Source organism: Apostichopus japonicus, chromosome 2 (genome assembly GCF_037975245.1).
Source record: "Apostichopus japonicus isolate 1M-3 chromosome 2, ASM3797524v1, whole genome shotgun sequence".
NCBI lineage: Eukaryota > Metazoa > Echinodermata > Holothuroidea > Aspidochirotida > Stichopodidae > Apostichopus > Apostichopus japonicus.
In genome coordinates this window covers 10,381,692-10,525,870 of record NC_092562.1, presented here as the reverse complement: position 1 = coordinate 10,525,870, position 144,179 = coordinate 10,381,692, and the positions used below count along the sequence as shown (strand labels likewise).

General features: G+C 38.3%; 6 protein-coding genes across 14 annotated transcripts; 4 read left to right on the top strand and 2 right to left on the bottom strand.

Moving 5' to 3' along the window:
• The first annotated feature begins 8,067 nt into the window (after positions 1–8,067).
• Positions 8,068–22,253, top strand: LOC139977661 (PHD finger protein 24-like). The gene is made up of 8 exons (XM_071987142.1): positions 8,068–8,482; positions 11,174–11,791; positions 13,424–13,609; positions 14,115–14,193; positions 17,704–17,903; positions 19,050–19,222; positions 20,439–20,540; positions 21,539–22,253. Exons 2-8 carry the CDS (start codon positions 11,231–11,233, stop codon positions 21,648–21,650), a joined length of 1,413 nt encoding a protein of 470 aa, XP_071843243.1. The 5' UTR covers positions 8,068–8,482; positions 11,174–11,230; the 3' UTR covers positions 21,651–22,253.
• LOC139977666 (proteasome assembly chaperone 3-like) lies at positions 19,088–28,270 on the bottom strand. Of its 2 annotated transcripts, none has more exons than XM_071987151.1 (6): positions 28,150–28,270; positions 24,820–24,897; positions 24,214–24,315; positions 23,124–23,204; positions 22,266–22,452; positions 19,088–19,225 (listed from the first exon to the last, which is right to left on the bottom strand). In XM_071987151.1, the coding sequence occupies exons 1-5, from the start codon at positions 28,162–28,164 to the stop codon at positions 22,312–22,314; spliced, it is 417 nt and encodes a 138-aa protein (XP_071843252.1). In that variant the 5' UTR covers positions 28,165–28,270; the 3' UTR covers positions 19,088–19,225; positions 22,266–22,311. The 2 variants fall into 2 exon arrangements, with proteins under 2 accessions (XP_071843252.1, XP_071843262.1); XM_071987161.1 differs by having other exon boundaries at positions 28,109–28,252.
• Positions 28,271–28,298: 28 nt separating this feature from the next.
• Positions 28,299–52,751, top strand: LOC139977641 (uncharacterized). 4 transcript variants are annotated; one of them, XM_071987105.1, is made up of 14 exons: positions 28,300–28,626; positions 29,313–29,446; positions 32,738–32,862; positions 33,839–34,006; positions 35,112–35,290; positions 36,904–37,034; positions 38,156–38,191; positions 39,114–39,137; positions 40,140–40,181; positions 43,359–43,620; positions 43,847–43,912; positions 47,038–47,061; positions 48,561–48,647; positions 49,924–52,751. In XM_071987105.1, exons 1-14 carry the CDS (start codon positions 28,508–28,510, stop codon positions 50,273–50,275), a joined length of 1,749 nt encoding a protein of 582 aa, XP_071843206.1. In that variant the 5' UTR covers positions 28,300–28,507; the 3' UTR covers positions 50,276–52,751. The 4 variants fall into 4 exon arrangements, with proteins under 4 accessions (XP_071843214.1, XP_071843206.1, XP_071843223.1 ...); XM_071987113.1 differs by lacking the exon at positions 39,114–39,137 and having other exon boundaries at positions 28,299–28,626; XM_071987122.1 differs by lacking the exons at positions 39,114–39,137; positions 40,140–40,181.
• Positions 52,752–57,308: 4,557 nt separating this feature from the next.
• Positions 57,309–67,321, top strand: LOC139977624 (S-methyl-5'-thioadenosine phosphorylase-like). 3 transcript variants are annotated; one of them, XM_071987079.1, is made up of 8 exons: positions 57,309–57,470; positions 59,129–59,173; positions 60,536–60,622; positions 61,301–61,359; positions 62,675–62,945; positions 63,453–63,695; positions 64,748–64,870; positions 65,766–67,321. In XM_071987079.1, exons 1-8 carry the CDS (start codon positions 57,462–57,464, stop codon positions 65,793–65,795), a joined length of 867 nt encoding a protein of 288 aa, XP_071843180.1. In that variant the 5' UTR covers positions 57,309–57,461; the 3' UTR covers positions 65,796–67,321. The 3 variants fall into 3 exon arrangements, with proteins under 3 accessions (XP_071843180.1, XP_071843188.1, XP_071843195.1); XM_071987087.1 differs by having other exon boundaries at positions 57,322–57,583; XM_071987094.1 differs by lacking the exon at positions 57,309–57,470 and adding an exon at positions 57,783–57,801.
• A 21-nt stretch (positions 67,322–67,342) lies between these two features.
• On the bottom strand, positions 67,343–107,290 carry LOC139977612 (uncharacterized). Of its 3 annotated transcripts, none has more exons than XM_071987048.1 (9): positions 107,132–107,290; positions 97,172–97,304; positions 93,967–94,056; positions 91,603–91,734; positions 85,508–85,630; positions 79,475–79,639; positions 77,963–78,145; positions 73,833–76,275; positions 67,343–72,746 (listed from the first exon to the last, which is right to left on the bottom strand). In XM_071987048.1, exons 2-8 carry the CDS (start codon positions 97,301–97,303, stop codon positions 73,846–73,848), a joined length of 3,255 nt encoding a protein of 1,084 aa, XP_071843149.1. In that variant the 5' UTR covers position 97,304; positions 107,132–107,290; the 3' UTR covers positions 67,343–72,746; positions 73,833–73,845. The 3 variants fall into 3 exon arrangements, with proteins under 3 accessions (XP_071843149.1, XP_071843157.1, XP_071843167.1); XM_071987056.1 differs by lacking the exon at positions 107,132–107,290 and adding an exon at positions 101,200–101,360; XM_071987066.1 differs by lacking the exon at positions 77,963–78,145.
• A 10,801-nt stretch (positions 107,291–118,091) lies between these two features.
• LOC139977610 (glucosidase 2 subunit beta-like) lies at positions 118,092–142,973 on the top strand. The gene is made up of 12 exons (XM_071987034.1): positions 118,092–118,298; positions 120,054–120,170; positions 120,693–120,788; positions 122,635–122,816; positions 123,675–123,889; positions 125,662–125,740; positions 126,763–126,855; positions 128,149–128,491; positions 129,625–129,784; positions 133,487–133,561; positions 134,388–134,487; positions 140,615–142,973. Exons 1-12 carry the CDS (start codon positions 118,193–118,195, stop codon positions 140,762–140,764), a joined length of 1,716 nt encoding a protein of 571 aa, XP_071843135.1. The 5' UTR covers positions 118,092–118,192; the 3' UTR covers positions 140,765–142,973.
• Positions 142,974–144,179: the final 1,206 nt, after the last annotated feature.

Genomic DNA, 144,179 nt, shown 5'->3' with positions numbered 1-144,179 from the left:
ACAAAATGTTGAGAATCGATAACGTTCTGTCATTCACTATTAATTAATATATTAATTATTAACATTCACATGAGACAATATAGGCATATTGTCTTATTTGGATTAATCGCAATGTTTTGGGGTTTTTTCGTGTTTTTTTTTGTAATACTCGGATGGTTTTGGTACACCTGTTTACCAAACTAAAAAAGGTACTAATTTAATATTCGAGTTGTAAAATCCAAAACAGTGAAGAATAACTTACCGCCTCCACCAGGATTTGAACCCGGGCCTCCCGTTTTATATGTGGACACATTAACCAACTTACTACCCATGGACACTGATTTTATGTCCAGAGGTCAAGGGGCTGTTGTAAAGGGGTTATAGCGTAGGCGAAGGGGGGGTGGGGAGGGTATTTTTGTGGAGCTAACAAAATACAACAAATAAAGTAAAGTAGGATACATAAAATTAACAACATGAGTACACCGAACAGAAATTGTGGATAGGGGCTTCTGATAAAAGGTGAGAAGTCGGGTACCAATCACCAAGGCTCCATAGCAAATCTTTGGGTATATAATTAATAAGTTTTAAAGCGTTAAACGATTTCTATTTTCTTCTTAAAAACAAGCATGTAAGGTGACCGCAGTGCACTCGCGCAACAGCCCATTCGTGTTTTCATCACAGCTAAATTTCTTACATCGCGTTCGTATACACTTAATGATGAAGCAAAGTAGCGTTTGTTCACGAGTGTAATGAGAGGTCAGAGGTCAACTGAAGAGACAAGTGCCTTTTTGCTATGGACAAAATGTTGAATAGAATAGCAGTCTTAAAAATGAAGTTTTATCAAAGTATATAGTTACAATGATGACGAAGGTCAAAAGTCATGGTGTTTTGGTCAGCGCGGCGTTCATGAATTGTAAAAATTGTTACGTTATAAGCAATTATTTATTATATATAGCGAATTTGCGATGAGAGTTGGTTGTGTGGATGGCTTTTTTGGTCGGGGTGGGGGTGGGGTACATTTACGTTATTCTCTTTCTATTCATTATTAAATTTATTTTTTTATTCATCATTAAAGTCGTTCCTGAATTCGGTCTGATGATTGGTTTAATTCTTTCTTATATGGGCCGACCTTTTTGTTCATTTGTTTATTCATTCTTCCATTCATTCTTATATTATTCATATTTTTGGAATTTATATTTATTCCGCCATTCATTGTTATATTCTTCAGAGATTCTGCATTATGTTTATGGCTCGATCATATCCCCCCCCCCCTCCCCCTTGACACACAGATTAATTTAACCGATTCATAGATAATGCCAATGCTTATAGATTTGTTTATAGGTTTGCCTATCATTGGAATGGTAATGAAACACACATATTTGGCGCCATAGAGACAGACCTTTCGATCATGAGAAAACATGACGTCATCTCTCGACATCCACAACAATAGACACTATATCTACATACCAGAACCGATGACAGTTATTTAATTACTTCGTTAGGATGACGAATAGGTCACCAGCCCATCCCCGTGTCTACATCGATCCTTTCGGGGGGCAAGACTCTAAACGAAAGAATTTGTCATTATAACATCTATCGATTGCGTCATAGCAGAAGGTCTACGAACAATTGAAAACTGCAGATTTTCACGAAAGCAATTACCATTATTAATGGATTCCTGATGGATTCAGTTATTGGGGTGTTGTAGTTTCCAAGAAACAGGATAAGAACTGCTATTTTGTAGCTGTGAAAGTGGAATTAAGCATGAGATGAAACTTTTTATTCTTTCCTATATTTATAACAGAAAGACTATCTGTTGCTCATAATTTTATATAGTCACAAACAACGGATGCAGCGACGTGGTGACCACATGAATGTCATTCTGGCCGGTAGAAATTGATGAAATAGCGGGGATCGTTCTCTGTGACCGTAAATTACCGTAACATTCGATGCAGTGTTCAATTTGTAGAGAGAAGAATGAGGGGCGGGTAAGGTGAGGCCCGTGTCGAGATGGGGGTGAATTTGGGGAAGGGTAGCATCATGCAGTGGCGGAGGGGTATTGGTCAGAGGGGGCGAGAATGGTCTGTATGGGCGCTTTCGACTTTATCTAGTCGGAGCGCCACCACAGGTTGGCGCAGAGCGTACAGAAATTTTGGAGTAAAAATACTCCCTATATCGCCGGAAATGACCCTTTCCTGGCCTTGCTAATTTGCAGATAAACGAAGAATAAATAGGTGTCATCACCAACAAAATGTGACAAATGTCAATAGGTAGATGAGAGCGCAATAAAAAGTAAATAATCGCGAATAAGTAAAAAGTGGTGAATAGCTGAAAAGGGCGCCAGCAGTCCATTTGAGTCCGTCAGGGGGGGGGGGGGGGCATCCGTCCCCCCCCCCCCTGACTGTATGGACGCTCCGCCACTGGGTAGCATGTAATGAAAAAGTGTTTCGTATTAGATCGGAGAGGTGAATAAAGTAGTTATAAAGAAGCGGAAGTAGTTCTATAATGATAAAACCTACAAAATATATACCTCCTGTATACAATTGGGCGTATCTAGACTTTTTCGCGGGAGGGGCAGTCAGACATTTTTTCCTTAATAAAAACATTTTTCTGGCAGTTATTTTGGGGGGAGACACAAATATTGTTGAAGCACCTCCCTCCGCCCCCCCCCCCCCAGTGTAGCTACCTACTGCTGCTTCATCCACCATTTTTTAATCAGGGGGTTGTTCTGGTTCACCTGGTTAATTGACAGGTATATGATAACTTAATTCAATTACTTTTAATCGACATATAATCAATTTACCTCCTTCAACGTATTTCATATTACGATGTTTACTAATGATTGCCATGTATCAGTGTCTATTGGAGTTGTTGTGTAAAGTCAGCATGTAGCAGTGGCGTAGGAAGGTACTTTTGAGTGGGGGGGGGCTGAAGACCGATGGCCGGCCTGGGGGAGGGGTCTAAGGGGAGGGGGTGTCCCCCTCCCCGTTGGAATTTTTTTGCATTTCCAGGTGGCCTCAGATGCAATTTGGTGCAATATAGCACACTTCAACACCCACTCCATTTTGTAAAGAATTTTGCATCTTCACCTGGCCTTAGATGCAATTTGGTGCTTCAAATGAGATTTTTTCTCATTTGGAAATGAAAAAGGGGTTTTCTGACTTGCGGAGCGGGGGGCGGAACGATACTTCCGCCCCCCCCCATATTTTTCACTGGGGGGCTGGCGCCCCCAGCCCCCCCCCCCGGTTCCTACGCCCTTGGCATGTAGTATGAGTACAACGTTATAAGTACTAGTTAAGGAACACATACGTCATAAGAAACACATACCCGGTACTTCATAAGCAAAGACATGTACACACAAGATTGTGATTCAAAAACAATGACTTAAATGATTGTACTCATACGACTGCAAGGTCGCGAGTACGAGAACGAGTACAGGTACCGCACCACAATTACAGTAGTGTATACATGTGCTCGAAAGGTTAACATTTGTCAGAGAAAAGAGCTAAAAGTACCTAAGGTAAAGCTTGTTTAAGCATGTTATCAGTTACTGTCATTTCTGCCTTTGTGTGAACGAGCATAATTAAAGTACGGATGGTGTGAAAACAGGGAGGATCGAAGATGATATAAACCATTTAAAAATGTTTGGTTAAATGTTGATATTACTCAAGCGAGCAGATGGAAGGGTGGGGGTTCAGTATGCTTAACTTGCTCCTCATCTATAGCTCAAAATCTAAACGGTCATGATATAGAAGTTTGCAAGTGCCATGATAATCCAAGATCTCAGTTATCATTTGGTGGGTAGGATATATACTAGTTGAAAACTTCTATCTATGCTTTGGCAGGTCTAGAAAGTAACGAGTTTAGTGTGTAAGTTAATGGAACAATTAATTGTGGTGCGAGACCACAAGGTCCTCAGTACTGCTATACGTACGAGTACAAGGTCCTGAGTACGAGTACAAAGCCATGAGTAAGGGGACCTTAGGCTCGAGTATGCATACAATAAAACAAGGGAGCCTGCATTTCGAATCCTGTACATATAGTTCGCGCATGTGGATGAAAGGAAGTATTTATTATGCAAGTTTTAATATATATATATATATATATATATATATATATATATATATATATATATATATATATATATATATATATATATATAATATATATATATATATATATATATATATATATATATATATATATAATATAGTGGTAAAAATTGCAAAGTTTGCAAGTGCTAATAAAGAAAAGAAACACGACGTTTCGGGTATAAACTCCTTTAACACCACTGTTAAAGGAGTTTATACCCGAAACGTCGTGTTTCTTTTCTTTATTAGCACTTGCAAACTTTGCAATTTTTTCCACTAGAATTCTCAGTGCTACGCAGAACATTGCCTATATATATATATATATATATATATATATATATATATATATATATATATATATATATATATATATATATATATATATATATATATATATATATATATCATTAAGCATGGTTTTACTGAAATGACATTACTTACATGTTATATTTCAATATTCACGCTGAGCTAACGAGAACGCTACTTACGACGTCTCGGTATAGAAACTTGGACTTGGATGCTCATCAGAATCAAAGTATTGGGAAGTGAGTAATTAGCTAGACACATTTCGGAGGGTAAAAGAGGTCCCATGGAGCCCGTCTTAGCTCTCTGGTCATTTAACAATGTAGTTAAAATATGTGTCCCGGTTTATAAATTACGGTGCTAGAATTACCAGATTACGTCCCCGTGTTTATCAAAATACGTATGGTTTATGATTAATCCAATCCGAAAAGAATATATTGGATGATACTTGTGGTGGCAGGAAGTTGTTTATCTGAATGATATCGAGGCAAGATGCTATAAACCAACAGAAATATTTTACTTAATGACAAGACAATACAAGGAAACCAAACTTGCCAACTCCAGTGTCAAATTTGTTCATCGAACCAGAGAGCTATAGTACCTTTTTATTAGTCCATTGAAACTATCGATCTTTGTACAACATGGTCCATCTAGATTTAACCTTAGGCCCCTTTTATAGATTTACTATTAGGTTAATTTTATGTTCTCTGATTATTGGCCCCTTGGGGCATAAATTACGTAAATCTGCTTAGCAAGAAAGTGTTTATGAAAGACTATACTGCAGTCGGTAGTCACAATAGGTCGAACGTGCAACGACGGGTCGATGAGAATTTGTGCTACGTCACGATTTGTGTTCAATATACTTGTCCGCTTGGCAGACGACAGTTTCGTGTCAGCCCTAATGCTGTGTGAAATCTATGCTCATATTATTCAAAAGACCATGCAGGCTATTACGTCTGTCCAGCTGTTTATAGAAGAGGGTTTAATATGGATTGATTCGCTGCTTTAAATCCGATAATGCGCACTTCAAGTTTTCGAAGAGACGCTATTTATAAATGACCTTGCGATATTTCTACAGTCCGAATGAATACCTGCTGTAGTACAAAGCTACAATACCCACCTAAGTTATAATAAAAACAACAGCTAAAATACTGATGATGCTAAAACAAGTTTTTTTGGGTGGCATTTTGGACGGGGAGGTGTGAATGTTAGAACACTTTTTCGTACTTTGTATTGTTAAGGCCGCACATAGGCTACTCCCCGACCTCACCACACAGCCTCTAAATATGAAAATGAATGGTAAAATAATGTGTAGCAAGGAAAAGTTATGACCGAGTTATTTCATACTTTTAACCCGGTGCCCCCCACCCGCCAACCCTCAATAACCAACTTTTGCTTGGTGCGATTGGTGTGGAATTATCGGGAGGGGGTGGGGGGGGGTTCACATGGGTACACTAAAATTATATAATAGTCAGTAGATATACACTTCTATCAGTATGGTGGTCATGAACGATATCAACTTCAGAACTTTGTCGAATGAATAACTTCATGTCTTAAGAGAAATCTTTGCCAGATTAATTTTCTATAAACTTATAACAAAATTAAAGTAAGTGTCTCTGCCAATAATAGATCACCTGAAGCTAAAATGGACCCTTGAAGGCAATCAGTAGATGACGGTTCTCATATCTGTAAGACGAGGAAGTATCGTTGGACAGTAGAATAAATGAATGGTCCAAAATTAACGGTCGACAAGTATGGAGGAGACCAGGCGCGTAGCTAAGGGGGGCGAAGGGGCAGCCGCCCCCCCCCCTCTTGAGCATATATTTTTTATGTTTTTATGATATCGTCAGTAATTTCAAATGAGAAACTGCTAAGATGCAACTTACAAGGCCTGGGAAGTGCCATTTCCAGCGATCTGGGAGGCATCTTCAGCCAAAATTTTCTTGTACGCTTCGCGCCAACTCATGGTGACGCTACGCTCGGATAGTTTGCAATGCCGTATCTACGGCTCTGATAGTTTGCATATAGTTTCGCCCCTCCCTTGGCAAATTCCTGGCTACGCGCCTGGAGCAGACCGAATTTCTCCTTTACGCTCTTAAAGGAGAATATGAGAGATGTTTAATGAACATCTTACTCAAATATCAAACAAATATCTTGCTCCATTTGTATTTTGAAAGTCGTGACATTGGGCTGGAATATTATTAATCTGTGATGTCACCGTGTGATGTCATCGTGCCACAAGGATGTGAAAACTAAGTTTCTCATTGTTTTTCTTTTCAAATGTTCAAGGGTGAATCTAAAGACTAATGAACTTCAGAAAACAATGCCAGTATAAGATCAATTAATGGCATATTTCAGAGGTTATTCATATTAATGTAGATAACCCGGAAAAAATACCAACGCAATTCTTCACCAAAGCATACTTATATGATTGACAGAGAACTTCAATATTTTAGATTCAATTGTTTGCAAAATAAACCACTGTGACCGTAAATAGAACCATTTAATGTTAAAGTCTCAATGTGTGTTTGCCAAATTTAAACTCCGACCTTTCCAGCTTATTGCCCTAAAAGCTCAGTAAAAATGATACCGTTCTATGCAATTTTCGTATTAATTTTCATTATTTTTATTGATTTATCTGTTGTTAAACATTTTGAGCTGAACAAAATTCGCCAAATTTTTTAACGAGTCCGTAGATTCCTCAAACTTCTATAAAAATTCCAAGCCCCGCTCAACAGAACGTGCAATCCAATCTCTCTGTTTTGTTAGGCCTATCCTACTTTCACTTTCGTGGCTAGCTTGTGTTATGTCTATTCTCTCGAATAGTATCTTTCTTCGGGCTTACCGATGTAGCTTGCGAAATTGTGTCATTTCCTTCCATTGCAATGAATAAGCAGGTATTTGCAGACCTTTCCTCCGTGGAATTGAGTAAAAGGGTGGAAGACACGAGTATATATAGGTTACATTTATGTAATGAGCATGCTGATATGAGCGGTCGCAGTGATTTTACGGTAAATCGTTCGCGCCATTAGGGCAACAGAAAATAAATTTCTTTCTTTCAATTGCGACAGATTTTCTCCATTAAACCCACTTGCATGGTCAGAGTTCATTGAGAATAAGAAACATTGACTCTCCTTCGGAAGTTTGTTTTCCGAAATTCATCAGCAAATACGTATTGTGACTTTAAAGCTAATATCATACGCATGTCTCAATGACTTCGATTTTAAATTTGTTCAAATCTTCAGCGTTGTGTATATGAAGAAAGAGTAAAAACTGTCTGATGTGATAAGGGGATTTCTTTGATCCTGGCCAATGAAAATTTTTGGAGTTGCTTATCCATTAAAATCAATATAGGCCAACTTTTCTCAGATACCTCGTCAGTGAAAGATTGAAAACTGCTGGACATGTGATAAATTTTAAGAATATGAGATCGACATTTTAGCTAAGTGAACAATCAGGCCCCAGTATAACTGTCTGGGTGACCCCCTACCAATCTAGAGGGTACCATCTCAGCTGGGTAGTGCGTCAGATCGATCAATCGTGTCGATGCAACCTCTTGAGATCTGCTATGTCGTCACTTGTAAGTGTTGTCTGCTAACAGCTTAGTGTCCTCTAACTGTACTCTAAAGGTGACAGCTACCCTAGCAACTATTGATTAGTAAGCTGCCTATTTAACTCATAAGCCTCTGATCTTTATGGCTTAGCAGGTGCTTCTTTAGTTCAAAGGGCACTTTGCGGATTCGTTGGATAGAACAATGTAAGAAGTTAGATTTCTAGTAAGATCTCGGACTTATTTACTATAGTATCAGACTGCAAACTCTTTTTGGTTTGAACCCGCATTAGCTGTAATTAACTCAAAAAGCAGTAGCTGTAATCTCGTACAGGATTGATCAACTTATTGAAAACATTTGAGGTTCTAGTTACGAGCCGGGGCGCGTGATGGAGTCCAAGACCTTTCAACTGATTCTGAGACTGTGATACACATCGACAATATTCGTGTACGAAAGTTTCATTTTCATCAAAGTGATTTTTCACGTAAGAAGAGTTCAGGCTATCCTTGTCAAGATTACCAGTATCATAGTCATTGAGATGAACCAGTTATTCGTGTGGTAAGTTAAAATGCATCCTCTTCATCTTTGTTACAAACGATCGCAAATATGGACTTTCTATACTGAAAAGTAGCTATTCTAAGTTTACTGCAAGAGAAATTTTCCATGATGCTTTCGGCAATAGCGTATAAAATGAATGCTGGCAATTATAAAGACATGGATTTGAGGTTCAGGTTGTATTATATTGTGAGTGAAACGGAGCTTAGTCAAGATGTAGTTGTTTTACTGTATTAATGAACAAGATTCTTCACCCAACGGATAAGAAAACAACTGGACTAATCGTATTCCCAACCCTGACTCTTAAGTTAAATCGAGATATAGTGGTGTCGGGAATCCCAAATGAGTGGTGATGCGGACACTGATATTCAAGGTTCACATTTAACGGTGACTAGATCGGATTCCTGTACATATACTGTACGGGGTATACGGAATCTGTCCCCTACCGCTATGGGAAACGTTAAAGGTATGCTGTATTGGTCCGAAATATGCTAGATATTCAAATACGGGCACCTGTGGTAAAAATGCTTAAACTGTTTTCATTCATTTTGTATGTTCCCTGAAAAATGTCTGAGAACAATTTTGGAGAGTATGTAGACCTCCATGAAGGTACTTTTTAAAATCTTCTAGCAATTATAGCGTGTTATAATTTGGGGTATATGCTGACTACCTTTAAGGTGCTCCCAAATAGGCTAAGATATTTGTGTAGAAATAGAATCAATTGTTCAACAAATTGATTATTTTGTTCAGTTAATATTTTAACAATTTGCGAAAGTTTGAAAATGAAATTCTTTAAATTACATCTATAAGTAAGGAGTTCAATATAATACTGCAAAATGACAAAATGATGTTTTTATCAAATCGTGGTGGTGGGTCCTCCCTTGTTCACAAGCCTTTGGCTAAGTTTGACAACGTACAGATGAGTTTAGATGTTTTCTTGAATTCGCCCAGTTTAGGAAGTTGCATTCTGTCTTATGTTGAGAACTTTCCATAAATAAAATATGTATATATGTTAAAGTATGCTGAATATATTTGAAACAATTCATTAAAATAATTAGTAAATTATACGTAACAGCTGAAGAAAATAAAATTTCAATAACATTAGTATTAGCTCACCTGGCAACGTAAAATTCGGATCAATTAAACCTTGTGTTGCGAAAAAAAATTGTAAAAATGTCATCACTTTTAAAGTTGTTTTTGGAGAACAAAGTACAAAATTTATAATGTTTAGAGAAAATTATCAATATCACTTCTATACTTGAATCTGTTGAGCATAGAGGAGTAGCTTGGGTTTTAGCCACTCCCCCCCCCCCCCCTCTCGTTCATTAGTAACGGAGCCATGGTGCTCTCAGCATAACCAACCCCTATACCCGGTTACTTCATCTAAACTACATTTGACACAAAGTCATAAATGTAAAACAATTACAAAAAAATTGATTTAGTACTGTATCCTTGGTATCGAAATGCTTCGATTTCGACAATATCAGTTAATATTATTTATCAGACCGGTTTTCAGCATGTGCTGTAATGATGCAGGTTGGATATATATGCACTGGTAAAATACGTACGTGACTTAAATTATTTGAGTGAAAGCATGTGAGTAGTTAATTTATTTGTCAACAGGAAATATCAGTTGTCAACAAAATTAGACAGACTTTGGCATGTATGCATGTTGGCACTAAATTAAATTAGTCAATCAAAACAAGATCGGCAGATGTGATCCGTTGGCAGAAATGTTGGAACTAACCCTTGAGGGTCACCTGAACACTGTCTATTATTACGTACGCCTATGAATGGTTAAGCTAGGAACCGTTGAGGTGCCGTCGTAATGTTGAATTTGTTCATTTGACTAAGTAAGAGATCCTCTACAAAATGATCAATTTATTAGTTGATAACTAGAAAAGATTTGGTTAATTAACTGCCCCACATAGTATTAACAGGGATGTGTTATTTAATTAAATGTGGGATTAATACGTGATTAACCCTTAATTAGTGTGATCCAGTTGTTAAGGCAGTGGACTAATGGTCTAAGGCTTGCAGGTTTGAGTCCTGTCCAGATCATTACGTGTGTCCTTGGGCAAGGCTCTTTATCTCCATTGCCTCTCTTCACCCAGGTGTATAAATGGGGACCTGTGAGATAAACTGTCAGTTGGGCAGCTGTTTAGCTGATGCCATGTGGAGGGATTGTCTCTATATGTTTGACAGGGTATTGTTGACCAGGCTAATATTGTGATGCGCCATGAGCACCGTTATCGGTGGATATGTCTGCGCGTTATAAATCCTCGATCCTCCTCCTCAATTTCATTGTACAATGAAGAAATAGTAACAATTCACGCTTTCTTAGCAAACTAATGAATTGTTCGGCAAATATGAGTATGTTCAATGGATGTCTTTAGGCAGAATTTCAGTCTTGACCCTGGGATGACATTCAACACTGGTCACGTCATAAACTGAACATTTTATGTATGTCGATGGCACTATGACGTTTCCATATTTAAAAGTTTCCTTAATTTAATGTATAATATGATAACAAACCTAATCAGGTTAAAAATACTTATGATTAAACTTATAGTTGTTATCACGGCTAATATTATATTTCGATATATGGTATTCACCATCATCTAAATTAGTAAGTAGAACATTTTCAACGTACTTACAAATTAAAATACCTCTAAATTTCTGTTTCATCTGCAGAATATTTTATCTGGATTTTTTTTGTAATTGTTACTGTGTGAATCTACAAGTATTACAATGGGAGTTACTTTAGGAAAGAAAAAGGAACCAACTGACAACTTCCGCAAAATCGCGAGAGGAGTGATTCAAATAAATAAAGTGAACACAAACTCTCCGGCCAACATTAAGAAGTTTCAGACCAATCAGGGAACAGCTACCGGCATGCGTAATAGTCTATTGACCAATCAACATCAAGAAATCAATTCTGCACAAGACAATAGGCGCACAAGTGCGCGAATTTCGCCGAGGAGTAATGTCGAAGAAAATGACTCTAACGTGGATACAGGATATAGAAGTGAAGTGCAAAATTCACCGAGGGCGTTGATGTTCAAAGACACTTCTTCTGCTTGGGAAGCTTTAAAACGTGGTGATACTACAGAGAGTGAACTACCAAACACTGAGTTAGTGGTGGTCGACTCGGCATTGGGTGGATTCCAAACAGTGGAGAGAAGTAATGTCAACGTTAGAGATGAAGGACTTTATCGTAACGACTTTACAAGTGGGGTGAATAAGACGGAGACAGAAGACGAGGAGGAGTTTATGGTGCCATATGAGTTACCCATAGATTGGGAAACAAGGGTAAGGATTGCAGGCTTTATTAAGTGTTGCCCCCTCCCCCTCTTTTTCCCACACTCTCCGAAAAAAAGGAGCTGAAAATTGCTAAAGGGTTTCATGTTTATTTTTCACGAGATGCTGACTCTCAGAATTATTCCCAAAACATTGAGGAGGTCCAATCAGATATGTTGTATCAGTGAGGCACAATGGTTTCAGGATGGCTTTCAAATGCTTCTTGAAATCTGAACATTAGTGACCATAATTTTAAATTTCTAGCATATTTGGTGACAATCCCGATGACCTTTCGAGGAGCTCGTGTAAAGACTTAATCTTCCCAAACATCATAAAGTGACATGTTTCAAACATATGACGTCATAATGTATGGCCTATACACTCTATTGATACATATAGAACTGATACCGTGACGAGGGTGAATCTGTCTGCCCAATAGGCGAAGCCTCGTGTTTATCTGCAGGACGTACGCCCTAGACCCTTATAACATTCTGCGGGGCCCCTATAGTCGATAGCCTATCGTTGACTGTATATACCCAACACTGGGCCTACTATACAGTTAGGGCCGGTCTATATTCTGAAGGCTTTAACTGGATTACTGGTGATCGATGTTGACTAATGAGCCCGTATACCTCACATTCATAGAGTGTTCTTTACCCATCAACCATATGAAACTATAAACAATGCATTATGTCGTTCCATGCTTGACAGGTCTAAGCCACTCGTCAATAATTACACCTTTGTGTGTTCGTTGCTCCCTATTGTTCAAATTGAGACCCATGAAATCAATATAACTGAGCGGCAGGGTATATCGAGCAACATCAGGCACATATAGATCTAATTCAAAATCTAATTCTATTTCTATTGTTAAACAAGCCACTGGATTGAAATGTCCCTTTCAACTTGCACAATGAGATCTATAGATCGTTAATATATTTATCCACGACTTCATTAATGCTAAAAGTGTAAGATTGAGTTCTGCTTTATTAATAAGATGGTTATTCGCTTCGAGGACCTTAGTACTTTTCGAACTCATATATACCATACAGCTATATCTACCGAACAGAGTCAAGCCCGCGGGAAGCGTTACTGTGAAGTACAAAAAGCTTCCAAGGTGGTCGAGAGGGGGGGGGGGGTGGAGGGGACATGTCCGTTACAGTCTACATGGGCCTTACAAACAACCATGTATATTTGTTCTTAGTAGTTTTCGGTGAAACAGCTACTCCCACGCCCTCCTCTTCCCCCTCCCCACGTACAAACGAACACGACAGCACATCCCAGCTGTGTTTCTCCTTCGTACCGTTCGGACCTTTTCTTGCGACGCAGCTGACGTTTTTATCATCCAGGGGTGTGGAAGGCCTGGTCGGGCCCCGGGAACATGTCAATTATATCACCGGAGAATCTGTTTGAAGACTTCTTTTCTTTTGTCTTAAGAATGTTACGAAAATCAGAATTCCATCAATTGAATGTTTTTCATCAAAATGGCACTATATAAAGGGTGATAGAGACTTTTAATTCATGAAAATTGGAGCTTTGAATGTCTTTTGAAACAATGCGGGAACGTTCCCTGCCCCCCCCCACTACGGTGCCCCTGGGTGTAGGATACCATTCTTATTGATCAATTGTTTTTTTTCCCTATGCCAGATATCTAACGACACAGATTGCGCTGTGTGTAATATGTTCAAGAAGGAATCTCTTCACCCCTGCCGAATCTGTGAGAAAGTTTACCACGAGCATTGTCTTAAAAAGAGAGGCCATCTTAATGGAGATGAAGAAATCGAGATCTTTCACAGAGCTCATACCAATATCGGATGGTCCTGTCACGAATGCGTAAGTATGAATAGTAAGAAATAAACGAGATCGATAGGAGAGGAAGGGCATGGTTGGGGAGGGGAGGGATGAGGGGGGTGTACACTAAACTTGGAATAAAATCCTCCATTGAAATAATTATCAACGATGATTGGTTGATTGATTTATTATGATAATGTTACGTCAAGCGCTTATCACGAGTCCCTAACGAAAGATGATAGATACTACGCATGATCAGTTAAAGGGTTACTTCATAGCATGCATGCAGCTAAACCATTGTCTCATCAAAGTGGGCTAATGATATGCATAAATGTTGCACGACGCGACCCCCACTCCTCCCATCCCTTGGAAAGTATTTGGCTAGTCTCAAATTCAGTCGTCCTAACGTCCTTAAATCTCATGAGCTACGCATGTGGTAGTGGAATTGAATTAATCATTTTTGGTTTTATTCAGGATATTCATTGTCATATTTGTGAGGAAAAACTACTTTCAGATCTCTGTTTTTTCTTCTTTTTTTCAAATTTAGGAAAACCTTGCTCAAATGCTTCATGAAGAGGATATGCAGGAATTAATGGATATTTTTGATCAGTGTGACGTAGACCAAGGTAAGAATAATTGAACAGATGAAGCTAGTAACAACTGATATTTTTTTTTGTTACAAGAAAAAAATCCTGACCCAACTCCTTCCTTCAAAGATCACTTCAAGCAGTATTTTAGTATTTAAAGATTCCAAGAAGAAAATGGTGCTAGTAAACGTTTCTAATAAGCTATTCTGATTTTCAATATAAATCTCTGGAATTGTCCTTTAAGGCTAAAGTGATGATGATATTGGCGCTTCACTACAGTGGTTTTAAAAATTCTAATAAATCAACCAAAATATGTTATTTGATCTTCAAATGGATAAGCACCCATTAATGACATTCAACACCATTTCTCATTGATATATATGTAATGAATTGTAAACATATATGACTTGAGGCCATAAGTGTCTTGTTTTGCTATAGAGTTTTGTGTTGTATCTGTGGAACTGACTAACAGTCTGTTGTAGCAGGTCCAGACACTTCGACCGATGAGTCTAATATACTTTAAGGGTCACTTCACACAAACTAATAAAATTAACAAACCACGATCGATAACACTTTTTTTAACAGTCTTTAACATGTCAATATTAGTTTCGGCCCTTAAGTCATCCTTTTACCAACTATATAGATATGAAACTTGTCAAAATGAGCAGGAAAAGAATAATGGACATTGATCATTTTGTATTAGTTCAACAATGGAGACTACCAAGGAATACTTATTGAATTCAATATTTGCACCAAGATCTATTACACTCTAACATCTATCATTTCCTGTTCCAATATTTCTTCCCACATCGAAATGAATCTTTGAAAGAAAATGAATAAAGTATAATCTTCGTTTCCACAAGTTTATTTCTCACCTTAACATTATCTACATAACAAAAATACCCTCAGATATATTTGTACCACAACTTATTTCTGCGAGTTTTTTTTTACACATAACACAAAACTTTAACAAGATTGGCAACCAGTATTTGTGACACTGGTGATCATTCGTTTGGCTTTAATTGTAAGACAAGAGCCCAAGGGCACTGTGGTTCCTTGCTTGGGGTATATGACAATACACATAATATTATCAAGCAAGATTGGGCTGAAATAGTCCAAGTAATTGTGGTCCTACATGTTCCCATAAAGTAACCAACACTATAGCCAACACTTTTGTGATCACAAAATGTGATCGGATTTTGGATCAAGAGGCACTATTTATGTTCCCATAAAGTAACCAACACTATAGCCAACACTTTTGTGATCACAAAATGTGATCGGATTTTGGATCAAGGGGCACATAAGGGTCACCCAGATGCGGGTCAACAATTGGATTACATTGAAGCAACTCCCAACCCTAACGGACAATTTGTTCTCAAGTTGTCGCAAAAATACTAGTTTTTTATCATTAATTGACCTTTGGTGACCTCGGATCACATGACCGTTAAGTTTGAAAATATTCCCCTATACCATTTGCAACTACTCCAAAAATATCAACCTTGTCACACCTCGGAACTGGGAGTTATTGCATTAAATGTCTGAAAATTAACTTTGACCTCATATAACTTCGCACACGAAGGTCACACGGGGGTCAACCCATTGACATTTATGATCAGAAGGTACCTTTGACATCTGAAAATAGCATCAAAACTGTAAAAATCCCTAAAACACTAAAAAGGTCACCAGAGGTCAAATTGAGGTCAAGGGTCACCCAGATGCGGGTCGACAATTGGATTACATTGAAGCAACTCCCAACCCTAACGGACAATTTGTTCTCAAGTTATCGCAAAAATACTAGTTTTTTATCATTAATTGACCTTTGGTGACCTCGGATCACATGACCGTTAAGTTTGAAAATATTCCCCTATACCATTTGCAACTTGTCTCAAAATATCAACTGTGTAACACCTTGGCACTGGGAGTTATTACACTAAATGTCTGAAAATTAACTTTGACCTCATATAACTTAACACACAAAGGTCACCTTGGGTCAACTTATTGACATTTTTGATTGATGAGACCTAAATTAGAGCATCAAACTATACAAAACCAAACTTTCTTTTCTTTGCCCATTTTCTACCCCCAAAATACTAGTTTTTTGACATTAATTGACCTTTGGTGACCTCGGATCACATGACCGTTAAGTTTGAAAATATTCCCCTATACCATTTGCAACTTGTCCAAAAATATCAACCATGCCACACCTTGGAACTGGGAGTTGTTGCATTAAATGTCTGAAAATTAACTTTGACCTCGTATAACTTCGCACACGAAGGTCACACGGGTGTCAACCAATTGACATTTTTGATCGGAAGGTACCTTTGATATCCAAATCTAGCATCAAAACCAAACATTTCCTCTTTTGCTCGTTTCCTCCCAAAATAAGCACATTTTTTCTAATGTGACCTTTGACCTTTTGACCTTGGTTTCAGATGAAGTTTAATCTCCTGATTCCAAAAAACAAAACGACAAGTCTGTACAACCATCCTAACTCCGACCGAAAAACTGTGACCCCATATAACTTCGCACATAAAGGTCACACGGGGTCAACCTATTGACATTTATGATCAGAAGGTACCTTTGACATCTGAAAATAGCATCAAAACTGTAAAAATCCCCAAAAACATGTAAAGGTCACCAGAGGTCAAATTGAGGTCAAGGGTCACCCAGATGCGGGTCAACAATAGGATAACATTGAAGCAACTCCCAACCCTAACGGACAATTTGTTCTCAAGTTATCGCAAAAATACTAGTTTTTTATCATTAATTGACCTTTGGTGACCTCGGATCACATGACCGTTAAGTTTGAAAATGCTCCCCTAACCAGTTCACAACTTGTCCCAAAATATCAATCTTGTCGCACATTGGCACTGGGAGTTATTGCAGTTTTAATATTTTCGGTTTTTGGACCATAACTGACCTTTGGTGACCTTTGTGGGCACCAAAAACAATAGGGCACACCTTCTCCATATGGCGGATCTATAGTCCAAGTTTGGCCTCAATCCAACTTTCCCTTATTGAGATAGAGCGTACCCAAGCAAGTGTCACAGATGCACACACACACAGACACACCCACACACACACACACACGCCAACCTGACTGCATAGGTTCCTTTTGCTAAAGCAAGGAACCAAAAAACAATGTGGCAGAGATAGTTGTCTTTTACCAGTTTGGAGTCTCGATGACATTCATCTTTATCCTCCCCCTCCCTTTCTCTTCCTTCTCCCTCACATTCCTTTCCATACCCCTCCACCTACACCCCTTCCATCCCACCCAACCATGTTCTACTCATATTGGACAAGTGGGCATGCAATTCGAGCCACTCCAAGATCCAGTTCAAGTCACTCCAAGATTAATGTATGTCGTCCAGTTACAGAGTTGTTGACAATTCATAATCATGGACGTTACATATGAATCTAAGAGACCGACTTCGGTCAGCTTGAGGCTTTGATAAGCCAATGATGGCTTCTTCGCGAGTTCCTGCTTGCAGGAGGATCTAAATAAATACAATTCAAAGTTACCTCCTTAACTCTCTCGATTCTTCTCAGATGCCACGATCTCGTTGGACGAGTTTCTGAAATACCGTACGATGGCCATCAAACAGGGAGAAGGGCGAGAAATCACCCAGGAGGAGATACGGGAAGAACAAGTCAAATTCCAAACGATGGACAGCGACCTCGGCGGGTCCATATCTTGGTGGGAGTTCTTAAACCACGAAGCGCTTAGAAGATTAGCAACTCAACCAAGGGTTCGTATTTTAATGGGCTGAGAAAAAAAAATCTTAACCAAAATGTAGCAAACTTTCTCTCCCTGTATAGATCAAGTCTTTCAAATAATAGGAAACAACATAGACATTATAATATAGTATATAATATGTATACCAACTGGATTCAATCAAGGACTAGACAATTCTGTGTGTGTGTGATTCGACAGCCAATATAAATGCTGCGCTCCGGAGTGTAGTTCCCTTGCAAGGTGACCCACAATTGCACCATCATAGACCTTGTGTCCTGGGGAAGGGGTCACAGGGAGGGGTATTCCCCTCCCTTTTCATACATTTTGAAACTTTTGAAGTAAGATTTGTTCAAGATTTTCTTCCTTTTTTCTTTCTTTTCCAATGTTGGCAATCTCCCTTTACTCCCAAATTCTTGGGGACCCTTCCCAAAGTTTTTGGTAACTCTACAAATGGTCTCGACCACACTATGAAAACTAGGGATTTTTAGCTCACTTACAATTAAAGAGGACTTTAGCAACTGGTCAGCATGTTGCAGCAATTTTACCAGCGGCATGCTGTTTCATTCAAATTCCCCTCCCCATGATTTTCATCATAATAATGTGTCACATAATCATAGGACAATAAAGTCAGGACAACTGTAATGAGAAATGTTGCATTTAATTGATTGGCTGAGCTGGAAACAACATTTTGACAGACACTAGCTACAGTACCAAAATTTGTGAAGCAAACTGTACACTTATAGTATGGCTGAGAGCAAGGAATTTGGTATATTTAATTAATTTTATTAATTAATAGACCTGGACAACAGCAGAGAGATTACCCTCATCCTGCTACTGGTGTAACAAATGTCTTTCCTTGTATGTTCATGTTACTTCGAAATGGAAACATCAACTTGAACATCGCTCTTTCATTATCAAGAAATCTCGGATTTTGAAAAATATACCGGCACGCTCTAACGGCTTACATATTTCCTAAGAGTCACCCATCATGTTTCAAACCAAAGTTTTAGAATGAATGAAGGTAACAGAGAAACCTGAAACCTGGGTGTTGTGACACAGCACATGCTTCAACTAGATCGCCGCTTTATTTTCTGATGTTCGGAGGATTTCTGTCTCTGTGACGATGTTTTTTTCTTGGTGATTTCAATTCTTCCTGCAGAAGAAGCTGCTGAGGCTTCTGAAGCCCAAAGAAATCCACCGGGCTCACCAAAACTTCACAGCCTTCGACACCGATGGTAACGGCCAGATAACCGACTATGAGGCGAGGAGGGCTTACAAGCACTGGTTCAGTAACTTCACAGCCAACCCTAGCGAAATGTCTCCAACTGAAAGGTACTGCAAGAAAAAGAGACAAATATTACTAATCTATATATCTAATATTACAAATATTACTAATCCATGGTGATTACCATTCAGGGGTCACTCGTCTTCTTCAAAAACGCCAAGGTTCTTAAACACAGCTTTACGCATTGATTTTGACAACATTTTTGGTACCAGGATTGTGTTTTCACTAAAATTCCACAACAAGACAGTTAATCAGCTATTACTGTCGTCTACAGCTTTTGACCACTCTTGAGTGACCTTTGACCTCCACCAAACACTGTGTAGAGATAGCTTATATATACTGTAAAGGCCTATCTTTGATGTACAATTTCTCTCTCTAAAGTAATATGATTCTTGCAATGAAGCTAACTGCTTAGATTTCCACACTAATGACTGCTGCTGACCTCAAAGGGTATTGACCCTCATGAAAACAACTAGGTAACTCGCATTCATTATTCTTCAAAAACATGCATGGCCACTTGCCCACATTTCTCATATTGAGGTATTGTTATTATGATATTCGGGTGTTAAATTCATGCATTAAATTTTATTAAAATTATAATGCCGCTGCCACTTTTTAGCCATAAGCTGCTTCATGTTTGCATCATAACATGTTTTCACCCTTCCCTGCTTCATGCTAAATAGATATGTACTATTAAACAGCTACAGTACGCTATGCTCAGAATCTTTGTCAAGCGGAAGCTAGCTGGGATATCTGTCAGCAATCAAAGTTGTGAGCACGAGCAAATGACAATTTTCTCAATTTTTATGATCAATAAAATAAGGTGTTTTGACAAATTCTGTTGATACTCTTGAACAATTTAGAACTCACTTGATGCAGCACATGACTAACATCCCCAATGTTATCACTGGTTTGAATCCTGCTTCTGCCAAATTTCATTGGTTTTTCCAAATTTGATTAAATATTTCCCAAACGTTTTTCTGTTCACAATTTGTACACAAATTGTAAAAAAAAAATAGATTTTTTTTATTATCAGTTTGAAACTTGGTGAGATCTCCAGTATGATTTAATGTTGTTGCACAAGGCAGTGTGGCTTCTGACATACACCCAGAGAAAAGGATGAAAATTTTTTACCAACTTTAGGGTTCACCACTAATTTACAGTTGCATGGATATTCCATGGTTTACACACAACTTTTTTGTTCAAGGTTTTTTTTTAGGAATTTGTTCAGAACTTTCATGTTTTTTTCCCCGCGACCCCCAGGAGAAAACTCTCCAGACAGCTTACTGAACTGGATATGACGCTATCAACTCACGTTACAACAAACACAGGGATACTGATGGACGCTGACACCGACCATTCAGGGTATGTACTGTCCTAAGCAGTGGCGGAGCGTCCATACAGTCAGGGGGGCGGATGCCCCCCCAGACGAACTCAAATGGGCTGCTGTTGCCCTTTTCAGCTTTTTATCACTTTCTACTTATTTGCGATTATTGACTTTTTTATTGCGCTCTCATCTACTGTACCTATTGAAATTTGTCACATTTTGTTGGTGTAATTTTCTGACAAAATGCTCTAACAACAGTCTTTAATTATCAGCTATTTAGTCTTTGTTTACCTGCAAATTAGCAAGTGCCGGAAAGGGTCATTCCCAGCGATCTAGGGATTATCTTTACCCAAAAATTCCGCACCAACGTGTGGTGGCGCTCCGCTTGGATAGTGTCGAAAGTGCCCCTACAGACCATTCTCGCCCCTGCTGACCAATACCCCTAGCTCCGCCATTGGTCCTATGGCAAAAGTTGATTACGGCCTTAATCATTTCACTAAACCTTACGTATTCGAAATGCTTGAAAATTTAACCACCTCAAAGAATATTTTGAGTTAAGTTCTAAGAATATCCTTTAAGGTTTTTCAAAATTTCATGAATATCTTTTTTGTCTTTCCCAGACAATGTACATACAGGTCATTTTAGGGTAACACCAAAAAGGAAAAAAAACATTGAAAAGGACTTCAAGATTTTTTAACAGCTGTGCACACTTTCAACAATGAAGTACAATTTCAATGCACATCCTACAAGAAGTGTTTATAACAGAACGAAAAGCTTTAATGACCAAAAAGGTGGAGAAAATATGGAAAGAACAAATTGACAATCGTAAGAGGACCAGATGGGGGTATTAGGGGAACTGGGGGTGGGGGGTGGAGGTGTAACAAGGGTGATTTTATGTTCTACTTGACTGCACTGTAACTAAAACAGGTTCTTATTGAATGGGTCCTCAATATTTGTCAAGTTTTTATTCCAATGTGTGATTATTCTTGGTCAATTCTAGGATGTATTTTAATTTTTCAATGCGTTCTCTGCACAGGACAATATCTTGGGATGAATTCATCACGGAGCAAGCTGTGTACATCATAGCCGCTAGACCTAACCAAGGACCAGTTCACCTTAACCAGGGACCAATGTTTATGAAGTTATAAGCTATTATCTTGCACTAAATTTATAAAATAAAATAACAGTACAAGAGACAAAACCAAAACAGCAATATCTGTTTTTGTTACTTTTCAGTGAAATATAAAAACACTGATTTGTTGATACCTTAATCATTATTTCGACCATTAAAACCTATCAGATGTGTACTATATTTCTTATAGCTGAATTACGCTATGAGCTGATGGCTTGGAAACCAATTTGTATCTTTCAATAACATTTTTTTTTAAATAAGATTCGTATTTTGATTTATTTTTATTTCTGTAAACAAAAAGTGTTCTTTGCAGCATTCTATAGTCATACAGGCTTCAAGTTTGGCCATGGCCAAGATAAAAAGAAAAAACAGCAAAAGTTGCCATCAAAGCTGAAAGATTATTCACACACAAAAAAAGCTAGAGGCAAGCTTGTGTAAACTACCAAAACAAAAGAAAAATGAAGAAGAAACAAAAAGAACATTACTGTACATATTATAGCTAAATTTTACACTTAATAGTGTATAATGTAATGTGTAAATGTTGAAAATGAATATTTAATTGACTTTGTGGTGTTGTAGCCAGTACTGAGGATTATAAATCTTGTAAACAAAGTGTGTTTGTCTCCCTCACCTTTATATTTTTCTTCTTCTTTGGTTTTATTCCAGATTCTTTTGAATCACATTTTGTAATCTTTAAGCAGACTTTGTAGAGCTTTCATGACAGATGGACAGTCGTCTTTCAAGGCAATTCCCATCACGATTGGTTTCCCAGCGTACACGACTTCTGCAAGGTTTCTTGCAAACACATGGAGGACAGGCTGGAGATGGTAACATTTGAAACCATTAACCAAATTTGACCTCCTAAACCTGTCCACAAAGGAGGAAGGGAGGGGGGTTGGGAGCACAGGGGAAAGGGTTAGGGGCTCTTAATAATTTTTATTGGCAACCAGTGCCTCGATGCTAAGCTAGTGATACAAACAAAAACAAAATTCCATTCAGGCAGAACAAGAATATTATAGATTTTACAATATACTGTATGCCCAACTATAACAATATATTGGTAGTGGAAAATGCTGCAACGAGTTCACTATATATTAACAAAACTTTACTGAAGTAATCAAAAATTGAATGGACAGTTAGAGTGGAAATTACATTTTGAGTAAACCAATGTCATTTAAATATAATTTTCCATATTGTGAAAATTCTCAGTCCAAACAATAAGCATGATACGGTAACATTACGCTTGCACATTTCAAACCGAGCAAGGGCATTAAATACCCGGCAGTCACAGTTGCACTTTAAAACAAAGAACAATCTTTTATTCCAAAGCTAAATATGATTTATTTCTCATTTCTTTGTCAGTAAAATCTCTATCTTTTATTTGTCAATTATTGCTATATAATTTCTTTGTTTATTTTGTTGGAGAATATGGGGAGCATAAAACTCATATTGATGGTTTTAAATCAACACCAATAAATCAATAGTTTACCTTATCCTCTCCAAGCAGAACATTCGTTGTAAAACCTTGACGTTTGTTATCGATGGGTGCTCCATCCTTGGTAATGTAGACCTAAGACAGAATATTAATAATATGTTAAAAAATACTGTTTATCTACTACAAACAGTCTTTATAGTTTATAGGGAACTATAAAGTTAGAGAGCCTACTGTTTCAATCTTAACAGGAACTTCTACGAAGGCAAATGGATATTAACGTATAGAAAAACATTTTGAATGGAAGAAAGGGTAAATTGTTATTCGGAACATTGGACAATGCCCTTGAAGATTCTGCTATCTGAATAGGAATGTCAGGCCCTCTTACTAGTAATGCAGACTATTAAATCAAATGCAGACATTATATGTTGTTTAACTGAATATTCCAGCTGAAGGACTTTGTTCTTCCATATATTTTCGCTTCTTACAAAAAAAAAACCAATTTGTCATATTGGGTTCTTATATTGGCAATATGTAAAATAGAATTTTTGAGACAAAAAATTGTGTTAACTGTTCTCAATTTGTGCAGCAATTTCTGAACAATAGGCTCAGCAATGTTCCAAACTTGATCAACGAGAAATGCCTGCCAAAAATGTCAGGCCCTCTGACTTATAATGGAGACCAATCATAAAATGCATGGCCTAATGTGACGTTTAATGACAGTTCAGGTATATATTTGCTATTGAGGCAAAATGGATTCACTCTTTCGAGATATTGACACTACTTTTAATGCATTGTTCTCTGTATTTTGAAACTTCTGAATACTACCCATGTACCATTGCACAACCCAGGACATACAAAAGAAAAGCTACAATTTAACGACAAGAAAAGACAGAACAGGACAGGACAAGACAGAGTAAAGCAAAAGCATAAACAAAGTTAATTTGCCAGTAACTACTAGACTGTTTAGTTCAATACAGTGCTTTGTGAACATTCTAACTTCATAGTACTGTAACTTGTCTCCATCATAAGTGTTTTTTTAAAACAGCAATTCACCTTTATTATTTAATATGAGATAAACTTTAAACTATATGAAGAAGTCCTCCAAAGTCGGAATAGAATCGAACATTTGAAACGTTGGACATACCATAGATCCCATCTTCTGATACTGGGAGACAATTAACATTGTCTTATCTTCATAACCTATACAAACTACATCTGTGTGGTTGCCATTGATGACTGCTGCCCCCTATTAGAAGGAAAAGCAGGTATAAGTTGTGTTCAGAAAATGAGAAAAAATGGTCCAATGTAATTTAAATAAAATAAAATAAAGTTGTACAAGACATTACATATTTTATAGAGAATTTGTTCTTCTGTGGGATGAAGTTCAGTGCTAGATTGGCAAATGTCATAACTCTGCAGTAGTAATCAACTGAACATGTAAAAATAAGATGTATGTCTTACATTATAACATTATTGTACTGTTAAGTGGTACTAGCTTAAACTGAACAACACAACGACCCTTAAAGGAGAAGTTTCTAAAAAGAAATTAAAAGTTGACAATGTTCACTTTGAAATGTAATAAATGAAAATCACCACTTTTGAATGGGGTTTTTCAAGTTTGTCTAGGCATGTTCAGTGGTACTAGCTAAAACTATCATGTTATGTAAGGAACAACACAATGAACCTTAAAGGAGAAGTTTCCACAAAAAAGAAGCAGATGTTTACCTTGAAAGTAATAAATGATAATCACCTTTTTTGAATGGGGTTTTGCAACTTGTCCAGGCATGATGAATGATACGTCTTGTATTTCTGTCTTCTTCACAAATTTCTGGAGAATGCAAAGAGATGAAAAGTTGAACCATAATTAAAAACGATAAACATGCAGTTTATCATGCTCAAGAAAAAATCGATTTCTAAATTCTTAACAAACAGGATAAGAGCTTACAATCCTGCATTGCATTGCAAACTTTCCCAACCTTCAATGTCTTAAAATGATGTATCATTACAGTAAATAGAAATCTCAAGACAGAACTTTAGAGAAAGTAACGTAACAAAGGCCAGACAGGACAAAAACGCTGTGTGGTCCTTGGTCCGTAAGAAGCAATTTAAACAAAACAAAAACAACAACAACAAAAACAAGGGGAAGGGGAGGGGCATCAGGAGGTATAAAAGCGATCAACACAAACCACATGAAGTCAGAACGCTCAATTCTTAGATTCTTTGTTTCAATCATTCAATAATGATGCAGAATACCCCATGTTCACTATCTTGTTACAAAACATAATCAACTATAAATAACAATAGGATGTCTGCTTGACTTCCTGTTTTCTTTAAATGAAATCTTGCTCTCCATTCAAAGGAGATATTGACGTAACTAATACACATGTGCACACCTGGATGTATCTCATACAGTATATATAGAGTACAGGCTATTCCGCAGAAAATTGAAACCATGTTTGGTCTGGTCCATTCTAAGCTGAGAAACCACCTTGTGTACATAGGCGTATGGGATCATTTCAGTTTGGGGGGGCAGAAACTTTTGTGTCCAAAAGTTCCTGTGACATTATCCAAGCGGAGCGCCACCATCGGTTGGCGCGTAGCGTACAAGAAATTTTTGGCAAAAAATGCCTCTCAGATTGCCGGAAATGGCCCTTCTGAGGCCTTGCAAGTTGTATATAAACATTCTTTATTTTATAATCTCACTTCCCCAAAAATTTGGTAAATTAGAAGAAGAAAAAATGGTAACATCACTTTGAAGGGGAAAAATAGGACAGTATATTTTTTAAGCTCCTATTTAGTTACCGTATTTATTATTTTAACACAGTACTCAGCTACATCCAGAAAAACATACTGTACATTGTTCATTGACACGTAGGTGGGATAATGACGCTGTGTCGGGTGAGACTGCAATTTGTCTCACAAAAAAGTATAAAAAATAACAAAGAAAACGATAAACCTGTACTTCTAGGCTTGTAGGCACCCCCCCCCCCACCATCCATGAACAAGAAAACGTTTCTTACATACACTCATGTCGGGGATGTCCAGGTATACAGTTGACTAGTTAGACAAATTTTTGATAGTGCAAAAAGCGTAGTAGCCCAGATGAGCTGCGCTTACGGTGGTGTTACACCAAAATATTCGGGCAACATGATGCTAAATAAAGAAAATCATTAGGCATGTATTAATATTAATGTCACAAAACAATAACATATAACGCTCTCCACAGAATTTTCGGGCAAAAATTTGAAAAAGATTTGGGCAAGCTACTGCATATTTATATATACATATATATATTTTTTTTCTCCTCTTAGGCTGCCCAAATTTTTCAGGACTTTTGCCCGAATTTCTTGTCCTCTGGAAATTTGGGGGGGCAGTCTGCCCCCCGCCTCGTACGCCAATGCTTGTGTAGACGTTTCTTTTTGCGTGAGTCTTCACACCCTTTAAAGGGTGTGAAGACTAGTGTACAGTCAGTACATAAAACTGCGGTCAATACCCACAGCACAGTGTATAAACGATACAGCGATGGACATCTCAGGTCCAGCTTAAGATAACAAGGTATCACATTTCATTACTGTCTGCATTTTGTAGCGACACAACAAAACGTCACTTGCAAGCAACAGAAAGTTAACTTTTTCAGATGGCCGCACACGGTTTGGGTCGAGTCTTCAATGCCTTTAAAGGGACGTGTGAAGACTCGCGCACAAAGAAACTTCTTTTGCCGGTAATCTGACCTAGTTTCGAATGAGGTGTAACAGAAGTGTTAGACACCACCATCGATTCCAGAAAATACACACACAGTTTGCTACCGTCGGTAATTAGACACTAGTGTACAGTCAATAAATACAGTCTTTGGTCAATACCCACAACACAGTGTACATAGCAGTGATGGACATCTCAGGGCTAGATAAAAGATAACAAGGTATTACGTTTCAGTACTGTCTGCAGTTTGTAGTCACAAGAAAAAAACTTCACTTGCAAGCAATGGAAAGTTGGAGTAATTATAGAATACAGGGCCACTCGATGATACTATCTGAGCATCCGGATGCGCGGATGCTCAGTCTCACCCCAGTACGTATGTGAGTAAAAAATGTCAAAGTCCCAGTTCTTTCTTTTTGAGTGGATGCGCGGATGCGTGGATGCGGAGTCAAAAATTTCCTAAGTCCTTTTAAGAACGACACACTATTGATGTGGAATATCTTCGTACATACGGGACTTTCAGTATTGGAAATACGTGATGGTATATGTCGAAACTTTTCGAAAATTATTTAAGTCCATTATGGGGAAACCTTCGAAAATTATCTAAGTCCTTTCCTTGTACTCCCGGGGTGGATGCGCGGATGCGCGGATGCGGAGTCAAAATGAAATACGTGATGGTATATGGGGAAACTTTCGAAAATTATTTAAGTCCATTATGGGGAAACCTTCGAAAATTATCTAAGTCCTTTCCTTGTACTCCCGGGGTGGATGCGCGGATGCGCGGATGCGGAGTCAAAATAAAATACGTAATGGAATTTTAGAGGGCGCCATACGTGTACGGACATGTACAGACACACCGCGCATCCGCGCATCCGGATGCTGGGAAGAGTTAATGAATGGCCCTGTATTCTATAATTGTACCGGAAAGTTAACTTTTTCAGAAGGTGGCACGCGGTTTGGGACGATTCTCAATGCCTTAAATTTAAATCGCGACTTAAATTAGTGATTTTAATCAGCCAACCCTGGGACAAGTGTCCCTGAAAAAGTACCAGATTTACCAAGAAGTCCCTGAACTTTTAAAATACAACATTTTATTCACAACAGATGTAGAAAGGTTACCTTCCTACCTGTTAATACGTTAGCATAATTACACGTCATTAGAAATAAACATAGACAAATATACTAGTAGTAGTTAGCCTAAACTGCAGTCGGACTCTGACAGTAGCTAAACTAGTACTACAGTACTGTAGGCTTACACTGCTTAACTGTACTGTTTAATTGTTGTAGATCTGACGGCGAAATATCAAAAACAGTGAAACACAATATCGAAAGTGTTCAAATACCGTATATTGTGCAAAACGCTCTCTTTTGACTGTGCTATTACCCACTGATAAATCATTCAGTCTTTCAAATCCCAGACACTGGACAAGGCAGTACACAACTTTTCACGACGTCCCTCGATCATCGACGGTTTACTCATTCTCCTAGCTAATTTTATTAGCCGTAATTTGTCTCAGAGAAATGGTTACTGTCCATAAAAACTTCAAAACGGTAGCTCACGTTTTGCTTTACCGTGAGGGTCTTTTGTGTTCAATTTCACCGATTTATGGTGCAATTAGAAAATGTTTAACACATTTTCTAACTAAATTTCTATCGCTTGATTTAAAAACCACAGTGGGATTTTGCCCACGTATTCGAAATTTCTTTCGTGAGTTGCAGAAGGCTTGTTGGCTAGTGCAAAGATGGTTAACACACGCGTCGCCCAAGTAAGCAATGTTTCTGCTGCCGCCACAATGGAGCAACTTCGAACTTTGTTCGGTTTTCTCGGGAAAATCGAAGATATTCGACTTTTCCCTAAAGAGTAAGTTACTTTGATTAACTGTACCTCACATAATAACTCAATAAGGTTCTGTTTAAGACCTAGGCATAGCGTCGATGTTCATATAAACCCGCGAAAATACGAGCCTAACGTAGCCTAACTTTATCATTTATGTCAGTCTACAGGGCTGGGATGTGTTACGCGAATATTGAGTTACATAGTCATTATGGTGCCATTACATTAAGAATGTTGAACACGCAAAATACGTTTCCTCACTTGCTTGCCTAGTAGTAAAAATGCTTGCCCAGTAGTTATAATATCGTCTCTTTGCTTTCTTGTTGTTTCCTGAAGGTTCCATGATCAGCATTGTGGAAATTGTACCTGGCAGCTGGTACAATTTGTACAGCAATTAGGCTAGCCTAGGCCTAATTAATTAAAGAATCAGTGGAGTGGAGGCCTAAATACAGGGTTTCCACATCTGGTGATTAAGTGTCAAGGGTTTAAAGTGATCATTAGTCATGCTATATACTTCAAAGTAGGTTGAGATATAGATCAAGCATGTCCACAATTCAAAATAATACAGGGCTCCATGAGAATTGATTCTCAGTTTTTTTTTACTTATGCCCTATTTAGCCTCAGGTGATTCCTTAATATAGCCTGTTTCAGATCTAGTACAGAGATGTTACACTTTGTGAAGTATATTTTATTTTATTTTCTTCTGTTTACAGGGACTCTGTGTTACCAGTAACAGTAAGGATATGTTTTGTTCGATTCCAAGATCCTACCAGCGTTGGTATGGCACAACATCTTTCCAACACAGTTTTCCTTGACAAGGCTCTGAATGTGACTCCATTTCCAGATGGTAATTAACTGGTTGATCCCCCAACACCCCCCCCCCCCCAAAAAAAACACACCTTCTTACTGATGTCTCAAAGTGAATAATATTATTATGTATGTCCTAACTGAATATCACACTAATTGTACACTCCCAACCCAAGGGCAAAACTTTCTCTCTTTTCTAGTTTTGATATCCAAGGGTTAACTTACAGAATGGAAGGGGAAAAGAAGCCAAATAAAATGAAACAAGTCCTCCGAATCGAATGAGCTATTGAGAACAGTTGTCTTGTAGATTGGGATGACATAATTCCTTTTCAAACAATCAATTTAAGTATAACTGACAATGTTTAAAGGAGATTACCAATTTATTTATCCTCTTACTGTACCAGTTCATTATTATTATTCTTGTATAGCAAACTAAGCTCTTTGGACAGCTAGTAAGCAGGGTTCGGTTTCTTCCGGAAGAAACCTATTTCTTCCGGGGACGTGGAAGAAACCTGGAAGAAACCTGTTTCTTCCAGGTTTCTTCCAGTTTCTTCCGGAAGAAACTGGAAGAAACCGGAAGAAACTGGAAGAAACTGTGAAAATTGGCATATATGCAGCACAGCCCACATACATGATAAAGAGACAAATAGTTTACCACCATCTGACTTAAATGCATACCATTGAAACCATCAAAATATGATATTTTTGTTTTGATTATAATTTTGGGTTTTTTTCCTACACCAAAAGATGTTTTCTTATAAATCATAATATTGCAGGACTACTTATCATCTCGCGATCCCCCATCAACCATAATTGCATAACTGGCCATACTGTATGAATGATTAACCTGGACTGGCCCATGCACTGAGGATTTAATAAGATGAACACCAAGACAATAGCTGAACAATATCTGTTAGATTCAGGCAACAGTTTAATTTCTGCAACTCCCTAAATTACAACTTGTAGTTAACAGGAGGACTTGTCATCCCAACAGCGAAAACAACAAACATCCACATTAAACACAGCTAGCCACAAGCCAGCCCTCATTTCACACTACAACTTCCAGTCGAATTTGTAAACCTCATATCTTGAGTTCAATCTCCACAAAATATGGTCATAGTGGTCAATGTAATCGTAGTAATGATGGTGCATTGTAGTAGGCCTACACTAGTTTCCAGGGAACACTTGCCCCTCCACTCAGAAACTAGTTTTTAACTAAGAACTGGGCTATTATCATGACCATTCTGGTCTGCAAAATATTGCTTGCCCATAGTTGTTCCCTGAATTGTCCCATGCTGGTACATGTAGCCTAGTACTATATTGTGTACAGTATATGCTGGAAACAGGTCATGTGCTCCAAACCTAGATATATAGACTACCTAGATGACACTATAGTGCTTCTTGTCCATTTATTACATAGTTAGAAATCATTGCAGGTTGTAATGAAACTTTATGAACAGTTTTTCCCTAAAAAATGAGTTTCTTCCATTTTGTCCGGAAGAAACTGGAAGAAACCTATTTCTTCCGAGTGGAAAAAACCGCGGTTTATTCCGCGGTTTTTTCCACCCCCGGAAGAAACCTGCGAACCCTGCTAGTAAGGAAAATTTTAGGTTGTACAAGACAGTGCCAACTTTCTGACAAATTTTTGGAGTCAAGTTTATGGTACAAATATTGGGTATTCACGGATACTGGTTAGATCATTTTCACAGTCACCTGTAGCCTTTCAACTGAATGTTGTACATTTGTGTATTGAAATGTGGAAAAATATAAAGGAGTGAGAAATAGTGTTGCTACGATAATCGTTTTCAATATCGGTATCGGCCGATATTTGCAATATCGGCAGCATATCGGTATCGGTAAAATTTTGCCTAATTGCCGATAACAGCAAACCGATATTGAACTTTTGTTTTTAACAGCAGAGCTACTTCTTTATACTTGCAATGATCTGTTAATCTGCCCAAGACGATCCATTTCTTTAGCGTCAGTTAAACTCAGATTGATTTTTGATTCATATCCATGGAAACCTGACCCTCCGTAACCTCTAAAAACATGTCTACGGCGCGCGAATATAACCAATGACCTTCGTGAACCTTGGCCTACACACAGCATCAGTGCAGCATTATACACTGTACTAACCATTCATTTCTCAAAGGCCTCCGTGAAAACCTTGAACATGATGTATAACTGCACAGTTCAGCAGTGTTGGAAAACCTTGTTCAATTTCCCGCGAACACAAAATACTGACAACTTTTTTTATTTAAATTGTCACGAAACTGATAAATTTTAAAATGACGAGTTAGAGTACCTATATAATGTTATAAAATGAAAAGAGATTTAATCTGTCTTTCATCTGTGCAACTTACAAAACTTCCGATATTATGAAACAAACAACGTTCAGCAAAGCCTTGTTTCTAGACTGCCTAACAATGAATAGCGTGCACTATGCGTACATTTTTACAACTGTAGTGTTTAACCCTATACCCAACTACCACGGTACATATGCTGCAAATTTTCCCAGGTACCTTCCCAAACAACTGTGAGCTCATCCCCTGTGTAACACCTGTTTGTTAACATTTTTGGCACGTTGCCAGGGAACTTTTTAGTTACGTGAGATCCGTAACCGCCGAGGTGGTTAGGCTATTTGCCATACACTTAACTATTGTAGGATATTATTTTTTCCGTATTTTTGGAAATTCTAGAAAATACTTTCTTTTCCCCCGCTTAACAACAGATGTGGTCTTACGGTATATTCATAAATGGATGCACTAGAGCCTTGTTTACATGACATTAGTTGCATTTAGTACGATATGCCAGTTTTGCGTGAATTTTTCGAGAGTAAAATTGCTCGATCTTTCGTAATATTTGAAAGGTGTACCACCTTACTTTCCGTACACAATTGGTCATTTCTCTACTGATTTTCAGTTTTTTTTTTTCTCTATACGGTCAAGTGAATAAGTTGTACATTGAGTATAAACTCAATAAATTATAACTTTTACATTGTGATCGACAGTTCGTAACCTAATTAAGATGCAATTTTGCAAGCATACGTTAACACTGTAAGCAACTTGTAAGTCTTTACGATGTTAAGGCTCACATTTACTGCGTCCAGTTTATTTTGTCTGTTAAAAAATATCGGTATCGTATCGGTATCGGACCGATATTGGGATGATAATATCGGATATCGGCCAAAAACGATATTGGTGATATCGGCGCAACACTAGTGAGAAATGCCATGATGACTCAGGACCAAAAATCAGTAGGTGCAAGACCTAACACTCTTGAGTATCTAGATGTGAATTGGCAGAGCTGGTAATAAGTTTATTTCCTTCAGGTGTGATCCCAGAAGAAAGCAGGGCTCTTCAGATGGTTGCAGCTTCTGCAGGAGGCCTCGTCAGTATGATCAGCAATGCAGGGACTAGTCTGCTGCCAACACCACCACAACCTCTCCTTGGCCATGTAAGTCCTTTATAAATAATAATAATAATAATATTTGCTTTTTATATAGCGCTTTATACCAGCGATAGGTCTCAAAGCGCTTTACAGACGTTATATTACCCCTGGTCAATGATAACCTGTCCCATAGACAATCCCTCCAGTCGGCAGCAGTTATATACTGCGCCCAATGACAAGTTACCTCACAGGTATCCATTTAACCCCTGAGTGGAGAGAGGAAAGTGAGATGAAGCATCTTGCCCAAGGACACAACGTAATGAACTAGGCAGGAATCGAACCAGCAATCCTTGGATCACGAGCCTGATGCCTTAGCCAATTGACCACCACGCTCTACGTGAAAAATGACATTGGGCTTATTCAACAGACGGTGTACTCTGAGCACAATGCCCTAAGTTCCATTTTGGGCTGCAATAGCAGATTAAAACTGGCTAGTGGAGCTGAGCAATGTACTCTTCAGACTCCCTACTCCCTAGCCTCATGTGAATTCAATTTTTACCTCGATACATCTTTCGAGGGTCATGTGCAACATAATATACAGAGCAGACATTGTATTTAATATGACATATGATTCATTTTATAAGTACTGTACTTATGACTTGAAACTATTGATACCTTAGACCAGTGTTTTTAACTTTTTCCACTACTCTCTCCCCTTAGCAATTGAAAATTCTGTGCACCCCCTAGCTCTGTGGAATGTGAGACCCCCCCCCCCCTTAACCAGCTGTTGATTGTGCATTAGTAGTGCAGCTTGGAGTTGTTGTTTATGCCTATACTGTCTGTGTCCTGCCTTTACATCCCCAGGTATTGAATCCACCCCAATTAAGAAATGCTGTTCTTTGCAAAAGGAGACAATCTTTTAAAGAAGAAGAAACTTACAATGAAGGACAAAGAAGTGGAAATGAAAGAATTTCAGACATAGTTTTCATAAAATAGAAGTCTTGATAATTGACCCTCCGTGGGTTTCGTTTGTCTTCCTCAGTTGCCCGGCACCATCAGCGGTGTGGCCGTCTCTACAACAAGTGCCGGGGTCATGGACCAGACGTTTGCTGCTCTCGGTGTTCCCCAGCCGCCTCCTCTAACGAATGTTGACCCAACAAAAGTAGAGGAAATCAGGAGAACTGTTTACGTGGGAAACCTGGACTCTGGGGTCAGTGTCAAAGTACCGTTCTCACTTTAGCGTTATCTGTTATCTTAAATTACTGTATAATCTGGAACCTGCTAGTGTCACATATATGTCACGCCCAATCCCCAGAGGAAAGGAAGATATTTAGACTTGGGTCACTGACTTAACAAGTGGATAACTGAAATCTAAACTCTGGTCAGGATTAGAAATATGTATTTAATAATAATAAAAATAGATAGATAATGTTTAATTCGGGAGACTAACTTACTGCAGTTACAAGTCAAGGTTCCATGGTACAGTAGCTTATTTTTTGAAGAAAAATAAAGAAGAACTTTCACAAGATTAAACTAATAGATCCCACTTTGTTTAACTTCATCTATTTATGAAAAAAAAGAAAACATGTATTTTTCTTGAAAACTTATTTTAGAGTGCTGTTAACATATCTAATCACTTCCGTAATTCTGCTTCCAGTGCTCATGTTTGTGTACCTGTACATAGCATGTATGAAATACTATTCAAATACTTCCAAAGATAATGTAAACAATATGTACCAGTTGGCCAATCTGTACCTTATACTCCAGCATAAAGTTGAGATGTAGAAGTTATTCTACCTGCTCACACAGTACAACAAGTTGTAAAGAAGTATGAACCTTGGCAGGATAGTTCGAATTCCCAATATAAATGATTTTATAATTAACGTTGATCCCGGTAATATCTAGCAGGTTGTAAATATCAAGGTACGTCACGACTTTATTGTCATTGATGCGACCTTCAAGTTTGTTTCACCTTTATTCAACGTGTGTTATGTACTGCAGTACATACTCAATCATGTTACATTTACCAAATTTTACAAAACTGGTTAAGTATTATGTCCTTGGTGGGAATTTCATTGCCATCTGAATTTTTGAAAGGTATATGTGAAAGATTTATATATGAAAATTTCAATTGTCAGGCAAACAATGCCCCGACAGACGTGACAAGAGAATTCAGGAATCCATTAGCATCATGTTGTCATATTAGTGTCACAATAGTGTTATATCCATAGCTGCAATGACGAGTTACTTGGGTATATATATATACCAGCTGTACCATACGTTAATGTACCAAGTATCGTTTGTATTCTCTTCAGACCGTTACAGCTGAGCAGCTGCTGAGCTTCTTCCAGAAGGTCGGGGAGGTGAAGTATGTCCGCATGGCCGGTGATGAAACTCAGCCAACCAGGTTTGCGTTTGTTGAATTCACTGAGCAGGGCTCAGTGGCCAAGGCACTCACCTACAACAGTGTTATGTTTGCTGGCAGGCCGCTCAAGTAAGTTTTTCATAGGTGTCGTATGTACCACAATTAACTGCTCCGGGACTTGTTATAGACTCACTTTTGTCACTTTTTCCAAGGCCGCTAGAGCATAGGTAGAAGTTTTCAACGGACATACATTATCCTACCCACGATAGGATAGCTAAATGGCTTGGGCCATCACAGCAAATTCATGTTTTGCGACTATGACCATTGAGATTTTGAGGTGGGAGAGCTCAAAAGGTTAGCATAGTGCTCCCCAACTTATCGGTCAGGTCTCGCTTTGGAATCCTCTTTTTTCACCCAGGATTTTCCTAAAATGCCTTAAATCACTTTCAATTCTCCAGATTGTAAGGCCATCAGTAGTTTGTTTCGTCCTTGTAAATATTCAAGCATAAAAAAAGGAAATACGATGACTCTAAATATGACCAAAATGTCACTACAGTAGGTCAGCTTAGGACTAATTTTCGACAGTTGACCTATCAGGGGGCCGTACGCTACTCTAAATGTGGTATGGCATCCTAAAGGGATATTTCCAGTGGCAGATAAGGTGAAACTTATATATGAAAAATCAAAATATTCCACAGCTTTTGAGTTGAAAACCTCCATCGCAATGATCAAGTCTCTAATCAAGATATGGTTGATTGAATGTAACCGATGTTTGACTCCCTAAACCTTTGGAAGAAATATAGAAACATTTTCAGTTGACTTGCTTAGATGATAATATTTCACTCTACCGTTGCCAGATGCATTCATAAAATATCACCGACTTTGAAAAAATTCATATCTTCGTCATACCAGATGCTGCGAGGATATAACTTTCACCTTAACTAAGCAATCAATTTCAGCGACCAGAATTCCCCTTTAATGTTTCAAACCTTTTCAGCCCCACTTTTACAAAGTTTTGATCTTTGATACATATTAAACAAGTGTTTATTCTTGTTTTTTTCACTATTTAATTCACATTTTGAACTTTCATTTTTCTTACCAGTAAAGTGAGAGTGTCACTCTGTTTTGTAACACTTGGAAATGGAATCGTACAATTTCACAAGAAACTCAGGGCATGCATTATGAAAATAAAAATAAAATAAAACTGTTAGCAAACTGCTTATCCACTAGAGAGCCTGTGTAGGAGAATGTGTAAAAGTAAGTTGGCCTGACGTTTTGATCCTAGCAGGATCTTCTTCAAAAGCTAAATGACAAAAACAGTAACAGAAGGGACAAAACACACACAGAATACAGACAGGTTAATGAGCATGGTGACCACAAAGAGATATTTGTAAGGGGATTAGTAGACAAGGGATGGAGAGAAGAAAGAAAGAAACCAACAGGGAAGGGGATAGGGAATAAACTGGAGAAGGACAAAGACAGAAAGGTGTGGAGCAAAAAAGGGGTGGAAGAGAGCTATGAGAAGAGGAGTGATGGGGGGGGGAACAAGGTAAGAAGGAGGGGGGCATGCATTATGTTTAGAAAGTGGGGGTAACTTGTTCAGGGGGAAGAGAGGGAGTCTTCTCAAAGCCCCTCGTACAGTATCTAAATCATCAAAGCCTATCACAATTCATTTCACACTTTTTACGACCATAATCGGAACTTTCGATAATTTTACAAAAAAATAAAATTTCTTGACACAGAATCAATCACTCCAACAATGCTATCGTCAAACCTCCTGGGAAAACACAAGAGGCTATCCAGAAAGAACTGGCGGAGACGATGAAGCAGGTCCGAGATGCTCAGGCTCTTATTCAAGCAGCTATAGATCCCGGTAAGTAAGGTTCATCTGGGTTAGGTTTTAAGGTGATGAGGAAGGGTCGATCCTTGAAGAGGAGAGGATGTGGTAAAACATGGTTAAATAGAGTGCTTAGAGATTGAGTGTTTAGGGGGCACACTCTCGATAGCGTGCATTCATCCATCTGCATCAGTAACTCAGAAGGTATAGGATGTTTTGCGGATCGTAAGCGGTTGCCAGGCAGCCTAATCCGCTATTTTGAGGTTGTTCAAGCCTGTCAATAGACTGGTTTCCCCTATCAAGACTAGTTTACTTACATTGAGGATGGTAGTGCTAAGATTTCTCATGCAATAATTTTGTGCCAAAACAAAACTTATGCAAACTTTGGAGAAAACCTTGAAAGTACCAGCCAAATTTTGAAAGAGTAACCTAGGTTGCGTATACGACAAAAATTGTAGTTTTGTGTGAATTATCCATGCGTTTTGTCGCTGTTTACCACTTTTTTGACAAGTCCATCGATTTTTTTACATATATCAATCACAAAACAGCAAACTAAGATATTAGCCAGTTTTTCTCTGCCAAAAGCATTAAGTGGCGAGTAATTATAATGAGAAAAGTGTCCTCCGACAAATTACACATTTAATATTAATCGCATACAGTTCCCCCAACCCACTAGTTTGAATTCAACCAATCAGAGATGCAGGTTTAGTTATGAGCTGTTGCTGAAAATAGATTCAAAACGTTGAGTTGGTAACTTGGTACAACCAGCAAGCTGGACTCTAACAGCTCCCTGGTACAACTGCCATAGACAATCTACACAAATCAAGCATGGTGTTGTATTACATATTGGCCAATGACGCTCTTAGCTTTTAAATATTCATATTATGGGCGAGGATTTTTTGGATCTCAACGTAAAACATCTTCGAAAAAACAAAGTTGAAAGTTGTAAATTTTTCGACTTTTATGCCACCATTTGAAGTAAGATTTGAATAGATAAGCTAGTTATGTATGTCGTTATGGCATCGTGGAAACAGTGAGGCTGAGAAAAACCATAGAAGAGGACGCAAAATGCTGCTTTAAGAACTGAACTTAATATTTTGATATTTTTTTTCAAGTTTTGTGGTGGTATATGAATTCGTAAACATTTGTTTTTTCAGAAATCAAGGCAGCTGCTGACAAAAACTGTACAGAAGGTACGATATCAATACATATATATATATATATATATATATATATATATATATATATATATATATATATATATATATATATATATATATATATATATATATATATATATATATATATATATATATATATATATATATATATATATATATATATATATATATATATATATATATATATATATATATATATAATAAAGAAGGTCCATGTGTACTGAACAAGACAATATTATTATTAGACAAAAGCTTTTTTTATTATTTACAATTTTGTATTTTTATTCCACTGCCAAGTGTTGCTGATGAAGGTCGCAGGGGTGCGGAAAATTCCAATATGTATTCTGAAACAGTACTCCTTATTTGTCAATTCTAAGTCATATCTTATTTCTCTGCTTTTGTCTAACGTATACATATATATATATATATATATAAATATATATATATATATACACACACATATATATTTATATATAAATGGCGAATGCTGCTGTGGTGAGCTTAAAAGCATCAGTCTGTGCAGGGTAATCTTGGAATGTGATTTGAGTTAGAATGTTTTGAACATGGCATGGAAAAGCTTCATTGAAAATATAGTAATAAAGTGCACTTTCATAAAGATGACAAGAAGTCATACTGTCGATTATTTTATGGAATTTTGTCAACCCAACTACACTTGTAACACCTGTTGCAAACATAGAAATCATTTGAATTACATAGCTTTAACATGAGTATTTAATACTTTGCTGAATTACATAGCATTAATATTAGCATTTAATGCATTGCTGAATTACAAAGCATTTACATTAGCATTTAATACATGGTTGAAATAGATAGCATTGACATGAGCATTTAATGCATTGCTGAATTACATAGCATTTATATTAGCATTTATTACGTTGCTGAATTTCATAGCATTTACATTGTTAATTTGCAGATTTGGAAGTAGGACATGTCAAAGGCAAGTGGCTGTTGGCAACTTTATTTTTAAAAGATAAAGTCATATAAAGAATTATTGGGCCAACCTTTAGTAAATGTGAACCCTTTTGTGGATATTAAAATTTTAAACATGTTTTATTCACCAAGGGATGATTGATGTACATTAGGTATAATATAACATTGTTAGCAGCTGCTGAAAGTTACAGTAATAGGGAGGGGGGCAGGGGTTCTGTATTTTAGTTTTACTGTCCTGTCAGTGAGCAAAGTGGATCGATCATAATTCTTTCATTTTTTTTGGGGGGGGGGGGCGAAATCTAAGTTTAATGACTGTAATAGTCTATGCGACCATTTTTGTGTAAGGACTGGAACTGTGTAAATCATTCTTTATGCATGAATGCAGCAATCAATATGGTTGAGATATCTTTGGAAGGATCTTCTTTAAAGTTATGGGTATTGGAATCTTTCGTCTTCTGAAATTGACAGTCAAAGTGGTTGGCCTGCCGTCAGTCAAATACCGTTCCAGATTGCATTAGAAATCCTATCTTTAGCTAAGTCTGGAGAATTGTGTGAAAAATGGAAAAAAATATATAATGTAAATATTGATAGATTCAGAACATCATTCATCATATTATTTATTCCTCTAATTATTATTATTATGATGATGATTATCATCCTAAGTTATGCCTGACTTGGTTATTCTCTCTTATAAATTCTTATTTCTTATCTGTTATAAATTCTTACTTAGGGGTATTGATTTCCTACATTAGTTATATAATGATTTGGCAGAGAACCTTGGAAAAATCCAACATTTATCGTCCCGTTTACGAAGATCAAATTTTCTCTCAAGATTTTCAGTTGTTGTTTTAAGTTAGCTTTTTTCTAACCCCATGAATGAACATGGTGGCTAGTCTCGTAAAATCCGGCCTTTTGGTCAAAAGTTCAAAGGGAATATTGTGGTAATGCATTTTTTTAGTACTGTACATTTAGTTCTTCAGTGTCTTCAATCAGCTCTTCTCGTCCACAGAACCGCGGGCTCCTGCTGTGCAGAGTCAAATCAAAGGGAGAGGTTAGTGGTGTATATGTGTTCTATGAATTAAAAACAAACAAACACACACATGTTTGTAATACATTCAGACCGAGGACCCCATTGTATTTGCCATTGTTATAATCCACAAACCCTAACCTTAACAATACCCCATACAATAGAATTCTTCCGAGGACGTGGTGATTCTTTAGAAATCACAACCGAGGACCTGGAATTCTTTTGTTCAAGTCCTCGGTCAGAATACAAAACAAATGCACACACACACAAACAAACAATATGAAAACTACACAGCCAATGTAGAATGTAGATGTTGTTCAGTACGTTTCTTAGATGCAAAAGAACCATCACCCCACTCCCACCTTCTGAAATAAATAAATAATGGACACTTTTTTTTTTTACCCCCCTTGATTTCAAAGACCTGTTTTCAATTGAGGTGGCTGTTTTTTTGCAGCATTTAAAAGTCTTTAAAAGCATTGAAGACTCGCCCCAAACTGCGTGGGGCCATCTGAAAAAGTTAACTTTCTGTTGCTTGCAAGTGACGTTTTGTTCGTGTCGCTACAAAATGCAGACAGTAATGAAACGTGATACCTTGTTATCTTAACTGGACCTGAGATGTCCATCGCTGTATCGTTTATACACTCTGCTCTTGGTAATGACCGCAGCTATATGTACTGACTGACTGTACACTAGGGTCTAATTAACGACGGTAGCAAGCTGTGTGTTTATTTTCTGGGATCGATGGTGGTGTCTAACACGTCTGCTACGCCTCATTGGAAACTAGGTCAGATTACAGGCATGAGACGTTTCTTTTTGCGCGAGTCTTCACACCCTTTAATATGAAACGCCAGATAAAATGGGGTGAAGATCAAGTTTTCAACCATGAACATAATGATGTCAGGCGGCATTAAAGTACTCTACTTTCAGTACTGAACTTAATTAAAGTACTGTACTTAATTAAAGTACTGTACTTAATTAAAGTACTGTACTTAATTAAAGTAAAGTATTATACAAGGGTGTATTCAGCTTCAGGAAGGAAATTACTGAGGCATCAGAAAGGTTCCAAATTGAAAGAAAAGAAAAGATGTTTTTTTGAGCTCTTGTATTACAGCAATCTTTAGACAAATCTAGACATGCATTCTTTGACAGTCCAACTTATGGTTAAGTCAAACTAAGTATCGACAACTCTCCTGAATCAAGTCATGGACTGGAGGCACAGCATTTTTCTCCGGGGCAAAAGAAATTCAAACAACCCTGTTTTTTTTATGAGTTGTTTATTCCACGTGGCTTTGGGAATATGAATGACTAGATTTGTGACTGATTACAAACAACAATGCCAGCAATGCATACAATGTTGAATTGTAAAGGAATATTTACGCCTCCACCTCCTGCAATAGAAACTGGTTGATCTTCCATATGTGTCAGTCATAGAAAGTTGGGCGTTTCCAAGTTAGAAGTTACATCCATAGGAGGGCAGGGATGCTGATTGGAACCTACTTTAAGAATGATAACTTTGAGCAGATATGAGAGTATGAGTACAGCAAACTTTGAGTTCCAAGTGCATCTGTACAGCAGGAGTAACTTTGTCTTCATGTTTATGTAACATGTCTGAAAATATCAAGAAATGGGGACAAAGGACCAGATGTTATTTCATCATTTGTTTGGCAATGGTCTATCGGAGTAGTCTTGCTGATGTTGTCAATTTCCGCAATTGGTGGAGTCCGCAGAAGGCGAAATTTAATGCGCGAGGCATTTTCAATGTGAGGAACAGAAATGGATGTTTTGTGTTGCAGTCCTTTCAGGCAGATTAAAAATTAACTGAATGAGTTAAGAGTGCTTAAAGTAGCTGTTACCTCAAACTTACCATTTCTCTTTGAAAGTCTATCAATGTTGGAAAAGGAATTTTTTTAACACTCCTTGGATGTTGCTGGTTATTCTGTTCATTTTCTCAAAAGAAGTGACATTTTGCTTGAAATTTTTTCCTTGCAATTTTCTTGGTTTTGTGGAGAATCAAAATAGGATGTGATCTTTTTTTGGGGGGGGGGGATGGGCAGGGGAGGAAAGGAAAGGTACTGTAGCTTCTGATGCACCCCAGCAAAGATTTCGATGATAGTGACCACCAAAACACTTCTGGACAAGGGCATTCAATTCTTGAGTTCTATTGCTCAATTGCATGTCTATGGTAATGTGTACAAGTATCTTTAGTCATTCAAATATATGAGGTTTTGTTTAAAAACATGAAGAAACATCAGCTGCTCCTAAAAAATTTGGTTTTTACTCCCTTTGATTGAAGTTGAAGTGGTAATTTGTCTATCTGTGTGATGGATTCCCTAGCAGGCTTACAATACTAGATGATATGAAAAACATTGTGATGTCGGAAAAAAAAATTAGGGAAAGGGGACTTTTCTTACACTAGTCCTTTAACTGTCAAGAAGATTTAAGTTTGATGTAGGTTTTCATTTGTGTCTCTAATATTTATCATATTTTCAATGTTTTTGTGTGGGTATAAGGCTACACTGACCATTCTTATAGTAGGCTACATAGAGCTATTGTGTAACAGACCTTACTGTACTGCAGAAACAAAGGGACAGAGTGATCTTGTCATGATGGAGTCAGTGTACAGGAACACATGACAACAAACTAACTAGTTGTAGATTTCCACGATCTGTTTGAAGAAGCAGGTGCTCAAATGGCAGAGACAATTGCACCGACTAATGCAACGCCACTCTCCATGAATTTGTTGTATTATCCTAGGAGTAATTTTTTGGTATGAAGCACTTCAGATCAACTGAGTCTTAAAAGTAGTTGACTGCAAAATGAAACCATTTACGGGACAGATGTCAAAATTTGCTTTGCTATATTTGTAGTAAAGAGAAACATTCCAGGTGGCTCGGAATGAATGGTTTAGGATTTTGATGAAATTACTCACAAGATGTTAATAAAAGTTCTGTGTCACAGTGGTAGGGGCTACTTTCAATCCTGCAACTGAATGCAAAGGTCGATCAATCTTTCTCTCCTCAAGTTGAGTAGTTGCAGGTTTTACAGTTCCTTATCAAGAGTACTTGGTGGTCTGTGTTTTGTACAAATGGGTCATTTATTTGTGGTTTGCTTTTGCTTGTGTCTTTTCCTGTTTCACCTCTGACTATTTGATACAGTTTTTTTTCTCCATCTGATAAAGTATCAACAAATTTGTCTTCTCAGGTCTGGTTGGAGATAACGAGAAAAAGAAAAGGAGCAAGTCTCGTTCGCCGGCCAGACGCAAATCCCGGTCTAGGTCCAGACGCCGATCGAGATCCAGGTCAAAGGATGCTCGTAGGTCCAGGTCGCGAAGGTCAACGTCACGAACGAGGAGAAGGTCTCGGTCACCGAGGAGGAGGTCGCCCCCACCGAGGAGGAAGTCGAGATCCAGATCCAGACATCGCAGGTCGCGATCAAAGAGTAAGGAACACCGCTCGAGGTCCAGGTAAGATATCCGTTAAGCATTCGTGACTCATTTAATCAAATGAAAAACATGTGAAATGAACAGATGGGGTGGCAGGAGTCGGCCTCCCAGAACTTCTCGTTGCAGTTTAAATTTCTTCATCTCCTTTTTATAGTATAGTTTGCCATGAAATAAGATACGGACAGTTGCAATTTAAATTTAGTTCCAAGTTGGCTAACAATGTTTATTTTTGTCTTATCATCATCAGAGAGAAGAGAAGGAGATCGAAGACCCCTCCAAAGAGTTACAGAGCCAGCAGACGCTCCAGAAGCAGGTGAGAATAAATACGAGAAAAAGTTTAAAAAAATACTCTTCAATCCTAGATCGGACCCTGCATAGCTTTGTTGAGAGAGAAACTCTCCGAGGTTCGTAAAAAAATTCTCACCCATCTACCGGTAGCAGATTTTTGATTCGAACCAAAAGGACAAGATCAACGTCATCTCATGTTTTGCCAGCGTAGCATCGTGTAGAAACTATTGACGGTGTTCTTGTTGAAGATTTTCAGGGTGGAAGAAAGAAACGAAACAGTCGGAAACATTGTGCTCTGTGTTTACGTTAATGATGAACGATAGTGACAGAAAAAAAATCTCTCATTTTCATATATAATGTAGTTTATATGTTACCAAGCAACATATTTTTTTAATTTTCCAAATAGCACACCGGAAAGTTATAAAAAAGGGAATTAAAACATCGTTTTTTCGTCTCCGAATTTAGGAATTTGCAAACACTTCAACGACCTTGAACAGCCCTCAGGTCAGTGAATGACATCACTGTGATGATCTTTTCTGTTGTGAACTGTTCAGTACGGAGCTGTGCGTGCATTTCATGTCAGCATAACTGTTATTTTCCGGCGTAATGTTCAAGACATAAATAGATAATGAATATCATGGTGTTTCTTGATTTCTTCACCACGTGTTTACAAGTGTTTTTTTTTACGAAATTTGACGATTTCGCAACGATTTTCCAATATCTGAAGAGGTAACTCGCAAGCTGACCCAAAGTAACGTAAATCTCAAGATCACGTTTTTGGCGGGTTTATACAGAGTGATGTATGAATGTGCTCACTTACCAGTCAAACTGGCACAATAACAATAGTGATGATAGTCTCAAACGTAGATTAGTATAACATCCGAAAGAAAATCCAAAGTTCTAAACAAAGTAGATTCGCTTGTATGTATGCACTAGGCCTACTGTAAAACATAAACGTTCCTTGTTCCGTACGTCATTAAATCCAACAGAAAGGTTTCATTGAGCTTGAAATACAACCGCATTTGAACTCAATCGAGAAGTTAGTCTAGCTTGAACAATTTTCTCACTAAATGCAATGCCTATTGCGTTTATTCACATGCATGCCTCGTGGTTTGGGCTTCAGGAGGAATCGTATTCTAGCCCAACTTCACGTAGGTCCGCAAACGGTACTTTCACACTGTGCAAACATAAGTGACAGTGTGCGCTACCGTAAGTAATACTTACACGATGTTTTGTTTCGCTCGAGCATACACACATTTCCTATTCGTATTACATTTAAAGTTGTTTGGAGGGTATGAACACATCTATGCCCAAAAAAACTCTGCCTAAGCGACGTCCATGCCCCAATTGAAATTTGCACGTGGATTCTCTCCTCACATAGTCATTAGGTTGTTCACGTCTGACATGTCTTCCAGTTCCAACACTTACTGTTGCATTTATCGGGATATATATAAATAATGCGGCATAAAAGCATCAATCTTTCAAACTTTTTTTACTTTAGTGACGTTGCCACACGCAAATTTCAATTGGGCCCGAAATGGCTCTATATATGACCGATTATTCCGTAATTTACATTGGGGCAGTCGGCTTCACTAAAACGATAAGAAAAAGCAGGAACAATAACACCTTATTAAAATTAGACCGTTAAATGTCTCACGCAGTGTATCAAATCTCCTCTCTTCTCTGATTTTTCATGACACATTCAACTTTTTCTGCATCAAATATTTAGGGTTCCAATCATCTTCTGTGAAGTGGGCAGAACAAACTTTCACATTCTTGCCATGAGAAACTCCTGGTGCGATGAAGTCTTTCCTGGTTCTCCTCACAAATCGTATCCAGAGTTTCCGATATCTTTCACTACTTTTTCCGCTTGGAAAATTGAAAAAACTTATTGTAGTCCACATTCGTTCTGTTGCATCCCCCTACAACGCAATTTCTTGGCATTTTGCTAGTGGTATAGGTTGTTTGTCGAGTCCAATATAGAGTAGGTTGCAACTAAACTTACACACTAAGTGCACACTGCCGAAGTACACTACGCCGAGCTCACTTTGTTATCATCATAATGACGTCACATGTCAGTGTAGATCACGTGATCATCATATCGCTTTTCGCGAAAAGCCCAATTTTTGTTTAAAAAATCAACGAGTTCAGGAATTTTTTTTAAGCCTTTCCCAACATCGGATTGACTTGAATTTTAACATGTGTAAAATGGAAACCAACTAGAATACTCTTGAATAAAATCGTATTTTTTCGTCGATGCTGAAAAATCACTATCGTTCATCTTTAAACTTCATAACAGAAGCATGACAATTCATCCACTTTTCTTGGTGCCACGTCTTAGTGCCACTATTTGGTGCCACGTCTTAGTGCCACTAGACGGTGCCACGTCTTAGTGCCACGTCTTAGTGCCACTAGACAGTGCCACGTCTTAGTGCCACTAGACGGTGCCACGTCCTAGTGCCACTAGACGGTGCCACATCTTAGTGCCACTAGACGGTGCCACGTCTTAGTGCCACTAGTAGGTGGCAGGTGTTAGTACCACTAGTGGTTGCCACGTCTTAGTGCCACTTGTCGATGCCACGTCTTAATGCCACTAGTCAGTGAAGGCTTCCCCTCTTTGGTTCATATTTTCATGGTGATTTTGACAATAATACTGCATAATGCCATCGGTCAGATGATAGATGATATGTAACAACTTCATAGTTTTAGCAACAGCAGTTGGGAATGCTACCTCTATCACAAAATAAACTTTCATAAATTTAGTGTGATAGGACTTGTTTCACACCTTCTTTCATGAACAGAGGAGAATATTAAAATAAGAAAACTACTGATATTGTGGGAGCTGGTGTTGTTAGCTGTTTGGCAGTGTTTATTCATTAAAAGCATTTCCCTTACATAGTTCAAAGATATATGTCGCGGAGGAAGACACAAATTATCACACACGAATTATTCATTGCATATTGGAAGGGAAAAATGTTGTTATTGTCAATAGTTAACAAGTTAAAAAAGACTTGCAATTCAAAAATATTTACGTTCTACATGTGAGATTGTGAGGTAGGGTTCTGTTCTACACTGATCGGACAGAAAAGTGACTTTATTGGTCTGAGTTGATGATTTTGTCCTTTTCTGTTCCTTTTTGCTTTTACCCAGATCCAGAGAAAAGAAGGAAGAAAGGTAATAAATTTGTTGTAGTCTTTGTTTGTGCTCATCTTTTATCGGTTTACTTACGTACATCGAGAAGACAGACTGTAACCGTCCCGTTAGCCTAGACCTTATCCTTGCACGATTGAAACCGATTGACATGTCTCTCAGTTATCGTGATTGCTATCGCACACTGCTTAAACGCTGACTTTACATTCAAACAATAAAACACCAAGATCATTATCTTTCTACTTTTAATTATAACTATATCATTATAATGTATCATTTTTGGACGTGGTTGGTCAGTTAGGGGAAGGGGCGAGGTGGGCTGGGGAGGGGAAGTGCTTAAAGCCCCTATGTACAGTAATTATTTTGTTTTTCGTTTCCTATTGCAAGACAGTGAATTGCTTGAATTATGCAAGTAATATATTTTTTTTATGAGAAACGAAAAGAACAGGGATGAATTCATCTGCTTTCCTGTAGCAAAGCTATGTGCATGTATTCTGCATGACTGCTTTGTTGATAGCAATCTTTGTACACAAAATAATAATAAGAAAATGTATTCAATATATTTATCCAAAGCTAACTCTTGATGTAGCTAGTCCCACAACCCTTCCCTATCTCTCTTTCCATCTCTTTTAAACTAAATGTGGATGATAGATGATGATGATGATGATCTGGCTTGTGAATGGGAGGAACAGGGTAGAAAAAAAAATGAAATCAGTGTTTTTGGAATTCATCAAAGAAGAACAAATTTCTGTTATTTTCGTTGTTGACATCATGTATGACCATGGGGACTAATTTAGTGATAACAGTTTGTGTTGCAGTCCTTCTAAATCAGGGTTTCCCTTACTTTATTCCCAACGAACCCCCTGTGGATGTTGTCTGTCAACCAAGAGTTGTCCACCAACCCCCAACTTTTCGAGACACGATCTGAGTCATTATTATATACTATAATTTGCATAACAGCCTGTGTCTGTTTCATAATTCAGTTATTTATCACATGCATGGTACGACTATGGCGACATATGCGTATGGAACGCGAAAAGAGTTTGTCGATAGATACGACTTTTGTACATTACTAAATTATATGATATATCAGATTTTAGTTCAACAAAAAGTACTCAAGTTTTGACTTTCAGAAATGTCTCACGAACCCCCTGGGATGGACTCACGCACCCCTTTGGGGTTCATGCACCCTAGTTAGGGAACCCCTGCTCTAACAGGCATCATTGGATCAGGTCTCTCCTATTAGTAAACAAGGAGTTCGACAACGAATGGTTATTTTAAATATAGACTGAAATCTTTTCTATGATATGACCTCTCTCTCTCTCTCAGCCCACCCCCAAAATAATAACTGCTATCAGTCCACGCATTTCTGAAGTCCGACTTGAGTCCGTTGTTACCATTCATAAAAACATGTCGTCAGTTGCTGGACAAATAATATTTGTTGCCGCCCTACTCATGTTGCAGATTTCCCCTAGATGTATATCAATTTACGTTTCTCTTGTGATCATCTTGCCATTTTACAGCTCTTCAAAGTCCAGACGAAGGTCAAGATCTCCCTCGAAACACAGATCTCGGTCCAAGTCACGATCGGGCTCACCAAAGCGGCCCAGGTATTCCAAATAAAACACCTCTGAGTGGTATAAGCTCTTATAACATATCTCATATACGGATTAAAGTTTCACGTGGTATCACCATGGACTAATTCATCCATTATCGCATTGCAAAATGCTATGCTAAAATAGTCAATTAGCTGTACAATTGGAAAGACGAATATATATATATGTATGTAGATATATGTATATATATATTTATATATATCTATATATATATATATATATATATCCGGCTTTAGGAATCACAAATGACTTCGAGTTGGTTAGAATCGTGTTTGATCTCTGGCAAATATGTCACCAAAAACAGAACTAGTATTGTTCGATACAGGTGACAAACGCCTATAGTGGAATTACAACCTTCGTTACCGGTTTTTGTAGGCGGACACCCTAACCAACTAGGCTATGGACGCTGATTGTATGTCCAGAGGTTTGAAACAAGTAAGGAAGGTCGTAATTTCTCTTTTCAAAGAAGACAATTAATTTTTCTTTTTTTAAATCACCTTAGGCCACAAACCAGTGTTTAGTGTCCTTGAAACAAAGGTTGTAAAAACAAAGGAATAAACATAACAGAAAATTAGGCAGTCATTTCCTTTACATCATCAGTGTGCATAATTAGCTAATGGTTCTTCATAAATTAAAACTAGAAATAAGAAAAGACTTTGGTTTCATAACCTTAAAGAAAAAAGAAATTACCGAAATTGATAAGAAAAGAGACAATTTAATCTTGTGGTCAAAGGAAGTGGACAATGACAGCTTTTAGATAAAAATCATTGTAAGTAGGTAGACACCTTAGAGAGAAATAATATAGACATCAGTTATGTGCCCAGGATTTCATGAGTGCCGGGTATACTCATCGCCGGGGGAAGGGTCTTTTATGCACTCATACACAAGTACTACTTTTGCTAACAATTTACATTTTTTAAATTTTTTTTAGTGAAATGTATTACTTACCTGGTAAAAGTTAGTAGTTTGTTTTCAAAGAGATTTTACACAAGGGACTGATTGAGAGCCGTAAGTAATGTTTCTCGCATGTGTAAATGATGTTTTATTAGTCTGTATGATTTTGGAATAGACTAGGCCCAATTTATGTTGAATATGTCGTTAGGAATGTTGGGATTTTAGATGAAAGTAGTACTGGGCGGGGTTCAAGATTTTTAAGACAGTGCTGGTCGGTAATTTTTAGTGCTGGGCGGGGTCGCCCAGTGCCGCCCATCATGGGCACATCCCTGAGACATGCACCACATTAAACTTGCAACTCTCTCAACCCTAACAGCAAACACAGGAAGGACAAGAAGCGGGACCGAAGCAAGGACAGAGACAGGAAAGAGAAAGAGGGACGTAACAGCAGCAGCAGTAGCAGCAGTCGTAAGAGGAAGGAAAAGGAGCAAACTGAGAAAGAACCGGTTGAAGCTGTCGAAGTGAAGAAAGAAGAGAAGACGGACAAAGCCGATTCCAAGATCAAGAGAGACTACGATGAAGAAGAGAAGGGTTTTGATAGCCAGGAGGCTGCTCCAGTGGTCAAGGAGGAAAAGGAGGAGGAGGAAGAAGAGGAGCCGGAGGAAGAGGAGGAAGAGGAGGAGGTGGATATTGTCAAGACAGAAGACATGGATGTTGATTCTGATTAGATGCTAATCAGTGCCAATGTTTGCTTCTTGGGGTAATGGAGAGGAGAGTGCACAAGGAGTCTGTGGACTCTGGGTTGTTGTTATTAGCATTAAGGATATAAGACTTGTTGTGTGAACGAGAAACACAGACCCAGGCATGAACTTTTTCTGCGAATTCGCGGAAAATCCGTGATTTCTTTTCTACGTCGGGGACAGAAACATCCTAACAAACTGTAGCATACTCAAACTGGAGCCTATACCGCAGTTTTTGCAAAGTTCCGTGATTTTTTTTACCCCAGGCTCATCCCTGCAGACCTGTATGGATATCTGCCTAGATGATTGATTTAACTGTTATCTGATAATAATCTGCAGAATTCACTTGTCAAGGTCACAGAGAGAGTTTTGCACAGGAAATGATGGACTCTGGGTTCAATACTGTCTTCATGAAGGAGTAAAGGACATAAAACTTATAGTGTTAACAGAAGACTTCTGATGAGATGATTTTAATATAATCATTAACAACATTCACTTGTTGTGGCCACAGAGAACATGCACACAGAGTCATGGACTTTAGATATCTGTTTATATTACTGTTGTAATAAAAGGAAAAGCCAAATTTTTGTTTTTACATAGGACATAGGCATGGAGTTTCAATAAATGTTTTAGCTGTTACGTTTAACAGCATTTGCTAAGTCGTCGCAGTAATGCGAGGGCATTTACATGGACTCTTGGTTACTGTTATCAGTTAACAGAAGTAAATGCATTTACCGTTACCATTAACAGCATTTCCTTGTTGTGATAACAAAGAGCAGACATATTACGTATGGACTTTGGATAAACCTTTAAACTGTTGAAATAAAACAAAATCAGTCTATGTGAACAGAGTACGTAAATTTTGTTTAAGGCTTGTTAATGTTATAATTAGTGGTTTGCTCCTTATGTTACTATCGGACTTGTTTGTCAATTCTAATTAAATGTATTGTAGTGACCTGTTGTTTTAAGTTACAATAGCAGCTTATGTTAACAGTACAAATGTATATTCAATTTCTAATTAAAGCTTTTGACTGTAAAATCATAATAGTATCAACGTTTGTCGTCACTGTTCACATAGGGGGTAGGTACATCGATTCTGATTGATTAAACGCTTACTGTTATCATTAACAATTTTGTTGATTCTTTTTAATGATGAAGACAACAGCATGGATGCATATTAAATGTTAACGATGTTATAGATGACTGTGTAGCTTCTAATATAATTTTTTAATGTTAGTTTTTTGGGGGTGGGGGCTGGGGTGAGGGGATGGGTAGTGTAGCATTCATACATACAGTAACCTTGTGCCATAGTAAACTTAACTTTTTGACAAGAAGTTCTTTTTAAATATTGAAATATTCTCTTGTTATGTTTTTTTATAGATCTCATTTGTGTTTCAAACACATGGTAATGAGCACCTTAGAAGCAAATGTTGTTGATGATTGAAAACAGTTAAAATTGTCAATTTGACACTTCTATACAATTTTACTATATATACCTCCAAAATGCACTTTAAGGTGCACATGAAGAAGCCATACAATTTGTATGTATATTTCACCTGTGCTAAGCTATAATATGATTCTGTGACTGTTTCAATGGTAGCACTGTATCATGTGGCCAGCATATGAGATGTTACAGAACGGTGATCTGCAACAACAAAAAATCATCGAGGCAGTGATACATTTTGAGGAATGTAGTTTTGTGCTTAAATACTAATATTAAATACCTGATTTGTCATCCATGGAAATGTACAAAACTTTGAATTCCCGAGTTGTGAATTATACATTGATGTTTCAAAAGTTGAAAGAGACATCCTCACTCGATCTATAAACGTCAAGAACGATATGAAGGAAATGGTAGCTGTCTGGACGTTAGAATAAGGTGATCAGAGGCCACTAACTCTGGGGGAAGTTTCCCTGAAAAAGTCCCTGGTTTTAAAACTACCGTCCCTGGAATATCCCCGAATTGTGTAACAAGGCCCTGAATTAATTTCACTTTTGCCTCTTTGGCCTCCCATACACAGAGACAGCTAGAACTTTGCTAGGATAATCTGTGATTGTTTTACAACTAGGCTACAAATGCTCACAGTCACAGATAAAGGCAACCCAGATCAATGAATGATTTCATATAGCATGTAATTCAAGGACAGCATCATGTTGCAAGTGAGTGATGAATAGTTAGACTTCCAGCTACCTTCAAGGTTTTATCTTGGACAAAATTCTTGTTTCTGGATGGACATTTGAAACTATAGGACCCCCCCCCCAATAACAGAGGTCACCTTACATGTGAAGGGCAGCACTGGTACTCCATTGGGGGTTGTGGAGGGATAAAACTTTCTTGTTATCATACAGAGTCGATCCATCAAGAAATTAAATGTATTACTGATTTGTACATGGGGTTTTCACTTTCGAGAAGCTTGTAAATGAACTCTTATGGAAGCTTTGTACATAAAAAGGAAAAACTGAATTTTTTCCCCCATTCTCTTCTCTGCTTGTGTCATCTAGTTCCTGCATTGTAATGTTTTATGAAGAGTTTGATGGAAACATGAATTCTTTACCACTTAAAGGGTGTTAAGACTCGCGCACAAAGAAACGTCTTGTGACGGTAATCTGACCTAGTTTCGAATGAGTTGTACCAGAAGTGTTAGACACCACCATCGATCCCAGAAAATACATGCACAGCTTACTACCGTCAGTAATTAGACACTAGTGTATAGTCAATACAAACAGCTACCCACAACACGGTGTACATAGCAGCGATGGACATCTCAGGTCTTGATAAAAGATAACAAGGTATCACGTGTCACTACTGTCTGCATTTAGTAGCGACAAGAAGAAAACTTCACTTGCAAGCAACGGAAAGTTAACTTTTCCAGAGCGCGGCACACGGTTTGGGGCGAGTCTTCAATGCCTTTAAAACAAGAGTCTCATTTTCCACACACCATACATACACACGCACCAATCCTAAGGCAATCCATCAGTATACTCAATGAAAATCATTTGAATAAAGCATCACTAATTAATTAGGCAGAATTTTTGTGCCCATAGACTAGTAGTGATGATGACATTTCTTATTAAAGGAGGTATGTGAATGCAAGTTCATTAGCAGTCTTGTTTTAGAGGTCACTCATTGGAAAAAATATTTGATATAGCATTACCCAATGACGCAATATATCCTATCAACATCATCTCTACCTTCTAGTGATGCCATACTATCACGATTCGTTTTAATTATTCCAAAAGTGGGCTCTTGATGGTCAGTTCTGGTGCGCCCCTCTCAGCTTTTTTAATTACATTTCTACCCTGCAGGACGTTTCAGGAGCGAAGGAGATTTTCGGACGGGATGGTTTGGAATTGGTTGGTATGGGCGTTGGAGAAGTCGGGGACAGGCGCGTAGCCAAGGGGGGGGGGGGCGAAGGGGCAGCCGCCTCCCCCCCTTGAGCATATTTAAAAAAAATTAATGTTTTTATGATATCGCTAGTAATTTCAAAAGAGAAAATGCTAAGAAGCAACTTACAAGGCCTGGGAAGTGCCATTTCCAGCGATCTGGGAGGCATTTTCTGCCAAAATTTTCTTGTACGCTTCGCGCCAACCTATGGTGGCGCTACGCTTAGATATTTTGCAATGCTGTTTCTATGGCTCTGATAGTTTGCCTACATTTTTGCCCCTCCGTTGGCAAATTCCTGGCTACGCGTCTGGTTAGGGAGGGGGGGCGAATCCCCTCAATATATAATTTTGAAAATTGTGCCCCAATAAAATGTTTTCCTTTCTCTTTTTGTAACGAAAATAATCTTTTGACATGCCCCCACCCCCCCAGTGGCGTAGGAAGGTACTTTTGAGTGGGGGGGGGGCTGAAGACTGATGGCCGGCCTGGGGGAGGGGTCTAAGGGGAGGGGGTGTCCCCCTCCCCTTTGGAATTTTTTGCATTTCCAGGTATCCTCAGATGCAATTTGGTGCAATATAGCACACTTCAACACCCACTGCATTTTGTAAACTTAATTTTGTATTTTCACCAGGCCTTAGATGCAATTTGGTGCTCCAAATGAGATTTTTTTTTCTCATTTGGAAATGAAAAAGGGGTTTTCTGACTTGCGGAGCGGGGGGGGGCGGAATGATACTTCCGCCCCTCCACATTTTTCACTGGGGGGGCTGGCGCCCCCCCAGCCCCCCGGTTCCTACGCCCTTGTCCCCCCCCCAAAAAAAAACTCAGGATTATAAATACTTTAACAAGTGTACTTTTATCGATACATAATATATTACTCTTACAAGCTAAAACGAAGGCTTCCGAAACGGCCCGAAAAGCAGGAGACGGTCCCGAAAAACGGATGCCTGCGCCCCCCGGAGGGGCATTCCCAACATAACGATGACATAATATCATCAAGTCGCGTTACAACTCGTTTTGCTTCAATCTCTTTCATCTTGAAGGACCTTGGCGCCGATGCACGGTATCTTCTATACATCTAACCATGGAGGTAAAAACCTCCATGATCTAACACTCCCGATAAGCGTTTTAGTTTAGTGCCGCTTCACCGTTATACGTAAGTTGTTTGGGACTGTTGCAGGTCTTGCAACTGTTGCTGGTTTGGTACTATGACTTCTGTTACAAACGGGAGCGATAGGATGATAGCGTAGACGTGTATACATTCCCTTCTGCAGTGTGTGTGTGTAGGAAATCACTATCTGGATATTAATCGCATTGGTAAGTCTTGCAACTATTGCTGGTTTGGTACTACGACTTCTCTTTTGATTTGGTGGAGGCTTCAGGGAATAATTTTTTCACAAAAACGGGGGCCCCCCGAAACGGCTCCCAAACAACAGATAGCTACATTATGTATATTTTTTTATTGCTGTTTGTGTAGATACATCTATCACCCAATAAGAGCCTTTGTTTAGTGCCGCCTGACCGTTGCGTAATCACAAAAACGGGAGCCCCCGAAACTGATCCCAATATCCGGAGACCACCAGTACCATGTGGCGCGAAAAGACGGGAGCCGGTACAATGTGGCAAAGGCTCCCGAAAGAACGGGGACCCCGGAAAAACGGGGGAATTCGGCTCCCAGTAGAGGCTCCCATGCAGGGGGGGGGTGAAGTGGCACGACATATACTACTCACGATCAAAACATTTATTCGTCTCCTTGGTTAAGTAATTTAAAAGTATTCTTGACAAAGCTAGAATGTCATATGTGTGGAGCCTACCGTACGGGGCCAGCCAAGTTCATTATTCTTTTGACCCTATTACATCCCAAGCATGGTAAGTAGAGCGATTAAGTTAAGACTATAGGTGACATGTATAAACAGGTGTGGCTGGCCGAGTGTCAATAGTAATTCGCATTGTAAAGTGTATAGAATGTTCAAGACCAACCCCGGGCCGGTGAATTCGAAAAGTATTTGAAACCCTCGATCTCCGGAACCGTAACTATTTGAGTAAATATCGTTGCTGCAATACTAATATGTCGATTATTTCTGGAAGATAACAAGATATTGTGTTTAATGATCGGATATGTAACTTATGTAACAGTAATAAATTAGGTGAGGAATTTTATTACATTTTCGAGTGCCCAGCTTTTTAGAAAGCAAGAATTCATTATTAAATAAAGCCGTATTTCAGAACAAGACCCAGTTCGATTAAGATGCATGATCTTTGCAATCGTTCGAAGTCTGTTGTTATTTCCAATTTAAGTCATTTTGTGCTAATTAAGATAATAATAACCTTCTCGTAATTTTTTGTCACATCAATGCTCAGGCTAGCGCTTACTGTAGTGCTGGTGCCACACTTTCAGAACTTTTACTTCTTTTTTCTTGTCTTGTATCTCTCTTGTGACTGCCATTTGAATTATGTAATGTGTTATCTCTATTTGTTAATGTATTTATGTCTCTTCCTTGGATGATACATAGAGAAATAAACTCAACTAATCTGAAGATGCAATAATGTTTGCAGACAACGGGTAAGGGCATATTAGCCTATCAAATCGCGGGAAATTTGGAAAAACATCATTGGCTATATTCAGCATGAAAATCTCTGTAATAGAAATGTTGTTGGCTCTGCACGGAATTAGCAACTTGCTGTTGATTTTTTTTTTCTGATTTTATTTTGTTTCAGACAATCATCTGTAGGATTGGGAAAAAAATTGGAAAAGAAGTGATTTATTTTCACAATGTGTTTTGTTATAACAACGAAAATTTAGATAGCAACGAAAGTGAATTGACATCAACGTGAGATTAGACATAAAAACAGTAATGTTAGACATCAACGAACAACAGCAATATAGTAAAATAGCAGCAACAACAAACTTAGTTCAAACAACAAAATATTTTTTTCTTTTTTCGTTCCATAGAAGAGAAGAACCAACGTACGGAAGCTTTTGCAGATCATGGCTTAATGACCCAATAGTATATTGGGAAGAAAAACTTATCAGACATCATCAGAAGGCTGTTCTGGTCTCATGTATAGAAGCACACATGAAATTGTGGTGCTTTTAGACTGAAATACAATTATAAAATTAAATATCACTTAAACTTTTCCTTACAGCCATTTTTACACACCATAGCAACCACTTTGGTCCAGATTTGGGACTTCTAGCAGTTAAAATGAAAAGTTTCACGCAGCCCCATTATCTTACACACAAAATCACAAATGTAATGTGGTCTCTAAGTCTTGATAGGAGTTCTCACTAGCTTAACGCTACCCATCGCTGGATAGCTGACAAGTTGGCCATTATTATTACTATCAATTTCCCTATCATGACGCTGCAGATATTTTGCCATGAGAGCCTGAAGTTTTCGTCACTTATAAACAATCCACTTTTCTCAGTAGTAAACCATTTTCATACGCTGCCCTGCTCCTGGGAGGCTTGAAGGGGGTCTAAAATTACTTCAATTGACAGAATTTGTGCACCACATGTACTTCCATTCATGCTCTTCAACATGCAAGCCATAAAAACTTGACTTTTCGGATGTATATTTTTTGGGCGGACAACACACTAAAGGGAGTATAGTCATGTGTAGGTACCTATTATAGGTTCTGAGGGCGCTTTGTGACTTGTGAGCGCATGCCGTTTCCTTTGACAGGAGTCGTGGTCAAGTCACTGATCTATACTAACTGGGTCAAGTTCGGTGTCTGGTAACGTTTCCGGTTTCTTCGTCCACAACGTATAGCTATAGCTAGCTCATCGCAATTATGGCCACTGTAAGTTGGTTCGTAGTTGACGTGTTAGTAACTCAAATTGTAACCTTTCTCAATCACAATTTAAACCACCAAGGCCTTAACGAAGACTGCCATAATTGCCACAGTGAAAAAAAGTAAACATATTTGTGTGTATTTTGTGCTAGACACTTTCATCGAATATTTCCACCCATTCAATGGAGTTAACAAAGTTATACAGTAAACTTCAACGCATGCGTGAATTACGCTTGACCTAGCAAAAGTTAAACTTGATATTGCGACAAATTGTGAGCAACTCTAGACAATTTGTGTAGGCTAGGCCACATAACTGTAGGACTAGGAGGCTGGTGTTACAGTAAGTCAACAATAGACATAGCATGTGTATGTTGCAGTTAAGTATAAATGAGTGGACATGGAAATTGGAATACATATGACTGAGTATATGACATTCCAGAATCCACATGTTCAGCTTCTTATTCTTATTCGTAAGTCAACAATAGACATAGCATGTGTATGTTGCAGTTAAGTATAAATGAGTGGACATGGGAATTGGAATACATATGACTGAGTATATGACATTCCAGAATCCACATGTTCAGCTTCTTATTCTTAATTGTTGATGAGTTACAAAAGTAGTCCTGTGTTGTACTGTATAGTACAGGCTTCATAATGAGATCATATTTTATTCCAAGAAATCCATGGACATGATCTATGGCAACTCCCCCTGCCAACCTCCCCCCCCCCCCATCCCTTCCCCATTATTCTGACATCAAGGGTTAATACCTACATGTTGTGATTTTGAAAAAAAGGCTTAGTCAGCAATGGGTTGTTAATGCCTTTATCTGTGAACCTTGAATGAAATTTACATTTGTATTACCTACTCGTAAACTGTCACAGCTTAGCTTACAGTAGGTTCAAGCTGTCTTTACAGAGGGTAGGCCAAACAGGTATTTCTTAAACTTATTCAGGGTCTGTTTATAAGTTCAGCGATATTCCAGGGACGGTACCTAAAATCTTTGGACATTTCCAGGGACACTTTTAATTTGGGAATGGCATGTGAAGTCCCCGAAAATCGATGACGTCAGGTCACCTTTATTCTACTTTGACCTAGCTTACAATAAGATCACCCGTATTTCAGCAAGCTGATGGGTGAGGGACTACATCATCACTTGCCTACATGTTCAAATAAAATAATGAAGCATATATACTTATCACAAGTAAGTTTGATGATTGCTAAATCCATAAAGTAATATGGTAAGTGTAGAATGGTGATGGACCTTTTGGAGGACAAGTTTTGTAACTTTTGCTGAACATTCCAGAAAAACCACATTAAATCCAGACAAAATTCTACAGTGATTGAAGGAACTGTTGTTAAGCATACCTCCCCCCACCCCCCCCCCCCCACACACACATATGCCCATTTGGGAAAATATATATACTGTATTTCTTTGGTTGGCTGGAAATTTTATGCATTTTCTTATGTTCAATTCCCAAGATTTTTGTGTTTTTTTTTTCAAGCAAACCAATGCTGGTAGATCTTAAGAAATATATATTGTACTTGAGATTCGCCAGATCTAATATAAAGTTATTCAATTTATAACTGATTACAACAATTTACTAGTACAGTGCAGTGTGTAATCTAAATTCTATTAATGTTTTGTACTTTTGTTCTTGTCTCTCAGCGTAAACGTAGGCAAAAGAAGAGCAAGATAGCAGTTCAGATGAAGGTGAGGATTAATGAAACATATATCAAAGGAGTGTAATATATATTCTGTAGTAGGTAGACAATGGCAGGGCACTCTGTTGGCCGGCCTTCTTCATGGCTAACCCCATTAAACTGTAGGCTACTCTGTGTGCAAGTGTAGCAGCTAACAACTGATGTCAGGACACTCTGTAGGCAAGCCTTGTTCATAGCTAACCCCATTAAATTGTAGGCTACTCTGTGTTCAAGTGTAGCAGCTAACAACTGATGTCAGGGCACTCTGTAGGCAGGCCTTGTTCATGGCTAACCCCATTAAATTGTAGGTTACTCTTTGTGTAAGTATAGCAGCTAACAACTGATGTCAGGGCACTCTGTAGGCAGGCCTTGTTCATGGCTAACCCCATTTAATTGTAGGCTACTCTGTGTGTAAGTATAGCAGCTAACTACTGATGTCAGGGCACTCTGTAGGCAGGCCTTGTTCATGGCTAACCCCATTTAATTGTAGGCTACTCTGTGTGCAAGTGTAGCAGCTAACTACTGATGTCAGGGCACTTTGTAGGCAGGCCTTGTTCATGGCTAACCCCATTTAATTGTAGGCTACTCTGTGTGCAAGTGTAGGTCAGATGAAGGTTAGGCTTAATTAAATATGCCACACTCACATTGGGGTATGGCATAGGTGATCCCATGTGTGTATACTATATGCTGAAACTAGATTTATTCTTGTATTAGTAAATTGTGTTGTTACATCATTATCACACCATAGTACAGTACTAGTTGCATTGCTTTGAAGCCTTTGATAAAATGAAGAGTCATGATGGAGTTGTGTATTTAAACTGCTTGATTTGTCATTTGACCTGATAACATTGTAAGACGTAGTTCATCGCTAGTTACAAACCCTGATCAAGTAGGCGCCTAAATTAAGCCCCCCTCCCCCCTCCCCCAGACTGCTACTGACCATATGTTTCAGAGTATATATACTTGCATTTATTCTTTTTGTAAGATGGCGTGGACAGGACTGTACTTTGAACATTAATGAAAGAGCTGTAAAGTTCCATTTCCTACAATTATTAAAATTACATTAACATTTTCTGCAGACACATTGAAGCATTCTATCAATGGCAGTATCGCTTCCCCTCTCCATTCTCAACTTCACCCTCCACCAGAAAATATGTATCACTTACCTGATGAAATTGTCCTCAAAGAAACTACAGATGCCCCTTGGAATGAAATGCCAGTTCAAAGAACATTGTCTATTGTTTGCTTACACCTATTCCCTTCCCCTCCCCGTCCTGCATCAATGTGGCCCACTTTTATAACGACTTAGTAAAAGTTAAGTTTGATTAATGAGTAGCTGTTTGGTGAAAGTAGTTTTGCCTTCATTACCCAGATCGGTATAATCGGAGGAAGTGGTCTTGACGACCCTGACATCTTGACCGATCGGTCAGAAAAATCAGTTGACACTCCATATGGCCAGGTGAGAAATTTTGTTTTTGTCAGTATTAAAAGCTAGAAGTTTCCTGTTCAATAATTAAAATAGAAAATAATTTCATGTGTAAAATGCAATTCCAAATTGCAGAGTTTTTATTTACTGGAAAAGTTGTGTGAATTAAAATACGGAAGTCTAATGAGATCAAGTGTTGATTAAAAAAAAATGACAAATAACGAGTCAGAACTAACATGTGACACTCTGTTGTCAATTCATTGATATTAATAACTTTATTATGTTTGTAATTATTTTTGATGTCAGTTAACACCCATGTCAAGCCCCAAACAGTAGCAATCATGATTTGCAACACTTTAATACAAACTGAGTGCTCAACCTAATTTGAAACTTTTGGAGATGTTGGTAAAAAGCACCCCCCCTCCCTCCCCTATTAGTATGCTACAGTTCATATCAATCTTTAAGCATCTGCCAATGAACCTGTTATGATTAATGAGACATGTGGGAGGGAAAAATACATATTTCTTTGACTTTTTCTTTGAAGTTTCCTTCTGAACAATATTATTAATTTATTGAGACATTTTTTGGGCAATTCATGTAACCTTTGTTATCACTTGCACTGTTGCGCCAGTTTAACTATTGTCGAATGTTTAATATCTATAAATTTTGAAAAATGTTTTTGCAAACAGAGAATTTGCTCTTCCTTTACAGCCATCTGACAAATTAATTTGTGGGAAGATTGGCGATGTTGATTGTGTACTTCTAGCACGGTAGGTCTAGTGAGTTATTATAATAAATGCTTTCGGTCCTAATTTGGCATTGTTGTTGTAGTCTGTATGTAATATATCACCTGTTGGTAAATTCATATCATTGCATATTTTGGGGCAAATTACTGTAGTAAAAAACCAGTTTTTTTGGTTTCTTGATATGGGAGGACAAGGTATGTGTTTCCTTGTATCAATAACTAGTCACAATGGAATCAAAAACTTGACACTCTCTGAAAGTGCATAACTACTGTATATTGACACATAACTTCTAGTTAAGTCTATGAACACGCAATTTACTTTGGTTGCCAAGGCGACCAAATTAGGTTGAACACGATAAACAAAAAAGGCACCTTCCCAGAATCGTCATTCACGAGTAAACATAAAGCTAAAAGTTAAGTTATTTTAAGTTAAATTCAATTCTATCATAAATAATTGGTAGGGCTCCAAGACATTCCTTAATTGGTATTACCATTAATTTTGTGCGAGAGAAAGAAAGCAAAGTAGCAGAAATCCTCGGTTTATCCTCCAGTTTTTTGGGGTTTATTTATTTAAATTTGAAATGCATCTTAAAGCAGCATTTTATGTTTTGTCGCTGTTTTCCATTTTTTTGACAAGTCCATCAAGTTTTTTACATATCAATAACAAAACAGCAAACTAAGATATAAGCCAAGTTTTTTCCTTGCCAAAAGCGTTAATTGGTGAGTAATTAAGGACATTTGCAGATAATGAGAAAAGTGTCGTCTGGCAAATTACACATTTAAATATTAATCGCACACAGTTCCCCCAACCCACTAGTTTGAATTCAACCAATCAGAGATGCAGGTTTAGTTATGAGACGTTGCTAAAAATAGATTCAAAATGTTGAGTTGGTAACTTGGTACAACCAGCATCCTGGACTCTTAACAGCTCCCTGGTACAACTGCCATAGACAATCTACACAAATCAATCATGGTGTTGTATTACCTATTGGCCAATGACGCTCGTAGCTTTTTAATATTCATATTATAGGCAAGGTTTATTTGGATCCCAACGGAAAATATCTTAGAGAAAAACAAAGTTGAAAGTTGTAAATTTTTTCGAATTTTATGCCACCATTTGAAGTAAGATTGAATAGATAAGCTAGTTATGTATGTCGTTATGGCATCGTGGAATTAGTGAGGTTGAGAAAAACCATAGAAAAGGATGCAAAATGCTGCTTTAACTAGTGAAGCTATGAACTTCTTTGATAAGGGATATATTTGTGTTAAGTGGTGGTACAAAAAGGCATATATATACAGTAGAACTGCATTCAACTTTTTCTCACTAATTATTTTGACAGTCACGACAGACAGCATGGACAGAGTCCGACCTTCATCAACTACCGAGCTAATATATTTGCCTTACATAAGGAAGGCTGCACTCTGTTAATAGTAACCACAGCATGCGGATCTCTACGTGAACACATAGAGCCCGGAGACGTTGTCATTATAGACCAGTTTATCGACAGGACTTACAGGAGGGAGAGCAGCTTCTACGATGGGAAGGAGGGACACTTGAAGGGTGTCTCTCATATTGCCATGGGGGAACCATTCTGTCAGCCACTAAGAGAGGTATGAATTGACATGCTGGTACCTTTTGAGGGTTACCTAGTACATCTTGTGTTTAAAGTGTAGTGCTGTACCCCATGAACACATGGGATAGGGGCAGCAGCATGTTGATTCATGTAATTTTTTTCTCTTACAGCAAGAGCATATTGTCCCACAAATAGGTCTGTCTGTGAAGATGATATCATTTTAACCCTCATCATTTAATTATCAGGTATGAGCTTTTTCCGCAAATTCGCGGAAAATCCGTGATTTCTTTTCTACCCTCGGGGACAAAAACTATTATCCTAACACACTATAGCATACGCAAACTGGACCCTATACCGCAATTTTTGCAAAGGTCTGTGATTTCTTGTTTACCCCAGCCTCATCCCTGAATTATGTTATAAAAATCGGTAGAAACAGAAAGGGGAAACTATTCTTGCGAATTGTTTCTCAAGATTTGAAAGTTAGAAAACTACTTTGTTTTCAATAGCAAAATAAGACAACTTTTTCATCCAACGATCTCTCCAGGTCCTCATAAAGACGGTCAAATCGTTGAAATTGCCCTGTCACGAGAAGGGCACAATGGTCACCATCGAAGGACCAAGGTTCTCATCCAGGGCCGAGAGCATCATGTTCAGGTCGTGGCAAGGCGATGTCATCAACATGACCACGGTACCAGAGGTGGTCCTAGCCAACGAGCTGGGCCTACCTTATGCTGCCATCGCTATGGCAACAGACTACGACAGCTGGCGTGAGGATCCCCAAGACCATGTGAGTCGTTTGATGGTTTAAGAAGAGGAAATATCATCATTCAAAATATCATAAATAGAATAATTGTGTATCTTTTCAAGTTTTGGTAGTATTTCATACTGTTGTTGTTACAAGATATTAAGTTGAATTTATAAACTAATGTAACTTATCGTACAAACCTTTGCCTATTCCGATGCATCTTTAAAACTCAAAGATTGAGTGGTTAACTTCAACTGATGCAGACCATTATTCTCATATGAACCCTTAAAAAATAATTTTATGTATTGTCTAACCCACATCCATCCATGCACTCTATGCTGGGGCAGCACTTTTGTAGCTGTAACCAAAAAAAATTGACGTACTAGTAGTCACGTCGTTGGCCTTCCGGAGGGCGTAGTGGTAAAGTGGTTAAGGTAGTGGACTTGTGATCTAAGGATTACAGGTTCGAGCCATGGCCAGAGCATTGCGTTGTGTCCTTGGTCAAGGCACTTTATCTCCATTGCCTCTCTTCACCGATATAAATGTATAAATGGGGACTTGCGAGGTGACTTGTAAATATAGTTGCGTGCGCCGGTTTGTGCGTGCACCCTATGGGAAGTCCCCCAGGGAACACGTGGCTGTGGTGCACTGTGGTGTCCCAGGAGAGATTGTTTGAATTGTGCACACTTTGAAGTGTGTGTGTGACAAGTTACCAATGACCAGGTTTAAGTACAGCACGGCGAGACTTTATTGTAAGTTGCGCTATGTTAGAACTGTTAATTATGATAAATTATTATCATTATTCCGTCTTATTCAATCGCCCAGGCATTCTTTCGGTGATGGCGTGTCGATACATTGACTACGAAGAACAGAAACGTTTGCCTCTCAATTTTAAACGTTTTTTGTTAAGATCACCTTGTTAGGGTATTCTGACATTCAGTTGCACAATTTGAGCTGCCCAGGATATAGTTTGACAGCGTAGCAGTACATGCTTTCGTAGGTGTACACTATTTGAAACATTAAATGACAGATTATATAGTTAGGGCCTGTTTAGTGAAACATTACTTTCATGATGATAACAATTGCTTCCTCAGGTCGATTGCTCAAAGGTGATGAAAACACTTCAAAAGAATAGCGAAAATGCCGAAAAGATTCTCAAGAAGGTAATTCGGGAGCTGCCGTCGACAAACTGGCACGATGTCATCCTGGAACACAAGGTATTGTGGGTAAACTTGTTTAATACAAACAATGTTACCTGTCTTCATAGTTTCAATATTAACCTGTACAGTAATGACAGTATCATGGGAACTTGTGTCTAGAAACAGCCTCAAACATTTCTCTGTCAACTCGCTTTTGAAGTGTTCCACGATATCAGCGCTATATAAATACTGACTGATTGATTTATTGATATTTAACAGTTTTCATGGGCAACACCCAAACTGCTACGAAAACATTTAAACACCAACACTTCCCCACCCCCCACCCCCGTCTAAACAGAAAGGTCAGTTAAACCCAACTATTGCAAATTTTGGCGATACTCAAATTTCATTGGCCGGAGGCGAATGGAAGATCTGGCTTTAAACAGTAGTTAAGTGCTCTTCCATTTAAAAAAAAATTTTTTTTTTTATGGTCTCCCAATTTAAGAGAAATAGCACCTGGAAATGTTTAAAATCCCTCAAAGAACATTGACTTCCATTTTCATTTTGTTCAGTTTGACTCAAAGGTTGCACACAGTACTAATCGTCGGTAAAACAGGAATTTTTTAACATTTTTTTCCAAAGCAAATTGGGAATTCACACAATTGCTACCCATGTGCAGGGTCAATTGTCATAAAAAGTAACAAGAAAATTTGTATTTGGCATTTTATCCACCCAAACTGGTTACACCACTGCATGGTAGGTATGCACTTTATATATGATGTACTAATCGTAACTGTCACATTCTTTATAACGATCTCAAATGCATCCAGATTTCACTAACCTTTGGCATATTTGACTTGGGGGAGGGGGGAGAGGGTAGGGGAGGGGGAAGAGGAATATCATTTTCAGGTGATCGTTACATCCTGTCCTTGGCCATGATTCACACATCTTGTTCAATTTTTCTTGTCCACAGGAGAAAGCGACAGGGGCCATTTTCACATAACCACATACCTTGCTCTGTCTGGTGATGGGTAAACGGGGAGGAATGAAGTTCCTGATCATGTGATCATGTGATTCATGAATACATCGTCGTTGTTCTGTTGAGTTGTAGTGATCCAGGTTTTCAACCAGTAGGCATATAAACATAAAGGAGTATCGTTTTGTCTTTTACTTCAGTACTATACCTATCTACCAAATATATCTCTTTCTACACTGCTAATGTACATCATAACTTACATTCCATATTTTCCCTTTATCAATGGACAATATAGTGTTCACTTTTTGCATGTAGCAATTTTTAAAGTTTTGAGACCAATTTTTAATTTTGAGATCTGTTTTTGGTCATAAAATATTAAAACTGCTGTAAGGTTCTGTACTATCACAAGAACTACCACATCTGCAGTAGTGGAATTTCTGTGCAAGACAGAGTTACATACCATTGACTGTATGGTCAAAGGAAAATTGGTCCCAGTATTTTGTGCCAAAAGTTTGTTCAAGATGAGGTCCTGGTCACAGCATTTCTCTGACGCCATAGTTATATGCAAAGGTCACAAGTGTTTTGATCATCAGTCACAATGCATGCAGCTATGAGAGTTCACATTCAGTTATGTTAGGCTTTAAGTGTAGCAGTAAACAATATCAATTGGTACTATCTGCTTTTATATATATTATGAATTATGCTAAAAGAGTAAGTTATATTCACATATTTCAGAACCTTTACCAACTTTTCATGTTTGCTAACAGTAGTTGTACCAGAGGTCATTGTCTTAAACCCCAAAAGTCACATAGTAGGATTAATATTCGGCATAACTATTTTTCTAATAGGGTTGTGAATGAGTGGAATGGTTTGCCTGAGAAAGTTGTACTTGCAAGTAGTGTCAATGGGTTTAAGAATGCTTTGGACAAGCACTTGTAATTAGGTCTGAGTGTTTGTGTCTTCAGTTTTTTTTCTCTCTCTATAGGGTCCTTGATGGGGACTTAAGTGTCCCTCCTGATCCTTTTTTCTAATCAACTAAACTTAACTGAACTATGTAGCACATCTGAGGGTACAGGTTTGCTTTGATAGATGTAGCTCTGAAGCGTTGAGTAAAATGCACCACAAAAGTCTGTCCAGTACCTGCGACAATCTGGATCGGAGGAGAACGATGAAGTCTTAAAATACGACGCAAAGGGTCGTTTCGTATTTATTGAATGTAATCTGATGAATTGCAGGTGTATCTCGATACAATCTGACTTCGAGGGTGCACTGTACAATGATTGATAACTCCAGTACAGTGATGATTATGTTTATTGACCTCCGAGTGTCGATTGCACAATATAGTTCAGTGGTTATGTCAACTAGACATTGAAACAGTAGCAAAATATGCCTTCCATATAATTGCTTTTTCATAATTATCCATATTTTGTGTTGTCGTCGTTTATAATATTGCTCTCATTTTGATATTGTGTGCCTTACTTATCAATAATCTTTGCTAACCTGTTACCATCCATCAAGCTAGCTAAATATACATATATATAAACAGTTCTCTACCAGGTGATTTCTTTGTTTAACTGTCAATCTTTGGTTGTATGTACGTAGTACCTTTGTTTTATTTCCTTTCCATCTGAATGCCTGTCAGTATTGCCATCAAAAGAGAGGAAATTATCTAAAATATCCGAAAGTATTCAAAAGTACTGTCTTCCTTTAAATCCCCCTGATGCAAAAGTGATAAATAAGTCAAATATCTTAGAGAGGACAAGAATATTATCAATCCTCATCAAAGTACCTTTTTGTTTCCCTCTTTGTTTCCTAATTTCCATCTGAATGTCTATCAGATCAGTAATGCCATCAAAGAGTTTAGCATATTACCTAAAATAGCTGTACTTTCGTCTTCTTAAATCTTCTGATGCAATAAATAGGTCAAAGGTCTCGGAGAAGACATAAGCCTCATAAAATCCTGAAAATGCTTGGAGAAGTTTGAACATGGAGAGTCAAATACATAACAATATACAACCCATCGAGGGGAGGGGGGGTGGGAGAGGGGGCAGCTATTCCACGGATGATGGTGATATTTCATTTATAGTTCAACATATTGGTGGGAGAAAAATGATGACTTAAAAGGGCCTGCCCCCCGACCCTTCTGTCCAGGGCTTGCAACTTGTTTACCAGTTTAACCCTTGTTTTTGAGCACTCTGTTCTCCATCTGTCGCAACCTCCAGCCTGACTTTGATTAGTCCTCCTTTTTGGATTCTGGCCCAAAGATCTGATACAAATTACCTCGGGTATACTGTAAACAGTGGGAACTGAAGCAGTGGCGGAGCTTCCAGAAAGTCAGAGGGCGGATGCCCCCCCTAACAGACTGAAATGGACTGTTGGCACCCTTTTCAGCTTTTTACCACTTTTTACTTATTCGTGATTATTGACTTTTTTATTGCTACCTATTGACATTTGTTACAGTTTGTTGGTGTAAAATGGCGATGACACCTACATATTCTTCGTTTATCTGCAAATTAGCAAGGCCCGGAAATTAAGCGCCATTTCCGCCGATCTAGGGAGTACCTGTATCCTTACTCAAAAAATTTCTGTACGCTCCGCGCCAACCTGTGGTGGCGCTCCGCTTAGTTCCGAAAGCGCCCCTACAGACCATTGATATTCTGGTTAAAGGTTTTTGCAGGCCCCAAAAAAACAGGATCATGTTTTTTAAGTGTTCATCTGTTTGCATTTGCTGTATTTGCAAAACGGTTTAGATTGTATAGAAAATTATTTTTAAAAGCACACACACACATATAAATATGTACGTGGTTACCTATGACCACGTATGCAATTTTCCACCTTTTTGGAAATTAGGAAATGGCCATCTAAGCTAACCTCTTTTCGCTAAGTATTGGTGAGGTGGACATCCAAAGTACCATGATGAACCCAAATTATGGCATGTTGTGGACATAACTTTCCAACAGTTTGATTTATGCCCCTAACAATATTCTATTTACATAACTTCATATACATGTAAAAAGATGTCAAGAGTTCAAATAGTGCCTTTCCCAAGTTTTGCAGACTGCACTTGAGAAATTCAAGGACTTTTCGGCCAAGACAGAAAACGCCCCTCCCTATATATCCCATTTGACACACTGCATGGGAACCATTATTACAATAGATTTGTAATAAGCTCTTGCAATTTCCACTCCCCAAAATAGGAGTCTCTTTCTCCACCCACCCCCTCCCACCCCCCCCCCCAAAAGTCAAGAAAATGAGAACACATTCTGAGAATTGTCACGATTTAATTTTGAGATTTTTATAAAAAATGATCACCAATCGATGTTGCTATAAGGTTATGCATAATGTTCCAGTGAATGTATACAATTAGGAATACAGGAAAATAGTAAAAAAAAAAAGAAAAGAATTATACGATGGAGGAAGAAAGATTAAGGGAAAAAATTAATGGATACATAAATTTACAAGAAAAACATAATTTCTCTTTACAATTAGGATTCAAATTAAAACAAAATCGGTCTGGGGCTTATAAAAAGGAAATGTGTACCACAGACTTTTTTCAGTCTTGAAATGAAGAACATTGGTTCAACTCCAGACTTTCTGTTCTAGAGACCATATATATATTGAATTGTATCCACTTTTATCTGGATGTAAATATTGTGCAATAATGTGTGATGTCATACATGGATTACTCTTCTTTTCTTGTGGGGGGGGGAGGGGGGTGGGGGTCAACTTGAAAATCATTTTATAACTATGGGAAGGGTAACTGTATGAAGAGATGTTATCTGCAAGGTTGAAAATGATATATAACCACACAGGGATTTCACAGAGTGATTTCAATTGTGATGGGCTGAGGTTTGGAGCCTTGGACCTGTCCCCATGCATTCCTCCTGCAGATGAGAGTGTACAATTTTTTAACACATTTCTGGCAATTCCTGGGCCCCTTCACATCTTCCTGGATCCCCTTATTAACCCTGGTTCCCCTTTTTAATATTGGGTCCCATCTCCTCAGGTCCTGGTGATGCAGGGAGCATGCACTGTTACTCCTACAGGTATTCAATGTAAAAAAATATATAAACAGACTGTATGATGTACTGTACTGGGATTAATAAATCTCAAACTTTGTCGGTAACAGAACATGCTGTAGGATGACTGGAAATGAAAATGTATTTCTTGAACTAACTGCATGTAGGTCTCTTTTAAACCTCACATTTTGATAAACTTTAAATTTCTTTTGGATTTTACAACTTTTACTCATACTTCCTCAAGCTTAAAATGACTCCCCCCCCCAATCCAACAAAATTATACACATAATAATTTGAAAGTAATTTCATAAATTAAAAAAATATGTGTCCTGGTCATGATCACACATACTGTAATATATGTATGTTCATTGATGTAGCACCATTGCTGTCAAAGGAAAAAAACAAGTCAAATAAAAATGGGCAATAACAAATTTGTGTAAATGTCTGTAAGATATGACCTAACATTTCAATCATAGTGCTAACAAGACAAATATAAGGTTTCTTTTTATCAAATGTCCAAATCGTGGATAAGGTTTTAAGTCTCCCATGGCAAGACAGTTGTTGCATAATTCCTGATTTTTTTTTTTAATTTTGTGTGTGTGTGTGTAAATACTGTAACATGAAAGATGTGCTATTGTAAATAAATGCCTACAGATGAAAGGCACTTTTTTTTCACTTTGTTTTCCAATAAATATTTGTTTTGAAATTTAAACAAAGCAAGGAAAAACATACCCTGTATGATGATTTGCAAATAGATCTGCCTCAATTATCTCAGATCAAAGTTATTGTCATGTTGTACGTATCAATGATCAAAGGAGACACAGAAGTATATAAACAAAAAATCGTCATTTTAAAAATCATTTCAAAAATACTAACATTGCTACAAAACTGAAAAATAAAAAAATTTGCCTTTACTTTTCACTAAAAATGAATTGATGCAGTATTATAAAAAAAATAAAAAAACTATTACATGATAAATGATTTTGAAAGCAATCTCCAAGAGACTTGAAAAATACTGGTACGAGTAAAAATGGTAGCGGGCTGTGATACAAAATTTGGAATCTTATATTAAAATTTCTTACAAGACATTTCTTCAATTTCTTCATTCATTCGTTCCCATCTCTCATGATCATTGGTTTTTTATCGTCAGACGGCATCATATCAACCAGTTGTCGATGGAAATTTCACATTCATTTTCCATTGATGCAAGATTAAGCCCAAAATAATTCTCCACTATACACATAGGCAGTGTTATAAAAACACCATGGGAAAGGTAAACCATTAAAATACACAAACAACAGTGCGATAGATAACTCTTTTCTTTGCCATGTGTATTATACTAAATGTTTGCTCCTATTTGTGGAGGGGAGGGGCTTAAACCAATGGAATTGAATGAAATGAATAGTCAGTTCTCTACATACAGTGATAACAAGCATGATCACTTCCACACTGCATAGACTGCGAATGACAAAGAACTCATATTTAATCTACTTTCCACCAAGATTTTTATATATGCAGAGTAGTTTATTCCTAGATAAATGTGCTTTGAACCTGTTGTGAAATGTCTCAAGCTATATCGATATTATGGTCAACTTTGAAGTTTGTGAGGTTTGAAACAACTGTTACTACATTGAATCCACAAAACAAATGTCAGTATATTTTGGAGCTCAAATGCACCTGCATGGTGTGAGATCAATGACCATAAAAGCAATACCAGTTTCAAGCTATAGTTTCTGCTTAATTCCAGCAAAGGTAAATTCCTCGTGCGAAAGTGAACTTACTAAAACAATAAAGAAGAAAGCTCGTCAATAACTTCAGTCTTACAAGGTTGACTGAATCTACCTGAATACACATAAAATATGAAAGTAAATTTTTGTGAAAGTTATTTTTCATCTTTATCATAAAAAAGTCAAGTGAAACAATCAATGAAAAATGATCCACTAAATAGAACAAACCTTCTTCTCTATATAGAAACACTACGGAAGTCATATACCATTTCTGAAATTTGTATCCCTTTGCCTTTCCACAGAAAACTACACTTACACATCCCATTTTGAATCACGACGGGCATTTATTGTGAAAACATTTCTAAAGTTCATCTTCAGTTTTGTCACCACGTTTCGAAATTAATTTGTATAACCATAATTCCCTAGCCTTAGACGCAGGTAAATCTTGACGGGTCTTAGTATACAAGTAATACTTTTACATCAATATTAGTCAGAGTTAATCTGCTATTTAAAGCATGTTATTAGATCTCACATGAGAGAAAATATATGTCACAAAGTATGAAACGGAAAAAAGAGCCCTTTTATTAATGATTTTACAGATGTGAAAATTGAGCTGTACAGCTCAATTATCACATCTGTAAAATACGTATGAGCAGTATTATATAACTAATACAATCCCACACTTTCAAACCATCAGTAATAGTATAAATCAATTTGTCATTTCAACCATTCGGTTTTTATATTCAGTTTTGAGCCTTCCTTATATTTTGATTTCCCAAATAATCAACGGCGATGAAATTTTGACCTCCCTTGTCTTTATGTAATTAAATGAATCTTCTTCACAAGTGGCTTCGATTTAGTAATTAACGTACATGTAAATTTGACCGAATAAAGGCACATTTCTCGCTATCTAAACATCACCACGAGGGGAATGTTGTAAAAGTATGTCCCACTTCGTTTCGTTTATTTCTGTCAATTAATCACAATGAAAAATAAATTTCTAAAAACATGCTGAGGCAGCGGGTCCAGAAGTAAGATAACTTTCGATTCTGGTCCCTTACAATGTAAAACAAGAAAATTAAATTTTATGTAAAAGGATTACAAAAATTGATTTCATCAAACCAAAAATTGTTGACTCCCATCTTCATCTGCATTTCAATTCAATGGTTGTGCTTCTATTCAGTACGGTAATAATATCCACTGTGTGTCTGTGTCTTTGCACAGCATCTTACCTAAAAAAGAAAATCGAGTCATTTTGAGCATGGTAAAATTGTGATGGAATTACTTTTCTAAACTAAGCAATATGTTCTATACGAATGTTTTTTAATGTATTCTTGAAAGAGAATTTTAGAGGTAGATTCTGGTGACAGAAAAAGTAATACTAATTTAAAGTAATACTAATTAAAATAATACTAATTAAAATACTTAATTTACTAAATAAATAAATTTAAATAAATAAATTTACTAAATAAAATACTAAAATTAAAATACTACATAATACTAATTACAGTCATACTAATTAAAAGTAATAAAAAAGTAATACTAATCAAGTCACTCCAAGAATAATGAATATCGTCCAGTTACAGAGTTGTTGACAATTGACAATTCATAGTCATGGACGTTAATTATGAATATAAGAGACTGACTTCGGTCAGCTTGGGGCTTTGATAAGCCAATGAGGCTTCTTCGCGAGTTCCTGATTGCAGGAGGATCTACAATACATACATACATAATTTAAAGACCTCATCTCAAAACAAAACAAATGTTCAGCTCCATTGCTCTGATGACATCATTCACTCTGCTGTTGCCAGATACATTATAAAACATCAGCAAAAGAATTAAAGAAAACTTCCTTTCCTTGTAATACAAATGCTATGAGGATGATGTTATGGGCCTTAAGATGCAAAATCATTTCAGCCCCTTGGACTTTAAACAATTAGTATCAGCCACCACAGGACCCCTTTGAAAGAAACCTTCATAGGCTAAGAACAAAGATAACATCTCCCAAAAAAGGAAATTCTCAGACAAGAGGGAGAAGATAGTGGCAATGAGTCCATTTTGGAGGGAGGATGTGTGTAAAATTTTACAGCATGCCCCTCCACCAATCCCCATCATTGCACTAATAGGAAAGAAACCCTTAGTGATCTCTCTCTGCCAATGTGGAAGGTGCAAAAGTTATATGCTAGTTTGATTTATAAAATGATTGCATCATGCATCTTTTAGAAAAAATTCTAGGCAATACTTTGGGAATTCCACTACAAACAACGACATCAAAATCATCCTCGTAAATTAAATTGATAGCAGAGTTGTCAACAAACCTGTTTTTTTGAATTACAGTCCAAATGGATCATCGTCCAGAATGAGGGGTATCCCAGTTGAGGTGGTGAGTCCTGTATTTCCAGGTGCACCGCCGAACAGATCTGTGTTTGCAAGAGAAGAATTGTCTTCAGAGTCCAACACAAATGTTTTTTTGGCCGACGGTGAATCGATAGCGAATGGGTCATCGGCGAATGGATCTTCATGAACAGGGAGACTTGATTTGAAATGGTCTTCGTCTTGATTTGACGATGATTGAATGCCATGGTTTGATGGAAATGACGGATGAAATGGATGGTTTTCACCCACCGAGGAAGAAACGCTACTTGGAAATGCCTCCTCGAAGGCTGCCCACGATGACGGCTTGGTGGAAGAGGTGGGAGCTGAGCTTGACAGAGCGACATGATCGAATGGTACTTGTTGGAACAAATCTCTCGACATGTAACTGCTGGCATTGATAGAAGAATGTGAGCCGATTGAAATGGAAGCTGATTGCTGTGAAAAGTTTGATGACACGCTTGAGAACGCATCCTCAAAAGATGCTGTGGTATGGACAGGCTTGACAAAGTCTGTGTTAAGTCCTTTGCTGTCGTCATCAAAGTTTGCCCAATTGGTTTGAAGACCTTGGATAGGAGAAGGGTCAGGTGGTTGAGGTTGAGAATTTCTGGCCAAGCTAATAGGCAAAGGAATGTCTTTATTAGTCCTCCTTCTAGGTCTGGGAGGTATTGGTGGAGGTGCAGGACTGGTATCTGTTGCAGGGGCGGATGGGGTATCATACCCCTTGGGGAGGGGTGGGGGAGGCGCTTGAGGTGATGGAATGTCATCATCCATGGTCAAAGTTGGTGGAGGAAAATCTGGACTGGGGAAAGAGAAACCTTGAGGTAGTGGAGGGGGAGGGACCTGAGGCGAGGGAAAGTCAAAGTTCTCCGGTAACGTCGGAGGCGGCCCAACAGGGGAAGGACAACTTTCTTCCGGTGATGGGGAGGTGTCCTTTTCTACAGATAATGATGATGATGGTGATGATGATGGTGGTGGAGCTTGATTGGATGTATCTTTATCTATGATGTTATCAACAGTGGTATTGCTACATTCCAAAGTTAACTTCTGCAAGGTATTCTTTAAAGGCAGAGATGGCCGATCAATATTCGGATTGCTTTCAATGGCAATGGGTTCATGTTCATGGCCCTGCGACTCAGTCGCATCACCCTCTGAGGGAGTACTTAGTTTGTTCTCATTTAGTTTAACGTTCTGAATGCTCAAGTCAGAGCTAGTGCTAATACTACCCTGTGAACTCTGTTCTGTACTGTTCACATTTTCTTCACTAGATAAATCACTAACATTAGATGCATCGTGCGGTTTCGTTAACCTAACGTCAAGTTCTTTCTCTTCAGTGTCCTGGGTATTACTATCCCCTTCCCCATTTGTATGACTTCCATTTTTGTGATCAATGTACGGACCTATTTCTCCGTCCTTTGTACTATTATGATCCTTACTTCTATCTGCCGATACTAAGTTTAATTGGTTATTATCTAAATTTTTATCCTTTTCAGTGATTTCATTACAATTCCCACCATTTACCAACTCATTCTTAAGCATATCACCGTTTTGTGGGACTACCGATTCATCTACTTTCATGATAGATTCCTCATGATTTGAGGACTCAGACTTTTCAATTTTGCTTCCTTCCTGAAGTCTCTTGTCAGTTTCTATTTCCTCTGTATCTATTTCAGGTTTTTCAGCCTCTGAAGTATCTTTTCCTTCTCCTTCACATTTTTTTTCTCCCCCCAATTCTGACCTATCTGACTGTAAAGGATCACTGAGATGCTCTCTGGGTGTATCACTATTGGAGAGAGTTTCTCCCATTACTGGGGTGACTTCGTCGGGACCCAGCCCGGATGTTTCCGATGATGAAGATGAACTAGTTAACAACGTACTATCACTCTGCTGCGGAGCCAAATTTGGAACTCCAACTTCTCCAGGTTTGGCCATCTTAAATCCAGAGAACATATCCTTTCCACTCTTGTTGTCTCCCGCAGAGCCTCCACCACCCAGTATGGCAAAGTCAGAGAACGGATCCGGTTTCCCCGGTGCAGCCGCAGGCTGGCTGGGGGCAGGCCTGGCCGGTTGCATGACGGAACTGCTAAATAGGTCGTTACCATTAGACTGACCCATAGGGGGCGAGGAGAAGGGATCGTTCATGGCATTCTGAGTGGGAAATGGTTGTTGCTGCGGCGGCATGCCAAAGCCCTGCTGGGCAATTGGCATTGCGTACCCTGCATTAAAGTTCATTGCAGATCCCATGGGAGGGCCAAACGGATTGGGGTTGGGTGCTTGGCTAGGGGGAGACTGGACGGTGAGTGGACTGGTCAAAGTATCGCCGAATTCCTTGAAGAGGTCTTCTGAAGCTGATGATGTAGGCTTAGTTTCTGTCATTTGACTGTCCATCTGTAGGTAGGTAACAAAATTATACAAACTTGTTTCTTTTTCATAGTAGTAGTGACTCACCTAGTCATAGCCACAGTGTAATATTAAGTGGGAATGACAAGAATATCAACTGTTTTAACTTCAGCAGTACAAACCTTGACTATAAAACCTTCTCCTAAATCATGGAATATGGAGGGATAAAAACACACTCTCGAAAGTCTTTATGTACACTTATCTTGATCACTACTACTGTTTACCTACAGTACTCCTTTATGAGATATCTATGCTCACTGTCAAAGGGAACACCATCAGGCCTCAAAATATGGGCTATCTACTGGCTAAATGCCAACGCATGTAGCCAGTAGAAGTAAAAGGTATAACAGCCATTTTCTGCTGGTAGACATTGAGACGTTACACACACGGTATTAAGTCGGTTAACAGTCAAAGAATCAGAATGGTTTGCGTACGGAACATACTAGCCCTGTATTATTGCTTATATATCAGCAGATATTACTGGGCTGCTTTTGAAAGCCTGTACGAAATACCCGATGTGTGTTGCAGTTTAGGAAATACCAGTGAGGACTGGATTGAAGCCAGTAGACCTTTGTGGCTAAAATTGTGAAACTCTAGGCCTGGTCATGAACCTGTCTGTGCTTGTACTTTGGAACGTTTACGTCCATAAATCCTTAATATGAAATGGTCACCCAAACACTGGAAATCAAGAGTCACATGTGCACAGCTTTAATACACTGAGAAGGCACAGCATATTGTGTTGTTCAGGAGCAAAATAAATATTGAGGAAATGATAAAGGCTATTCATGACCTCCCTAATCCCTCCCTGACTTCACCATTTTCCTTACCAACCCCTGGTTACATATTAGAAAATATTTTTTGCTTGTATTATTTTTCACTTGTCCGTAAATGATTATATGCCATACCTTACAGAAAAGGGTTGATGCCATCTCAGAAGGGAAAAAAAAATACAATGAACACATAATGATAGAATAACAAACCTGAAACTTCTTTCCCAAAGTATTCTAAAGTACATATATTTATGATTAGTGAAGCTTTCTGTTATTAAAGGCAAATATTATTCGTAAACACAGGTCACTGAAGGGTTTTCGCACAAGGCAACTGTTGCAATCTCATTATTGAAATTTATGTATTGAATGTTTTCAGTTTCTGGTCTGATTCACATGTATTCATTAACTACTCCAAAGATCTTTATGAATCCTAGGAAGGTATTCCTGTCGTGCAGTGTACAAAATGTACCTCTGGCTGATAATTACTATTACCATATGGTTATCGCAATAACTGGCTGGTTTTTGTTAGGTAGAGTAAGCTACGTCAAAGTATCTTCTCTAATAAAAGTGCTGTATGCATACGGCAGTATGGAAGGCTGAGTATTCGTACAGTTTCCATGACAACCAAACAAAAATTCTTGATATGCACAGCATTATGTCACATATCTTGCAACACAAGCCTAACAAGCTATATGGTACACATGTTGTGACAGCGTGCATGTTTTTATCCCATTAGAGGATCTTTCAGTAAATTCATTGCAAACACAACCAGCTACATTTTTTACACTAATATGAAGAAATAGCATAACTAAACGTACAGAGATGAACACATGCAAAGAGTTAGTATTAAAGATATAAGATGCAGAAGATATATGAATCAAGCCAATTAAAAAACAAAGACTTACTAGTTGGGATTGGAACGGATCAGAGGGTGGCTGCGGTGGGGCCCGCTTGGGTGCAGGAGCAGTGATTACAAAGGGGGATTCCAGAGTCACCTCTGGAGTAGGAGAGAGAGGTTCCCTAGAGGTACGTCTAGCGGAAGCAGGAGGAGGGGGAGCTATGCTGAATTCTTCCATGTTGTGTAAACCCTGAGAGAGGATGAATTATGGTTATAATGTATATAATTCACTGTACACTGACTTGACTATATCATACCTTATATATTTTAATATGAAAGAAACATTTACAACAAAAAGATTTATTTTTTTAACCCCCCTGACATTCAATTGTAAGGCCTGTATCGGTCATGGCAGCCACACTGCAAACTGATATTACAGACAATCGAAAAGTACATAGATTGTGGCAATTACATCGCTTGGAGACCACATTCATTTCTTTTGAATTTTTGGGTATATTTACAGGTATAATGAGGCTGTTGGGTCATTTCCATTTAATTACTAGTGGGGACTACCAAACTTTGTCAAAATTCTTTTTGTCTGTTCCCATTACACACGTTTATAATATTACCAAGTTTCATCCTGATATCTAGCAGAATATTTAAACATTTAGCAATTTTGTAGAAGTTAATTTGCCATGAAATGGATCTAAGAAAACGTTTTGATGAAAATCTATATATAATTATACAGAAACTAATAATAATAATCAGGGGACCATACCTGTAAAAAATCTGGAACCTTAATATATGGGTATTTTTACAGACCTGTATATAAAGTAAGCTGTTGGGTAATTCCAAAAGTATCTAGTGGGGACTTTAGTAGCCAGAACCTTAATATCTGGAAAGACCCTGTTAGTAACACACAGCAATATGCAATAATGAATTCAGCAAACTACTCTATTACTGATAGCAGGATTAGTGAAATGCCTCATTACTAATCACTAGTTAGCTTAATCTTCTGACAATCTTTGAATAATTGATAAGTGCATTGCCAGACGCATTTTGGGCATCTCCCAAAATAGAAAGACACAAAAGCAAAACGATAAATAAAAAAATGAAAAATATTACTTATGACAAGAATTAGTTCGTATGACAAATGTACTAAATCTACAATTAAGTTAGTTCTGCTCAACATAAAGTCTGTTGGGGAATAACTCTGAAACATCGTTTCTTACAGACTTATACATGTGTTTTGGGACCCCTTGATCGAAACGAATAATTTTGTGTGGTCACAATCAGGTTATCTGCTAATATTAAGTTATAGTGAAAATTCATGTCCCACAAATTCTACCAAATCTTCCGTTCTTTCATTTGCATTTGATACTGTCAAATTGTTGTGTGAAATACTGAAGTCTCAGGATTTGATCCAAATAAAGATTCTACACTTTTGAGGAAACTTTCTACCCTGAGATGCCGATAACCCTTTGAAATGTTTGAATCAGCCCGCCCTTCATCACCCCGTCCCCCCTGCCCCCCATAAAAAGAGAAAAAGGAAAAAGAAGAAACTTTTGAAAATAAGAACCTCTTGCATGACTTCCACTGTCCTGGCCAGCTCGGCCAAGCTTTCTTCCCTCTCAGCGATGTCCTGTTGCCTAGTTTTATGAGGGACTGCATATAGTGAGCTAGGATCTTCTTCTACACTGGTTGCAGTGGTAGGCCCTTCTGGGACTGTCTCAGATGAATCATCCTGAAAATCAAATTTTGGTTTATATACTGTACATTGAAGAAAATATGCAGGAACAGGGGACTGATCTAAATCATATTCAACTCGGTGATGATTATGTTATAGTGGAAACTTGAGTGCATTAGTCGTTGAAGTATGAAAAGCTCAACCAACAAATATAACCTAGTATCTAGTTGAAAATGGATTTGGAATTAAAACTGCAAATTAAAACAGTTGGCATTGAAACCAAATTAAAATTGTAATCACAGACTTTCTAGGTACTAAACTGTCTGGTATTTCACAGTTTAAGCTATAATAGTTTATGTCGTTACGGTATAATAGTTTGATTGAGTGAGCCCAATAGATATATTTAAGCATTTTTGTATCTTCTTTCAAAATCCAAGACGAGAGACCATCTTCGACGAGAAGTAACACTCAATGATATCTCTCTTTTTGAAGAGCATCGAAAGAAGTATGAGGCAGTTGTGTCATGACCTCTCCCATTCCATCTCCTTGGATTGCCATTTAATATCCCTGTCTAACAGATGAGTCCGTACTCTTAACCTCTCATCACTGTCTGATACTGAGTGAGGCACATGAGGTACAGTACAGTACTAAGCACCCTTTACATGGCTGAACAGTAGCAGCCATGGGTGTGTGTGGGGTGGGGGGTGGGGATAGGGAAGGGAGGAGAGAGTTTGGTTTTGCTAACGAGAGAAAACCGAACTCCATTTAATCTTTAAGTGGCAACAAAGTAAACCACGCTACAGTGAGCAACCCCTGTACCATGACTCTAACCTTATGAACAAGGAAATTACAAATGGTTAAATTTCCATATGCTCTTCATAGAACATACAGCTAAATAGAAAACACCTTAACCCAATTTTCTTGTCTTAGAAGTAATTTGCTGGCGTTTAGTTCATATTATTCCTGCAGTATTTTCAGCCCTACTGTTTATGTAAAGCAGTCAAATGTATCCAAATGAATCGAATGAACTTCCACGGTAACGGTCCCATTCTGTGGGTTCTGAATTAAAGCTGTTCCTGCCTTGAAATCACAACAATCACTGCTCAACCATGTTCTAATGTTCTTTTATTCAAATGAGAGGAATATGTATGTAGAGCAATTTAAAGTGGCCATGACACGAAAATTTCAAAGTCCTATATTTTTGGGATCCATCAAAGGATGTTCTCTAGAACATGTATCAACCAATCTGCCAGTTTAAAACTTGATTTTTCAAGTCGAAAATTGAGAATGAATTTACCCATTTCGGCGCTTGAAACTTTGTTTACTCGAAAATTTTCCGATTCGCATGACGTCATGTGACGTCACGTTTTGAACACATTTGTTGTCGCTGCTTACGATCAGGGAGTTGTTCCATAACAACACGTACACAGTAGACAAGTACACATACAACTAGTAGTTACTAAACAAAACACCGATCACAAGTGCGATATCAAATCAAAATTTCCTGTAAAATGGCGGATCCAGAACCAATTGCGGCAACCGAAGTTCAAAGTGATAATGGTTCTTCACCAGGCAGTGAAATTGGGCTATAATTATAGTGCCCTTTCTCATATTCGAAGCAGAGAGTGAAGGCGATGATCATTCCAATATTGAACCAAACGTTGAGGGTGGAGCGGAGGTGTTAGAACCGTATCAGTTCGAGCCTGTTAAACGAGCCGAAATTGAAGCTCCACAAGATATCGAAGAAGAAATCAGTTCGAAACCATTGCAAGGAACATACAACGTGGTAAGAATTTATTAACGAAGCATTTAAAAACAAAATCCAGTCCATTTTGTGCATGTGTTGTTGGAATTCGCGGAACACCCTAAACCGTATTGTGCGTTGTGTTACGGTAACTTACAACCCATATGTAGAGTGTGTAGTATAGTCAGTATTGCGAAGTTCGCCATACTGCGAAGATCGGCCACCCTTAAGAAATACACGATTTCACCATGAAAATCTACAGGAAGAGTCAAATTTCACCAAAAAGTACGAAGCTACAGTTATTTTCTCTCCAAAATGACCCGTGTGCAAGAAATTACTTACATATTTGTCAATAAAATGACGAAGATCTATGAAGTCTGTTATTATTACTGAAAAAGCAACTGCGCCCCCAATTTTATCACCATCGCCACACTGTGGGTTGCGCGTCCGAACTTCGCAATACTCTAGCAAGAAATACCAGTTCCACAATCACGAAGAATCTTCTTGGAAAACAACGTGAAAACAGTTTGCAGGAAAGAAAGTTTGGCCGTGTATCGTACTATAACAAAATTCTCCCACCATATGAAGTATATTTTCAAATGATTTATACCAGAAGATTTAGTTTTGGGGTGTTTTAAGTCTTAATTGGCCGAACTTCGAAGTCACCATCCTACTAGTAGGGTTGGTTGCATACTGAAAGTTTGGCTCGGGGATGTACTGTAAGTTGCATTATGCAGCCATGCTAGGTAGGCATATGTGTTATTTCATACTTATTATTACTTGGCTAGTACTTTGGCCTGGAGTTTTGCAAATCAATTTTCTGAAACAAAAGAATGTTTCATGATACATGGAAGGTGTAAAATGAATCACAACAAATGTAACCATAACTGTACATTGTATGCCTGCTTGTTATTGTGGACATCATGGGCCAACATTAATACATTTTGAACTTTCATAAATTTTTTCCCAGGCAGTACAGATACATAGCCTACGGTCAACAGGTTCAATGATACTTGGGGTTCCGAGCAAGACACGTCAGGGTTGTGCTACCATCATGTGCAGTCCAAAGGATCAGAAGTGATTTTCCAGCCAACGGTCATTAGACTGGATTCAAGTTGCCAGGAGAAAACTCATTGTATAGGAAGCCTTGGTTGAGAAATTCCTCCAGAAACACCTTTTCTAAACTACGATTGTGTTGGATTATCAATCCGTCAGGGTTCCCTCAGTGTTGATATATTGAAATTCAAGACTTTTAATTCAGGATGAAAAGGTTATTTTCCAGACCCAAGATCAACAATGAAAGAAAAGGCATGTTTTGAAGCATTTGGACACAAGTATTGGCGTGACTGTGATGTCATATAATATGTGCATAAGGGAACGGGCATTGACCTTTTTAAGGGGCATTTACCTCCCAGACGTTTGATTCCTACCTTTAATCTGGAAGCCAAAATATCCATATCACCAATGATATTTGACAGAAAAGTCATAATAAAGACCAATGGAGGCAGCAGAACTCTTGAATGTTTAGACTTTGTTTCTTCAGCAGCAGTTGGTTTGTTTTGTAGTCTTTCTTCAAAAACTCAGCAGTACACCCTGTTAATGGTCTTCGATTGTTTTAATGCGTGTGATGCTGTGTTTCACATTGCCCATCAGTGTTGTACGTGTCGTCGTGCTTGGGTAACATTTTTGCATGTGAGTTACTTCGTGTATTGTTTCTTGGTTTAAATAACCCTTTATTGTATTTGCTTCTGGATTATTCTAATTAATTTGTCACAACAACGATTGATAGCGATGGACATGCAACTGCTTTGTAGGCTTAAAGCAAAAAAATTCATGTAAGTTGTTTTCTTTTAACCTCATTTGATGTCACAAATTACATTAGTGTAATTTAAGAATGAAAATGTTTATGAAAAGTAGTTTTACTTTTATGTCATATAATACAATGATTGTTGTTAATGTAATTTTAGATTGTCCAGAATGACTGCCTAGAACTGATATTGAATAAATTTTGTTCAATGATTTAACACTTGAACTATGTTGTGTGAATTTTTGGCTCTGTGACTTTAAAATAAATCGCTTTGAGATTTAATTTAACACCCTTTGGAATAAAATCTTTTTACCTACCTATTTTGACCCATCCCTATTACCCCCACTCCCTCCACAACATAAAAAATGGTTTTCCTAGAATAGGAATAAGAAATTATTGCTATAACTAACTGATCCAGCATATTCCAGAAATAAATTGGGGCACTGGGATTTGTTCACAAGAAGATGTAACCCATCGCTTCTGAAGCTAACCTCATATGTTATTAGTATACAATAGAGCAATGAAGGGGGTGTTAATTTAGATGATACAGTAAAATCTCTTCGTCTATTGCAACTTCAGTGTAGTAACGCTAATACTATAGTACTACTAGTGCTCGGCGCGCTACCTCCTAAGGATCGCCACTTGCCCCATTGGAGGTTTCCTGTTCCCCGATCTGGTCTTCAGAGTAGTGTTTTGTGGATTACTTGACAGAAGAATGACTCTTTTATGTCGAACCGTTAAAGTCCATTTGTTTTATTTCATAACAAAAAGGATCGAGGGATCGTAGTATGCTTCCGTGAAGTGTTCGCTTCATTCGGAGCTGCATACTGGCTAAGCCCAGTGAAATCGGCGCTGGTGTTGTGCACTAACTTGGTCATAATCGCCGTGTTTTTTTCGTCCTTCAGCCATGGATGAAGGCTAATTGCATGGGTAATGATATTTATGCAGCCCCCAACAACACAACGGACCGGCATTTCTCTCGGATAGTTTACAACAGTTGTAAAACAAACTTGAAATTTCTAACGATATAGCGTGATACAGTGGTTGTTCTCTCAGTGTAAATGTGCGTGTATATGGAACGGTATGATCGTCGCGCATCCGATACATGCCTGGGCTTTGCACTTGTGTTCCTAAAATGACGTCATCATTGTCTTGTTGTGAAATCGCATTCTCAGATATCTATATTCGAATGCGAATATTAAAACGTTAATTACTAATTAGTCCTTGAGGTTTTCAAGGTGTTGAGGATAGTTTTGAACATAGATTTTCTCATAGATTCAGAGGAAGTTACTCTCGATGAGTTGGATTTTTCGTGTCATGGCCTCTTTAATAAATTTTCAAGTACAGGAATACTGTATGTCTGTCAGTCCTAGCATTGAGAATCTACTCGCATGTTTATCTCTTTCCCGAGAGAGAGATAGAGGGAGGGAACATGGCACAGGGAGATGGCAGCAGTGATACAAACTTGACCGCCAACGGAATGACTGAAGGTGGGCAGTGAAAACAATGTCCATATAACCCTAGATGTCTAGATATATTTTTTAAGAAATCTCTACAAAGTTCTGCATGTTATTAGCGCTAAAGGAATTTCACCATTCCTTACTTTCTCGAATAATCCACTTCCCAACACGATATAAAGGCATTTTAATAGATCATCCAAAATTATTTTATCAGTTTTTTCTTTCTTTTGCAAATTAGCAAATCATCACAGCTAATCATGATGGGTGAAGCATAAGTAGTTTCACTTCCAAAATATTCCATACAATTGTAAAATTTGCCTCAAAAAACAGTTAATAATAAGTCAAGCAATATCTGTCAACTATAACATCAACTTGAAATTTATATGAACAAAGGGACTTTGAAAGTAAAAGGTGACACATGCAAGTACCTCAGTGACATCACACACTAACCCCTACCCCCCCCCAAAAAAAATCAAAATCCTTTAACAAGACATTTTTATACCTTTGATATTTTCCAAACAGAGAAAGATATTTCGGACTACTAAGATATTTGGGACAGTTGCTCATTGCGAAGATCTCCACCATATTCAGCAATGTTATAAACATAATGGATAAAAAAAAAATTTCCTCCTTTGGGCAACGATATAATTGATAATTGATTTAAAGTTGTCTTCGTTTCCTTAATTTGTACTTTGCCTAAGTTGAATCAAGTGTAAGTTCCGATTTACCAATAAATGCATGCAATTTATCTTTGATCTAATAATCTTAAATTGCCTGAACAGATGACTTGTGTGATTGTTGACAACTTGTTTAGTAGCTAGTCTCCTTAGAACTCTTCGTTAAATTTTAACAAAAGCGTTCAACGATGACTTTTGAACTATAAATTGTTGGAACAGTTTTATGGCTGCACTTACAGGCTGAGAGTAAATATTTTCATGCGAGGGCTGTTTGCTTCCTTGGAAATCTTCCATCTGTTTCTGTTTGGTCTTCAATACAGACTCGAAAAGTTCCTTCAGGGCTAGGACTACATTATATGCCTGGTTAACACAGAGAGAGAGATATGAGAGAATGGTGAATGATCAACAATACTGAACTACAGAAAAGAAACTTACAATTATATTAAAAGAATCTTTAATAAAATGTTGATGTATGCAAGTCTTTGTACTAAGACATAATAATGTGGAATAATATTTTCTAGTGACAACTTCTCAATTGTTAATATTCAACAAACTCTGGGTGGTTTCATACTGCATGCTCTTTCATAATAAGCATTTTCCCATTGGTCGTTGAAGAATCAAAGTACGATACTTCATTGGGATGAAGTGAATGTACTTGGTATTCAAACCTGTTTCCATGGTGACCCCAATTTTCACCTTCATTATCACTGCGACACTCCAGCATTCCCCCTTCCTGTAGTACTAATTAATGCATTGTTGATCTGTAGTACTAATTAATGCATTGTTGATCAATTACAGCAGTCTGATGTGATGCGTATCGGTCAGTTTATGTTTAAAATTATAGAACGCAATGTTCTTACGAAAAATGTACATTTTTAAATTCAATAAATGATTACTTATTACGTTCTAACAGAGGAAAAACAATTAGCATGAAGTATACCCCCCCCCCCCCATGGCACAGATAGAATTTAAATGCTAAAATTTCTAGATGCTAACAGTTCAAGTACATTTACACATGTTTTATATATACAGGCAATATACTGTAGACTGTATGCACATCATACATGATTATACATCATACAGACAAACTTGAATAACATTCAATTATATAATTGAATATTGTTCGATCCATACAATCCCCACCCCAACCATTTTTCCAAATAGATTGATATTACTATTTAAAATCATATTCGTAGCAAATTTATAATTAAGAAAATGTTTGCTCCAATATCAGAAATTACATTTGACTAGTCAAATTGATGTAAACATGCATACATGATGATGGGATTTTACTCTCATACATATATCAAATTTATATTGATAAAAATATGTAAAAGCAAATCCTGAAGCAGCACTATTAAAAATGTATCACAAGGAGAGGCAGGTTTAGATTACTCGAGAGTTCACAACTCCAGACTTATAAAGTGGATTTGGTATTTCACACTTGACCTAAAGTTTCTCGAATTTCAATAGCATAGAAATACTGCACGTTTTTATGTGTTAAAATTTCTGCTAAGTGCACACACAGCTCTTCAACATTCTAAAGATTGTAAAACACACTACTGTACATAGTACAGTACAGCCGGCTTCTTCACTAACGCATTGTAAACGTGTTTCTACCAGTATCTATCAAATGATCATGTTGTGTAAAATACAATGTTCAGTTTATAAATACAACTCACAGCACTGTAGTTGTAATGTACAGTAGTATGTACAGGTATTGTACAGTAGCTAAGGTACCCTAATCAGTATTAAATAGCTGAACATTGTATAGTATAGGCCGGTGTGTGGTAACTTGGTAAGGCAATGTAATGAATCCAACATCAGCCAAGTACATGCACAAAATACAAATGTTAGATTGAACACTCAAAAAATTGCAATAGTATCAAAACAAACCTTTCATGCCCTCTTAAAAAAGGAACTCTTTTTACACAAGACGTTCAAATTCAAACAAATTTAGAACAAAGTTGTGCCTGAAAGAGGAGAGTGCTCCTATCTTCACTTACATATTTTTGGGTGGGATTTTAAAAAAAGCTACAATTTGGCCCAACTTTCAGTTTTTTGGTACTGCATAACTTACCTATATAGCTACTGTATAAGGCTTTAAGTTCCTAATACTGCATAACTTACTGTACCTATATAGCTAAGTATAAGGCTAAGTTCTTGATACTGCATTTATAACTTACATATATAGCTACTGTATAAAGCTAAGTTCCTGATGCTGCATAACTTACCTAGATATACAGGGTAGCTATTGTATTTAAGGCTAAGTTCCTGATACTGCGTAACTTACCTATATAGCTACTGTATAAGGCTAATTTCCAGATACTGCATAACTTACCTATATAGCTAAGTACTGTATAAGGCTATGTTCCTGATACTGCATAACTTACCTATATAGCTACTGTATAAGGCTAATTTCCAGATACTGCATAACTTATCTATATAGCTAAGTACTATATAAGGCTATGTTCCTGATACTGCATAGCTTACCTATATACTGTACGTAGCTACAGTACTGTACAGTTACACCTGATTATTGAAGTCTCCTTGTCATAGCCTACCTGCCACAGCTACTGAATGATTATATATTTAATTAATAAATCGTTCCATCTTTGCCAATACCTATCAATCAATGGGAATATTTTGTGCCAAAATACTTTATTTCAATTTCTTCCCTTGCTATATTTATCCAACTGGAAGAGTACTTGTCACATGCTCATTTCCTGCACTTGATTTTTTGCCTCCATTTCTAATTATCTCTCTCAATTTGATCGGTTCATCTCCGTTCAATATATCGGATCCTTGCGTGGATTTTCTCACGATACTGATACTTTCCGTTTTATTTTGATCAAGTGAACAGCAGGAAATATTGTTTTCTATTAAATTCTATTAACAAATATTAAATCATTCAAAGATATTTTTTTATCAAAAGAACTGCATCTGTGAGAAGTTCCACCATTTTCTACAATATCACTGCATGCACACAGTTGTTTAATATTACATGCAAACTGTTCAAATTCCCCCACCCCCCCCGCCCCCATAAAAAAAAACCTTGCTTGATGTATCAAGCCTAGGCTTAATAAGCTTATAAATTGGTTGTTTCCTGTATCCTATTGAGAGTTCCTGTATACATCCTTTTAGGTGTCAAACATTGTAAGTTACGATTAAACATTAAATAACATACATGAGCATTTAAGCATTGATCAAACAAAATGAAAATATTGCGCCAAAAAAGTCTGTTCCAAAACTAAATTTCAGAACTACTTTCTTTTCCCTTTTCAATTACATATGTTTTGCCATTAAGATGAAACTAGATATATTCAAATGCATTTTGTAATAAAAGACTAATAAACAATTTATTAACAGGAAGTAGTGTGTCTTTAAATGCTGTACACAAATACAAACACACCTGTAGCGTAAAGCATATAGGTCGATGTACCTTTAAACTGTAGATATATCGTATGCTATCAGATGAAGCCTGTTTTTGATAACAGCCTCGCATATACTGTATTGTACCTATATACTTACAGTATGTCTTCCTATCTTTATCTAAACAACTGTAATATGCTGATTCCCTTTTAGACGTACTGTAACTGACGGTATCAGACAGTAGATTTGTAGTGAGTTTGTACTCACATAATTTGTACTGTAGAGTACACTAGTTACCCGACAGTGTTCTCCCCACCCTCATGGATTTGTACTTGTGCTACTGCAGTACTCAGGACATTTTGAATAGTAGTATACCGTACAAACTAGTGCAAACTAACGCACGCCTACTCGTGGGTAATAACTTGTATTGCAGCATTGTTACCTGTACTATACTCGCTCTCATGGATTTGAACTTGTAATACAGTGCAAACTAGTGCAAATTAACGTACGCCTACTTGTGGGTAATACTCTTTTTGCAGTATTGTTACCCGTACTCCTATACTCGCCCTCATCGATTTGTATGTTTGCTACGTACAGTAGTACTTAAGACATATGGTAGTAGCATAGAAACTATCTAGAGCAAACTAATTTACCCATCCTCATGCTTAGAGCCTTGTACAGTGCTCGTTTTCCTACGTTTTTTCTGATTGTAAAACTAGCCAATCCTTTGTGGAATCAAGTTACAGTATTGACCATGACTTTTGGTTAATATTCAGCCTGGATTCTTACATGCAAAGTAGGCTACACCTACATCTGATACAAAAGTGTTATAATGTAGGATAACTTAAAATGTTGCTACTTGTTTCTTAAAGCAACAGATTATCACTAAACATAGCCTAAACTATGTACAATACCTCATGCATGGCATTACTGAATCAAAGTTATGAAATTAGTTTATTATTTTGAGTGTATTTTGAAGAAATAACATTCCACATTCAACGAACACCGACAACTGCCTTTGAGTAAATGGACATGAATGCAACATTAGCTATATATGTCTCTCTTGTCAACCTGGGTTGATATAGTATATTACAACATGTCTTTACAATCTTGATCAATCAAATTTAAGTACTCTGACATACTGTAGACTCATCACACTCCATACAGAGAAAATCCTTCTTAGAATTCTGTAATAGCTCGATGTCAGTGATTGTTTCCTCTGACAAGTTATTACAATAATATTGCAGCTAATTAGCTGATATGAGTTGACTTGGTTTCTCCAGTGTCCTGCTGTGTGGGGTTATCGTCCTCTTTAATATCATTTAAGTCGTCTCCAATTTCCTCTCTTAACACCGCATGATGACCAAACAAGATGATCTCTGATAGCGGAAGCACTTTACAGGCAATGCTCGGAATAAGCATTGCAATGCCTCTAACAGCTTGGCAGTTATCTCAATTTGTATGCTGAAGTGTATGTCAGTGAATTTTGGGAAATCAAGACGGAATGTTGTTCCCAAAAATACCTGCAGAAAAATATCACTACACAATTCGTTTCTTGCTCTACTACTCAAAAATACAGTCGTTCTGTATTGTCTGGTTGTATCGTCGACTGTACCAGTTGAAAGAATATTGCCATAAACTATGGGAAAATGCTTAATTAATTAATGCAAGTAGCATTAATAAGTTAATACAAATTTGGTAGTTTGGACAACTGGTTGTGATATTAGTAATCTTATCTCTCTATGGCAATATATTCATAATACAGAAATACTTGCTACAATGGTCTTCTTTAATACAGCATCCAAATATCCATGCTGAAACGATTTGATACTAGTGTATACAGTGGGACTGTGGCAAATTTATAGTGGGCATAGACTTTATATTGGAGTGGCAGCATGGCAATATAACACTATATCATCACTAGAACACTAGTGCAGATCTAGAATCACTAGAACACTAGTGAATCTAGATTCACTAGAACAGTTTCGCGGAACTGGTACCTGTATTGAGGACTATATGAATTTTAACGGGACTGAAACCGATCCCCAAAACAGTCCCCAAATTCACTCCCTATGCAAAAAAGGATAGTTATTGGCCTGCGCACAACTGGTAAAGCATCTTTATTTTCCAATGGATGAAAAAAAATAGAATCCTTGGTCACCGTTCCGAACAAATTCCGTAGAAAATAATCCAGAGGAAAAACGTACCATGCTGGCACTTTGGATGGTAGAACGAGAAGGAAGGACATTGACCGGAGGGGCCCGGTCATAGAGGGCGCACTTTGTAAAAAGGTTTCCAGTTCATTCTAGGCACGCTAGAACGAGAGTGCCAAGGTTGTGGGGAGACAGGTAAGGGAGGAGCGAAGTACATGTTGTGTAACACTAAACCATCACTAGAACATTAGGAAAATTGACTTCATGCATGGCATGGTATACATAGTACATACAGTTAGATTGTGAAAAGAATCCTGTGTTTGATATTAATTAAGTACTGCTGTGATAATGCTGTGGGGACTAGGGATACAGTTAATGCTATGCAATACAATATTATCTATACTAGAATACTAGGAAATGTTTTGGAGTGCTATCAACTCGACTTCAATACAACACCAATGCAACAATATGAGTACAAGAATTCCCATTGGTGCGAGTACATTAGTACAAAGTTCTAAGCTTGAGTACCTACACTTCCTCAATTTTTGCAGTAAGCATCTCTACAAGATTGCCAAAATGACCCTAATATGGGTCTACATGAACCTGTACTGGTTGGTCACTCAGAAATTGAATTCAACATACTACTGTACATTTACGATTCTGGGAGTGCAGTATTGTAGTTGACAAGAGCCCGAAGACCTTTCATACTGATGGAAGTAAAATATGTGAGACAGGACCCTTTTGAATGTTTATATTAAAAACAAGAGATATCTACAGAAGAATTGAGCTATTTAAATTTCAACTTACTGCTTTCTCTGTTTTAATGGCAAAAAATTTGTGATTTCCTTCATCTCCCGCTATCAGACCAAACGCCCTGGCATCGGTCGGATCTCGAGACACGAACGATATCTTCTGCACTTCATGGAGGTACTCCTCGTTCTGCAAGTGAATCAGTCATTAACAGGAACATTGGTACCGACCTAATATTTAGACACACACACACACAAAAAATGGTCATAAAGCATTTCCCAACGTGTCTGTCACTTACTAACTTATTCGCAGATAATGGTGCTGGGTGGTTTGGGGAAGGGGGAGGGGGGAATCAATTAGATTACAATTGTAGACTTTAGTAAGGAGGAGCATTCTGAGGGTTGCAGCCAAAGAAGGTCCACAGCAGTTTACCCTTGGATTAAGTAGAGAATTTGGGGTTTCTTATTATGTCTTTTTCCAATATATTTCAGAACTCTGTTGCAACCGTTGGGAAAGGATGCAATTACCGTATGGAATATTACCATACAACATCGACAGCATCGCGAGTTTGTTTCGGACCTGGGTCTTTGTGGGTTTTTTTATCGGTGTATATATATATCAATTTATATTTATATTTATAGTCTTGTTCTGCGAATAAAGAAGGACCACCCTGCGATTTGATATTGCTTTCGTTGTCATCGAATATGGAAACAGAATTTATTTTGAAATGTCGAGTTATAACAGACTAAGTTGTAAAGATACCAAAGACTACAATTACAGCAATCATTTTCTTACATGTCTATAATACACCACAGGATTTCTAAGCTTAATACACCATAGCAACAGTCACCTTGACCTCAAATTGACCTCCACTTTGTAATTAATTTTCACAAATTATCCAACAGCGGACAAAACTCATCGGGAGCTCGCTTTAAATGAACGTAAAATTTCAACCACATACATGACATATAGACTTTAATCAATTTTCTGCTTGGATGCCAACTATGATATGATAATATTAAAAAGCATATTTTAAACAAAGGTGAGGGTATTCTGGTATCTATATTAATTCATATTAGATTACAATGGAAGTTGTATCATATCCAGTTTGGCATCCATTACCGGGAAGTTAAAACTCAGAATAAACTCTGAGCGAAAAAAAATCCAAAATACGTCACTTGAAACATTACCATCTGTTAAGGAATTGTTTTGCTTCACACAATGTGCACGCTACAGACACAAATAACAAATTGGGCTTTCAAAATCTGAAGTGCACAAAATTACCCAAACATGTTAGGCAATATTTGGTTGGATTTTTCATGCATGATCACCCACAGATTTTCCTGTCTAGTCAGTCTTCCAAAGTTTAGACTTGAATCTACCGGATAAAAACCGTTTGTTGACTTGTCACACAATGTACTGTACAGTAATGGTGGCAAAGCCATCTTGGGTTCTCCTACAGTACCATGCTTGAATGGTATCGTCCAAGAATGTATCTCCCAGGTCAAACATCTGGAGATGTATTTAGTGTACCGTGTGTTGTTATAAAACACTGTGTACTTGCACGCAGTAGTACTGTAGCCATGACCCAAGTCCATTCACGTTCAAATCTGACTTTTCTCAAAAAGTGCCCAAATGTATTATTTTGTCCAGTCTATATCAAAATTAGGCCTACGGTATGATCGGTATCTTGCTTCAACTATACCCTTAAAAAAATTACCAAGACCTACCCGTGGGCTACCCGGGGATTGGATATTCACCAGGAACAAGCTTACCTGTTTCCTCACAACACCAACACTTTTGCTCTACCATGTTCGGAGGGAACTGGTCACCTTGTTCAGCACACTTACACCCAGTCCCTTAGCAACTGACTTACAATATTGGTAATTAACAAACTGGATCAAACAATGCTGACCACTAGAAACGGGGCAAGAAGATAGGGAAAGATAACAAAAGTCCACTGAAAGACACAAACAGACACTTGGGTGGTAGAATGATGAGGGGTTAAGGGGATGTTAATGGACTGGCAGTGGGTAGTGATAAATCAGGGTGTACATCCATGAAAAGGTAGGCACCGCCGTAGAGTGCCAGTACTAATAATTTGTGCAGAGACAGGTAAGCACGGAAGGGAAGTCAATAATAGTGACCACTGTACAACACTGCATATATATATGAAAATATTAGACTATATAAGATTGACATTATGACAAGTTCTCTTGAGAATCTCATCTCATCTTTTAGTCAGATATCACACTAGGCGATTCAGTAATAATAATGATTATAATAATAATGGACACTTTGTATAGCGCCGGTATCCGCCCGAAGCTTTGCAAAAACAGCAGAAAAAAAAGGTAACATAAATGAAATTTGGAACAGGTAAGTTTTTTAGATTTAATGATGAGATCGATCAATAAAAGTTACCATCGTTCTTTCATCTAGGATCCGCACACCAGCAGATGAAATGTTCAGTATTATTCTCTTCTTGTGTTCACCTGATACCTTCACCATGGTCTGAAAATGAAAAGACGTTAGCAGTTAGTCTCTCCTTTTTTTTCTTTCCCTACTTTCTAGCATTCTTCTTTCTTTTTTCTCTCCTTCTTTGAAGGCAATTTAGTTTAATTTCTGTGGTTTCTACTGTAGCAGGGTAATTGTAATTACAGATCTCTAGAGGCACTGCTTTGAACGTTACATGAATTGTTATTAGATTTAATATTCCAGTCTTACTTTTCTTTCCGGTAATTAGGTTACAGGTAGGCTAAACATTATCACATGACAGAAATCGCTACTCTGTACTTTCTTTTCTGTATGTTCACTGATATGATAAATAAACGTAATTATGATAATGCAACATCAAGAAAGTTTGTGAATATGACTTTATTATATACAGTTTACTTTCATATTCTCTTCCTTCACTAACTTTTAAGTACTTAATACTTTCTGTCTCATTCTGAATAATCCCACAAGGCTGTTAAGCAGAATTTTACTAGAGCAAAAAAGTCTGCATCCCGTACGAAGAGCTTGCATCCCGATCGAACCCGATAAACAGTACTTTAAATTGAATGCTCCACACAATATATTGGGCAGATGTCAGTGGCCTAGCTTGATAGTTTAACTGCCCTGGGTGACATATCCCGCCCCACCCCTTTTTGCCCGCCCTGCCCCTAATTCAACTGACTTTCAATGCCCTGCCCCTCTTCCAACCGCCCTTGTATTCAGTGGCGGAGCTAGGGGTATTGGTCAAGGGGGGCGAGAATGGTCTGTAGGGGCGCTTTTGACATTTCAATTTTTTGTAGTAAAGATACTCCCTAGATCGCCGGAAATGACCCTTTCCGGCCTTCCTAATATGCAGATAATGTGACAATTGTCAATAGGTAGATGAGAGCGCAATAAAAAAGTAAATAATCTCGAATAAGTAAAACGTGGTGAAAACCTTAAAAGGGCATCAGCAGTCCAATTGAGTCAGTCAGGGGGGGCATCCGCCACTGCTTGTATTTGCCTACTTGCCAACTGAGTAGAAGCCCATGCTTTGACTTTGCAGCGATTTCAACAACTCTTCAAAATCCCGCTACCTAAAGTGTACAGATCTCTCTCTTAATTCAACAGTTCATTACTGCATACATGATCGAACCTGTTTGAACTTTGGAGTTTCAACTGCACTATACATAAATCCTCAAAACCTACGAAGACACCATAATACCGCCGTTCCTACGGTAAGTACGTTCAACACAGAGTCAAACTTGAGTGTTTCTTGGAAGATTCATTTCTTGCATAGTATGTAGCAGTCTATATGGTCTAAACATTTTTCACAAATCGAAACTCCGAACCGGATTCGTTTTACGAATCCACTTGCTTGGCGGGTTTAGTAAACTAGTTGAACAGTGAGTGTATTGCCTATAGATGCACTTCTTGTTGCTGATGTACATCCATCTATAGAGCAACTGATCCAACATTTATACTGGGTGCTTTGCATTGGTTGTAAAAAACCAGCTCCACGAAAATTACAGTAGGTCGATGTAAGTAACAATTTACCCAATGTCAATTAAAAAAAAACTTCAACGGCTAGTTTTGACGATGGAAGAAGTACATTATTTTCCACATCAATGTTGCATAAAAAAAATGATTGTTGCATGTGGTCAAATGGACTGCAAAAATTTACAAGTTTGCATCAAGAAATTACACATAGTATGAATGCAGTGTTTACATTAGTAACTCTCAATGCGGAGAGAACAAAAACACTGCGAAATGAAAAGTCCTTTTCAGTATCAGAGGTGTTAGCTTCCCAAATTCATAAATTGTCTCAACTCATAACAATTCATTTGCATCTTCAATTCATGAATGCTCGAAATGGTCGAAATGTACGTACCATGTATGTAACAACAAGGCTTAACGTTATGATTTTTGAGCGGACACTTGTACATATGATAGCCTGTACCACAAACTCCTCAATCTCTACAGTACACCGAGGAAAGTAACGTAAAGTACTTTGCAGTTGAACCAACATAGTTGCATTCATTGAGCACTGAAGATGCAAGAATGTTTGCAGACGACCGGTAAGGGACTATTAGCCAATCAAATCACAGGAGATTTGGATAAACATGTATGCTTAGCATGATAATCTCTGTAATAGAAATGTTGTTAGCTCTGCACCGAACCATCTTTGTGCTTGATTGTTACGATTTTGTTTTCAAACAATCATCTGTAGGATTGGAAGAAGTTTTGGTTCTTTTGAGAAGAAGTCATGTTATTTCTCTTTAAAAGAAAGGAAGATGTTCATTCATAACAGAATTCTGCATGTGTAACAATGCTGATTAAGTACTGTAACTTGACCAGATAGATTTATATTTTAAATTGATAGATTTGTCCCAAGTTAACTCACAAAGAAAACTCACACACACATATATGTACAGTATGTTTGATGTGATATTACAGTACTTGTCATTGAGTGACATCACTTCACTGACCACATCCTTCCTCTCCAGAACAAGATGACATACCACTGTACCATACACCAACATCGTGCCCTACAGTAATTACCGACCCAATTTGTATTGAATTCTTTGTATTACTTTTGATTCAATCCTAATTAAAGATTTGCTAAAGTTACTTTCAACAAATACTGCATGCAGAAAATGTTGTGGTTTCCACACAAAGTGGTTCTAAAATGAACTCATAATCATATTTGCATCTAGCGTTAACACATTTCTTAGGCTGAAAAGTGGGACACCTCATTATTACTAACTTAGTTTTAAGTCTTATATGACCACGTATACTATATTGTACCTTTAGAATGTTACTTTCAATACAGGTCTACATTGCAAAATAGCTACATTATTTAACATTTTAATGTTAGAACATGTTATATATTATATATTAAGCCCATGTTCCACAGCTGTCTCTACCCAGCCTATGGTGATAATATGCATCCATCTTGACACACATCTGGTTCCATTGTACAATACCTTTGAAACTCAAACTAATCTAATGAACGTTTATCACACCGAATATAAATGTTATGTCCTGGTTTTTATTCGTCCCTCCTCACCCCCAACCCCCAAAACCCCTCCCCTCCCCCCCCCCAAAAAAAAAGAACAAATAAAAAATGATAGGAAGAGTTGTAATATAATACCTTGAGTTTGTTCATTGCCTCATGGCACATTCTGTCTCCCCTCGGCTCATGGACCGACTCCACGCCAATCAGCTTGCCCTTGTAGCTGACACCAGGGGGTTCAAACCGGTCATAGTACAACTCCGACAACATCCTGTGTGACCAGTGGAAAGAAAGGAACACTGTTTCAAACTGTCATGAGAAAGACATATTATCTCAACCATGTTATATAATGAAGCAGATATTTACTGCAAATTAGAGAGCAAATAGGCCATCCAACTTTAAGGATTATTGCAGGTTTAAAATAACATGACACAGCACACTTAGGGTGCACATATAGAAACATCATGATGGTTACTACTGTATGTAGCAACACATAGTAGTAAGCTGTACATAGTAGTAAGCTGTAGTAAGCTTGTACACAGTCTTGAAGATAGCTAAAGTAGTTAGTCTCTCAATTGTGCTTTCACAGTTTTAACTGTTTCTTACTGTATTGGGAGGCAGGGGGCGGGGGAGGGGGCGGAGGGCGTGGGGAGATCCACAGACCCACTTACAAGGGAGTGGGGTTCAATGACCCGAGGGCCACATACCCCCCTCCTTTTTAAAAATCCTTGATTCGCACCTGATTTTAATTAGAAATTACCCATCTTGAGTTTCATCAATTTTTTACAAATGTGCATATTAAATTTAAACATACAGGTCATGTTTATAGTAGGGCTATATAGCATCACAGAAGATATTTAGAGAAAATTGACTTGACAACAATGAGTAATGAGAAAGTTTTAATAGTCCACAGTGTATTATAAACATCCCCATCAATCATGCTAATGTATGTACAGTACAGTATATAAGTCTACACCTGGGTAGTCTTGAGCCTGACTTCTAAAGAAAGAAAAAAAAACATCTCAGAAAGTGTATGGCTCTGTATGGCAGAGGTAGTGATCGCAAACAATGAGCAGTCTAGTCCAGGCTGGCTCACATGCTGCATGAATATCAACTAGACCAAAAATACATGATGGACATCACATACGAGGGCTACCCCTTCAAATGCTGCCTTTTGTACTAGTTGCACGTACAGTATGTTTGTTTTGAATATGTATACAAACTGTATCTATGTTGTGAAACTCTCGGTACATCGATACACCGACACTGTGTTAAATGTATGTAAAATGATACCAGTAGAGAACAGCAATGAGGATATTCTAACTGACGATATTCTTTTCCTGAGTAGGTGAAACGTTGATTAATGTTATTCTTTTTTTGACACAGATTTGCTAAAATTAGCGGATGTCTGGCAAAAATACAAAACTGCGGAAATGTAAGAAAAAAACTGCGGAGGTGAAAGAAAGCCAGCAGAAGTCCGCGTTTCTGTCAAAAAAGCTCATATCTGTGTATATGAGTGTGTACTCAAACATCACAGAATATTTAAAAAAATATATAATATATACAGTATATATGTGATTTGGCTTACTACAACATCATATAAGTGTCAGGTGTAAACAACTGTTTTCCTTTAGTATAACAATTTACACTGCATTGATATAAACTAGACTGTACTGTGTACACAGTACATGTACAGTACAGTACCATACAGTAATTGTACCACGAATGACCTAACAGATTATAAGAAAGCATTGTTACAGGCAGAAGAATACTTCCTGCCATTAGAAACCAGGAAAGAGTAAATAAAGGATAATCCAAAGGTCATCAGTATTTTGCCCCTAACTGCAAGATGGATGAAACTCAAGGCTTCCTTTAATCATTTGAACTTCATATCTCTCCCACTCCCTCCCGCCCCCCCATCATCTGCCCACAACTCTCCCACCTTTGCTACCATCCTCAAAGCACTTTATTTCCTGCCTAGATGAACAGTTAAATTTTGATTAGATATTTGGCATGTCTTTAGTACTGTCAGTGTTCACATCAACATACATGTACTAGTATGCAGACATGCACAGTATCATATCCGTGAAAGTGAAACTCAGCTCCCAGAATGCACTAAACATGTTACACAGTACCAGCATAAAACTAAACACAGTACAGTACAGCACTCAACTGCTACTGTGCAGTGCAGCAGGCGGCCTACAATACAGCATGGTCAAAGTCAAAAGAGAAGGTCACCCATATTCATGACAAGAGTCTGCTCGGAAATGAAAATCCAATCAGACATGTGCTGTAATTTAGCACCCCCACACGCTGTGTGCTTACTGGATTGGAACAACAGGTACCGTACATCCAGGGAGCTGCTACTCTAGCAGCTCCCTGGTACATCTATACAGTTTTACATGCACTGTAATGTAGGGTAGATGCTTTACAATTTTACTGATCTGCAATACTCTTCTTTAATTATAGACGCATACTGTACATCGACTGGCCTGCTCGTGGAAACTTGTTGAAATGTAATTTCGTCTCCGACATTTCCTGAGGGCAACAATGTGGATCATGCAGAGGGTCTGACAAAGTCTGAAGTTGTTCCTTGGGCTACTGAGCTCATTATGAAACCACAATGTGACAGCTCATTGATATATATTCACATACTGTACAGTATGTACAGTACTGTACAGTATGCAACAGACCTGTACTGTATAATTGTGAAGTCAAAACTGGGACATGATTTGCTGAATAAGCAGAATGATAAACCAATCTATAGTGACAGAGGATCAGTCAATCCCACTAATTCATCCTTGAAGCTATGGATTTCCCGCTCCACACCCCCACCCCCCCCCCACCCCCTTCCATTTCTGCCCTCTGCCCTCATTGATGACATCACAGATCACTTATAGTACTTCCTTAGGGTACAGTCAAAAATAATACCTTACTGTACTGTACATCAACCATTTCAAAGTAGGAACAAGATACACTTTTGAGATGGTGTTTTCAAATTAACAAAGTGTGGAATATTCTTCTCTTCATAGATAAGTGCTACAATTGTCTGGCAGTGGAAGAGGCTCCCTTTTGAAAAGTTTTCACTTATTTTCCAGAAATTTCAATATGTTTAAAATTAATAATTATTGCTGTAAACCTCCCCAAGTGCCTGTACTTTCCTTAAGGTTACAACTACAGTTCTCTACTGTGTTTTATTCCTAGAAACATTTAAGAGTGTTCTAAATAGCAGGTTCTCCTCTCATGTAGCTGACAAATGGCCTTGAAGAATGCCGTACAATGTAGATGAAAGTTTGAAATGTGTGACCTTTGACAAAAATATTTTGATCAATTTCTACCTATTTGCAGGTAGTTAAAGACTGGTAACATACAGGACATGTGATAATTAGTGTCTTAATTAGAAGTACCTGTAACGAACTGTACTAGTTAGCAGTCCCACTTACTTCTTGCATCTCCCGACACCAATGTTCAAATGCCTATGCCTGTATATATATACATGCTACTGTATATATATGATTTCATACAGTATGTACAGGTAAGGTAGACCAATACCGTATTTGACTTAAATCTGAAGAAAGGATGATAAGTTTGATCGTACTGTAGCATGAAAGTGGCCATATTCCCAACTCTATGGGGAACAACTTGACTATGAAGGGTACTACACCTTCATGGAAATGGTAGAGGATTGGCATTTAAATATATAAGATTCCGACCAAAATGATCAAATCAACCATCGAGAAAGTTCCTCCACTGTATATATTACATTGTCGAAACTATCAAAAGATGTAACAAGTTTGCAAATCCAACGGATACTACTCACATACAGTAAGATAGCATAAAAAGACATGTCTCAAGATTTAAATCTCGACATATATATGGCAGCCCTTCCTCATCCCCCTCCTCCCACCCCCCCCCACCCACATTTCCTGCTATCTTCAATATATAGATGCCACGATGCTGTCTAGGTACTATCAAAATTCAATGTTTTTCTAAAAATCAGAGAATCCAGATGATCAACACCATACAGATGTTGGTGTAAGTCTTTACAGTATCAGCTACTCTTGTTATTTCAATCATACAGTAAGTCTCTTTTCCATCTTTTTTGTTAATGCTAGAAGGTCAATCTTGTTTTCCATTATAAATAATTTCTGAAATATTTACCATACCTGAGTTTTAAGAAACACCCTCGAGGTTCAATCCAGCTACAGTGAACAGCAGCTCTACAAGAATCAGAAGATCCCCAAAGACCAGTAGTACAGTACAGTAATTGTGTACCAAACCAGAGTGGTACCGATATCAAGGTGGTAATATATGTAGCAGCCCTGTATGTAAACTGTTACCAAAAAAAAGGAGTCCTTAGGGGGTGTCTTCAACCAAAATGACCCTTGAACTTTTTTTTTTTTTTTTTAGTTCTGCTGATCTAGATAAACCAGTGTTCAGTACATATGTTATAAAGCTCAGAGTCACCCGAGTCGTTAATGATAAGGCTGGGTAAAAGAAGCTATAAAATAAACAGAAGTTGATCTGGATCTCTCTACTGATCAAACAAACAAGGTACAAAATTCCCTCATCGAAAAACAGTACACCTAATTGTGCACATTCACGAATCACCTTCTGAGTTACGTAAAAACAATGTCGGGAATCTATGTACCCATACTTGATACTTGTTTACACTACATTTGTCCGAGGAAATCCGGCCCATGGATGCATCATACACCCCAGCTCATGAATGTAGAAAATCTATATAGATACAGGTCAGGATGGGATACAGGAATGAGTTACAAGAAATATGCTGGAATACTGGAGAGACTGAAAGGGGATGAAAAAAATCTACTGAAAGCTTATAGGCCAGTACGCCTCTATCAGGGTGTATCCCTCAAAAAACTCTGCTCACCACTTCTGGTTATGATAGATTTATATGTAAGACTCGTACTAACAGGTTGGCAATTTAAAGGCATTGAAGACTCGCCCCAAACCGCGTGCAGCCATGTGAAAAAGTTAACTTACTGTTGCTTGCAAATGGCGTTTTCTTCTCGTCGCTACAAAATGCAGACAGTAATGAAACAAGATACCTTGTTATCTTTTATCTAGACCTGAGATGTCCAGGCTGCTATGTACACTGTGTTGTGGGTATTGACTGTAGCTGTATATATTGACTGTACACTAGTGTCTAATTACCGACCGTAGCAAGCTGTGTGTGTATTTTCTGGGATCGATGGTGGTGTTTAACACTTCGGTTACACCTCATTGGAAACTAGGTCAGATTACCGGCATGAGACGTTTCTTTGTGTGCGAGTTTTCACACCCTTTAAGTTTTGTTTTCTATGTATTTTTTTTATTTTTTTTTATATACAGAGGATATAGCATAAACTATGACCAGTGAATTAGAGAAGTTTAAGAAACCTACTCATAGAAACCTGGCTATATTGATGTAACAGACTTTATGTTCAAGCAAGGTTTTACTATATATACTGTATATATAGCTTGTAATGGCTAAGTACCATAGCCTGGCTCTGTGTGTAACATGCGTACAACAAAATCCAGCAAACGATAACAACTAAGTGAAGCTACAGTAAGTGGAGCTGGTTGTTTGCAAACACTGCAAAGCTACAGCACCAGGGCTGGTTAAACGTTGGATCAGGTTTTGAGGATCGCGCATGTGTAGTTGAAACTCCAAAGATTGAGCAGGCATATGAACAGTCGTGAACTGTGGAATTTAGCGAGAGATATGCACACTGTAGCTACGGGGATGTTTGGTTGTTGGTAAAATCGCTGCAAGGTCAAAGCATGGAGCTACGACAGTTTTGGCGAATAGGGAAGTACAAGGGCGGTTGGAAGAGGTACTGTGCCATCTGTCCTACACATTGTGTAGAACATTCACAAAGTATAGGCAGTGATACAATCGCATCTTTACAACTACACTTGTAAACATACAGTAGGTCATGTAATAAACGCTTTTTGGGGGGACGCAAAATATTTTGGGGACTTTTTTTCACTAACTGTAACATTGCTAATACTGGAGAATTTCTTACATTTATTTCTTCTTTCTAAATACTTGTACGTCATTATATTTTCGATGAAACTGGGCTCAGTCAGGCTTAAGACCTACTGTACACTATGATGGGATTTTAGTGTCGAAGAGCTTTAAAAAAAATGTTGCAGCTCATTAACTCAATGGCTGAGCACTTCAAAAGTCTGGCAATTACCTTTGTGTACTCCAGGGGTTTGAAACTAAAGTTTTCTTAGAAACTTTTGTTGAACGTCTACATAAAAATCCTGCTTCCTCCTTACATTGCTACTTATTAGTTTCTGTTTGACATATATGCATGTATGTACAATAGCATACACTGTATTAATCATTTCAACCTCTTGAAAAGAGAAAGAAAACAGGTATAATTCCAACAAACATATATCTTGGCACATATTCCATATTATTACACAACAATATGAAAGGTTTTCAATGTTTTTTTTAGGACCTTTTCTCTAAATATATTCAGCAATTTCAGCTGAGCTCGCTATAATATCTAGACAACACATGTACTAATTTCTAAAACCACTGTAAAAAAGAAATAAGAACTGATTACCTGCTTTGATATATAGAATTTGGCTTTCCTAGTACTGATATTCTGCAATGCGGATTAAGATGACTGTTCAGTCATATTGTATGACATCTAGCACTAGTTAGCTGCAAATTAGCACGCGTTCTTGGAAATTTCACTAGCCTTTTTCAAAAGTTTAAGCCATCTGTTGTAACATTTAATGGCAAAAATTACCAGAATTTTACACTGTATACTTGCTGGATAGATGATTCAGCCACAGTCCAGCCAAGCTCTAATGTATAGTACCGTGCTTACGTATGTGTTCAAAGCCCACTACTTGTGTATGCGCGCATTCAATGAATTACCTGCACATTCAAAAACTTACCTACTTTGGGATATTTACCAGTGACAAACTCACCAGTCTCCGCACAAGGAAATATTGACAATCCGAATTCACAGGACACCGATCCATTTTAAAACTATTTGCAGTATTTTGTTACATGACTACATCCTTTGCATGAGAGATAAATTATCACAAGTTCACAACATAGATAGATCAAAGTTAGAAGGTAATTTTCACAAATACAGCCCATTTTACTAAAGTTACGGTAAGAAGTTAGGTTTATTCCACTATACACAGTACTTACTCTATTATGATAAATAATGTTCTGCTGTATAAATCAATCAATTTCTCACGGCTGAGAATGGAACAAAACCAAATTCCGATTCAATAATGTTTTTTGTTGGAAATTAATTGTGGAAGGTTGCATAGGGTACAAGTAGTAAATCTTTAAGGCCAAGGCCGCTGCACACATCACACTGAGGTCATGTTCACAATGTAGAATGAGCAGAGGATCAGATTCAGATCAGATCCCCAGCCAGCATAAACTTCCTGACATGTGTGAACACTAGTGTACATATATAGAATCAGATCTTCAATTCGCTGGGCATCAATGCATATCAGATCCAGAGCTCAAAATCACAAAACTCATTCTGAATAATCACCACTACTGTGAACCATGTACAGTACAGTACACATCCAATAGCTTACAGTTCATTTAAAGGGTGTGAAGACTCACGCAAAAAGAAACGTCTAATGCCGGTAATCTGACCTAGTTTCGAATGAGGTGTAACAGAAGTGTTAGACACCACCATCAATCCCAGAAAATACACACAGCTTGCTACCATACCGGGTAATTAGACACTAGTGTACAGTCAGTGCTCTGTGGTCAATACCCACAGCACAGTGTATAAACGATACAGGGATGGACATCTCAGGTCCAGCTAAAGATAATAATGAACAAGGTATCACGTTTCATTACTGTCTGCATTTTGTAGCGACACGAACAAAACGTCACTTGCAAGCAACAGAAAGTTAACTTTTTCAGATAGCTGCACGAGGTTTGGGGAGAGTCTTCAATGCCTTTAAACTAAACAAAGTAACATACAGGTCTACTGTATGCATATTTTGCACTGGTAACTACAAAGTCATTGCTGAAATAATTTACTACTGTAGGCTGCCCTGTAGTCAAGATTCTCTCTAGATACATGAGGATGCCAATTGTTCATCATGCGCTTTCTTGTGTCCAACTCCCCTCGACTATTGTAATCAGAAGTCTCCATCAGAGATTTGATTTCAGACACTGGAGCTTTTTAAAGTTTCACAGAACTATAAATGACCGATATGACAGCGCCCTCTATTTTTAGTGGATACAGTTTCATACTTATAATTTCATAAAATTTATATGTACACCAATGTAGATGAACTTAAAAAAGCAGAACTTTGGTTTTCTTTCTGAATGTAATTAACATTTGAATTTGAAGGTACTTTTGTGTGATTGCTTGCAATGTGCAATTATTAAATCAGAAGCCTAAATATTAGTACTTCACTTCACTGTTCAATCTAATGTGCATACTAGTTAACAAGTTTTAAGAGAGAACATTTTTAATATGTTGACAGTAGTTATGCAGAAGGTATCCACTTTTCAATTCGCTCACCTGTCTAGAGTTTTGGTTGGAGCACACTAGTTTGGAATGAAGAGCGAGAGATGACTTGCCTTCACGTTTACCTCCATGTCACAAGAACTGTACACATTATACGTCATTTGTCCATCAGTCCATGACCTCTGCAGTCCAATATAAAGCCATCCTTATTCCTAAATCTTTGCAGCAACCACAGAGCAACTCACTTTTCAATCAAATTAGGACCACCACACTAGTGTCTTACAGATCATCAGTCAAAGTACTTAGAGAGCAGTAACATACTACAGATACGTTATTAAGAAGCTGTTTGCATTAATTGTGAAATTGATCAATTTGATAACAAAGTTGTAATATATATTAAAGTTTCATTCCAAATAAATTAAACAAATCTGAACATTTTTGATAATTACAATATTGATCATTTAAAATAATAATTTAAGTAGTTGAATCATGCAAGAAATTGTGGCTGAAGATATAGCATTATTGGATTTCTGCTTAAATCTGAAAGTTTCTTGAACTTCCACTAACATCATTTATTGTTTTTGTATCAATAATGAAGCATCTTCTTGATGCATCTTCTTGACATATCTTGATCACCTTTTCACATTTTGGCCTCTGTTGACATTTGACCTCTACTAAAAATAGTAGTGTCTTTAATATAAAGGGGTGATTACTCTACTTATGAGGCAATTAAAGGGTGTTGAAGACTCGAGCAAAAAGAAACGTCTAATGCCGGTAATCTGACCTAGTTTCGAATGAGGTGTAACAGAAGTGTTAGACACCACCATCGATCCCAGATAATACGCACACAGCTTGCTACCTTTGGTAATTAGACACTAGTGTACAGTCAGTACATACAGCTGCGGTCAATACCCACAGCACAGTGTACACATGATACAGCGATGGTCATCTCAGGTCCAGCTAAAGATAACAAGGTATCACGTTCCATTACTGTCTGCATTTTGTAGCGACAAGCAGAAAATTTCACTTTCAAGCAACGGAGAGTTAACTTTTCAGAGCTCGGCACGCGGTTTGGAGTCTTCAATGCCTTTAAGCCTACTACATCTGTCTGTTAAATGCATCAAATTATTCATTCATAACCTGACAACAAGCAGGTGTCACACATACACACCCTCTGTGGCATGCACAGGCCTAGACTAAAGATGCACATATACCACACCACACTCACAGTCAGATGCACCATGGTTTATGACTGTCAAACAAAAGGTGGATGAACAGAAGGAGTGTAGAATCGAACTATTCACCTAATTTCACGATATCCTATTAGTGACAATTCTCACTATTTTGGGACTAGGCCTTCGATCACAATTACGACCGTCATACCTAGGCTGTGGTGTGCCGTGCATCACTACTGTACGGTACGAATATGGTTGTACCTCTGCTACTACGGTTAGCAAATAACGATCTAGGCCTTGTACCAAGGTACCAACTAGTAGTAATGTACCATTACTATTAGTAACTAACAGTAACGGGGCCAATCGCATTTTTTGCTGAGATATTCGTAGGGTAAGGGGAAAAGGTAGTGAAAGATGGGGCATGAGTAAAAATATCTTACGTGATTACTGAAGACACCTATCATCAGACGTAAAACGGAGATGAATCGGTAGACTCTTCGTGCCAATTCTGGTGCTTTGCCGTGGACCTAAGCCAAGTTTAGAGCCTATGTTAATGACTTGTTGTGGTTGTGCAATTAAGGAGGAGAAGTAAAAATATGTAACGTATGTACCCATGAAAAGATGACTTGAATATGCTAGGCAGTTGTTTTAATTTGCTAGATGTGTGGGGTTGCTACGGAAGCGTAGAAGGACATTGCATTGACGCGTTACCAACTTGACAAAACGACAATTATCTGCAAATTGACGAGTTGACGAGATGGTAACGTGACAAAAATCAGAAAATTGACGTTTTGACGAGATAACGGATCTCGTCAATGCAGCAATTTTCTGCAAATTGACGAGTTGCACACTTACTACCATCTCGAAAAAACGACAAAATTCAGAAAATTGACGTTTTGACGAGATAACGGATCTGGTCAATGCAGCAATTTTCTGAATTTTGTCATCTTGTCGAGATGGTATACGTAGTCAGTGTGCATCTCGTCAATTTGCAGAAAATTGATGCATTGACGAGATCCGTTAACTCGTCAAAACATCAATTTTCTGAATTTTGTCGAGATGGTAGTCAGGGGCGTAGCGAAGGGTTTTTTGTTGGGGGGGTGTGGAGAATTTGATTTGCCGACGGATCTGGAAGTGGTGACTAAAATGGGGGAGGGGTCTAAGGGGAGGGGGTGTCCCCCTCCCCTTTGGCAATTTTTTAGTTTTGAAACGTCCTTAGATGCAATCTGGTGCATATTTTAAGTCAAATTTGATTTGCCGACGGATCTGGAAGTGGTGACTGAAATGGGGGAGGGGTCTAATTTTTAGTTTTGAAACGTCCTTAGATGCAATCTGATGTATATTTTAAGTCAAATTTGATTTGCCGACGGATCTGGAAGTGGTGACTGAAATGGGGTAGGGGTCTAAGGGGAGGGGGTGACCCCTCCCCTTTGGAATTTTTTTAGTTTGAAACGTCCATAGATGCAATCTGGTGCATATTTTAAGTCAAATTTGATTTGCCGACGGATCTGGAAGTGGTGACTGAAATGGGGGATGGGTCTAAGGGTAGGGGGTCTACCCCTCCCCTTTGGAAAAATTAGTTTGAACGTCCTTAGATGCAATCTGGTGCATATTTTAAGTCAAATTTGGCACGGAAGAAGCTCCCGTTCTCCTTTTTCTATTCAGCTTTCCTTCTTTCTTCCCCTTCCGCTCTCTTCACCTTTTCTCCTTTTGCCGACAGACCCAAAATTTGCCGACAGCGACCAAATTATTGGGGGGGTGTGACACCCCCCCACACACCCCCCCCCCCGCTCGCTACGCCCCTGATGGTAGTAAGTCAGCAACTCGTCAATTTGCAGAAAATTGTTGCATTGACGAGATCCGTTATCTCGTCAAAACGTCAATTTTCTGAATTTTGTCACGTTACCATCTCGACAACTCGTCAATTTGCAGAAAATTGTCGTTTTGTCAAGTTGGTCACTCGTCAATGCAATGTCTTTTCTACGCTTCCGTAGGTTGCGAACTATACCTTTCAAACGGTAACAGAAAAAACTATAGGCATGCCTAAATACGGGAAAAATTATTCCTACTTACAAGGGATATAGCTTCTGATTAAAGTCGTTCTGATGATTTGATGAAAGTTGCATCTTCTTCCGAGGTAAATTGCCTTAGTTATGAAAGCATAGTCTAAACGGCGGATGTTTTTCATATTTATAACAAATTGAAACGGAACTGATGCGAAACACACACTTCACCAATTCATATACCGATGTGTTTTATGGGCTAAGAAAACAAGTTTACATTTGAAAATAACCTCAACTACCCACAATCTTAAACGATGCAAACGGTTGAAACGTCACGGATTCACTTTTACCAACTAGGGACATTCTAACCTGGATATAAAAATATATAGGCGTCACCGTCAAATTTAGCGCCGTCGGTCGGCGCTCAAAAATATCCTTAGTTCCAGTTTTGGGGCTCACCATTTGCGTAAAACGACCAATCTATTGAGTTACTATGTGATATGAACATTTGTAATATATCATTTTAAGTGTCATATTAGATCCTCCTTACATATAAAATCATGTTTTCATTATGTAGGCTTATTAGATCGGACATTTCTTCATGCGCCCATGTATTACGTAATAATGTAGCCACCTCCACACTGAAGTGTTCCATTGTTTCGCCATAATGACGTCTAATAATTCGTCACCATGTTTACTGTTGATATCAACATTACTTCATTACATTGCGAACAAAGCGATTTGTTTATCATGAAACTACGTTCATCTTTTGCGAGATTCGTTTATCTTCTTGGATAAAACTGGTAATTAGTTGAAGGTTCCTCTCTTTCTCAGAAGGGATGTATGTGATTTAACAACAATAGTCAAACCGAATCCATTCTTGGCAATAAATACAAACATTTGAGGATGATATTTGTAGTTATGCATCATGCCAAATATTGTCATCACATGGTTCAGATATATCTCACTATACACTACAGAAAAGAAATGTGCTTTGAAGAACTTGAAGTTTTCAGTAGTACAATTAGACATATAATTCAAACTGCTTGTTTCCTGGTTTCTTCTCCCTAACCCCCCCCCCCCCCGACCATTGAAGGACGAGGCTCTTATTCTTAAGAAAAATGATTAATTTTCGTTGATGTTAATTTTTCAAATAATGCAGTGGGGCAGGTTCTTCGATATAGACTATTCCATTCCCATATCGCTAATCAGTCTCCTAGCAGCCAGATTCATGACGTCATCGATATATAAATAGCTGAACTATAGAACTAAGAAGCAAGAACAACTACAATAAAAGCGAAGTATGACATTTTATGAAATAAAATGTATATGTACACCTATGTTGAAAACAGTCTTTATTACTATGAACTTGTCAAAGCAGAACTTGGATTTTCTTTCTGGATGTATTTAACATTTGAATTTGTAGGTACTTTTGTGTGCATAAATGCAACGTGCAATTATTAAATCAGAAGCATAAATATTAGTACTTCACTTCACTGAATCTACTGTGCATACTAGTTAACAAGTTTTAAATTTTTAATATTTTGACAGTAGTTATATGCAGAAGGTATTGTTAATGGATCCACTTTTCTTTTCGTTGCCATATTCTATAAAGTTTATTGCACATGCACAACATCTAAAGGAAATTTCCACAATATAATATGTGACATTTTATAAGACAGCCCTTAAAAATACAATGACCCTCAGCAATTTTACTGCACTTAAAACTGCATGGTGTTATTCAATGCTTTAATAATCGGTATCGGGTTTCCCTTTCAAACATTGTTCTCGTATAGCTGAGTTCATCATTGTAACATGTGATTACTGCATGCTATGTATGATGCCATTCATAATGTTTATGACGTCACCCAGGGTCGGTCTTTCTTCTGGATTCATACATTGATCTCCAAGACGCAACAAAAGGTAATTTCCCAACGACACTCAGGTCTTTCAGGATTCGGCCGATGGAAAATACTTCAGACGTTTTGCTAAATGCTCTTTGACCCGTTATTTCTTCCGGTGCAACATGGAAGGAATTCTGCATCACCTCTGCTTGTCTTTCGTCTGTGTATTTTAAGTATTGTCTTTCATCATCCATGTCAATTGTCAAACTAAAGTCAATCAATTTAGTTTTGTAGTTTGGATTTGACTTAACGGTAGGAACTTCCTAGATATATGTTGGTTTGTTCCCATGATGCACTGCTGGTCGACGTTATTCCAGAGCAGGCGCGTAGCCAGGAAATTGCCAAGGGAGGGGCGAACCTGGAGGCAAACTATCAGAGCCGTAGATTCTGAATTGAAAACTATCTAAGCGATGCGTCACCATGAGTTGGCGCGAAGCGTACAAGAAAAGTTTGGCTGAAAATGCCATCCAGATCGCTGGAAATGGCACTTCCCAGGCCTTGTAAGTTGCATTTAAGCTTGAAATTACTAGCAATATCATAAATACATACCAAAAAATATGCTCAAGTGGGGGGCGTTCGCCCCCTTCGCCCCCCCCCCCTTGGCTACGCGCCTGTTCCAGAGGTCGTCAGTGTCCTCGCTACACAGGCTGGTTGTCTGCAGCAGTATGTTGTCCGATTTGAGGTCACAATGTAACCAATGTCTGACTTGCATGTCCCTCAGTGGAGAACATATGTCCAGCGCCACTAATTGTGTAGAATTATCTTCTATTGATAAGATTCTTCGGTGGCATCATAGAGTGAGAACGTAATATACAAGTTCGGTCGTTCGTAACGAATTCTTACACGATGGTAGGAAATGGTCTATTATCTGGGGCCGAAGTGACGCCGACACTGTTGGATTGGACTTCAAGCCCTGTAAATGCTCTCAGAACACTTGACTTCATGTGAAAAGTGATGAAGGGAAAAATCATTTTAAATGAAATGAAAACACTAAAAATACATGGCTTGTAAAAGCAAATATTTAAATAAGTAAGTTTCATCAGTTGAATCATTTCATAAGACAAGACGCATCATAATGTATCACAATCGTGCCTCGCATAAGCATTGTGGGAGAATATAACACTGTTTTTACCTGACCGACAGTTCCTTCATTCAGATGTTTAATACACACTCGGTCTTGACTGCACAAAGTACTTGCTATGATTCTCATTAGTTGTACATCCCCATCACCTGTACCTCCTCCTAGAAAGATGGGGCATACGTATAACTCATCCTTGACTTAACTCTTCCAGATCTCCCGGAGGGATGTAGGTAACATTAGAAAGTTCCATCCTCTGACAGGCAGAGGAGACATGATCACATGAAGCTCATCTCTGAACTCGAAAATCATGGGAGCTGGGGAGGAAGAAGACAACGAAAAGTGTCTATATTCATCTCCCTGGTTATACGGTACCATATACCCGACAGTTTGACATAAGCGAATTTATTTTCAAGTTTCATAACAACGAACAGGATAAATAAGTTACAAGACAGATTGTAATGTTATTACGATAAGTATTCTCAGTTTATAGGTATGCGTATTGTAACGTTAACTCAGTCTAAGATTCCGGGGCGCCTAAATATTCCCTACTGAGGACTGGTGGTATATGGAAACATATGCGGCTTGGATGTGTTTTAGTGAAGAGCCTTGAACCTCGCTATTACATGCAGAGATTGCTATTACACGTTGAGATTTACAATCAGCCACAATACATCGGCACGAAGCCCTCAATAATAAATAGAAAAACATGTATTTAAAAGGAAAATGGTTACAAACGAGGTCTCAATACCGAAGTAGAGTCCTATAACGATACACACAAACGTGTATAAAGACGAATACGATACAGATACAAATACGTCCGACCACAATGATCGTCACTGCCCACATGGAAAGCACATGTGGCTAAAAACGGGTGACATGCAGCCTGAATAAATAGAGGGCGACAGATATGATGACCAATAGCATCACAGTATAATAAACGGATAGCAGAGCGAGGATACTTGAGCGAGAAGGAAGTAGAAAGAAAGAGAGGTAGGAAAGTGTGTGTGTGTGGGGGGGGGGGGAACCCGAGGTGAAGGGGCGGAGACGTCCTCTCCGTTGCACTATTCATGCCGTAAATACATAGTCATGGTGTTTGAATTTCACACACCTACACAGTTGCCTATGGTTTACGATCGAAGTAAGGAACAATTCACTTTATATGTATTTGAAGTAGGCCTACAGCTACTGTTATGATTTACCTTACTCGTTGGCGGTTTTGTTTGTTCTTTACTTGTTTTCTCCTGAAAAGTTTTCTTCCCATATGATAAACTAAAACAACAAATGAAAATGTTACCACTTTTATATAGATGATGATAAACATGTTTTGAACAAATCGTAATACCGATCCATATGCGCATGACGAAATGTCCGATCTAACACATCTGCACTATAAAACATGATTCCATGTCTAAGGAGGGTCAATGTTACAAATAAACTGATATGTTACCAATGTTTTGTCACATAGTAACACACCTGATTGGTCCCTGTTCGCAAATATTCAGAGCATTTAAAATAAATGTGTTGTGATCAGGGGCCAAAGATATAATGTATATTTCCGATCGAAGGCGCTTAATTTGATGCGTAACTATAATACGTCTTACCCACGCGCCCACGCACACATACCCACTAACAGTATAAGAGATGAAGCCAGTGCACGCGCGTGCTGGAACATTTCAGTAATATGATTTCTGGTTAGCGCGTTCTTATGAAGCCAACTTGCGCGTACTAATGCGCGCGAATTCGGTTGGCTTGACTAGTCGATTTGTGATACCGCTTTGCCGTATTGCTAACATTCGACCAAACCGTGATTAAAACAAATTATCAGGCACAATTAAGACGTTACTTCCGAGTGAATGACCGGGACTCGTGTTGGGTACAAGATATGTCGGTGAAGGGTAGAATAAAGAGCAAACATTTTTCAACGTTATTTTATCATGTGTACATTTTAAAAGGGAAACAATGTAAATTTCGTTAACAAAATGTCAGAAACGGGAATTTCTAGTCAGTATAAACAGGGGCAATTTCGAGGTTTTGAGGCCATAGGCGTACGAGGCGGGGGGGGGGGGGGCAGGGGGGCAGACTGCCCCCCAAATTTCCAGAGGAAAAGAAATTCGGGCAAAAGTCCTGAAAAATTCGGGCAGCCTAAGAGGCGAAAAATATATATATATATATATATATTTTTTCCTCCTCTTAGGCTGCCCGAATTTTTCAGGACTTTTGCCCGAATTTCTTGTCATCTGGAAATATATGTAAATATAAATATGCAGTAGCTTACCCGAATCTTTTTCAAATTTTTGCCCGACAATTCCATGATTTTCTTTATTTAGCATCATTATGCCCGAATATTTCCGTGTAACACCACTGTAAGCGAAGTTCATCTGGGCTACCACGCTTTTTGCACGATCATTTTTTTCTAACTAGTCAATTGTATACCTGGACCAAGGGCGGCGGAACCGGGGGGCACAGGGGCACGTGCCCCCCCCCCACTTTTCCTCAGGTTAAAAAAGTGACTTTTTTCTACATAAAAATTGAGGTGCCTCAAGTTAGCAAGAGGCCAGGGAACCATAATGAACACTCGGGAAGGGCCGTTTCCGGCCATCTGAGGGGTTTGTAAAACCAAAAATTTTATAGCACGCTCCGCGCCAACCGATGGTGGCGCTACGCTCAGATAGTCGTGCATAGAACTTTGTAAATCCTGGCTAAGCCCGTGACTTTTAATGAATTTCTGTGGATCAAACTCAAAGCTATTTCGAATGGAAAAAAATTGTTAAGATATTAACAAGAAAAAAACCAGTCTAATTCGGAAGATTCCTACATTAGCAACTAGCATGATTTCACTTCATTTTGTCTCAAGAGAAAAACTTGTTCCTTGTTTCCCAATTTGCGTATTGGATATTGCAGTGCTAGTATGCATATTTTCCTTTGGGGGGGGGGGGGGGCGTTGATGGAGTGATGTGTATACACAAATAAGATAATACAATAAGAGTTATAAAGGGTACTAAATATAGGGCTGCATCAGTCCAATCGAATTTCTGCAAAAAGGCCCTTTGATGTAGGTGCCCCCCCCCCCCCAGATTAAAAGTGCTTCCGCCGCCCTTGACCTGGACATCCCCAACATGAGTGTATATAGAAGAAACATTTTCTTTTTCATGGATGGTGGGGGGGGGGGGGAGTGCTTACAAGCCTAGAAGTACGGGCTTTATCATATTCTTTGTTATATTTTATACTTTTTGTGAGACAAATTGCAGTCTCACCCGACACAGCGACATTATCCCGCCTACGTGTCGTTGAACAATGTATATGTTTTTCTGGAGGTAGCTGAGTACTGTGTTAAAATAATAAATAAGGTTACTAAATAGTAGCTTCAAAAATATACTGTCCCATTTTTCTCCTTCAAAGTGATGTTACCATTTTGTCTTCTTCTAATTCACCAAATTTTTGGGGAAGTGTAAATTTCTAAAACGTGAGATTATATAATAAAGAATGTTTAGATGCAACTTGCAAGGCCTCAGAAGTGCCGTTTCCGGCAATCTGAGAGGCATTGTGTGCCAAAAATTTTCTTTTACGCTACGCGCCAACCGATGGTGGCGCTCCGCTTAGATAGTGTCACGGGAACTTTCGGGCACAAAAAGTTCTGCCCCCCAAACTGAAATGGTCCCGTACGCCTATGTTTGAGGCACATATTGGTGCGAAGTATAGTCTCTCGGTCACCGTGGCTTCGTTTTATTAGGCCTAATGCATAAGGAGGTATACGTAGTATAGACAATTGGAATGGGACGAGCGGCGAACAACTGTAGGAAGATCACGAATTCGAGTGAGCCTGTGACACTGACCAGACATTTGACCCCTCGGCGCCCTCCTAGCCCCGCCTCCTCGCCCTCTCCAAAAAAAAAATTACAAAATCGCCCTCCCGAAAATCTAATATCATATAGACTACGTATAGTTCGATTAGAATTTATGGTACATTGTGTCCAATGGCTGCCTCGACCAGGGACGTAGCCAGGGGGGAGCAGGGGGAGCGACTGCTCCCCCCTTTCAGTGTCGATTTTTTTTAAACTGCCGTTTTTAGCATGGTATTTTGTCAGTGCTCTTTTGATCTTGAATACTCGTCAGCTCTGTTAACTCGATTGTAATCGTAGTAACATTCACGCCTACTGATTCAACTACTTACTTAGTTTGGCAGATGCAATTAGCTAAATTTAGCTTATAGCCAATTACAAACCTACAGTTGGCCACTGTGTAATAAAATACATATTGCCTACCTAACCGCACTCTATGGAATGTCACGAACTGTATGCACAACAACGTCGACAACGTTCGTTCTATGAGTCGTGCTAAGGTGTTGCACGAACAGCATGTTATGAAGCTAAGCTAGCAATCGTACGTGATACGCACTTCCTGTAATAATTATTACACTGCTAATACACTGCGATAACGATATTTGTTTTTAGGCCACTGCATATCTGGCAATATTACAAAATATGAAAGTTTATATTGTCCATCAGTTAAGTTCGTCAAATGTATTAAAGTACAGACATTGGGCAATAAACAAGAATCATCCTACTGGAAAAATTGTAAAAGAGCACTATGTTTGTCTTTCTGATATATTATGTAAAAGAACATGTAAAAGAATTCAAACAGGAAACAAAATCTGCTGATTATGATATCATATCATCAGGGCGTAGCCAGTATGTAGCACTGTAGGCCCGGGCCTACATTTTCTTTGGCCAAGTTATTTTTTTTTTTTAAAACACCCATAATTCAAATCGATAAGCTTGCTGGACGAGTTTAAGTCATGTAGACAGGAAAAACTATTGAAATGAACGTAACAAGAATATGGCTAAATTAGGTGACTTATTCTACTGTCATCTAGGCTGTCATTTCTATCGCGTGCCGTTTCATTCAACACTCTACCAGCCGAAAAAGACTAGGATCCGATCCTGTCAGTTTTTTAACATGTAGTTAAGAACCCGTTTACGCAGATAATATTTCAGTTGAGAAAACAGTTGAGAAATTTGCATCAGATGGCAATCGTCGGATAGCTCTCGCCTTCTCTTATTAGGCTAACTTAAACATTTAATAGCTACAGTTGTATCAAAGACAATTACTGGCTATAGTTGTATCAAAGACATTTCAGGCCTATCTTTGTATCTATAAGTATCAGAAGTTGAAACGTAAGACTACTCTGTACGTGTACCTTGCTAATTTTAAATGCATTATGTAGTATTGAATTAGACATTTAATAGCTACAGTTGCATCAAAGACAATTACTGGCTATAGTTGTATCAAAGACATTTCAGGCCTATCTTTGTATCCATAAGTATCAGAAGTTGAAACATAAGACTACTCTGTACATGTACCTTGTTAATTTTAAATACATTATGTAGTATTGAATTACGTACTATTTTGACTCATTTGTCTTTTAGGTTTAAAAGTGATATTGAATGAGGTGTCTCAAGTTAGCAAGAGGCCAGGGAACCAGAATGAACACTCGGGAAGAGCCGTTTCCGGCCATCTGGGGGGTTTGTAAAACCAAAAATTTTCTTGTACGCTATGCGCCAACCGATGGTGGCGCTTCGCTCAGATAGTCGTGTCTACAACTTGGAAAATCCATATCAATCGCAAAAAGTGCTCCCCCTTTCAAATTCCTGGCTACTTCGCTGCTGGGCTATACACCATCGTCCGTCGGATGGGGACGTTAAATGGCGGTCCCGGGAGCGAATTTGTTTCAGCTTTGCAATTCCAGAGTTTTCAGCAAATCAGATTGCTCGTGACGTCAGCATCAATAATGACAATCGCTTGGAAGTTAGAGGACATACGCTGAATCAGAAGAATGACAAGGTCCATATGTCATAAAATGACAAAACATAAATGAGTTCATTGATGTCACTGAAAAATGAACAGATTAATGTTTGTTGTTGATTACTAGATTAGGCCGTATAATTAGTCTGGATTTTCCTGTCTACTAAATTTGGAAAATGGTACGCGATTTATCAAGGCTTACACAACTTTTCTGTTGATTTATACGTATCTCCATTTAAACATTTTGGTAACCTCGAAGTGCCAGGTTTCAATGGTGATGACGTACCTTTCCCGGCGACCCAATCATGAGCGATTATTTACACATAATTGCAAACCTGTTTGGGGGGGGGGGGGGAATTCGCGTCCCGGTAGCAGTAATGGGAGCGAAGGCCCTGTCCGTTATTCTCTGAACAGTTATCGAAAAGAAATGGCTTGAAATAAGCCGGTGTTCATCCACGATCTAACACAGATAGGGCTCAAATAAGCTTGATTCTTGGGTCTCTAAACTGAACAAAAATCGCTGTCGTATATGTATAAGCTAAAGATCCTTTATAATATAAGCTAAAGATGACGTATACCCAGAAAGTGTCACAGTGCTATTACAGATTCCTTTCCTTTCGGCAGTTACGTCTCCATTGAATTAAAAACAGTCATTGCATGTGAATCTTGCTTGTGAAGGTTCAAGTGACAAGTCCATTACAAAGTTATATCATGAAGCTTGGTGACTTCTATTTGCAAGTTCTGCTAGTTTTCATTAGCTGGAAATTTCAGGTTAATAATGGACAAAGCGAAAGACCTCGAGGAGTGTCTTTGAGTAGTAAGTAAATTCGAAATGTAGCACACTTGCTACAGTATTTAGACCTAGGGGCCTAGCCGTACCCTTTGTGTAAATTTCGTATGATAGGACACACCGAATTAGGACATGTGATACCGGGAATACAAATGTGTCATGCAGTCTTGATCATTCAGAACTTGTTAAGTTGTACTAATAGCTTAAGTCTGAAAGGCTCTTCCAGCATTTTTCCTGGTAGCTTAACTCATACTTCATAGGCGACTGGTGAGAGATGAACTGTCATTTCCTGTACGTACGTCTATGGTAATACCAGTTCCACGAGAATAGATAACATGGCATTTTGTGAAGTACTTTGTTAGGGCATACCTCGTACAAAGTGACCGTGATAGGCTTGTTGCAGTGCATACTCATATTCTATTAACAGACAGACTAAATTCCTCTTAACCAGTATTTCCTCTAAGAAGTTTTCCATGGTGTCAAAATGCCCATTATCAGTACATTTGACTCATTAACAAATGCGGAGCATGTGCGCTTGACACAAATATGCAAGCTCGTTGAGTGAAGCCCTTACAGATAGGGTCCAAGGCCCGCTTTAGGGCCTTAGAAGCACTGAGATTTTAGGTGCTTTCTGTTGCCATATAGCTTATGAGCTGTATTTGGCACCAATTGAGGTAAAACTTAAGAATCGTTTTTACTGATTTATTTTGTGGTATGGTATTCTTGCAAAAACATTCTGACCTGAGTCCTGTTCAGTTGCTTTTCCACACAATCCGATGTTAAATAAATTCCTTTTTTGTTTCACTCTGGCCCCTTAATGCCCTTATCATTTCTGGGCTTTCTGGGGTTTTTTTTGCGTTCAGATTTAGCTATGTTGGTTTTGGTCTTATCAAATCATGTAGTTTTACTCAAATTTTTAGTTTATATGTATGATGGATGTGGGCTGTAAATAGGCTATGCCTATCCTATTTGTAACATTTTTAAACATATAACCGCACGTTTGGCATGCATTAGGTGTGCGCGAATAGCAATGCGGTTCAACCTTGCAAGTACAGCATCGAACATGTGTTAAATATTATGTTGTAGCATTTAGTGCAATGCTAAACATCGCCGTGTAGTGTGTGCAATGCATGACTTTGCTCGTTATTGAGCTTTATAGCTACAGTAGCCAGCAAAATCTGTGAAAAGTAGCCTTGGTGTAAATGGCATGGCTTCGGTACAGTAAACGATTGCTAATCAAATTTCTGACTGTAACTTTGGATATAATTTGCAGGAAGTTCCGAACACCATGTCTTTGAAATGTGTCTGGCTTTATTTTGATGTTAGGTATCTGGTATGTAACATCTTACCAATTTCAGGAGCGAATGAAATTCTGTTTTGTGATTTTTTCCCCTTGGAACATCAGTACATCAAATAGACAAGCCATTTTATCATTATGGCATTATACAGGCTATCTAAAACTAGGAAGCTAAAACTACCTCAATCAGTTTGCCTTTAGAAATACTTCACAAAAATGTAACAAGTTCACAAACTGGGTACCACTGAAATCAGAAGTCGCAGTCTCAAGTAAATCTTTTACTATTGGCGAGATGAAGAACTTAGAGAGTTGAGAATGAGGCAAAGGAATTTGAATACTCCAACCAAGTACAGAAATATTTCCATTTTCCAAATTAGATTGCTGTACCGTTGAAGTTCATACCTGATGATGGCCTCCAACTCTCTGTACTGTAGATTTAACTGCCAATGTTTTGCATCTTTTCGTTCTGTGTTTTATTTTTACAGATGGGCCTCTTTACAGTAACAACGAGTACTTTACATGCCTTGATGGATCCCTGACCATCCCTAGCAGCAAAGTGAATGACGATTACTGTGATTGTACAGATGGAACAGATGAACCTGGTACCGGATAAAAAACTTCTACATTTAAGATTCTTATATATATTTCTTTCTTTTCATTTTGTTACATAAATCTGAATATCAAATTATGCATTCGTCAGTGAATTACTCAATGGTATGACAGGGATCCCTACCAACTAAAGGGCTGGATCTATGTTTCCTTCTTCCCGACATCGTCATATCTATAGTAATGGGCCGCATCTCAAAAGTTAAACAAGCAACAGGTGCCCTTCATTTACAGTTTGTGTACAGTACAGTAGTTTTAAGTCTTTAGTTTGTATTTTGAAATCAGTGACCCCTAGTCAAGTTCTCTGTACTCCTGTCAACTATTGCAAACCAGAGTGAAATAAAGGAAAAGGAAAGGATAAGAAAGAAGAGAAATTGCCACCAAACCATTCCCAAGACATGCAAATTTGTTGTTCTTCCATGAATGATTCTTGTTTTTCTTATTTAGTTACTCATTTTGAAAGGTTTACCTTCCCTACTCTTTACTAAATTAGAAATCTTTTGTTTTGTTACTCACAGGTACATCTGCATGCCCTTCAGGAAAGTTCCATTGTAGCAACAGGGGATTTAGACCTCTCTACATTCCATCATCTAGAGTAAACGATGGTATTTGTGGTAAGTCTCACTCATTAATGTGAAAATGTGGCTGCCATTCAGAGATTATAATTCCTTCCAAAGTGTACTTTTTTTGTTTTTGAGATAACTCTTTGTTTTTTATTTGCTCAGGTTTAAAATCTCTCCTCTGTCAACAAAGCTGTATTTTTATGACAAATTTTTTTTGGGGTAAATTGAGTATGATTTTGTCAGGTAAGATCCTGTGAGTCTATGAGGATGCCATTGCAAAATGACAGAGGCTTTCTTGTACATGCATGTGTTAATGTAAGAGCCTAATTAATATTTTCCAGATATGCTTTATTGGCTCCAATTATAGCACGCAATAGCTAAGAAAGTTTTGTGATTACGTATAAATCGACCTGCCAAGGTCGTAAATCGACCTCAGGCTGTCAATTAGCCTGCATAGCTACTTTACACCATTAGGCTCTTTGTATAAAGACTGTGTGGAAATATGTTTATGTCATTAATCATACAGCATCACACAAAGACCCTCATACAAGAAAAAATATGTGGCAGCCGTTGCAGACTTATTGGTAAATGAGGTCATTTCTCGACCAAGGCAGGTCGATTTATACGTAATCTCAAGAAACTTTTCCATGATAGCTTGCTATAGTTTGGGTCTATACAGCGGACGTTTAAGGTATATTTCGTAAGCCTTATATTATGAAGTGTGTCATCTCTGTTTGATCTCGGGGGGGGGGGGGGAGGGGAATGTTAGATTTTTATACTTTGTGCAAGTCTCTCTGGATTTGAATTTTGTAACAAGGAAGTAGGGATACAAAACTTTGCCACTACAAAAGTGACTTGCATTCATTGTTAAATATTTAAGCCAAAAATAAATTATTCGGTTTTTTTCTCATATTACATTCACTGTTAGATATTGTCATATTATGTTGGGAGGGGGGAAGACCAGGGGGTTGGGAAGGACAAGGTTAGGGATGGATGAAAGAGTGGATAAATGTGGAAGAGATAGGGGGTGGGGGGTGGGGGGTACAAGATGACATCAAATTGTTAATGTTATGCTCTCTTTGTGTTAGTTGATTACTATAAGTTAACTGAAATGTTTGAGGTTACCAATTTTTTAGAAAACTTCTAGATGAAGTTTAACGCCCCAGGGTTTGAACTTGCCCTCAACCCTCCTTCCCTTAAATGTGGTCACATTTTGCATAAGCAATCTGCATTTATTTATGAGGTGTTATATCTTCATGTGATTTTGATGTTTTTCAACATGTTCCTGATATCTGGCCTACTAATTCAGGACCAGCGATTCACTCTAGATAAGGGAACTTCCAAGTTTCTTTGACTACTCAACGACAGTAGCTTGCATGAATTGAATTTGAATTTATTGTCCACATCGGAAATTCGGCTTACACAGGTCGTAAAAAAAAAAAGGAAAAAAAAAAAAAAAAAAAGCAATAGTATAAGTATCAATAGACTGCGATACACATACAGTAATAAAAACATATGTACAGCAAGTCCTACAAATAAGAAACTTATCTTCTCACTTGTGAATTAAATATATGGATAGAGTTAAGCACAAATGAGTATGTAGCGGCCCCTAAGTGTACGTGGTGGGCATAAACGCAGTCCAGAGCGGTTGTAATTATTGTACTGAAACAAAGGGTGTTTTGGGTCTTGCATGATATGTTTCAATTTATTGCAGACCCTCTCATGATACAAGTACTCTAATGATGGTAATTGAGCACCGATTACACGCTGAGTAACTTTTCTAGATTGCTCAAGCATCTTCACATCTTCACATATGTCTGTGTCCGATGGTGTAGGTTCATCCGTCCATGTTCCCAAACTATTTTCAAACTGCTTTCTTTTCTCTCTTCTTGATCAGACTGCTGTGATGCATCTGATGAGTATGATTCACCGGCGAGGTCTTTGTGTGCCAACACCTGCAGAGAACTCGGCAAGGCAGAACTTGTAGCTAAAAATCATGAAGCAGTCGTCATGAACGAAGGATTTGAGATTAGGAGAAATTATATCGAGAGAGGATTAGATACAAAAACCCAGAGACAGGTGAGAATCTTGCTCAAATGGATATATTCCAGTTGCAGTTATTTGTAAACGATTATCTCGTAAAGGACATTATTTTTATACACTGTCAATTGAACAAAAATGCTATCTCAATATGTTGTCCCTAACTCTAAATATGGTTGATTGACTGTAACTGTATTTTCGGTGACTTAAGCCTACCTTTACTCCCGTAGGTGGCCTGTTTTGTCAATAATAGTTCTGCACTCCCTGTAATAAATTTATTGTTGATTTTTAATTTTTTTAAATGTGATACATTGGAATGGTTTCTTTCGTTTCAATGTTGGCTGTATAAGAATTTCATCAAAATGCAACATTCATTTTTTTTTTTTTTGAAAGATTATATTCCTCTGTTCATAAAATGGTTTTATACAGTCAAAATAGAAAAACAAAAAGAAATCTATTTTTAGCTCATTTGCCATAATGACATCATCCACTCTGCCATTGCCAGATGCATGAATTCACAAAATATCAAAAATTCTGACAAAAAAATGGTATTGCTATAGATGCAAAATGCTATGACAATGTTGTTTCACCAAAAGATGAAGAAATTTCTGCAAATTTCTGTTAAGTAATGAAGTTTGTGGCCTTCTTTTTTCTTTGTTTTTAAATATCAAAGATTCTGAAAAAAAATATTGTATTGCTATGCAAAATGCTATGACAATGTTGTTTCACCACAAAATGAAGAAATTTCTGCAAATTTCTGTTTAGTAATGAAGTTTGTGGCCTTCTTTCTTATTCTGCCTTTCTGGACATCTCACAACTTCCAGAGATTTTCATCTTTCTGAATGGGGCATATTTTTTTTTCTTTCGTTTTACCTTTTTTTCTTTTTCTTTGATCAGCAAACTCTGGAGAAATTGAAAGAAGAATTGGAGCAGATAGAACAATTGAAAGATGAAAAAGAACAAGTGAAAGATGACGCAGAGAGGCCAGAGAAAGATGCAATCGAGAAGCACAAGGCTGCCTGGGAGGAGGTGAAATCTCAACGAGAAGCAGAAAGGGAAAAAGAGAGAGCTGCAACAGCGTTTAGTGAGCTGGATAAAGACCAAGATGGCAGGTACAAAATGATCCAGCATGCTATTAATTTTTTGTTGTTGCTGTTTTATGAAAGAAATTCTCTAGCCTGTTTGTTGGGCACCTATTAGTCCTCCTTTCGAGGCTTCAGACATTAAAGCTGTGTCTATAATAAGGCCTGCATATTTTGCATTATGTAGCTCACAATTGCAATTGATTGCTTTTTTCGTTCATTCATTAAAATCTCCCAAAAGCTTGAGTTAAATTTGGGATGACGAATAACAAATAAATGAAACAATTAAAGTAAAAACAAATTTATAAACAACAATAAAAACAAACAAAAAAATTAAAAATGACGAATAACAAATAATGCAGGAATTTCCCCCCTTCCCTCCCCCAACAAATATTTTTAATGTGGGACCTGAGGAATCAATGCAGGAATACCGCTTAACCAGTAGTACATGAATGCGTTTATGGTTTGCAGGGATGTGCCCAGGAATTCCTGAGTGCCGGGTGTACTGATCGCTGTCCTGGGGGAGGGGTCTAAGGGGGATTTTTGATGGTGCTCAAATACCAAATGTTGGCACTTGTGTAGCTTTTTAAGCACATACAAAAGTACTAGTTTTGCTAACAATTTACATTGTTTTAATTTTTTTTTTTCAATTTGTGTTGAATATATTGTTAGGAATGCTAGGATTTTAGATGAAAATAGTGCTGGGCGGGATTCACGATTTTTAACACAGTGCTGGGCGGTAATTTTTAGTGCTGGGTGGGGCCGCCCAGCCTGGGCACATCCCTGGGTTTGCGAACAGAGTTTTAATAAGTACACTGTATGCTATATATGTTAGAATGTGTAGGTATCATTCGTTTCTCCTTTGTGGTTTTGCTGTTGCTCATTTTCTTCTCTTCCACGTTTGTGACGTCTGCATCCGTAATGGCATATATACATGATCGGATGTTGATTGCGGTGTGCTTCACACCGTCGCTTGTAAACATGATTGCTGTCATCGTGGCAGCTCGGACATTTTCTATCTTGAAAGATTGATATAGGTGCAGAAACTAATAATATGTTCAAGAGCCGAGGAAGTTGAATATAATTCACAAGACAATGGGTTCAGTGGTCAACAGACAGAGGCAGTATACTTGTTAGAACCTATTAACTGTATTCCTTGTGGAGTGCATTGTATCTTTAAGTTTAAAAGTGGAAAAAAAGATGATGTATTATGCTTCTTTCTATATTGAAAATTTTAATTATAATCATCATATTTACATTTATAAAGCACAGACTAAGCCACCAATAATGGTTTCAGGCACATCACAATAATACCCTGGTCAACGATAACCAGTCAAACATATAGAGACAATCCCTCCACATGGCAGCAGCTAAACAGCGCCCAACTGACAATTTTATCTCACAGGTCCCCCTTTATATACCTGGGTGCATGAAGAGAGGCAATGCAGGAGATGTAGTGCCTTGCCCAAGGACACAACATCATTATCTGGCCAGGACTCAAACCTGAAAATATTAGATCACAAGTCCACTACTACTTTAACCACTTTTATACCACAACATGCCCATGTAGGCAGAGCCTGTGTGGTGCTATATAAACACTTCAATATAAACACTTCTCTATTACAGAACAGGTGTACAAAGTATGCCTCACACTGAACACGAGAAATGAATTGTTTCTGTTGAGAGATGCTCTCGCCCCGCTTTGTAGCAAGGTGAACATGGCTTCTATAATGCAAGATGTCATTAAGTAGTCTGTTTTGCTTTAAGTCTATCACAAGAGTTGTTATGATTATGTCTTTCAGAGTCACATTTGAAGAGATTCTGTTTCATCCAGAACTCGATCCAGATGATACCAATGAATTCACGCCAGAAGAAGCCATGGTGAGTGAATTCAGATTAGTCGTAGAGCATGACATTACAGTATATAGGTTAGAAGTGAAGTCTACCCCACTCCCAGGCACTATAATATTACCTTCTAATTACACATTAGTTACTTTAATTGAAATCTGTTTGTTTACTTGTTTTGCTGCTCAAGAATTTGACATTTTTTGACCTCATGGACAGAGGATTATGCCGCATTTTAACTTTGAAGTCGTTACACTCTGTGGTGACACCAAAAATCCTTGCTTCCCGGGCCTTATTTAGTTTTTTTCCTAGGCTAACCATGATCCACACATTTCTATGAAAGACCTTATATCACAATACAGTATATACTCCCCAGTCATTGATGTCTTAACTGCACATTGACTGATTTGCTTCGATTGCACTGGGGCGCTCCAGAATTTCTATGGGAGGCTGTATGTATCAATCGATTAGAATGGGGTGCTCCGGAATTTCTATGGGGGCAGTATGTATGATTCGATTGCAATGTGGTGCTTCAGAATTTCTATGGGGGGCCGTAAGTAAGATTCAATTGCAATGGGGTGCTTCAAAATTTTTATGGGGGTCAGTATGTTTGATTTGATTGCAATTGGGTGCTCCAGACTTTCTATGGGGGGCCGTATGTAAGATTCGATTGCAATTGGGTGCTCCAGAACGAAATGTTGGCAACAAATTTAAATTCATTTACTGGTATAACATGCTCATTAACATTTGTTTGGTGGATAAAAGTCAGAGTTAGATAGGGTTGCAATCTTATTAATACACAGTAAGTTTGGTCAAATTGCTGACCAATAGCCCAAAGTAACAACAAGAGGGCAGTCTACGGAGTTGCATATCTCATCGTCAGCAAATCTTTGACCATGTGACCGTTGACCTTGACACCCACGTATTTTGATATTACTTGACATTTCCATTATACCTGTAAAGCCAGGAAAAAAAGCTTGAATTGTCTTCTTGTTGTATGATTTCATTACTAACATTATTTCAATATTTTCCGTTTTACTCATTTCTTTCATTCGTAGAGTCTTTTAGCTGAAGAACCAGAAGTCTTTCAAGATAAATTTGCTCAATTTGTTTGGGAGAAGATTAAGGACAAGTATTCAATTACGCCAAAGGTAAAAAACAGCTATAAAAGATTTGATATAAAGAAATAGAAATCGAATGCACAATATGCCAGTAATGCTGCACATACAGTGAATACTGCATGCATTTACTGCTTGAATGCATTACATACAGTGAGCACCTGAACAGTGTGGTTCAGTTTTAATAGTTACGAGCAGGTTAAGTTATGTTTTAGTGAGTTACATTTTAAGTATTGCACATAGGTTAGTCACAATTGAGTGAGTTTGTAACAGATAACTCATGTTTAAGTGTGTTACAGATAACTAACTCAGGTTTCAGTTAGCTGCATATAGGTAACTTATGTTTCAGTTAGTTTGTAATAGATAACTCATGTTTAAGTGTGTTACAGATAAATAACTCAGGTTTCAGTTAGCTGCATCTAGGTAACTTATGTTTTAGTTAGTTTGTAATAGATAACTCATGTTTTAGTGTGTTACAGATAACTAACTCAGGTTTCAGTTAGCTGCATATAGGTAACTTATGTTTTAGTTAGTTTGTAATAGATAACTCATGTTTTAGTGTGTTACAGATAACTAACTCAGGTTTCAGTTAGCTGCATATAGGTAACTTATGTTTTAATTAGTTTGTAATAGATAACTCATGTTTTAGTGTGTTACAGATAACTTAATTAGGTTTCAGGTAGCTGCATCTAGGTAACTTATGTTTTAGTTAGTTTGTAATAGATAACTCATATTTTAGTGTGTTACAGATAACTTAATCAGGTTTCAGGTAGCTGCATATTGGTAACTTATGTTTCAGTTAGTTTGTAATAGATAACTCATGTTTTAGTGAGTTACAGATAACTAACTCAGGTTTCAGTTAGCTGCATATAGGTAACTTATGTTTTAGTTAGTTTGTAGTAAATAACTCATGTTTTAGTGAGTTACAGATAACTAACTCACATAGGTAACTTATGTTTTAGTTAGTTTGCATTAGATAACTTATGTTTTAGTGAGTTACATATATTTAAATCAGGTTTCAATTATCTGCATGGTTCTGTGAGTTTGTCACAGAGAATTTGCACTTTCTTGAGTAATATCTGAATGCTGCATATAGGTAGTTCGTGTTTCACTGAGTTTGTCACAGATTACTCATGTGCTAGTGTTTTTTTATCAGATAACTTATGTGATATTCTCATAAAGCTAAATCAGGTGTTAGCTTAAGAGATTTTTTGTCAACTTTTAGCTCTCACATACACATACACTTATGTTGTCATGGGTTACAGTACATGTAACTGAGGCCATCATCCGAAAACTCTTTTCAGAAAACTCTATTCTTCCTCTCAGACGACAGAGACACCTGAGATCCCGGAGCCTCCTGCACCTCCGGCACCCGTGGACGAACCTCCAAAGACGGAAGGTGCCGGAGATGAGGCAGAAGACGACCTCACAATCGACGAGGAAGAGGAGGCAGCGTTTGAGGATGACTACGACGACTACGACGAAGACGATTACGATGAACCACTGGAAGACGAGGACCTCGAAGATGAGGAGGAGGAGGATGACGACGATGGAGATGAAGATATCAGAAGATACCGAGAGATGAGAGAAAAGAGGAAACAGAAGAAGGATCAAAAGACTGATGATGACATGCCAGAGTATGATAGCTACACAAAAACACTTATACAAAGTAAGTGGTGATCTGGTCTCTAATGGGAGGTTACACTCATACAAAAGTAAGTGGTGATCTGGTTTCTAATGGGAGGTAACACTTATACAAAGTAAGTGGTAGTCTGGTTTCTAATGGGAGGTTACACTCATACAAATAAGTGCTAATCTGGTTTCTAATGGGAGGTTACACTCATATAAATTAAGTGCTAATCTGGTTTTTATAGTGGGAGGTTACATTCAAAGTAAGTGGTGATCTGGATTTTAATGGGAGGTTACACTCATACAAAAGTAAGTGGTAATCTGGTTTCTAATGGGAGGTTACACTCATACAAAAGTAAGTGCTAATCTGGTTTCTAATGGGAGGTTACACTCATATAAAGTAAGTGGTGATGGTGTCTACTGGGACCTTACACTCATACAAAAGTAAGTGCTAATCTGGTTTCTAATGGGAGGTTACACTCATACAAAAGTAAGTGCTAATCTGGTTTCTAATGGGAGGTTACACTCATATAAAGTAAGTGGTGATGGTGTCTACTGGGACCTTACACTCATACAAAAGTAAGTGGTAATCTGGTTTCTAATGGGAGGTTACACTCATACAAAAGTAAGTGGTTATCTGGTATCTAATAGGAGGTTACACTCATTGAGAATGACTGTGAGCGTCACAAAATTGGGATATGTTATGGAAGAGCTAAATCAGCTGGTAACAGTTCATTGTATTACTTGTGAACACATGTGAGCACCATTACTGGGCTAACAGTATGTGATAGAGACTACTGTCATGAAAGACTTCACCAAACAGCTTAAGAGAACTCTTATGCCATTCGGGAGATGTCAGGTCATATATATACATGTAAGTACAATTAACAAGTACAGTAAGTGTCATGGCTTGACAATTAGGTTGATGACATACTGGTTATATTACATAACTGGACCTGCGGTTACTGCTGGTTGTTGCTACCCCTGTGTTCTGCCTAAGAAAATTTTTATACCACTTGGGAGATGTCACCTCATATATGTACACATGTCTATACAATTACAAGTAAATATTATGGCTTGACAAATAGGTTGATGACATAGTGGTTATATTACATAGCTGGACCTGCGGTTACTGCTGGTTGTTGCTACGTCTGTGTTCTGCTCTGATTTCAGTTGCCGATGATGCTCGGGCGGAATACAACGAGGTAAACGATAAAATGAAAGAGATTGAGAAGAACATCTCCACTCTAGAGAAAGAGATGGGTGTGGACCTGGGAATGGAGCATGAGTTTCTACCACTCCAGGGAGAATGCTATGAATATTCAGATAGAGAGTATGTACAATATTGAAATGATCTCCATCTCCAGGGAGAATGCTATGAATATTCAGATAGAGAGTATGTACAATATTGAAATGATCTCTATCTCCAGGGAGAATGCTATGAATATTCAGATAGAGAGTATGTACAATATTGAAATGATCTCCATCTCCAGGGAGAATGCTATGAATATTCAGATAAAGAGTATGTACAATATTGAACTGATCTCTATCTCCAGGGAGAATGCTATGAATATTCAGATAAAGAGTATGTACAATATTGAAATGATCTCTATCTCCAGGGAGAATGCTATGAATATTCAGATAGAGAGTATGTACCATATTGAAATGAGGCAGTAGGCAAGTAGGCAAGGCCTAGAGGGTATGTCCACCCAAGTGGTGAACAAGAATTCATTATGGAAGGCCTAGTGGTATGTCCACCAAGGAAGTGTTAGTGTACTGTGGTAAACAAGAATTCATTATGGAAGGCCTAGTGGTATGTCCACCAAGGAAGTGTTAGTGTACTGTGGTAAACAAGAATTCATTATGGCAGGCCTAGTGGTATGTCCACCAAGGAAGTGTTAGTGTTCTATGGTGAACAAGAATTCATTATGGAAGGCCTAGTGGTATGTCCACCAGGAAGTGTTAGTGTATTGTGGTGAACAAGAATTCATTATGGAAGGCCTGGTGGTATGTCCACCAAGGAAGTGTTAGTGTACTGTGTTGAACAAGAATTCATTATGGAAGGCCTAGTGGTATGTCCACCAAGGAAGTGTTAGTGTACTGTGGTAAACAAGAATTCATTATGGAAGGCCTAGTGGTATGTCCACCAAGGAATTGTTTGTGTTCTATGGTGAACAAGAATTCATTATGGAAGGCCTAGTGGTATGTCCACCAGGAAGTGTTAGTGTACTGTGTTGAACAAGAATTCATTATGGAAGGCCTAGTTGTATGTCCACCAAGGAAGTGTTAGTGTACTGTGTTGAACAAGAATTCATTATGGAAGGCCTAGTGGTATGTTCACCAAGGAAGTGTTAGTGTACTGTGTTGAACAAGAATTCATTATGGAAGGCCTAGTGGTATGTCCACCAAGGAAGTGTTAGTGTACTGTGGTAAACAAGAATTCATTATGGAAGGCCTAGTGGTATGTCCACCAAGGAAGTGTTAGTGTTCTATGGTGAACAAGAATTCATTATGGAAGGCCTAGTGGTATGTCCATCAGGAAGTGTTAGTGTACTGTGGTGAACAAGAATTCATTATGGAAGGCCTGGTGGTATGTCCACCAAGGAAGTGTTAGTGTACTGTGTTGAACAAGAATTCATTATGGAAGGCCTAGTGGTATGTCCACCAAGGAAGTGTTAGTGTACTGTGGTAAACAAGAATTCATTATGGAAGGCCTAGTGGTATGTCCACCAAGGAATTGTTTGTGTTCTATGGTGAACAAGAATTCATTATGGAAGGCCTAGTGGTATGTCCACCAGGAAGTGTTAGTGTACTGTGTTGAACAAGAATTCATTATGGAAGGCCTAGTGGTATGTCCACCAAGGAAGTGTTAGTGTACTGTGGTGAACAAGAATTCATTATGGAAGGCCTAGTGGTATGTTCACCAAGGAAGTGTTAGTGTACTGTGTTGAACAAGAATTCATTATGGAAGGCCTAGTGGTATGTCCACCAAGGAAGTGTTAGTGTACTGTGTTGAACAAGAATTCATTATGGAAGGCCTAGTGGTATGTCCACCAAGGAAGTGTTAGTGTACTGTGGTAAACAAGAATTCATTATGGAAGGCCTAGTGGTATGTCCACCAAGGAAGTGTTAGTGTACTGTGGTGAACAAGAATTCATTATGGAAGGCCTAGTGGTATGTCCACCAAGGAAGTGTTAGTGTACTGTGTTGAACAAGAATTCATTATTGAAGGCCTAGTGGTATGTCCACCAAGGAAGTGTTAGTGTACTGTGGTAAACAAGAATTCATTATGGAAGGCCTAGTGGTATGTCCACCAAGGAATTGTTTGTGTTCTATGGTGAACAAGAATTCATTATGGAAGGCCTAGTGGTATGTCCACCAGGAAGTGTTAGTGTACTGTGTTGAACAAGAATTCATTATGGAAGGCCTAGTTGTATGTCCACCAAGGAAGTGTTAGTGTACTGTGTTGAACAAGAATTCATTATGGAAGGCCTAGTGGTATGTTCACCAAGGAAGTGTTAGTGTACTGTGGTAAACAAGAATTCATTATGGAAGGCCTGGTGGTATGTCCACCAAGGAAGTGTTAGTGTTCTATGGTGAACAAGAATTCATTATGGAAGGCCTAGTGGTATGTCCACCAGGAAGTGTTAGTGTACTGTGGTGAACAAGAATTCATTATGAAGGCCTGGTGGTATGTCCACCAAGGAAGTGTTAGTGTACTGTGTTGAACAAGAATTCATTATGGAAGGCCTAGTGGTATGTCCACCAAGGAAGTGTTAGTGTACTGTGGTAAACAAGAATTCATTATGGAAGGCCTAGTGGTATGTCCACCAAGGAAGTGTTTGTGTTCTATGGTGAACAAGAATTCATTATGGAAGGCCTAGTGGTATGTCCACCAGGAAGTGTTAGTGTACTGTGTTGAACAAGAATTCATTATGGAAGGCCTAGTGGTATGTCCACCAAGGAAGTGTTAGTGTACTGTGGTGAACAAGAATTCATTATGGAAGGCCTAGTGGTATGTTCACCAAGGAAGTGTTAGTGTACTGTGTTGAACAAGAATTCATTATGGAAGGCCTAGTGGTATGTCCACCAAGGAAGTGTTAGTGTACTGTGTTGAACAAGAATTCATTATGGAAGGCCTAGTGGTATGTCCACCAAGGAAGTGTTAGTGTACTGTGGTAAACAAGAATTCATTATGGAAGGCCTAGTGGTATGTCCACCAAGGAAGTGTTAGTGTACTGTGGTGAACAAGAATTCATTATGGAAGGCCTAGTGGTATGTCCACCAAGGAAGTGTTAGTGTATTGTGTTGAACAAGAATTCATTATTGAAGGCCTAGTGGTATGTCCACCAAGGAAGTGTTAGTGTACTGTGTTGAACAAGAATTCATTATGGAAGGCCTAGTGGTATGTCCACCAAGGAAGTGTTAGTGTACTGTGTTGAACAAGAATTCATTATGGAAGGCCTAGTGGTATGTCCACCAAGGAAGTGTTAGTGTACTGTGGTAAACAAGAATTCATTATGGAAGGCCTAGTGGTATGTCCACCAAGGAAGAGAGGTATATTTGGTTGGAACCACAAATTAATAGGGAAGGGCCTATTGGTATGACTGACTTACTTTATACATGTCACACTGACATGTTGAGCTCAACTAAAGCTATGTTACTGGGGATTCGGAGCTGGATCATAATCCGAAGTATGGTAGCGTAACTAGGGACTTAATGTCTGGGATGTAACCTGAAATTTGATTGGTGGAGAAGGGTTACCTTATAATAGATGGGCCATTACTTTACACGGAGAGAAGGTGTTAGGGGGGGGGGGGAGGTATTAGTGGTACTGTATAAGAAGTTAGATCAGACTTTGACTGATACTCTCTTTTTATTTTTATTTAGGGTTGGTTAGGATCGAGGTGGGCAGGCAATATCTGCTAAGACCTCATGAACATTTATTGCTGATATGTTAAAAATGTTACTATAATCTGACTTCATTTTTTCTGAACACTGCTTTAAATTGTTTATGTATCTTTGTATATTTCAGGTACACCTATAAGCTGTGTGCCTTTGACAAAGCATCTCAGAGATCAAAATCAGGCGGTTCAGAGACATCTTTAGGGTACGACAATATCTGCTTTTACCATCTTATCGGTGTAAGCTGTAGAACGGCTGGTTGCATTCCAACACCAGATTTAGTACGTAACCGGTATTTCCTGGACGTTACCCGCGGCAGTGGTGGCAGGGCCATGATGAAACTTCTATGAAACCGTGTAGAACCGTAACCATAAACTGACATAGAAACTGTTTGCACGGTACCACGGATCGATAAAGAAATAGTACAAGGAAAGAAGCTTAATTGTTTTTACAAAGCAGGACCTTCAAGTTTCTTAACCATCTCCATCTTTCACAAAACCTTTCAGGGCAACTCCAACATTTTGAAAGGTTTTGGTCGGGTCAAACTTTTTCCAGCTATCTAACTGTAGAGTCCAGTCTAGGATACTATTAAAGGAAAAATATAGGCATGCAATCTGTTTAAAAAGCAATCAATATAATTTTTTGGTCTTACCGAAAAAAAAAACAGTTTCAGCTTAAAAATGCTGTACATTGGTTTTCCATGAACTCGCCTCAGAATACACTAACCGGTGAACAATTTTACAACAGAAATGAGTGACAGTTTGCAAATATTTCCCCCTTAACGGTCTTCTTTATTAGGTTCTGAAATAGCTCTGCAGACACTTTAAAAGTTGGCAGAGGATTTGCTTCTTTTTTTTTAGATACTTCATTGTTTTCTTGTTTGTTTATTTGTTATTTGTTTGTGTTTTAAGAGTTCGTTCAGTATATTTTAAGTTTTATCTGTTCTTAGATCCTCATGGAAGGTATGTCTTCATTACACATGATTTATTCTCACTTCATTTTTAAATATATCCTATCCTTTTGCTTTGCAGAAAATGGGGCGAGTGGAGTGGCCCTGCAGACAATAAATATAGTGAGATGAAGTATACGGGTGGCCTTAAATGTTGGAATGGTCCAGATAGGTCCTGTGTGGTGAGTAAATATGGTATATGGGTGCTAAGACTCACAGCATGCCATTGGTTCTTAAGTTTGAGTGGAGTGGCCCTGCAGATAATAAATATAGTGGGATGAAGTATACAGGTGGCCTTAAATGTTGGAATGGTCCAGATAGGTCCTGTGTGGTGAGTAAATATGGTATATGGGGTGCTAAGACTCACAGCATATCATTGGTTCTTAAGTTCAAGTGGAGTGGCCCTGAGGATTATAAATATTGAGATGAAGTATGCAGGTGGCCTTAAATGTTGGAATGGTCCAGATAGGTCCTGTGTGGTGAGTAAATATGGTATATGGGGTGCTAAGACTCACAGCATACCATTGGTTCTTAAGGCAGTTCTTTGCATTGTCACATCGTAGAACGAAGAGAAAAAGAAAGAGAAAACACGACCGTATTGCTCTTCCTACCAGTGTTCAGTTAAAGAAGACATGTTTTGTGCAAAACCTGTAAACTGATTCTATTCTGGAAATGTTTGGACATACAACATGAATAAACGAGCCACATTGAATATGACCTTTGATCAACCATGCACGTATTTCAAAAGACAGTTGCAGACCTTGAGACTTACATCGGGAACTCCTTACTTTCTGGACAAATTACTTATGCATTTTCCCACGCCATTGGCGCTCAACTATACCGTAGCCTGCCAAGGGGAACCAGTCTAGCAAGCTCTATCTGGCCAGATCAGGTGCCTTGGTCTGGTCATTCAGTACCACCCAAAAGACAGTTCTCATTGTCTTCCCGACTGGTGGACAAGTAACCAACAGTTGACAAAGTTATCGAAAAACTTTTCTGATTTAGAATACGAAAATTTAAAAATTGTTAGAAGCCTTCATTTCTTAATGGTCATAATCTGCAAATCCTGACATGTACACTGAGGGAATTATCTTTCTCTTTATATGTTTGCGTAGATATAGTACATTTAACCCTGGAGCTCATGATTCAACCAACAACAATTATAGGCAACTTGTTGTTAACAACAATTTTTTAATTTTTTTTATTATATATATCTATATATATATATATATAGGCTGCATTGTGTGGTGCCGCTAAGTAGGGTGTTGGAATGCTTGGGGATTGACCACTCAATTTCATAACCTACCCCTTTATCCTTCAAGTCCCAAATAAATTTGGATATTTCTGTTTCCTTGGCGTAGATTTTGTTTCGAAAAGATTTTGTGTGGTTGTTGTACCTTACCTTGAATGGGCCACCGCACATGCCGATGTATGAGTTGGTAGTGTCATTGTGATGAACTTCTGCCTTGTACACAATTGCGGCGGATAAGCATTTCCCTGCCAGGGGGCAGTCACTTGGGTTCCTGCAATTGCATTCTTTTGTAGGGTTTGGAGGGTTGGCCATTGCGAGGTTCCTTGAGTTGTGTGCTGTTATTATTGACTTGATGTTGTTCATGCAGCTATAACTGATTTTGACATTGTTACGGTTGAATATTTTGTGATATCTGTGTGATGGGGGGAAGTGCTTTGAAATGAGCCTCAGAAAAGATCCTCCAACGTTGCTTTTAACATTTTTACTGCAGGGTGGGTTAAACCAAATCGTATTTCGGTGGCGGCGCTTTTGTTTGGCTGGTTGGTGTTGTGCGGTTTCTGTGTATGTGATCTCTTCGTTGTAGCCGCAGGCCTTCAGGGCTTCAGTGTAGGTGGGGGAGGCGCTGTCAAAAGCATGTTTGCTAGATGATAGTTCAGATAGTCTTTTGCTGATTGTTGCTGGTATGTGTTTGATGATGTTAGGGGGTGGTTGGAATTGGCGTTCACGTATGATGGTTGGTCTCCTGGTTTCTTGTATGGTTGGGACTGGCCAGAGTTCAGGTCAAGAGTGACGTCGAGGTAGTCGACAATTTTGAGGTTTGATGTGATAGTGATCTTTAATCCAAAAGATTTAAATGTCTGTATGAAGCTTTTCCTCAGCTTATTCATCTCCCTTCCTGATTTAGCGTCAAAGACTGCGAGCCCGTCGTCGCGATAGAGTCCAATGCTTTCGTTGCTAAATTTCTGTTTAAGGCTGTCTAAAATGTACAAGCCAACCAACTCGCAGACCTCTGCACCATCAAAACTCCCCATGGTGACGTCAACACAGCTGTTGGTATCTCGTTTTTGCCACGGTTTGCCATTATCAAACAAAAGGGATTTTCTGGAGTGGTATATGGCGTCGATGTCCGACCGGGAAATGCTTGTGTACTGCCTGGCCCATGTAATAACCTCAGAAAGGAGGGGTTTGGAGATGGACGGGTAATAGTCGACAATGTCGAAGACTAAAAATGTTTTAGTAGCTTTGCTTTGTACGTTCTCAAACCATCGGATGACCTCCCCGGTACTTCTCCATTGGTTGGCTTTGCTGGCTTTACGGATAGTTTCGTTTATGCTTTCAAGGATGACCTTGCTGACCTTTCCCATTTCCAATTTGGCGGGATTGATGAGACGGCAAGTTGGGTTGTTATTGAAGTTGTCTTTATGGTCTTTAAGGGTGATAAAAGCCTGTTTCTCCTCCATAGGTGATATTCTGTTGTCTATCTGAAGCTCCTTGGCGATTGTTATAAGCTTGTTGTTAATATTTGTAACGGTACGGTCAAGGGCGTTGTAGTCAAGTGGTTAAGGCAGTGGACTTGTGATCTAAGGATTACAGGTTCGAGTCCTGGCCAGATCATTGCGTTGTGTTCTTGGGCAAGGCACTTTATCTCCATTGCCTCTCTTCACCCAGGTGTATAAATGGGGACTTGCGAGGTAACTTGTAATATAGTTGAGTGCGCCGGTTTGTGTCTGCACCCTATGGGAAGTCCCCCGGGGGACACGTGGTTGTGGTGCACTGTGGTGCCCCAGGAGAGATTGATTGAACTGTGCACACTTTGGTGTGTAGGTGTGACAAGTTACCAATGACCAGGGTTAAGTTGTAAAGTCGTGCGAGAGAGCCTTGGTCCTGAACAAGACTGTAAACCTAAATAATAATAATAATAATAATAATATTTTTGCGTTATATTTTCCTTTAACAATTTTCTGTAGTTGTCGGTGTTCATTTTGTAGATGTTCCTCGTTTTGTCAGCAGAAACCAGTGTTTTGTTTGATGAATTGATAGTCTTTAAGTCTCGCCTAAGTTTTGATTGGAAAGGGTCATTGCAATTTCTAAATTGAATGTTTTCAACCATGTGAAGGAGGTCATGCTCAAATTCTTTCATATCCGCAACTTGGGGTGGGCATTTACGGGATTTGAGGCCGAAGTTGCTATTAGTATCCATATCATTGTTTTCCTCATCTCTGTCAAAGAAGAAAGCCTTCCATCTCATTCGCTTTATCAAAGACTTGACTTTTTCTATTAGTCGTTCAGCGATGGAATTGGAATGTTCTTAAGGGAGTAGTTTAAGTTCAGGCGGTCCATTGTGTGTAAACTGGTTCTTCCAGTAAATGTAGAGGGCTCAACTTATCAGGGGCTGTACTATAACACGATGTCACACTTCTGGTCGAAAAAGTGCTCGCATACCGAAACGTTAGGAACCGTCGGTGATCTTTGTGTACCATGATGTGTAGGTAAGCGTCCCGTAAGTCTACGGTCGCCGCCCACATGCCCTTTCTGAGCAGAGGTAATATTAGATTTAAGGTTTCCATGCGGAAGTGTTTTGGCCTGATATATTTTGAGTTCAGGGGTTTTAGGTTTAGGATGGGACGCCAGGTGTCGTCCCGTTTTTTTTGTCAGAAAGAAAGAGGACCGGAAGAGCAGTCCCATCCCTCACGGTACCTCTACAATTGCCTGCTTGGCCAGCAGGGCAAGAATTTCCCCACTCTAGAGATAGGCGTTTGACGGGGTCTGTGGGTGTGGGTGTCTGCCTTCCTCCGCCCCCGAAGGGTTGGCTGGAGGAGATTTCTATTCGATATCCGTGTTTGACTGTGTCCAACACCCACTTGTCCCCGCCAATGGATTCCCATTGCTGGGTGAAGTTTGTAAGTATCCCCCCCACCTGCGGAATGGCCTCGGTGAGGTGGGCACCCCTAGGGCTGGGCAGCGAACGACGGTCGAGTGGAGGAGTGGTCATTGTCCCGTCTGGAAGGTGCCTCTAGGTGTCCAGGAGCGGGTCGGGCGGTATGCCGTCCCCCTGCTTCTGCCTCTGAGAGCTCCTCTGCTCAGTGGTCTGGCGGGTGCTGCGCTCGCTCCCCTGGTTGGTTTGTTTTCCCTTGGGCGGAAGGGTCTCGGTCTTTGTGTGGCCGAGGGTCTAAATTTCGACTTAGCCAGGGTCTCTCTCCGGGCTACCTCTTCCTGTAGCTTTTTCTGGAAGCTGCCCCCAAAGAGGTCTTCCCCGAGGACTGGCAGAGCCAGCATCCTGTCCTTTGCCTCTATCGATGGCCAGTGAATGGCGGAGACGATGTTCTCCCTGCAGGCTTTGACGGATCGTGTTGCGACTCTCGCAAACTGGTCATATGCGAGCCTGACCAGGGGTCCCAGCAGTAGAAGGAGCTGGCCCGCTTCATCCCTGGAGACCTGGTTATCGTCCTCAGGGAGCTGCTGGTGATGCCGCATAAGAACTTCGGCCGACAACATCAGGACTGAGGCAAACTTCATGCCGGAACGGGCCGCTGTATCCACTTCCACCAGAAGTTCCTCCAACTTTCTCTGAGCAGGAGTCTTAAAGACGTGGGAGGAAGAGGCCCCTTGCTCGGCCTTCAATCTTTCTTTGGCCTCCTGGGGGATGGTTGGGCATTTAAATAACGCCCTCCAGGCCTCGTCTGGCACCCTGACTGCCCTGGCTGGGAACGCAGTCCACCTGTTCTTGTCGGCTATGGCCTCGAACCTGTCGTAGCATGTCGCATCAACGGGCATGGTGGTCTTGGGTTTCGATGACGTCTCGCCGATTGCCGTCAGCTTAGACACCCGACCTGCCTTCTGTGGCTATATATATATATATATATATATACAAGGACATTCCGTTGGCAGATAATGTAAGACTTTAACATCCAAGAGAAAAAATATTGCACACAGTTAGTTGAAGAACCCATCTCAATATCTTGTCCCTAACCGAAATATGATCGTTCAAATGTACAGAATTTTGACTGGCTAAACCCTCGGTTCTTCCCTCAAGTCAAATCACAAAAGGTGGTCTGTGATGTCATCTGAGCCAAGAGCTTTACTAATACTTTTAATTATCTTTCCTTGTTTTATCAGGCATGAGCTAATTTGCGGAATATCTCGGGGACAAAAACTATTATCCTAACACACTGTAGCATATGCAAACTGGAGCCTATACCGCAATTTTTGCAAAGTTCCGTAATTTTTTTTTACCTCAGGCTCATCCCTGTTTTATAGTTGAAACCTGATAAGTTTTGTAATGTTTGCTTGGCTGTCAGTGTTTCCTGTAGTTAGAATATCATCAAAATACAACTTGTTCTGGAAAATATGATTTTCCTCTATGGATAATAAATGATTGAAATATAAGTAAAGAAAAAACAGAGACATTTTCAGCTGAGTTTCTCAGATGACATCATTCATTCTGCCGTTGCCAGGTGCCTTTACAAAATGTCACTAAATGTTAAAATAAAATCCATATCTTTGCGATACAAAATGCTATGAAGATGTGGTTTCGACCTTAAGATGCCAAAAAAGGTTTCTGCAATGTTGCTAACAAATAAGTTTGGCCACCAGAAAAGCCTTTTAATATGTATCTATTATTTCTTCAAACATTACTACATGTTATAAAGTATCGACTTGAGATTAAAGCATGTTGAATAATAGACTGGTCTCAATTGGGCAATAACAGAGTTATTTCCAATATCTTCATCTCAGTACCAGAATATTGTGTAAAAGTAGTGAGTTTTTTTCTCAGTCATTCTTCTCAAAGTTGAACGTAATAAATGGACCACCACAGACCTACTGAAAATACCTGATGTCCTAGTGTTTAAGAGTTTACATAGCTAGGAAAACCATTTTGTTTTTTTTGCTTGTATCATCAAAGGTTAAACCTTTATCATTTGTTTCTCTTTGGAAGCAAGTTAGAATAAATGCACACTTACATTTTTCTTAAAGTTTGTTTACTTTAATATTTTTCCTTGATGCAAATTTTTTTCTTTTTTGTTTTGGTTCTCTCTTCCTTTTTGCATTGATCTCAGGTCAAACTTAAATGCGGGAAAGAGAATCAGTTGATGGGAGCCTCAGAACCAGAGCGATGCGTCTACGAGTTTACCATGACAACCCCGGCTCTATGTAACAAGAAAATCGACTTGACGTCGGGAAATATGGACGGACATGATGAATTATGAGAAACAGTTGTCGCTAGCATCAAACGAAGGGGAACTTACGAATAGGATGGAGGAGGGACGGGTTTTTTTTCATATTTTTTTAATATTTTTTTTTATATGAATGGATCTTTTTTGGTTCGCTGCAGAGCCAAATTTCTCAAGTGTATAATAAAGATGTTCTACGTGTTTGAATGGAGAGATTGGCGATGTCTCTACTTAGCTTGGTAAAATTGGTTTGTGCCTCCCAAACAGGATTGTTTCCTTAACTCTCCTTCACTAGATCATTTTCATCCACTGGCAATGATTATCAGGGATGTGCCCACGCTGGGCGGCACTAGGGGCCCCGCCCAGCACTAAAAATTACCGCCCAGCACTGTCTTAAAAATCGTGAATCCCGCCCAGCATTAAAAAATGTAAATTGTTAGCAAAACTATTACTTGTGTATGTGCTTAAAAAGCTACACAACTGCCAGCAATTGACATCTGAGCACCTTCAAAAATCGAAAAATTTCTCAAAGGGGAGGGGGACACCCCCTCCCACTTAGACCCCTTCCCCAGGACGGCGATCAGTATACCCGGCACTCAGGAAATCCTGGGCACATCCCTGATTATGCAGTCTTTATGTAAGCTAGCTCAGAAGCTTGGATGCAATCCTGTGGAAAGGCAAAAAAGGAAAGGAAACATTCATCTCAGAGATTGGTAGTAAATATGAAAAGATGAACAATTGCTTGTTAGGACTATCAATGAGAAGAAATCAGAACACTACCTTATTAAATCCCAAAAAATTTGCTGAAAGTGATGAGATAGATATACTTTTGGTTCTTTGGGTTGGTTCTAATATCATGGACAACATTAGCCTTTGTCGCGTGTGAAGAATACATTAAATCTGCGTGAAGCTCCCAAACCAATTCAGATTTTTCTTAAGCTGCTTGGGGAAGTTGTTACTGACATTTATCTCTATCACTCAGACCAATAATAATGGTAGGGTGTTGGTGTCTTCTTTGATTAAGCCTTTTGTTAGCAACCTTTTGTAGTTTTATCAGGTTCAGAACTTTAAACTCTATGTAACATCTGGTTGTGAAATTTGCAGTTCTCTATTTAGATTAGGATATTGGAGCCTGTGTAACATGATGTATGGACTACTTCCTTGTAGAGTTCCATTGCTGGAAATGAAGTTCACTCTAGATTATCTCATTGCAAACAAGATGGAGGTTATCAATAGGCTAGCCCATAGGCCAAATACAAGATGGAGGTTATATATATATATATATATATACTGTATCTATATATTTATATGATGTGATTAATTTCTGATGAAACATAATTAGTCTCTATGACAGGTGCCACAATAATATATGATAACGTTGTGCAGGTGATGTTTCCGTGAGATAAGATTATCAGCTTTACAATAATCCTGGTGTGTATGCGTCAGCCATTTGAATTGTGCAGTTTGTGCGGCATTTGCCACAGCGTGATATATGGTACTCTATCAGAAGTACAGTAAGGTTTGTCCTCGTATTCAAATTGTGATTTCAAACAGTTCGAATGATAGTTCAAAGGGTTACTTTTCATAATCCTGATCTTTTAATTTTATCTTGATAATCCTGGTGGGGATAAAACGAACTAATGCAAAATACTGTGCTGTCACTGTGTAACTACAGTTAACCTGTTTGCTAAAAAGTTCACTTATCTTGCAAACTTTTAGTATGGAAAACTTGGCAACAGAAAGTAAGAAACTGAACCAAGATCCTTGGCATATTTCCCCCTTCCATCAGTCAAACTATGGGATACCTCTGAACGATTCCTTAAACTTTGTTCTTAACTTTGCTTCCTCTAAACAGTCGATAACGTCCAATATCAACGACCTCTTGTTGTTTGTTTCAATTCTTGTGCACTTTATGTCATAGTAATGTCCTCATTGAATGGTAATTGAAAATCCTAAAATTAAAAAAATCTGATTTCCTTCATTTGTTTTCTTCCATTTTTTTTTTTTAAAAGATATAAAATAGTCTCCATGTCTTCAGAGAAGAGAAGGAGAGAAAATAATTCTCATTCGTTTGCTATATCTTTCATATCTGTATTAGTGACCGTGTGTAAGCCAAGCTTCTCTTTCATACATTGTTTGTAATACCAGTTTATAAAGGTATGTTGCTGATTGCATAACTGCCCACCTGTAAGATCATTGTTAGTATCAAAATACAAAAGACATGATGGACTTCATAGCTACATGATATTTGTGCTTAATTTCATTTATTTTGGTCAGCATGACTGTTTTGTTACTATGATTATTTATTTCTTTTTTTTCTTTTTCAATCCGTTCATAGATTCCCTAAGTTTTGCATAAGTACCATAGACAGGGCTGCAACCAGGGATTCTGAGTTAGGAGCACCAACCGTATAGAGAGAGGCACATGTTTGTACCCTGTAACCTCGTGCAGATTTTGGTTCCGTTGATGGTGACACAAATGGAGAGCGGGGGGGGGGGGGGGACATATGCCTGCAATGGAGGGCACTCCACCCTTATTTCCCAGCCTGGCTTCGTGTCTGAATTGATAAAGTATTGAATTTTTAGCAACATATGGTGTTTTGTTTAGGAGCAATTTGGCGGGATGTGGGTGTGGTGACGTAACATCGCCATGATCAAACAGCTTCAGTCTCAATGTATTGGGACTGAAGTGGAGAGTGGATCAAGTTATAATCTTTTTGTGCCAAGGCTAAATACTTTGGGTGTCTTTTCTTCAAAAGTACATGATAGGCTGAAGAAGAACTATTCATATTGTTAGTTTATTCATAACTTTCTTTATTTGAAAACATGATGTAAATAGGCTGTACGGAATAGAACAGTAAAAACTAGCTTTAATATTGAATAGATGGATCAGGAAGCAAGGGCGTGTAAAACCTTAAAACTTCAACTTTCCCATTACTGGAAGTCATAGGCGTAGGAGGCGGGGGGGGGGGGGATGCAGCCTCCTCCCCCAACCAAATATTTCTGGCAATATGCTGAGAATTTTTCGGGCACCTGCTGAAAGAAAAATAATTTGCAATGTGTTTTTAATGGTTAAACTTATATTATTATTATTATTAGTATCATTCTTATTGTATCAACTTCCCTAATAACTGTAACCAATATGGAAGGGTAATAACACGGCAAATGATTGTATGTTATTGGCATGCGATGTAATAACCGATACATGCCCTATATGATATGCACATTAACATGTTGACAATTTTTTTTCGGGCAGGTCATTACAGCCCCTCCCCCCCCCCCTCCCCCAATCAAGTTGAGCTCCTACGCCTATACTGGAAGTGCCCCATGTTTTATTCCTTGCTGAAAACACATGTAATCTGTGAGATTGTGATTGTTTATGCGTGGCTGTATGCGTAGGTGTGCGTATCTGTGAGGAATTGAACAAAGGAATTTTGAAATCCTGAGACGTC

Coding starts and splice junctions, on each gene's coding strand:
- LOC139977661 (XM_071987142.1), top strand. CDS start 11,231: ATGGGAGTTACTTTAGGAAAGAAAAAGGAACCAACTGACAACTTCCGC. Junction 11,792..13,423: donor CCATAGATTGGGAAACAAGG/GTAAGGATTGCA, acceptor TCCCTATGCCAG/ATATCTAACGACACAGATTG. Junction 19,223..20,438: donor GAAATGTCTCCAACTGAAAG/GTACTGCAAGAA, acceptor CGCGACCCCCAG/GAGAAAACTCTCCAGACAGC.
- LOC139977612 (XM_071987048.1), bottom strand. CDS start 97,303: ATGTTGTCGGAGTTGTACTATGACCGGTTTGAACCCCCTGGTGTCAGC. Junction 85,631..91,602: donor CCATTAAAACAGAGAAAGCA/GTAAGTTGAAAT, acceptor TGTGTTAACCAG/GCATATAATGTAGTCCTAGC. Junction 76,276..77,962: donor ATCCGTTCCAATCCCAACTA/GTAAGTCTTTGT, acceptor ACCTACCTACAG/ATGGACAGTCAAATGACAGA.
- LOC139977641 (XM_071987105.1), top strand. CDS start 28,508: ATGGTTAACACACGCGTCGCCCAAGTAAGCAATGTTTCTGCTGCCGCC. Junction 35,291..36,903: donor TTTGCTGGCAGGCCGCTCAA/GTAAGTTTTTCA, acceptor TTCTTGACACAG/AATCAATCACTCCAACAATG. Junction 43,913..47,037: donor AGCAGACGCTCCAGAAGCAG/GTGAGAATAAAT, acceptor GCTTTTACCCAG/ATCCAGAGAAAAGAAGGAAG.
- LOC139977666 (XM_071987151.1), bottom strand. Junction 24,316..24,819: donor CAAAACCCCATTCAAAAAAG/GTGATTATCATT, acceptor TCCTTCTAATAG/GGGGCAGCAGTCATCAATGG. Junction 23,205..24,213: donor ATCAGAAGATGGGATCTATG/GTATGTCCAACG, acceptor ATTCTGTCTTAG/GTCTACATTACCAAGGATGG.
- LOC139977624 (XM_071987079.1), top strand. Junction 59,174..60,535: donor AGATAGCAGTTCAGATGAAG/GTGAGGATTAAT, acceptor TTCATTACCCAG/ATCGGTATAATCGGAGGAAG. Junction 64,871..65,765: donor ATGTCATCCTGGAACACAAG/GTATTGTGGGTA, acceptor TCTTGTCCACAG/GAGAAAGCGACAGGGGCCAT.
- LOC139977610 (XM_071987034.1), top strand. CDS start 118,193: ATGAAGCTTGGTGACTTCTATTTGCAAGTTCTGCTAGTTTTCATTAGC. Junction 120,171..120,692: donor AGATGGAACAGATGAACCTG/GTACCGGATAAA, acceptor TGTTACTCACAG/GTACATCTGCATGCCCTTCA. Junction 120,789..122,634: donor AGTAAACGATGGTATTTGTG/GTAAGTCTCACT, acceptor CTTCTTGATCAG/ACTGCTGTGATGCATCTGAT.